A 144,179-nucleotide genomic window follows, 5' to 3' on the forward strand; every position below is an offset into this window, starting at 1 on the left:
AAGTACAGACCCCTTTCTGTTACCCATCCCACCCCCCCTGTTTTGCTTTTCTTCCTTCCCTTTTAGAACTTTAATCAGTTGCAAGATAAGCAATGAGCTGGTTGTGTTCTTACTTGGTTTTGATGACCTTTTACAAATCACTCCTTGTTATGGTTTTCTTAGCATTCATGAATTATTAGATCATCGATAACTCATAAAAATAAATTATTTATTTTAAACATGCTGATTATTCAAGCTTCATATATTTTCTTGGACGTTTTGCTTGTCTTCTTTAATTATCCTGCTCTTTAAGAGCTGGCTTGAACTTCAAAGGTCAGTCAATGCATTTTTCATAACTTGTAATGGATTTGGGGGGTTTTATTTTTAATAAGCCTTTCAGAAATGGAAAATATCTCTATCAACCTATTTTCTCATTTTTCAATGAGAGATTCTGTGTGGCTTTATTTTTTGATGCAGATATTTACAGTCACCTGACAAAGGGGTAATGTCAAAAACAGAGGCCAGGGCTTCCCTGGTGGCGCGGTGGTTGAGAGTCCGCCTGCCGGTGCAGGGGACACGGGTTCGTGCCCTGGTCTGGGAAGATCCAGCATGCCGCGGAGCGGCTGGGCCCGTGAGCCATGGCCGCTAAGCCTGCGCGTCCAGAGCCTGTGCTCCGCAACGGAAGAGGCCACAACAGTGAGAGTCCCGTGTACCGCAAAAAGCAAACAAACAAAAAAACAACAACAAAAAAAAAACAGAGGAAAACGTGAAGTGTGGATAATATCATGTCATAAAAATGGCAAAATTTCTGCATCAAGGTGAAGAAGAAAGTTGACTGGAAATGCGTCTTACTAACATCCATGTTGTTGCAGGCTGAAAATAGTCTTCCAAGTCTCTTCAGGTAAATCAGATGAACTACTTGGGGAAATTAAAAAAAGTAACCATGACCCGTGTGGACAATGGGTTGGAAGGGAGTAAGAAGGGATGTAGTTAGGAGTCTGTTGTCATAGTGCCAAACTGCAGAGCGACAATAGGAACCAGAGGACCAGCTCTGCCTGTGCACAGGGGGTATGTCTCCAGATCCATCCACAAGGAAAAGGATGTCCAAAGACTAGTGAGCTCTGACCAATCACTTTACTCCCTCCTTCTCTCTTGGAGAGGAACAAAACAGGGGATGTAGAAAAATGGAAATGGAATCTGCAATATTCCTGACTGGGGAGAGAGGAAGAAACACTTCCCACATCCATTTATCTGTAGGGCCTGCCTTTTCTGTCTCCAAAACATACCTCAAATCTGTCCTCCTCTCTCCACTTCCGTTGCCTCCACCTTAAACCAAAACCCTTTCCTTTCTCATTAGATTAATGCAATTCAGGCCCCAGCTGTCTAAAATCCAGAGGAGATGTATGCAGGCCGACGTGGTCTCCAAGTCTATTAGAAGTTCAAGATCAAGGTGCTGGCAGGTCCCGGACCTGGTGAGGGCCTGCATCCTGGTTTACAGATGGCCATCTTGCTGTATCTTCACATGGCAGAGAGCAGAGAGAGGAAGGAAGTTCTCCCAACTTTTCTTGTTAGGGCTCTAATGCCGGTTATGCAGGCCCCACCCTCAGGATCTCGTTACCTCCCGGCAAGCTCCAGCTCCCAATACCAGCACATTGGGGGTTAGGATTTAACATATGCATTTTGGAGGAACACAAACATTCAGTCATTAACACCCCCCAAGGCTGGCTTAGGGGCGCCACTTCGTGCTACCACAGGCGCGCTCTTCTTGTCCCCTCCTTGCTGCAGTCCTGCATTATAATGGCCTGTTTCTTTATCTTCCCAGTTGTAAGCTCCTGGAAAATCAGGACTGTCTTGTTCATAGCTGTGTCCGCAGTACCAGCACATAACATGATAGAGAGTTGTCTGGTGATTAATAATGTAAGCACTGCATGTTACAGGGACCCTTGCTGCCTCTTTTCTGAACTGATTAATGGTTTGGAAAACATAAATTTCTCAGTTTTGTAGATGATATCAAGTAAGGAGGATGACAGAATCAAAACTGAAAAAGTCAAAGATCTAAAATGCCACAGGCTGAAACCAATAAGGTAAAGTTCTGGAGAGAAATGTAAAATTCTACAGGTAGGTTCATGCTGTGCAGTGGTTCTCAAAGTGTAGCCCTGACCAATGTCGGGAAAATATAATTAAAAACAAAATGTCTGGTCAACCTAGAAAACCTCTTCACAAAGATAGAAGAGAAATAAAAGGGTTTTATTTTGAATAAGCATTAAACCAGAACATAATGTGAATCACAGAACAGCCACTAAGGGGATAGATAGCAAAAACAAAAAGAAATGGTACCCATTTACATAACCAGGCAGATGAAACCAATTACCTCTACGTTTTTCAAGATAAAGGGTAACTGATTCTCAAATAAGAGGATTAACTGCCTTCGAATAAGGGAAAAATAAATTTCTCATATCTTTATGACAGAAGGTAGGTTTGTTTTTGGAGACAGGTACCTGCTGAAGTTAGGCTCCTATACTCCCAGGAAACTGGAGGAAGGGGTGCTATCTTCTTGACGGTTCCAGTTCTGTACGATGGCTCCAGGTCCCCTTTCAAAGAGAAATTCCTGGATTGTAAAATGGGAAAGAGGCTTATTTAGCCCTTAAAAAGATCTCCATACATTTCAAAAGGCAGAGAAAGAGGCCACAAGGGCAAGTTTTCTAAAGTAAATGCTCTCTTTTTCTTTGCACCAGGGAGAAAGAAATATTTTTCTCATTTCTAATTTATTTTACCCTTACACCAACAGCATCAGGATCACCTAGGAACTTTAGTTAGAAATGCAAATTCTCAGGTCCCAACCCAGACCCACTCAATCTGAAACTCTGGAGTTAGGGCCGGGCAATGGGTTTTTTAACAAATCTCTCAGGCAACGCTCATGCTCCCTGAAGCTTGAGAATCACTGCAGAGAACTGTTGACAGCAGGCCACTTGAAAAAGATTTAGGGAAGATGAAGGATTTCGTTGAACTTGAATTAATAGTTATCTGCAGTTTGAATTACAGAGGTAGTCACTGCTCTGCTAATACATTACCTTCAATTAGTTAGCAAGAAATTAAGATGTCTGAAATAAAGATATTAGATGAACCTTGGTTTAGGGTAGACAGTCAAATCGTAACAACTTGCATAACAGAAATAAAAGCAAAAGCATTACGAAAAATTATGCTCATCTGCCTCTCAAGTGCATTCCTTAATTGAATATATGAGAGTTGCCTGATTTTCTGGAAAATCACAAAATGCCCAAATCAGGTAAGGCCATACAAGCCAAACTCAAGAGAAACTAGACAATTGTGCAATTTTTTTTGCATGAACCCCTTCTTAAGTTCACCTGGCTTTCTGCTGGGGGACAAAATCTGTCCTTTCTCAGTGCTTCTCAATTTGGGATGCAAACTGGAATCACTTGAGGATAAGAAACACACACTCAGAGGAGATTCAGAGCAGCAGGTAGTGGATTCTTTCGGGGCATGGGTTCACATAAGCAGTCTGGACAGTAAGCCCTGCTCTCCTTTCTCAGCACGGGCCAGAGCCTGCGATGGACCTCCAAGAAGAGCACTGCAGAGCCCCAGCTATAGTTCTAGGCATGGGGGCTGATGTGGAGAATTTGGAGTAGTTTGGAACGTCCTCATCTAAAGAGTTTGCTTTGAGAAAAGTCCTTTATACCTCCTTTGACCCACTTCTGAAAGACAGCCCTAATAAACTGGTTTCTGTGGCCACTGAAATAGACAACATTCATGATGCCAAGCCTTCCTGAGGAAGACCACCTAAAGTGAGGCTGGTGGCATTTGCTGTCTTAGGAGCTCCGGGTATCCCTGTGATGGACTCTCCCCGTTGTGTCCTCAGGCTACGGACTTTTCCTGCCCACTGGTCCCATTCATGGATGTACTGCAGTTTACCCAGAAGGACCTGGAGGTTGCAGTTAAAGCCATGCAGATGGAGAACCTGAAATTGAAAAGCAAGTATGAGGAGCTCCATACGAAATGCTCGGAGATGGGGAAAATTACGATAGGATTTTTAGGGATGTACCCAGGTGATGGAGAAGGTACAGAAACAGAAGAAGCTTGCCAAAGCTGAAATCTAGAAAGTCAGAAGTAAAAGGTCAACTTACTACAGACAAATTCCATGAAACGTATTTCTCTGAACTTTTAAGGAATTTGAGAGGTGACTGAAGGAGGTGACTGAAGGCTATCTCATGAATGAAGAATGGCTGAAGAAGTGTGCTGAGGATTACAAATTAAGAAGTGAAATGGAAGGCCAAAGATACCAAACATTAAAGGCCCACACAGAAGAGGTTCTCAATCTGTCAGAGAAGGAAATTGCTTGGGTCCAGAGGAAAGGCCCCAGCGGGCTGTTGGCCTTCTAGGTAAGCCTGATAAAGGGCCAGATGAGGAACATCCCTCAGCGACCATTCAGCAGAAGACTAAAGAAAACAATGAACGACTCATCATCTGTTATGACCTTATTTCAGAGCTGGAATGATGTGGATGGAGGTCACTGACCAGTAAGTGACCTTCTCTCCCTCCTCCTGTCTCTCTGTGTAACTGTAAGCAAGACTTGTATACTTTTTTTTTCTCGTTTTTTCCTTTTGGTGGAGATCTAAGATACCCTTAAAAAAAAAAAGTTAGGGCTTCCCTGGTGGCACAGTGGTTGAGAGTCCACCTGCCGATGCAGGGGACACAGGTTCGTGCCCCAGTGCGGGAAGATCCGCAAAAAAAAAAAAAAAAAAAAGTTATAGAAAATTAAGTATGAGATATCTTGACTTCTGAGTTATGCTCTATTTGACTTCTTCAATGTTGATCTTTCATTAGCAAGTTTTTGTACCCTATCAAATATGTGCTCTTGTGAGGTTTACTGAAATTTTGGGCGGTGCTATACCCTGCAGGTTTTTTTTTTACTGTGGGAAAAACACTGCTCTGAAATTGACAGCCAATAGGACCAAGAATCAATTAATTTTGTTAGTACATATGTACCACAAAAGTATGGTTTATAAGAAGTCGTGTTGGGGGTCCCAGTCTCATAAACTCTTACAATACTAACTGGCAATGATAAAATAATTGCTATAACCTTTTAAAAAAACTTTATTGTAGTTCATTTAGTTATTTATAGTTGCAGAATTAAACAGTGTATTGACATGTGCACAAAATGAGCATTAATTGGGTGAAGAGCAGAAGGTTGTGGGGTGTTGTTAGTGGTCAAGTAGTATTTTGGCTTATCCCCACATGGCGAAATAGGTATATGAAGGACCTTTGTGTCTGAGTTTTTATGGCAAGAAAATAATTTTTTTAAAAATTCATTTTATTGAAGTATAGTTGATTTACAATGTTGTCAATTTCTGCTGTACAGCAAAGTGACTCAGATATACTACTTTTTCATACTATTTTCCATTATGGTGTATCACAGGATATTTAGTTCCCTGTGCTATACAGTAGGACCTTGTTGTTTATCCATCCTATATATACTAGTTTGCATCTAATCCCAAACTCCCAATCCTTTCCTCCCCGACCCCCCTCCCCCTTTGCAACCACAAGTCTGTTCTTTATGTCTGAGTCTATTTCATAGATATGTTCATTTGTGTCATATTTTAGATTGCTATAACCTGTCTTTTAATCAAATCGTGCAAAAATATAATTAGAGGTTTTCAGTTCAGTCCTTAGGTATGTGAACTGTCCATCAAGGGGGCAGTGATGAGTTTTTCTTAGTATGAAGATGTGACTAGAATTCAAGCTATTTCAGTGAGACTATATTGACCACCAGAATGACAAAACCTATGGACAGGTAAGGAAAGGCAGCTATTGATTTTGGTCCTGAGAGGATTTTAAGAACTACTTTGTTTGACATGAAGGCTCAGACCTTCCTTTTTCTTCCCCTTTTTTGGCCCTAAGAGAATCACAGAATTCTGAACCAAACTTTAATGATCAAGTAATGCCTTTAATTACAAAAGAAAAACTGAGGCCAAAACTGTAATTCACAAAAAAGGAAGCAGCCAAGTCATTTAATACAGGGGAATAAAGGTGAGTGGATACAGCTCAAAGAATGCACCATTCCCTGCCACCCCTTCTTTTTGCTACAAGTTCCACCCATCTTTAAAAACACCAGCTTTGCCAGATTCAGGAGCAAAGAAATTGCTCAAGTTGGGTTTTCTGCCTCCTTTGTAAGCTGCACGTTTTTAACATGTATTTTAAAACTGTGATGTGAAAAGGCCATAAAACAAGAAGCAAATATGCCATTCTCTGCACATGAAAGCATTATTTTACCAGACATCAGAATATGCACTTAGAATTTTTTCTCACAGTTGTGTTCCTGTGGAGATATACACTTGGTCTTATTCATCTGTTTCTCCTGTAACCCCAAGTACAGTCCCCAACACATGGTGCTGTAAGATACGTATTTACATTTTTAAAGTGAATACGTTTTCCATATACTGTTCATTGCCTAGACTTTTCTGATAAAAGGCACAGTCTCTGAGCCTGTTGTGGTTTCAGAACAGAAACGAAGTATGTGAAAAACAGGTTCCTGGGGCAGGAGTGTGAATATTTGTCTGCCAGCCACGCGAACCCTGGCAGCTGTCTCCGGACCTGAGGTCTCCAAATCGGTGTCCCCGGGCGTGTGACAAGCTCAGGCACTTCCCAGGCTGGCACAGATCGTCCAAGGCGGGCAGCAGCAGTTTTCAGAGACGGCAGGGGCGCGATTCGGGGTGGTCCGTTCAATTGCTAACAGGCCCCCCGCCAGTGGCCGCGTTGCTGGGCCGAGTGCAAAGGCAGCGGGGCTTCCTCGCAAGGGTCGGGCCCAGCAGGTGGGGACTGGAGAACTCTTTGTGAGTCACGGCCAAGCACGACCCGGTCCGTGGGGCTCGCAGCACTGCCGTTTCCTACCCGTTCCTGCCAAAGGCCCGCTTCAGCGCGTCCACGAAGCCCTCGTAATGCGCCAGGATGGGGCTCTCCCTCTCGATGTAGGGGACAACCCACTCCTCGGCCGGCCCACTGAGGCGGCTGATTAAAAACGCCACCTTGAGGGTGTCGTTTGAGAACCTGGCCTCAAAGAACCTCATGTAAGAGACCGCTTGGATCAAAAACTCGGGAAGCCGGGCGGAGTCGCCTTTGAACGTCTCGGGAAAAGCCACCGGGCAGGCGGGCGGGCGCACCTGGGCCAGCAGGTTGGCTTTTTCGCACAGGAGCCGCCGCACCTGGTCCATGAGCTCTTTGTTTTCCCTGCGCAGCGCACGGTTCTGGGTCAGCAGGTCCTGCATCATGACCGCCAGCGCGTCCATCACCGCCCGCCGGGCTCCGTCCCTGCCGCCGCGCCGCCGGAAGTGCGTGTCGCTCGGGGGCGGGTCCCGGCGGTCCCGGCGGTCCCAGCGGCGGCGCGTCCGGCCTCCGTGGTCCAGGCCGGGCTTATGCCCGAGCGCCGGCAGGCAGCCTCGCCGGGACTACTGGCCGGAAAACCAGCATCCGGGAGGCCTGAAGCAGACGGGCAGCAGCCAGAGAGGAAATGTGGAGTACACTGGGGACCGAGCCGAGGAACGTAGCGCCGCGCTCGGCGGAGGAACCTGACGCCGTGGCTGCGCACCGGCCCTTCCGGTGGGCCCCGTCCGCAACTTCCGGTGGGCTCCGTCCGGGACTTCCGGTAGGCTCCGTCTGCGACTTCCGGTAGGCTCTGTTCGCGGCCGGCGAGCAGGTGCTTAAAGCGGAAGCTGTCTGCTCAGGGATCGCGCGTCACTGGGCAGCTGCGGCTTCGCCCGGTCCTCCCGAGCTGCGAAGCAGTCGTAGAGTTTTTTGAAGTTCCATATTCCTGGATGTTCGCGTGTTACGCTCAAGGCTTCACAGCCACGAGGAGGCAGTTCTAATGAAGCCCTCTGTGCCTGCAGAGTAGACCATCCCTTGGGGCTTCCAACTTGACGGAACAAGGAGCATCTCTCCTATCCGGAGTGCCTCCCAGGTGCCAGACGCCTTATCCTATCTCATCTAAGCGTCCCGACTCTGTGAAGCCCATGCTGGGTTTCTCGTTTGTTTGTTTGTTTTTGTTTTCCTGAGGACACAAGCAGCTCAGAGAGTATATAAATTTATTCTGGCTACAGAGTCGGTGGTACGTTGGTGAAGGCTTCCTGAGTGCCAGGTGATTGAGGATGAACTTAAACTTAAGGTGGCGGCAGGGTCTGTAGATTGGAAGGGGCCCTGTTGAGATGAACGCCATCTGTATTTACAAGAATGAGAGGAACAGATTCCATCTGGTCCAATTCAGCCACCGTTTACTGGCGCTGGCTGTGAGCTCTGCTTCTCTACTGTAATTAGGCTCTGCTCTGACCTCCTTCCTATCTAACCAGTCTCCTATTTTTTCCATCAATGTGACGTGCTAGGTAAAGAAAACTTCAGCCTTTGTGTGTGTGTGTGTCTGTGTGTGTGTGTCTGCAACCAGCGAGTCGTTAAGCACGTTGTCTATCAACCACTCTCAGGCTCTGGGACTTCAGCTATGTCCCACTGTTAACATATTTGAGGCGCTTAAAGATTGACCCTGAGGATCCTCCCATGCCAGAACCACCCGAGGTGAAACTGTGGGGAGGAAATTTCAGGAGGAGGTATTGCTGTGTGGTTCAGTGACTAAGAAACCCAAATAGCATATCATGATGAGTAGTTACATTTACGTTTAAGAATATAATTTTTGACTTTTTAGAAATGAGAAGTGATAACTTTTTGCCAGAATCCTCCGTTTGTCATTTACATGGAGATGGTAGGTTTTGATTCTGGCTTTTGATCGATGTACTTTTATTTGGTATTTTACTGTTGGAGACTAGTTTGTATTAATAAAACAATGTTTCCTAATAAAGCTGCAGGTCATAAATTGTGCTAAAACACTTTCAAAAACAAAGTACAAAAGTACTTGAGATCAGTTAATTAAAATGTATGTACCTCAAGAAAGAAGAAAGTCAAATAACAAAAAAGTGGTTATCTTTGGGTGGTAAAATTTTTATTTTATATGTCTGCATTTTTGAAGTGACTTGATTTTACAATAAAAACAACAAAATTTATTAAAAATGAAAGAAAACAGGAAATATAAAAGAAATGCTTTCTATTTTTAACACATTAGTTATCTAAAGGGAATTTTGGAAAGCACAGAGGATGAATGCCTAGCTTAACTGAGACTGCATTTCAGATCTCAGGCTTAATCTGAAAACACGTAGTATTCTTCAGTTCCTTTTTAGCTAGAAATTATTATTATTATTTTGCCAAGGAAAAAGATAACATGTCATCATATTCAGTTCATCTAAAGAAAGGAAAGCCATTTACTGAGTCGCTATAACTTATGGAATTTCTCTGGAGCTACAGAGAGTATCAAAATGTCGTTTAAGGTTTCAGAGCCAAAATGAACTCTTAGTTTGTCCTCAGTATAAGAAATACAAAATTTATGAACGCAAATACAAGACTGGGCAGTCAGCTCAAAACACTGAGGATGTGCTTTCCACTAACTAGTAATACCGCATACATTCTTATGCACATATCATATGTTACAGTATACATTTTTTTAAAAAAACATGTTGCCAGATATATGATAGGTCATCTAGTCCAGAGCTTTTCTGTGCTGGGAGTTCTAGTTTTTTGTTGTTGTTTTTTAATCACTGGTTTAATCTCTTTACTTGTTATAGGTCTGTGCAGTTTTTCTATTCCTTCTTGAGTCAGTTTTGGTAATTTGTGTGTTTCTAGGACATTTTTCAATTTCATTTAATTTATTGGTGAACAGTTATTCATAGCATTCTTTTATTTGTGTAAAGTTGGTTGTAATGTCCCCATTTTCATTTCTGATTTTAGTTATTTGCATCTTCTTTTTTCTTTCTCAGTCTAGTTAAAGTTTGTCTGTCAATTTTGTTGATTTTTTCCTAAGAACAGACATTTGGTTTCATTGATTCTCTATTTCACTTATCTCTGTTCTAATCCTTATTATTTCCTTACTTCTGCTAGCTTTGGGTTTAATTTGCTCTTCTTTTTCTAGTTCCCTAAAGTGTATATGGACCAAACTGGGTCCCCTCGAAATTCATATGTTGAAGCCCTGATCTTCAATGTGACTGTATTTGAAAATAAGGCATTTCAGGGAGGCAATTAAGGTTAAATGAGGTCATAAGGGTGGTTCTGTTTCTCTGAAGAACCCTGACTAATACATTCTTCTTTTAGTCATTTCTAATTCTTCTTTAATCAAGGGTATATTCATAGATCTAGTCTATAGAAAACTATCTTTCAAGTGTATACTACCAAAAAAAAAAAAATCCTATGACAAATAAGAACCAGGACCATGAATTTTTTGTATGTCCGTGGTTCTGTGCATTCTCAAGATGTTTTAAAAGGCTTAAGAGAAAATACATTGAATGATGGTACACACCTGCTTTGGACAGAGTTGTAGTGGAGGATGTTAAATTTATTAAATTTATTAAATTTGGGGTGGGGGGTGAGTTTTGCCACTGTGGGACTTGCAAGTCCAAAACCTGTAGGGCAACCTGGCAGGCTGGAGATTCAGGGAAGAGTTGATGTTGCAGTTCTGAGTCTGAGATAAAAGTGCAGGCAGAATTTCTGTGTTGTCGTCTGGAGACAGAACTCTTTCTTTGGGAAACTTCAGCGTTTGCTCATAAGACCTTCAACTGATTGAATGAGGCCCACCTGTGTCATGGAGGGTAATCTGCTCACTTTATTTTACTTTTTTTTAAGAATATTTTTAAAAAATTATTTATTTATTTTTGGCCATGTTGGGTCTTCGTTGCTGTGTGCGGGCTTTCTCTAGTTGTGGCGAGCAGGGGCTACTCTTCGTTTTGGTGTGCGTTTTTCTCATTGTGGTGGCTTCTCTTGTTGCAGAGCACGGGCTCTACGCATGCAGGTTTCAGTAGCTGTGGCACAGTAGTTGTGGCTTGCAGGCTCTAGAGCACAGGCTCAGTAGTTGTGGCGCACGGGCTTAGTTGCTCCGCGGCATGTGGGATCTTCCTGGACCAGGGCTTGAGCCCGTGTCCCGTGCACTGGCAGGCACCACCAGTGTGCCACCAGGGAAGCCCTCTGCTCACTGTAAAGTCAGTGATTCTAAATGTCAATCACATCCAAAAAATACCTTCACAGCAACTTGAAAAACAGATGTTTGACCAAACAGTTAGTCACCATAATCTTGCCAGGTTGACACATAAAATCAGCTATGTAGAAATTTGATTATTTTAGAATAAAACTTGAAGACATTTGAAGAAATGGCCTAAACAAAAGTGAGTGAGTGTGAGAGAACTCATCTGAACATTGTTTTTTATTTGACTCACAATTCTTGTAAAAAAGAAGTTAAATCAGGAATATTTCAAAATAGTTACTTCCTTTAGGCAAGTAAATGCAGAACCATGTCCCTATCTGTGTGGGGTTAATCAGAATATATTTCAAACTGCTGAAAGCAATTATGACAAAGGACAGTGTGACTGTCTAATAAATGGTTGTTTTTGTTGTCCAGCATGTATCTTTGTCACTTGTTTGCTCTCTTTGGGGGAATCATTTACAGTGACTCAAACTGTGAGTCAGGAAGTGAGATGTCGCCTGATGTCACACTAAAAAGACTTGTGAGACACATACTACAGGGGCTTGATGAATGGATAACCTGTGGAACTGAAATAGCATTTTATAGCTATGGGTATAATAGCATGGGTATAATTTTCTTGCAGGTATCCTTAGGAGATAGTCCTACTGCCTCCTGGAATGAATGGGCTTTGTTTTGACGTGGGCCTCATACTAAGGTAACAGTCTCTTTTGGTCATTTGTCAGCGTGTCTGGAACCCCAGCTATATTCACCAACCTTTATAGATTTGTTAGGGGAATCAATTGAGTAATGCATGTGAAAGCATTTTGGAAGCGATCAAAAATTAGAAAGTTGATAATACAAGTAAGACAATGTCTTTACCAAAGCGATTATAAATGTCAGAGTATTTATCAGAGACCATTTGTTGGTTTCAAAGCTTTATACAATATTTAAATGAACTTTGGCATTTTTGGTGGGAGGGTGGTTTTATTGAATTTTCAGACCTTTCCGTGTGGGAAGCAAAGCATTAAGGAATTCACTGAATTCAAGATATTAATAGCAGAGGCAATAATATGGCTTATATGACTATCAGTTTAACAAGGTTAAGTGGTCCTTTAAAGGACAGAATTATGTGTCAGATTGTCCTAGGTACTAGGACACAACAGTGAATAAAAACAGATACAGTTGCTGCTATTCTGGAGCTCGTGATCCTTGATTAAAGAAAACTGGGGCAGCATAGTAAAAGAAAAATTATGACAGGGCACCCCAGTTGATACTGTGTAGTCAGAGAAGTGGGCCTTGAAGAAAGGGCACTTAAGTTGAAATCTGAAGGACATGAAGGCATTAACTAGGGAGGAGATGGGGATTTTCACAAAGGCAATCGGCAAAGTCTCTGGTGTCAGAGGAAGTATGGGATATTTGAAGACAAAAATCCCGGCATATCTAGAGCACAGAGTGAAAGGGAAAACAGTACAAGATAGGGCTGGAGAAGGAGGCGGTGACTAGACAGTGCAGGTGCCCAGTGGGCTACATTACAAATCTTGGTCTTCACCCTAAGAACAATAGAAAGCCATTGAAGTTTTAATTAATAGGGCACATGATTATTTGTTTTGAAGAGATTACTCTGGCTATAGTTGGGGTCAGAGCAGATGTGAGGAGACCAACCAAAAGGCTGTTACAGTTGTCCAAGCAAGGGATGATAGTAGCTTGGATTTGCAGAGTAGCAGGTGAAAAGAGAGAAGCAGACAGCTTTGGGAATTCTATAAGGGGTCACATGGACAAGATGTAGTGATGCATTGCATGCAGCAAAGGAAAAGCTTGGTGACTTCATTTACTAAGATAGGAAATGCTGGAAGAGGATCATAGGTTTATCTTGGACATGTTGAGCCTGCCATTACTAATAACTGTAACCTTCCTTAATGTCAATTCCAACCACCCTATTACCACCAGTTCTTATGTTTCCATCTCATTCTCTTTAGTACCCCTACTCCAATGTTGCTTTTCCCACCAGTACCTATAATCTATTGATCTCTCATGGTTTCATGGGTTCTCACTCTTTTCTCATCTCATTGACCGCTTTATTTAATTTCTGTTCCTTCTGTAGTATCGTTATCATCACCTCTTTGCATATGTGCTCGACTCCCTTGACCTTCTCTTGCTTCATTCTCTCTTCTTGGAGAAAACACAATCCTACTTAAATTCAGTTCTCTACTTGCTCCTTACCTGCCCTCATTCTGGAGAAAAACACAAAGCCATGCTGAATGGGCTCAATTTATATGAGCATCAATATCAAACATACCCATAATGCTGCCTGAAAATCATACTGGCTTTCACTAGTACTCACTCTTCAACTCTCCTTGGTGATTGTTTCATACCTACCACACCTCAAATCTTTCTTCTCCAGTTCTCACTCTAAGAGGATGGGCTTGCATCCCGCCGCACTGAGAAGCAGAAGTGATCAGAAGAGAATGTCCATGAACTCTCGCCATCACATCTACCCACCTGTAGGTGTCTGTAATCATTTCTTGTGCCTTTTCTTCTCTTATTACGGAGGAACTAAGCTTACCCTAGCAAAGGCTAACCTCTTCACTTGTGATCCCATTTCCTCCTAGGATGGGACCACCCAAGGGCAAGGGCAACACTCAGAAATTCTCTCCTCTCTCCCCTGCATCGTCACTCTTCTCTTCCACCAAAATCTTCTCTTGACCTCACTTTTCTCTCTGGCTAATGTCCATTTTCTTTCCTCCTCTTAACAGGGAAACTCCGCAAATGAGTTGTTTGTATTCACTGTCTCTGTATTATCTCCTCTAATTCTCCATCCACTTTAATCAGACTTTCATACTTGGTACTTTACTCATCCTGAATGTATCAAGGTCACTGTGACCTCCATGTCAATTTCAACCCTTATTTTATTGGACCCATTGGTAGCATTTAATATCAATGCCACAGATCAATTTGATAGCAAATCACTCTTTCCGCCTTGAGACTGTCTTCTCTTGGTTTTCAAGTGTCACATTCTCTTGGTTTTACTCCCGCCCCCCGGATGCCCCTCCCCGTCTTCTTTCCGTGTTCTTCCTCACCTCCCTGTGTGCCTGGATCTCATTTCTTGGACCTCTCCTCTACCTCCACTTCTTTAGTGATCTTGTCCAGGTGTGTGGACTTAAGTACCATGTATAGATCTGAAAACTCCCTAGTTTTTATCTCCAGCCTAGACCTCTCCCTGAGCTCTAGACTTGTATATCCAGCTGGTTACTTAAGAGCTCCTCTTGGATGTCTAATGCACATCTCAGATTTAACATGTTCCCAAGGGAGTTTCTGCTCCTCGTTTCTGGACCTGCTCCTTCTGAAGTTTTCTCCATCTGAGAAAACGGAAACGTCATCTTTCTAGTCACCCTGGCCCAAACCCCAGGGGTTATCCTTGACTTCCGTTTTTCTTCTCAAACATGATATCCAACCATCAGCAGATTCTCTTGGCTCCATCTTCAAAATGTGTATGGAATCTGATCACCTTTTACCAGTTTCACAGCTAAAACTTGGTCAGAGCCGCCAAAACTGTCCCGTTGGATTACCGTGCCGGCCTCTAACTGGGCCCCCTACTTCTACTCCCAGCCCCACGCCCAGAGCAGCATTTTAAAAACACAAGTCAGATCGTGGCATTCCTCTGCTCAGAACCCTCCAGTGGCTTCGCATTTCTTCAGAGTAAGAGCCAGAATCCTTACAGTCACCTCCCAGGCCCTATGCAGTGTAGGCTTCCTGTTAACATTCTGATCTATCTCCCTGCTTTTCCCCTTGTTCTCTCAGCCTGACCCACGTGGTGTCATCACTGTTTCTCGAGGGTGCCGTGCACATTGCCAGTTACAGGATTTTGCACCTTTTGTTCCCTCTGCTCAGATGTCCACTTTCATTGCTCCTTTACCCTTTTCAGGCTTTTTCTCAAACATCACCTTCTCAGCGAGGCCTTATCTGATCACACTAAATAGCGTGTGTTCCGTCTTCTTCCCAACACTCCCTGTCCCCTTCTCCCACTTGATTTTTCTCCACAGCATTCATCATGGTGAAAAATATCTGCTTTTATATATTTGTACTTTTGTTCCTCTCTCCCCAAAGAGAACTGAAGTGTGATGAGGACAGGAGCTCTGTCTGCTTTGTTCACTGTTGTATCATCAGTTCCTGGAACAGTGTTCGACCTATAGTAGATTCTCAGTATTTGTTAAAAGCGTGGATTAATGAATCCAAGTGCATATAGTGAGTGGGCAACTCGGTCTTTGAGTCTGGAGCTCAGAGGAGAGGTTTTCACTGGGGAAGCACGTTTGGGGCTCATTGGCATAGAGATATAGGGTGACCATGTATTCAAGTTGGCCCTGAACAGTCTGGGCATAATTGCTAATAGTACCCCTCCTTTACTCTGAAAAAATGCTCTGGTTTGAATGATAAATTGTAGAGTTCTCCTAAAAATTCATGGTAGCTGAAACCGTAGGACTGGATGGCATTGCCTGGAGAAAGCCTATAAAGTAAAACGAGAAGAGGATCTAGAAAGAGCCCTTAGGTTCTCTAACTTTTAAAGGCTCATAGAGGAGGGAGGAGTCTGACGAGGAGACTGAGAGGGAGCAGTCAGACAAGGAGGAGAAAAACCAGACGCACAAGCTAAGAAAAGAGAGTAGTTCAAAAAGGAAAGCGAGAGGTCAATAGGGTCAAAGTCTCCTGAGAGGTGGAATAAGATGAGGACTGAGAGATACCCATTAGATGCTTAGAAGTCAGTGATAGGCCTTAGATGCTCAGTAATAGGCCTTTTGGTGGAGTGATTAGGGCAGAAACCAGACATGCAATGGTGGGAGGAGAAATGAGGAAGACGGCAAGTTATAGAAAATCCCGTTCCTTTGGTTGTGAATATAAGAGAGAACAGGCACATTCTGGATTACCCATTGAGCAGACTGAGTATGTGCTTAAGACAAAGCTCGTAGCAGAGTAGGAGCAGCAAAACAGCAAATGTGGAAAGAATTTAGTACTTGACAATTGGAAACAATGAACTAAAGGAGTCGTTACCAAAAACTCACAGTTCTGTCGGGCTTTCTGGGCGTTGTTTTACTGTTTGCTTTACATGTGGGAAAGAGTACCTCAGTACTTAGTCCTCTGAGTGATCTGACCTGGCCCTGAATGTGGTCACAGTGGAAGTGGGTGTGCCACTGAGAGAGCGTGTTTTCTCTTTCTGTTTGGAAGAGGTTCGAGCTGGAATGTCGATGGGCAGGATCCAGATGAGAGGCACCAGCAGAGCAAACAGGAGAGGGGAGAGAGAACTGATGGTGGCATTTTACCTGGGAAGGTGGGAGGGGCGTGGGATCTGAGCATGATGGGAAGAGTGGCCGGAGGTGGGTTGAGGGGTACATGTCTGCTGTAACTGGAGGGAAGAAGGAGGGGCTGGGCACACATACAGCTGGGTTTGGCCAGATGGATGTGGGAGGAGAGGGCATTGCTGTCTGGGGTCTTCAACGTGCCCGAGAAGGAGGAGGGACCACCTGTGAGTGCGAGAGATGCCTGTCTGGGGCTTAGAGCAGTTACAAGAGTGACAGAGTCACCGACAGAGGAAACAATGTTAAGGGCTCTTTTGAGGTTGGTGATCATGAATCATCGGCCGACATGTCTTCAGTTACCTAGGTGATTACAGGAAATAATAGGCTTTTTCTCTGATGGAGCAAAGGTCACCAAGAGAAAAGTATTTAAGAGTGATGTTGCCTTCAACGGCCAAATACCCAGTTCTTTTTCTGTGATGTCATGAGTCAGCATATATGCGTGGGAAAAGGTAGGGATCATTTGGAGAAACATGCTCTGGAGACAGTCTGTTCTGTTTCTCCTTCAGGAATGAGTGAGGCTGAGTAAAACTGAGGTATTCCTCAGATAAAGTTCTCACCAGACTGGGTGGGAGTCAGGACGCCTGAGCCCTGGTCCTGCCAGAACCATGTTAGCTTCCTTCTCTGGGTTTCAGGTTGCTCACGGAAAAGCTGTCAACAGTCTTATTTTCCTTCCACTTCTAGAATCTGTGAGTCTATGATGTTCTGTCTCCATATTGTCTGCCTCCAGCAGACAGGCAGGAGTGTAAGTCCTGGACTTCGTTTTGGAATTGGAAGAGTTCTTACAGAATATCTGAGCCTGAATTTGTGCTCCAAGATACTGGCTTTCGAGGGGGCCTGATGAACTTGACCCTTCTTGCCGGGTGGAGCTGTGAACCCATTTTTAGCAGATGAGGCAAAGGAGTCAGGCAGGTGTAGATTAACACACAGTTTTTATTACTTTACCAGTAATAAATCAGCTTTACCATCTGATACTGGAGAATGTGGCTTAAAGTAGCTTAGACAAATGGGCTTTGTGATACTGAATTCCAAAATGAGGTTCACGCACCCACCAGAGTCACAGGAGCACAGAAATTGCAGACTTGGCCACATCGTCCTTGAGGATGTGATCGCACAGGGAACAGAGGAGGACACAGGCTTTGTGTGGGCAGCCAGCTCCCTAAATAAAGGCAGAGAGAGGAAGGAGTGGAGTCATCAAGTATCAGGTTCTCTCCTCCACTTACCACTCAAGTAAGTTGCTCCTTGTCAGGGGAGAAGTAGGGATGAGGGAGAGAGGGAGCGAAAGAGCAGGATTTATGGGAATGGACAGTATCCTTTCCAGGGTTTATGAAGGTGGAAATGTAAATGTAAGCACAAGCAATTGCATGGCAGGGCAGTTTTTTGTTTCTTTTTTCTAATAAATTTATTTATTTTTTTATTTTTGGCTGCATTGGGTTTTTTTTTTGTTTTTTATACTTTTTGGATTAATAGTTAACATTTATTAACATTCGACTCTAATTGCTTCATCTGTTTTTTTATAAGAATATTTTAATTGCAGACATTTCTCCCCTAAATATTTTAGTGTGCATCTCTAAAAATGTCTTTTTCTGTTTGTATAACCACAATAACTTTATCACACTTAACAAAATTGACAACAATACCTTATATTATCTAATATCCAGATCATATTCACATTTCCTCAGTTGTCCCAGGATCCAGTAAAGGACTCTGCATTGTATTTGGATGTTACATATCCTAAGTCCTTTTTTTCTTTTTTTGAATTTTATTTTATTTTTTTATACAGTAGGTTCTTATTAGTCATCAATTTTATACACATCAGTGTACACATGTCAATCCCAATCGCCCGATTCAGCACACCACGACCCTCACCCCCTGCTTTCCCCCCTTGGTGTCCATACGTTTGTTCTCTACATCTGTCTCTATTTCTGCCATGCAAACTGGTTCCTCTGTACGATTTTTCTAGGTTCCACATATATGCGTTAAAAAACGATATTTGTTTTTCTCTTTCTGACTTACTTCACTCCGTATGACAGTCTCTAGATTCATCCACGTCTCTACAAATGACCCAATTTCATTCCTTTTTATGGCTGAGTAATATTCCATTGTATATATGTACCACATCTTCTTTATCCATTTGTCTGTTGGTGGGCATTTAGGTTGCTTCCATGACCTGGCTTTTGTAAATAGTGCTGCAATGAACACTGGGGTGCATGTGTTTTTTGAATTATGGTTTTCTCTGGGTATATGCCCAGTAGTGAGATTGCTGGGCCGTATGGTAATTCTATTTTTACTTTTTTAAGGAACCTCCATACTGTTCTCCATAGTGGCTGTATCAATTTACATTCCCACCAACAGTGCAAGAGGGTTCCCTTTTCTCCACACCCTTTCCAGCGTTTGTTCTTTGTAGATTTTCTGATGATGTCCATTCTAACTGGTGTGAGGTGATATCTCATTGTAGTTTTGATTTGCATTTCTCTAATAATTAGTGATGTTAAGCATCTTTTCATGTGCTTCTTGGCCACCTGTATGTCCTCTTTGGAGAAATGTCTATTTAGGTCTTCTGCCCATTTTTAGATTGGGTTGTTTGTTTTCTTAATATTGAGCTGCGTGAGCTGTTTATATATTTTGGAAATTAACCCTTTGTCCGTTGATTTGTTTGCAAATATATTTTCCCATTCTGAGGGTTGTCATTTCGTCTTGTCTGTAGCTTTGCAAAAGCTTTGAAGTTTCATTAGGTCCCATTTCTCTATTTTTGTTTTTATTTCCATTACTCTAGGAGGTGGATCAAAAAAGATCTTGCTGTGATTTATGTCAAAGAGTGTTCTTCCTATGTTTTCCTCTAAGAGTTTTATAGTGTCCGGTCTCACATGTCTAATCCATTTTGAGTTTATTTTTGTGTATGGTGTTAGGTAGTGTTCTAATTTCATTATTTTTATTTTTATTTTTTTGCGGTACGCGGGCTTCTCACTGCTGTGGCCTCTCCCATTGCGGAGCACAGGCTCCAGACGCGCAGGCTCAGCGGCCATGGCTCACGGGCCCAGCCGCTCTGCGGCATGTGGGATCTTCCCAGACTGGGACACGAACCCGTGTCCCCTGCATTGGCAGGCGGACTCTCAACCACTGTGCCACCAGGAAAGCCCCTAATTTCATTCTTTTACATGTAGCTGTCCAGTTTTCCCAGCACCACTTATTGAAGAGACTGTCTTTTCTCCATTGAATATCCTTGCCTCCTTTGTCATAGATTAGTTGACCATAGGTGTGTGGGTTTATCTCTGGGCTTTCTATCCTGTTCTATTGATCTATATTTCTGTTTTAGTGCCAGTACCATATTGTTTTGATTACTGTAGCTTTGTAGTGTAGTCTGAAGTCAGGGAGTCTGATTCCTCCAGCTCCATTTTTTTCCCTCAAGATTGCATTGGCTATTCGGAGTCTTTTGTGTCTCCATACAAATTTTAAGATTTCTTGTTCTAGTTCTGTGAAAAATGCTGTTGGTAATTTGAGAGGGATTGCATTGAATCTGTAGATTGCTTTGGGTAGTATAGTCATTTTCACAAAATTGATTCCTCCAATCCAAGAACATGGTATATCTCTCCATCTGTTGGTATCACCTTTAATTGCTTTCAACAGTGTCTTATAGTTTTCTGCATACAGGTCTTTTGTCTCCCTAGGTAGGTTTATTTCTAGGTATTGTATTCTTTTTGTTGCAGTGGTAAATGGGAGTGTTTCCTTAACTTCTCTTTCAGATTTTTCATCATTAGTGTATAGGAATGCAAGAGGTTTCCATGCATTAATTTTGTATGCTTCAACTTTACCAAATTCATAGATTAGCTCTAGTAGTTTTCTGGTGGCATCTTTATGATTCTCTATGTATAGTATCATATCATCTGCAAACAGTGACAGTTTTCCTTCTTCTTTTCCAATTTATATTTCTTTTTCTTCTCTGACTGCCGTGGCTACGACTTCCAAAACTATGTTGAATAATAGTGGCGAGAGTGGACATCCTTGTCTTGTTCCTGATCTTAGAGGAAATACTTTCAGTTTTTCACCATTGAGAATGATGTTTGCTGTGGGTTTGTCGTATATGGCCTTTATTATGTTGAGGTAGGCTCCCTCTATGCTCACTTTCTGGAGTGTTTTTATCATAAATGGGTGTTGAATTTTGACACAAGCTTTTTCTACATTTATTGAGATGATCATATGGTTTTTCTTCTTCAATTTGTTAATATGGTGTATCACATTGATTGATTTGCGTATACTGAAGAATCCTTGCATCCCTGGGATAAATCCCACTTGATCATGGTGTATTATCCCTTTAATGTGTTGTTGGATTCTGTTTCCTAGTATTTTGTTGAGGATTTTTGCATCTATATTCATCAGTAATATTGGTCTGTAATTTTCTTTTTTTGTAGTATCTTTGTCTGGTTTTGGTATCAGGGTGATGGTAGCCTCATAGAATGAGTTTGGGAGTGTTCCTTCCTCTGCAATTTTTTGGAAGAGTTTGAGAAGGATGGGCGTTAGCTCTTCTCTAAACGTTTGATAGAATTCACCTGTGAAACCATTTTGTCCTGGACTTCTGTTTGTTGGAAGATTTTTTTTTTTTTTTTTTTTTTTTTGCTGTACGTGGGCCTCTCACTGTTGTGGCCTCTCCGGTTGCAGAGCACAGGCTCCGGACGTGCAGGCTCAGCGGCCATGGCTCACGGGCCCGGCCGCTCCGCGGCATGTGGGATCTTCCCGGACTGGGGCACGAACCCACGTCCCCTGCATCAGCAGGTGGACTCTCAACCACTGCGACACCAGGGAAGCCCTGTTGGAAGATTTTTAATCACAGTTTCAATTTCATTACTTGTGATTGGTCTGTTAACATTTTCTATTTTTTCCTGGTTCAGTCTTGGAAGGTTATACCTTTCTAAGAATTTGTCCACTTCTTTCAGGTTGTCCATTTTATTGGCATAGCGTTGCTTGTAGTAGTCTCTTAGGATGCTTTGTGTTTCTGCAGTGTCTGTTGTAACTTCTCCTTTCTCATTTCTAATTTTGTTGATTTGAGTCCTCTCCCTCTTTTTCTTGATGAGTCTGGCTAATGGTTTATCAATTTTATCTTCTCAAAGAACCAGCTTTTAGTTTTATTGATCTTTGCTATTGTCTTCTTCGTTTCTGTTTCATTTATTTCTGCTCTGATCTTTATGATTTCTTTCCTTTTGCTAACTTTGGGTTTTGTTTGTTCTTCTTTCTCTAGTTCCTTCAGGTTAAGGTTAGATTGTTTATTTGAGATTTTTCTTGTTTCTTGAGGTAGGCTTGTATAGCTATAAACTTCCCTCTTAGAACTGCTTTTGCTGCATCCCATAGGTTTTGGATTGTCGTGTTGTCATTGTCATTTGTCTCTAGGTATTTTTTGATTTCCTCTTTGATTTCTTCAGTGATCTCTTGGTTATTTAGTAATGTATTGTTTAGCCTCCATGTGTTTGTGTTTTTTACATTTTTTTCCCCTGTAATTGATTTCTGATCTCATAGCATTATGGTCAGAAAAGATGCTTGATGTGATTTCAATTTTCTTAAATTTACTGAGGCTTGATTTGTGACCCAAGATGTGATCTATCCTGGAGAATGTTCCGTGCGCACTTGAGAAGAAAGTGTAATCTGATGTTTTTGGATGGAATGTCCTATAAATATCAATTAAATGTATCTGGTCTGTTGTGTCATTTAAAGCTTGTGGTTGCTTGTTAATTTTCTGTTTGGATGATCTGTCCATTGGTGTAAGTGAGGTGTTAAAGTTCCCCCCTATTATTGTGTTACTGTTGATTTCCTCTTTTATATCTGTTAGCAGTTGCTTTATGTATTGAGGTGCTCTTATGTTGGGTGCATATATATTTATAATTGTTATATCTTCTTCTTGGATTGATCCCTTGATCATTATGTAGCGTCCTTCCTTGTCTTTTGTAACATTCTTTATTTTAAAGTCTATTTTGTCTGATATGAGTATTGCCACTCCAGCTTTCGTTTGATTTCCATTTGCATGGAATATCTTTTTCCATCCCCTCACTTTCAGTCTGAATGTGTCCCTAGGTCTGAAGTGGGTCTCTTGCAGACAGCATATATATGGGTCTTGTTTTTGTATCCATTCAGCAAGCCTGTGTCTTTTGGTTGGAGCATTTAATCAATTCACGTTTAAGGTAATTACCGATATGTATGTTTCTGTTACCATTTTCTTAATTGTTTTGTTTTTGTTTTTGTAGATCCTTTTCTTCTCTTGTGTTTCCCACTTAGAGAAGTTCCTTTAGCGTTTGTTGTAGAGGTGGTTTGGTGATGCTGAATTCTCTTAGCTTTTGCTTGTCTGAAAGCTTTTGATTTCTGCATTGAATCTGAATGAGATCCTTGCCAGGTAGAGTAATCTTGGTTGTAGTTTCTTCCCTTTCATCACTTTAAGTATATCATGCCACTACCTTCTGGCTTGTAGAGTTTCTGCTGAGAAATCAGTTGTTAACCTTATGGGAGTTCCCTTGTATGTTATTTGTCGTTTTTCCCTTGCTGCTTTCAGTAATTTTTCTTTGTCTTCATTTTTTGCCAATTTGATTACTATGTGTCTTGGCATGTTTCTCCTTGGGTTTATCCTGTATGGGACTCTCTGCGCTTCCTGGACTTGGGTGGCTATTTCCTTTCCCATGTTAGGGAAGTTTTCGACTATAATCTCTTCAAATATTTTCTTGGGTCCTTTCTCTCTTGTCCTTCTGGGACCCCCTATAATGCGAATGTTGTTGTGTTTAATGTTGTCCCAGAGGTCTCTTAGGCTGTCTTCATTTCTTTTCATTCTTTTTTCTTTGTTCTGTTCCGCAGCAGTGAATTCCACCATTGTGTCTTCCAGGTCACTTATCCGTTCTTCTGCCTCAGTTATTCTGCTATTGATTCCTTCTAGTGTAGTTTTCATTTCAGTTATTGTGTTGTTTATCTCTGTTTGTTTGTTCTTTAATTCTTCTGGATCTTTGTTAAACATTTCTTGCATCTTCTCGATCTTTGCCTCCATTCTTTTTCCGAAGTCCTGGATCATCTTCACTATCATTATTCCGAATTCTTTTTCTGGAAGGTTGCCTGTCTCCACTTCATTTAGTTGTTTTTCTGGGGTTTTATCTTGTTCCTTCATCTGGTACATAGCCCTCTCCCTTTTCAACTTGTCTATCTTTCTGTGAATGTGTTTTTTGTTCCACAGGCTACAGGATTGTAGTTCTTGCTTCTGCTGTCTGCCCTCTGGATGAGGCTATCTAAGAGGCTTGTGGAAGTTTCCTGATGGCGGGGACTGGTGGTGGGTAGAGCTGGCTGTTGCTCTGATGGGCAGAGCTCAGTAAAACTTTAATCCACTTGTCTGCTGATGGGTGGGGCTGGGTTCCCTCCCTGTTGGTTGGTTGGCCTGAGGCAACCCAACACTGGATCCTACCTGGGCTCTTTGGTGGGGCTAATGGCAGACTCTGGGAGGGCTCACGCCAAGGAGTACATCCCAGAACTTCTGCTGCCAGTGTCCTTGTCCTCACAGTGAGACACAGCCACCCCCTGCCTCTGCAGGAGACCCTCCAATGCTAGCAGGTAGGTCTGGTTCAGTCTCCTGTGGGGGTCACTGCTCCTTCCCCTGGGTCCCGATGCACACACTACTTTGTGTGTGCCCTCCAAGAGTGGAGTCTCTGTTTCCCCCACTCCTGTCGAAGTCCTGCAATCAAATCCCGCTAGCCTTCAAAGTCTGATTCTCTAGGAATTCCTCCTCCCGTTGCCGGACCCCCAGCTTGGGAAGCCTGACGTGGGGCTCAAAACCTTCACTCCAGTGGGTGGACTTCTGTGGTATAAGTGTTCTTCGGTTTGTGAGTCACCCACCCAGCAGTTTGGGATTTGATTTTATTTTGACTGTGCCCCTCCTGCCGTCTCATTGTGGCTTCTCCTTTGTCTTTGGATGTGGGGTATCTCTTTTGGTGAGTTCCAGTGTCTTCCTCTCGATGATTGTTCAGCAGTTGTGATTCTGGTGTTGTTGCAAGAGGGAGAGAGAGCACGTCCTTCTACTCCACCATCTTGAACCAATCTCTCTGCATTGTGTCTTCATTGCTGCGCACGGGCTTTCTCTAGTTGTGGCAAGTGGGGGCTACTCTTTGTTGTGCGCGGCTTCTCATTGCGGTGGCTCCTCTTGTTGCGGAGCATGGGCTCTAGGCACGCGGGCTTCAGTAGTTGTGCTCGCGGGCTCAGCAGTTGTGGCTTACGGGCTCTAGAGCGCAGGCTCAGTAGTTGTGGCGTGCGGGCTTAGTTGCTCCGCGGCATGTGGGATCTTCCCGGACCAGGATTTGAACCCGTGTCTCCTGCATTGGCAGGCGGATTCTTAACCACTGCACCACCAGGCAAGTCCCAGGGTAGTTTTCATAATATAATACACACATTGTATGTATATGCACGTGTGCAGGGAACATACAGATTAGGTGGGTAATAACGTTACGTTGTTCAAAAGTACATGTATGTGAAATTATTGGCAGTGTGTCGATTTTCCCTAAGTGTTGGAGTGGCCGTTCATTTAAAATCTCAAATCTCAGGACCAGCGTGAAATGAGTGCTTTTCCATGGAGAGAGGCTCATATGTCTGGGTATTTGTCCATTAAGGTTTACCTTTACACATTTTTTTTGCCTGTGATTCTCTAATTTTAACTTACATAAAACTCATTTCAAGAAAAAAAATAAAACTCATTTCTGTAAAGTTGGAAGTAATCTGTCCATCGTTTGAATTCTTTGGTCTTTCTTTACACTGTTACTTGGCATTTAATCCTATTCTGGCTTGCAATATCATGGTTTATATGTGTGTCTTTCCTTTATTAGAACGGAAACTTCCTATTCTTTTTTTTTCTTTTTTGGCTGCGCCGAGTGGCATGTGAGATCTTAGTGCCCGACCAGGGTTTGAACCTGTGCCCCCTGCATCTGAAGCACGAAGTGTTAACCACTGGACCACCAGGGATGTCCCTAGGAACAGAAGCTTCTTGAGGGCAGGGATCCTATGTTATTTTTATACCTTCCACAGTGATTAACCTTCTGCTTTGCATTTCATACGTGTTAAGCAAAGACGTATCAGATGAATATTTAGCGAATAATCTTTTAAAATATTTCTAAATTGACGTATAGTTGATTTACAGTGTTTCAGGTGTACAGCTTAATGAATAATCTTAAACATTATTTTCCCATACCATTTTAAAGGGATTTCACACTCATTTATTTTCAACTCATTTCTCTAAGAAGTAGCTTTGTGCAGAGGAAAATACTACGTAGATTTTTGGACTTAAGCCAGGTCATAAAAGTTGATATTTAATAACAAAAACTGCTACCTCTGTTATGGCTCCTGCTGCTTCTCTAGTTGCCGCCTCTAGTTGCTGTTCATTGGGCAAGATTGTATTTTGTCATTTGTTACATCACTCAGCTTCCTTCCAAACCCAATGTGCTGTCTATTAATTTTTCTGTTTTAGCATTTAGAAAATATGCTTAGATTCTCATGACTAGATTTGCAAAAGCACATCTGTCTGACTCCTAACTTTCCTTTCTTCTATTCTACATGGCTTTTTTCTAGTTCGTCATATGATCTCAAATTGTATTTTCAATATATATTCTTGTCATATGATAAAATGATCAACAAATGTTCATCCAAAAATAGAAATAAGGATGTTAATCCTAAAGACAGGATAAACAAAAGATGTTGCTTTTCTTAAGCACAAAATCTCACACAGAAAGTGGATGAGATATAAATTTATTTCGAAAAAGTATTTTAGAAAGTAACAGTAATTTCCTGTTTGGCTTGGCATGTAAATGCTCATATTAAAACCTGATCTTTGGAATAAATTATATTAATTTAAAAGTGAAAAAGTGTTTCCATGATGCCCAGAGTGGGCCCAGAACCACAGCCTCTGAGGGGCATGAAAGAAGCCCATACAAACTTTCTGGAACTGATAATCTTGTCATGGAGATGGGATTCAGACCCGAGGTATTATATATATGTGTGTGTGTACATGTATATATAAAACAAAAGATGTGTGTGGCACAATGATAGTGTTCATTTATACAGTCTCTTTTTAAAATCAGACTAGTTCATTGCATTCATTCAAACATGCATGCATTTAATAAATATCTTAAAGTGTGTATGGTCTCTACTATGTGCTAAGAAAACGCTGGGCATTGGATTGAAAGGCGGATAAGACACAGGAAAACTTCTGTTGAGGAACTCATAGTTCATGGGGGAGACAGGCAGATAATGATAACCCAGGGCTGTACTAACAATGATAGAGATGAACAGGGATTCTTGGGAAGCAGGGGACGGCAGCAAATCCTTTGTGGACAGCGGAATGCTTCCAGAAGGAGGCCTGCGTCTTCTCTGTAGGAATAAGTAGGAATTAGCCAAGTGAAGAGGAAAGGTGAGTAGGTCATTCTGGGCAGGAGGAAGCACATGGATAAAGATGTCAGACTAGGAACGTCAGGGAACAAGAGCTGTGTGCGGGGAACCAGACACAGTTCTGTCCCGCAGGCACGGCAGGGAGTAGTGAGATAAAAAGGCAGACAGCAGGCCGAGGCCAGATGCCACCTGCAGGCCACCTTCAGAAGCATGGATCTTTTACAGACAGCGTGCGTTATCTAAAGTTTTATTTTTCCCTTTGGAGAGGAGTGACATAGTATGTGGTTGGTGTTGCATTCTCTATAGATAATTCTGGTAAGTGTGTGGTAAATCGGGTTAATCTGTCCTACTACCTGTTTTTATAAAGTTTTACTGACACAGCCACACCCATTTATGGACACACTGACTGCTTTCCTATTGTGAAAATGGAGGTGAGTGGTTGTGAAAGAGAAGCCTAGAAAGCCGGTGAATGTAAATAAGCAGATGGATGTGAAAACAGGAGACCAGTTACGATGCTACGGCAGTAGTCCACGTGAGAGAGAATGAGGGTTTGATTAGGGCAGGGGTGATAGGAATGGAAGGTACCTGGTAAATCTAAGAAATATTTAGAAAGTAAAGTCAGGCAAGTTAAGAATCACTCACCGACTTCTAGAGTGAGTGATGGAAGATGCTGCCTCCGGTTGAGAGAGTGAGAGCACAGGAGAGTACTCGTATGGGAGGGAGGGGATGCCTAAAGTTCTGAATGGACTGTGAGTCTAAGACCTCAGCCCACCTGCCACCTCATTCAAGAAAGGTCTGAGCTTTGGGATTGGGGTATGGAGGGCTGCTGCAGTTCGGCAATTAAAAACAAAAAAAAGTATCCAATGGTTTGTTTTTTAAGCTGTACCCAAATATCCCTGAATCCTATGGAGCTCTGTCTCATCCTCATCTGTGTAGTCTGTCCCCACGTAGACCCCAGGTGCCATCGGGAACCTCTACACTGTCATCAACAAACTACATCCTTGGACTGAAAAATCCCCCCATCCAAGAAGTAGAAACTGATTTTGGCCCACGTTCCAGTGTACTGGCCTTTGGGAGGGTCCACTGGTCATTGTCCTCCTAGTGCCACAGGGACGGCGAGGCCCAGGCCATTACCTTCTGTGTTTGTGAAAAGAGAAAATGCTATGCTGTGCAGTCAGTCACACTTAGTTTTTTTTATCCTTCTTACTTGAGTTTAAATTCTAGCTCTACCATTTACTGGCTGTGTGACCTTTGCAAAACCACTTAACCTCTCTGTGCCTCATTTGCTGCGCCTTTAGAACGAGAGCAATAACGGCATCTATCTCAGGATTAAATGAGACAAATTCAGGCAAAGAATTTAGCATAGAGGTTGGTATAGTCATTTGACATGTGTTTCTCAAATGGCTGCTGTAGAGCTAAAACCATGCTAGGCACTGTGACCATTGTGATAATTAAACAGGCACAGGCTCTGCCCTTATGGTGATACCAGTGTAGCACTAACCAGGTAATAAAACAACTATGAAATACTAAATTGAGTAAAGGGAGATAAGGGAAATGAATCTAGGATCCTGATATAGAACAAATGTGTGTACATTTGTGCGTGTGCGTGTGTGTGTAGTAGTTGGCGGTTAGACATGCTAAGATTAGACAGGAAAAATCTCTCTGAGTAATATTTAAACTCAGACTTGGATGAGAAAGAGACAGCTGTGTGGGATGAAAGGAAGAGCATCTCAGGCAGCCAGAACCGCTGTGTGAGTGTCCTAAACAAGTGCTCAAAGAAGCATTTAGTGAGGCTGGTAGAGAGTCACAGCCCACACTCTCAGGTGGGGACAAAAGATTTTTTCTAACTAAGAGCCAGTCTTTTTATCACTTTGTCTGATGGCAGAAAACTTAATCCAGTTACTTCTAGGCAGACTCGGTCAAAATGATTGATTACTCAGTCATTTCAGAAACCTCTGAGTAAAGTTCTGGCTTTTAAATAGCTAATATAGGATTTCTCCTTTGGACCTTTCCCGAGGCTGTGTCTAGACTCAAGGGCCGGGCGTGGGGTATCCAGTTTGCAGGCACCAGCCGTGCCTTGGCAGTTGCTGAGACGCAGCCTCGTCAGTCCTCTGCTTTTGGGACTTGATCCCTGATCCATCATCGTAGGTGCCCACGTGTCTCCGTGGCCTCTGGTCCCTCTGGAGCCTTCCTTATTCTGACCTCCAGACCCATCCTGAGGTGGGTTCTGAGGCCTGTCCCTATATGTCTAAGCCCTTCTACATATGTGAGCGTTCTCAAGCGCTGGGAAGGGCATAGGAGGTGGCCCTCCAGCTCATCTGCCCAGACAGCTCGCTTCGCTGTTGGTATTTTATCCCTCTAGCCTCAGCCTGGAAATTTTCAAGAAGCTAGAGGTCTTTCTGAGCTACATACCCATAGAAGTCAGATGAAGGTCTTGGGATTTCTCCAAATTCATCTGGGCTCTCAGTCATTTCCCCTCTGAGGCCCCACCTCTCCATGGACTGACCAGGCTTGGGAGGCAGCCTGAGACACAGTCCCTTTTTTGGAGGCCCTGCTAAATCTAGTTTCTTATCTGTCCTTGTGAAAAAAACCAAAAAAAACAAAAAAAAAACCACTTGCCTCCAAGCCCAAAAGGAGTTTTCAAGCAAAATAAAACAAATGCAAGATATTTCCTTTGGGGTTTGAATGAGTTTTCAAACAGAATAAAACAAATGTAGAACTGGCTATGCTTTTCCCCCTTTTCGCGCCAGCTCTTTTATGTTACAAATTTAACCTTGAGGCTGGTGCTCAGAAGAGCTTTCCGCTCTGCTCTGCCAATTGATTGAAAGCCTTTAGCCTTTCAAGACTTTAGCCTCTGCTTTGCATTTCAAGCACTTATTTTAAAATTCAAATGCCAGGAATTTGATTGCTTATTTTCTGAACTCAGGTCCGTCTCTCTCTAAAGCTGTAAGATCCAGCCTAATGTCTACTGTTGTTATGTAAAGCGGTGTAAAAATCAATTACTGTGAAAATTATCAATGTCAATTTCCAAATGTTATCATGCTACTTAAGCATTATTAGCTTATTCAAGGACCTTTTAACTATTTTTTCCTTAGATTTATCTGGCAGCTTCTCAGTACTAAGCATCCACGCCCCTGCCCACTGCCACTGACAGGAGCCAAGCTGTGTGGTTCATTATCCTCTCCTCCTTGCCCCCCCACCTTCCAGGATGACCTCCACAGCCCCTCACTTCAGTCTCAGGGTTCTTTCACTCCCTCCCCGGGATTGTTCTGCAGTCGCTGACGGGTGCTCTCAAGACCTTGCTGTCCTCCAGGACTCCACCTTAAACCCAGAAATCCTGCGTTCAGTCCTGGCAGCTTTCTTACTTTGCTCTTGTGGAGCTAGCATTTCAACCTCACAACTTCTAATCCAGAGCCACCTCTTATTTTCCTCCTCCTTACAGAGTTCCCTGTGGCTTACTTAATTTCTTTCCTTTGATTTCTTTACCACTTGGATCCCATTGGTTACGTGCATTCTCAGCTGTTAAAGGAAAAATCCAACAATCATATATTTTGAAAAGATCATGAGTTGGGCAGCATCCAGGTTCAGAAGTGCTAAGAGAAAGGAGCTCTGAAGAGCTGCTCTAGGTGAGAGATTTTTATAGACCAAAGCGATCAGGGGCAAGGAAGTTATACTGGGCATTTGCTGATTGATCAACGCAGGGTTACCCCCTTCATGGAGCAAAGGGATGTCTTGGAGCTGGTCTGGATACTTGTGTTGAGCAGGGAAGTGCTGATTGGTGGACCTAGGCCTTCCTTTTATGGGAGATCCCAGCTTAGAAACCAGCTAAGTTTTGGTTTGTTGACTGGGGCTTAGCATGAGTGACCCCTTCTTGGGCCTACTTTAGATATTTTAACATACCTGTACCTGACTTCATGTGACCATAGCACCTGACACGTCTCTAGATAAGTGTTTGCAGACCTCAGCTGGGTCTTAGTGTTATTCTCTCCCTCTTCCTCTCCCCTGCTTCTTTTTCTTATCTCTTTTTTTCTACTGGACTCAAAGCTACTGGGTCTTATGCCTCTGAATCTTTAGTGTCTAATACTCTTCTTAGTACTGATCAATAAATACTTGGTGAATGAATGAAGAAAAGAGTAATGCTTATTCTTCAAATAAATTCTAACATTTTATATGTACTTATTCATTCTTCAGTCATTCATAGTGGCTAAATACAATGATTCAAAAGTGTTGAATAGAAAACGTGAAATTATTTTAGATTTAAAGCATTAAAGAATGAGGAAAAATTGAGTTAAAGTACTTTATAGTTAAATCTGGCTCTTGAAATATTCCATTTTTAGGATATTCTCACCTATATTTCTATTTACTAGAAACATTAAATTATTACAAACTCACTTTTAGATCAACTTACAGTAGTGCAATTTACGTGAAGTAAAATGCACCCATTATAAGTATATATAGTTCAATGAGTTTTGACACATGTAGATACCCACGTAACCACCACGAGCAGTAAAGATATAGAACATTTCCATCATCCCCAAAAGTTCCTTTGTGTCCCTTTTCAGTCAGTCCGGATCCACCTCCCTGTGTCCCCAAGCCCCAGACAATCACTGATCTGCTTTCTGTCACCATAGCTTCTGCTTTTTCTGGAATTTCATGTAAATGGAATCGCACAGTATGTACTCTGTTGCATCTGGTTTCTTTTGCTCCGTACATTGTTGAAATTTATCCGTGTTGTGGCCTCTGCCACAATTTGTGTAGCCATACAATGTTGATCAACTTTGAGGTTGTTTTAGTTTCTGGCTGTAATGCATAAAGCTGTTGTCGATGTTCTGCATAAGTCTGTGTATGGATACAGTTTTCATTTCTCTTGGGTAACCACCTAGGAGTAGAATGCATGGGTCTTAGGCTAAGTATGAAGTTAATGTTACAAGAAACTGTCAACTGTTCTCCAGGGTGGTTGTTGACATTTTACATTCCCACCAGAGTTCTAGTTGCTCCCTATATTATCACACTATATCTCATCAACACTTGGCATTGTCAGTCCTTTTACTTTTCCCCATTCTACTGGGTATGTAATGATGTCTCACTGTGGTTTAAATGTACATTTCTCTGATAACTAATGATGCTGACAAGTCTTCATGTGCTTATAGGCAATTAGTAATATATTCTTCTGGTGAAGTGTTAGCTTAAACATTTTGGCAAGTTTTATCTGGGTGGTTGTCTTATTGAGTTGCAAGAGTTATCGATATATATGTCAGATATATATATTGTGAATATTTTCTCCTAGTCTGTACTTTGCATTTTTATTTCCCTAGCAGTGTTTTTCAGATAGCAGAAAATTTTAATTTCAGTGAAGTCCCATTTATCAATTATTTTGTTTTATGATTCATGCTTTCTGTGTTTCATCTAAGAAATCTTTGCCTACTCCGTGGTTGCAAAGAATCTCTCTTATGTTACAAGCTGATTTTTAAAACAGGTTAAAAACTAACCAGTGAGTCAGCATTGTTATGATCTTAGCTACTGTGGTCTAAAGAATAATTCTTCTCTGATACCAAAATCCCTGTGTAGTATACTGTGACTCTCCTAATTCTGAATTAAGCCTTTGAATAGAGATGAAGAGCTTTGAACAGTTGTTTAAAAAATTAATAAGTATTTCCAAAGGTAATGATTACATTTATTCCCAAACATAGAGACCAAGTGAGCAGGATATGAGAAGAGCACCCAGTTGAGGCTCTCTTCACACACACACACACACACACACACACACACACACCCCCCCAAACTTGTCATTCCCTTTTTCTTTCTCCTTTTGTTTAAAAAAAAATCTGTTTTGAGTCTCTGAATATGCCACTTTTTCTGTCTTTTGTATCTTTTTCCCTTTATATTTGCTCTTCCCAGAGAAGCTCCATTTATTTCTTGCCTCTTTTCTTTCCCTTCCCATATTCCCTTCTTATCTCTTTTTACTTCTCTCTTCACCTCTTCTATTTCTAGTTTTTTTTTCTCACTGATTATTCCCTTCTGAAATTGACTTAGCGTGGAACCTATATATAAATAGACAGAACTATGCATTCAGAATTTGAGTAGAGTTTTATAGTGTCTATTCACAATTTTGAAGATAAGTTGAATGCTTTATGCTTCTCTTTAAAAACTGACCAAGTTGGTTTTAATTTGAATATTGTTCCCAACTGATTCTCTCTCCTGTCATCAGGTAGAATCAAGTTTTGTTTGGTAATTTGGGAGAACTTTTTGCACAGAGATGAACCACGGATATAAAGCTCTTTGGTAGAGAAAAAAAATCTTCAATGTTAGATTGTTTTTTCAGGAAAATATTTATTTTGCATAAACATTGTACAAAATTTTAACTGTTCTAATGTACTTTGGGAGGTTTTGCTGATGTTTTCTTTCAGAAAATACGGCTATTTCATAGTCTCTTTTAAAGAATCTCACAGGACTTATAAACTGCTTCATAAAATGCAAACCTACAGAGACACTGTCCTGTATTCTTTAAGCCTGCAAAATTCTTTAACATTTCCCATTTCTTTTCTTAATGTGGTACAGTGATTATTTTTATTCTCCCTTTCTCTATTCCATATTCTATCTTCATTTTTTTTCCAATTTATGTCATTTGCTCTCTCTGTATATTTTTACTGCACTCTCTTTAAGGCTTTACAGTTTGGATAGCACAATGATTGTTCTTTCAGTGTCTTCTTCCCCCTTCAGGTTTTCTATTTTCCCACCCCTCTATACCACATTCTCTTATTCCTTTAAAAATTTCTGCTTAATTCACATCTATGCTTCTCCTTAGATCCAATTCAGCGACTTCTGGCAGCTCTTAGGAGAAGAAAAGAGTTCTTGTCCAGTACTTCATTTCTGTAATCATTTGAAACCTACAGACTAAGACATTCGGGAACAATTATGGTTTAATGCTTCATAATGAAAATGCTTCTTTTCAGTCCATTTCAACTGTCCTCAGAGGTGCTAAAACTTATTTAACATTTTAGTTCATTGAGTAATGCATTTAAAATGAATATAGATGGAAAGAATCAGGGTATGGCTAGAGCCAAGGTGAACTGCAAATCATGGAAACAGTGGGCATATTTCAGAATGGGTTTTCAAAGTTTTATATCTGTGAAAGCTCTAAAGACAGAGTGGAATAAATAAATGTTAGAGGGGATGGATAGAGACTTGGGGAAGTCTGAGAGTTACCGCCCTAATCTGCCTATGGTGATTTCTTTGGCATCTCCAATTTAATGTTCGTACGTCACATGAATCACTACTTCATAGTATATCCATGTTCATTTTTAAAAAAATAAATTTATTTATTTATTTTTGGCTGCGTTGGGTCTTCATTGCTGCACATGGGCTTTCTTTAGTTGTGTCGAGTGGGGGCTACTCTTCGTTGCAGTGCGCAGGCTTCTCATTGCAGTGGCTTCTCTTGTTGCGGAGCACGGGCTCTAGGCACGCGGGCTTCAGTAGTTGTGGCACACGGGCTCTAGAGCACAGGCTCTGTAGTTGTGGTACACAGGCTAAGTTGCTCTGCGGCATGTGGGATCTTCCCGGACCAGGGCTCGAACCTGTGTCCCCTGCATTGGTAGGTGGATTCTTAACCACTGAGCCACCAGAGAAGCCCCTCCATGTTCATTTTTGTATAAAATAGTCTCCCAAGTCTCCAAGTAAAATAGTTCTATTAGATGACTTTTTTCTTTTTCCTGTGCCTTTCAGTCCATCCAGCACCTTGTTCAAGTGTCTGTAGGGGTAGGAGTGCCCAGTGTGACAGGCTCAGCACCAGAGCAAGGAAGTTGGGCATCTCGTCCAACTTGTTTACCCTCTTGCTTCCCGTCACCGTTACCATCATTAACTGGGAATGAGAGTGCTGGAGGAGATAGATGGTGGTGGTGATTGGGGGCTGCCTCTCTGGTAGATGACTGTCTCGAAATGCAATGGATTGTTTGAGTAGAGAGTGACTCACCCTGAGTGGAGGTGTTTAAAAAGAGACAGGGGACGTCCCTGGCGGTCCAGTGGTTAGGGCTCCACGCTTCCACTGCCAGGGGCACGGGTTTGGTCCCTGGTTCAGGAACTAAGATCCCACATGCTGTGTGGCACAGCGAAAACAAAATGGTGGGAATGTAAATTGATACAGCAACAACAAAAAACCAGAGTGAGGTTGTGGGCTAAGACTGGATAAATGACCTATCAAAGAATCTGGCTGTTGTGGTAGAATAGAAGGGAATTTTTATTTTTCTAGAAAGCATTCTATCATTAAATGGATCATTTACATTAAGATACAAAAAAAATCTAGTATCGTTTTTAGGGTATTGAAAGTAAACCATCAAAACAATTCCACTAAGTAGTAGAAATTAGAGATAGTATTGTTGAATATAAAATTTACTAATGAAGTAACTGTAAATTAAAAATTTATTAAAAGTGCCTTGGTTTTATTGGGAATAAAATTAATTGTTCTTACTAAAATATAAACAAGCAAAAACTAGAATGGGAGGGAATTCCCTGGCTGTCCAGTGGTTAAGACTCAACACTCTCACTGCCGAGGGCCCGGGTTCGATCCCTGGTCAGGCAACTAAGATCCTACAAGCCATGTGACCGAAAAAACAAAACAAAACACCGGAATGGGAGTATATTGTCCTCTGGCTAGGTAGCAGTGTTGTGTTGGGTAGAGAAAATGAAGAGATGATGGAAGGAAGAAAGACAGAGAAGAGCTGAGGATGGGGCTGAGAACTGTCCTTAACCTGTTGCATTGGTTTTTACTGGGTCATGTTATTTCCGGTTGCCATAGCAGGCTAATCAAACGAGCTCTGGGACCTTCTTCAGGCATTCTTTCTTTCTACTACCATCTTGGCCTCTGTGTAGCTTGGAAATCAGTGGGAATCCATCCGGGTTCCTTCCATATTTAACATTTGGGGGCTTCCCTGGTGGCACAGTGGTTGAGAATCCGCCTGCCAATGTAGGGGACACGGTTTCGAGCCCTGGTCCTGGAAGATTCCACATACCGCAGAGCAGCTAAGCCCGTGTGCCACAACTACTGAGCCTGCACTCTAGAGCCTGTGTGCCACAACTACTGAGCCTGCACTCTAGAGCCTGTGAGCCACAACTACTGAGCCTGAGTGCCACAACTACTGAAGCCCGCGCACCTAGAACCTGTGCTCCGCAACAAGAGAGGCTGCTGCGATGAGACGCCTGCGCACCGCAACGAAGAGTAGCCCCCGCTCACCACAACTAGAGAAAAGCCCGCATGCGGCAACAAAGACCCAACGCAGCCAAAAATAAATAAATAAATTTATGACACTTGGAAAGATGAACTCTGACGTTGGAGGAGATAGAAGTAATTTCTTTCTTTTTAAATGCTGACACATCGACACCCTGCTACTCAAAATATAGTCTGTGGACCAGCAGCACCTACAGTGTGGACATCACAAGGGAGCTTGTGAGAAATGCAGAATGTCGGGCCCCAGCCCCACCTGCTGAATCGTGATCTGCATTTTAACAAGCTCTCCATGGGGATTCATGTGCACAGTCAGGCTGGAGAAGTACTGATCTAACATATTTAGTTGGCATTCCTGTAGGGTGTCCTCTACTCCCAGGGTGTCAATAATTTCCTGGAATGTGTTTAATTGGGGCTGTGCTCTCTTAATTAATCTATTAATCCATTATCACATTTAATCCTCACAACAAACCTTCAAGATACCTTAATCCTTCTGTTGCAGATAATGCAGTTAAGTAACTTACCTAAGGTCACAGAGCTGGTAAACACTGGAAATGTTCTACTGGGATCTGACTGATTCCCAAGCCTTTTTTTCTTTTCCTACACTATATTGCTTTTTCTTGAACTTAATAATGAGTAATTGTTTATGCATTGGGAGAATAAACTCATTAAAAAATTAAGGTTGTAAAAGAGAGCCCCCTTTTGAGCGTATTTAGAGAAAGAGGTCTTTCAGTCATTTAAAGATTATTTCAACCCTCGGAATGGGAGAAAATATTTGCAAAGGAATCAATGGACAAAGGATTAATCTCCAAAATATATAAACTGCTCTGCTGCTCAATATTAAAAAAACAAACAACCCAGTCAAAAAATGGGCAGCAGACCTAAATAGACATTTCTCCAAAGAAGACATACCGATGGCCAAGAAGCACATGAAAAGCTGCTCAACATCACTAATTATTAGAGAAATGCAAATCTACATTTGCATTTCTACAGTAGAAATGCAAATATAGATTTGTAGAAATGCAAACTACAATGAGGTTTCACCTCACACCAGTTAGAATGGGCATCATCAGAAAATCTACAAACAACAAATGCTGGAGAGGGTGTGGCGAAAAGGGGACCCTCTTGCACTGTTGGTGGGAATGTAAATTGATACAGCCACTATGGAGAACAGTATGGAGGTTCCTTAAAAAAGTAAAAATAGAATTACCATACGACCCAGCAATCCCACTACTGGGCATATACCCAGAGAAAACCATAATTCAAAAAGACACATGCACCCCGGTGTTCGTTGCAGCACTATTTACAATAGCCAGGTCATGGAAGCAACCTGAATGCCCATCGACAGATGAATGGATAAAGAAGATGTGGTACAGGGGCTTCCCTGGTGGCGCAGTGGTTGGGAGTCCACCTGCCGATGCAGGGGACATGGGTTCATGCCCCGGTCCGGGAGGATCCCACATGCCACGGAGCAGCTGGGCCCGTGAGCCATGGCCGCTGAGCCTGCGCGTCTGGAGCCTGTGCTCCGCAATGGGAGAGGCCACAACAGTGAGAGGCCCGCATATCGCAAAAAAAAAAAAAAGATGTGGTACATATATACAATGGAATATTACTCAGCCATAAAAAGGAACGAAATTGGGTCATTTGTAGAGACGTGGATGGACCTAGAGACTGTTATGCAGAGTGAAGTAAGTCAGAAAGAGAAAAACAAATATCATATATTAACGCATATATGTGGAATCTAGAAAAATGGTACAGATGAACCGGATTGCAAGGCAGAAATAGAGACAGATGGAGAGAACAAACGTATGGACACCAAGGGGGGAAAGTGGTGGGGGTGGTGGTGGTGGTGGTATGAATTGGGAGATTGGGATTGACATGTATACACTAACATGTATAAAATAGATAACTAATAAGAACCTGGTGTATAAAAAATAAATAAAATAAAATTCAAATAAATAAATAGTAAATAAATAAATAAAAGAGGAACTATAAAGTCACAGGTAAGGGGGCCAGGAATATCCTCTGACTCCTGATTCTGCAGGGAAAACTTATGAAACCTCGAAATACTATTCACTCTGCCTCAATTGCCTTATTTATAAATTGGGAAATTTATATCTTTTGGGAAAAAAAGAAAAGATTTTTTCAAATAGTGCATTGCACCTCTGTTGGTGATAAAGCAAAGAAGACAGAGTGAAGCATCATTGGTCCCTGGCTTTTGGAGTAACTTAGGGAAGTGGGAAGAGTGCATCCTGGCATGCACACACTTCATCCTGCCCATCAGCTGACTTGTATCTTGTTGCTGCTGAGGTAGGCCCCATCTGTTCAAGCCCATGTTGAGCCAGGTGCTAAGAGCAGTACTGATTGTTTTATGCTTAGGCTGCCCATATGCCTCCATGCAAACTGTAGTTCAAGAGCTGTAGAACGATTTGCATTTGCAGTCTATCAGATGCCTTTGAACAAAACTAGTGCCAATAAGGCTATTTGAAAAATGCTTAGTATTTGCCAAAAGAGTGTAGAACGTGTGGCCACCAACCAGATTATTAAGAAATCTTGCATTTTCAGAAAAGCTCCATTTTCCAGGGAGAGGTGCAAGTGAAGAAACCCTGTAAAACACTGGAGATGACCCTGATCACCCTTCGTTCTTGGAAAACTCCATTCAGCTGCAAAAATAGAGGCTAAAACCCAAAGCCACTGACAATTTGATTTGAGGCTAGAGTATTCTTAAGTCACCCTAGCTCAGGGGTTGTAACCCTGATGGATTTGTTTCTATCTGGGCAATATCTAGTGTGGGCTGTCCACACTGCATGAGCATTTCTTGGGGGAACGAGATAATGCTTTAAAATGAGCAGCGTATTTGAAGCATGAAGTGAGCCTGGGGGCACGTCCCAGCATCTTTAGAGTAGAACAGGGTGTACACCGGGGCATGGTTTTCAGTGGGGTGAAGGCAGGGGAAGGATTGATATTTCTGGATGGGTCTCAGGGCTGTTCTCACACTTGAAGGGAACTCTGTTGGCCCTACCTTTCACAGGGTATGTGTTTGTTGGTGGAGGAGACCCGCCCCTCCAAGGTCTTTCCTCTGCGCTGGCCAGCCCTGCTGTCCCTAATGTGATGACCTTGGGGGCCTCCAAGCTTGGGAGCTTTCAGAGTCGCCTGGGAGCGGGGCCTGATAGCGGCGCCTTCCTCACGCGCTCCATCGTCAGCCTGTCCTTCCCTCCAGCTTCCTTTCTGACGTTAGTAGAAGGTTGGGACTTGGGGCGAGAGAGCGGCCCTGGACTTCAAGGACCGATGAACTTGGAGGCCCCACCCCTCGGTTCAGAGCTAGCCCAACTCGGAGAACTCAAGAGTCCGCCTCTAGAGTAAAGCTCTTTGAGTTAATATATGTTAAAAAAAAAAAAAAGGGCAAACGCATCCTAAATGTCAGTCCGATATCCACGGGGGCGTGAGACAGCAGGTAATTAGAAGCAATTAGATGTCCCCCTGCCGGGAAGCCGGGCAATTACCTTTTCTCTCTTCCTCTTCCGTCTGTCCTTCTCTGTGGAAGCGGTAGAAAGGTTTTGCTCCCCAAGCAGCAGTGTACGCTGAGCTAGCGCGGGAATGAGGAACGGACTGAGCAGGCATCAGCTCTGCTCCTCCCGCCGCCGCGGTGGCCGCCGGCAGAGCAGTGCATTGTGGAGGCTGAGCGCGCCGCTGCGGCGGGACCTGCGGCCCCGGGATCGCGCGCCGTGGAGCTGTCCGACGTGCTGACCGTCCCGACCCGCGGCCGGCGCGTGCCCCGCGCGCCCACCTGCACCGGACCCCAAGACCTGGTCTGCCGCTCACCCTCCGTCTGTCCGTCCGTCTGCCTGTCTCTCCTTACCTTGGGGCGCAGCGGCTGGAGGAAATCATGGTGTTCGCTCCAGGTACACCAGCACCTTGCTTTTTCACCAGGTGTCCAGAAGGGGAGCAGGGAAGAGACGGGAGAGGATAGAGAGAAAAGACTTTTCTCTTCGGCCCACCCGTGCGTTTGGAGTTATTACTGCCTGTGAGCGGGGGACGGGAGGGAGAGTGCCCCTCTCCCCAGTCCCGCCCCATCTGTCCTGTAAGAAGCTCAGCCTTCGTCCTGCCCCGCCGCTGCTAATGCCGCCTGCTGCGCCGTATCCCGTCGGACTCAGGCACCTTGCGAACTGGGACCTTCACAGCAGCACAGGCGCCTACTTGAGCGGGAGGGTGGAGAGGTGGGGCAAAGAGTAGTGGGTTTCGGGCTACTTCGGTGGGAACCTTCTTCAGTGCCACTTCCCTCTCCGTAGAAGTGATCGAGTGACCCCGTTCCTCCCGACCTCCTGGGGAGAGAAGTGTGTGAAGCCCAGGGAGTGGGACGAAGGGCGGAAGAGCAGTACTCCTTAAGGAATTAGATCTGAAACTCCAGCGGCCGGAGGCTGCAGTACAGAGGCTGCTCCTGCGGCGCCGCTGGCTGTTGCAGTGTCTTTTTGGAGCTGGCGGTGAAGGACTCAGTCCCTTTGCTGCTCTCTGTGGCTACAAGTTGGCGAAGAGTCATTTGCCTGCGGTTGACCGGGCGGACTGGCGTACGCGTGTGTGTATTTGAGTGAGCCTCCCCAGCCCCCCAGCAAGGACATGGGCGTGTGTTTCGGGTGAGGTCAGGAGAGTTAGGGAGTGGCGGGGAAAGCGTGGTCATTATTAACGTAGAAAGCTCTCTCTAGGGAAGAGCTTCAGTCTTTTTTCCCCCTCTCTTAAATGACAGGCTCTGCTATCGTTGAAGACCGTTGTGGGGGGAAAAAGAAAAAAGAAAAAGTAAGGAAAAGAGTAGAGGGGCCTGGAAGTCTTTAATTTTGTTATGGTTCTTTAACTTAAAAGGTTGATTTGCATTTGCTGTGGCCACTGACCTCAGATGGCTAGGGAGGAGAGGTACAATGCATTTTTAAAAGGTAAGAATTGAGCCTGGCCTTCAAAAAATTCACATAGCAAAACTGGAGAAAAGGAAGCCCCCCCACCCCCAAATCAGCAGGCTAGCTGAGGAGGCAGGAATGAGTTTCTGTCGTTCTGACACTCACCACAGGCAGTGACTCAGAGAAATGCCTTAGAGGAAAGCCCAGGAGCCCTTCTGCCCACCCCAAATAACTCAAGGGGAGACGGTGTTCTGTACAGCGAAGGACACTCAAGCAACCCAGAATCTGTGACGTTGGGAAATAGCAGCTCCTTGTTGCATTTATAAGCTACTTAACACTTTGTAAAAGCATTTTCAGGTCGTTATCTCATTCGATCTTCAGGTTGCCCTCTGAGGTAAGCAGTATCATCTCTAGTTTACCACCCCCCAGGGAGGTGGTGGTTCCAGATTGTCTTGCCAGCCTCAGCTGGAGTTTTCTGACTTCAGATTCTCTTTCTTTTTTATACCTCAGACAAAATACCTTAGTTTCAGGGATAGCTGCTTTTTGGTCCAAGGTCAGACATAGCCAAAGGGAAGTGTTCTTACACTTCCGAGGGGGGGGGGATGGGCTGGCGTTGTGCAGTGAGGATTGTTGGGCGATGTTAACTAGGCATTTTCTAAAAGCATAGTAATAGGTGGAAGATTGTGTAACGAGCAGTGGGGAATTTCTGGAGCCCACCATTTGGGTAGGGCTTTATTTTTCCATTTTTCCCCAAGTTTGTATTAGTTCTATCTTTTCATAACTGTTAGAGATAGCACAAATTGACCTGAATAGGATATGTACAGAAACTCACAGGGAAACACTTTTTGGGTCACTTCTTCAATTTTGAGTTTCTCTTGAAAAGTCATAAGCATTTTGGGGCAGTAAGAACAGGGTGCTAAAAATATTATGTCAATTACCTTCTCATCTACTGATCATAAGTCTTCTAACTCATGTAGTGATATTATTCTGAAAGAAGATCAGAACAATGAATTGCTTTTTAATTCTGCCAGATTTTCAGCATTACAACCTCATTTCTAGGACTCCTGCTCTTCTAAATCTCTTTAATCTGGGGATCCAGATGTTTTGTACTAGTGAGGGGAAATACTCCCCCATCCCTTTCTCCAAGCCAACCTGACACTCAGGAAGGGAGGGAACAGAGGCAAGTGCTATGGTTATTCCAAAATTAATAAAAAGTGTTAGAAAATTCAAGATGAATATAATAACAAATTAACAGTGAGCCGATCATAAAATTGGGTCCGTGGGTACTATGCCCTTCAAAACCCATTGTAGCTTTTCTGGATTTTAGCAAAGGGAGACAAGAAGCCTGAGTCCTAGTTCCGGCCTTGCCTGTATAGACTGTCCTGCCTTTGAATGGTTCTGCTGCCCCTTTGCTTACCTTAAAGGCAAGGTGAAAAGTGACAGAGATTCATGAAGCAAATTTAAGTCCAGAAGTATAATGGAATGAAGGAGAAATAACCTTATATAACTCTAGTTACGATTCACTCTCATTATATAGTATAAAATAGTCTTGCATTCTCTTGTTTCAATTCATCTACAGATTATAAGGAACAGGGCTTAAGTGGGGCAGGTTCTTTGGGTGGTTTTTCAGTTTACATAGGGTAGACAATTCAATTCTACACTTTTCCCCCTTCTTGTACCATTCATAGGCTTTGTAATTTAAGAGGGTTTTAGTTTTGTGCATACCAATGTTAAACCCCTTAAAGGTAAGGGCCAAGGCTACTAATTATTTGAGAATTCAGTTACCTGAAGGCTGCTATCACTCATTGCTTCTTCCCTTTAAAGGAATTACACAAAATTAATAACAGTTAAATGAGAAATAAAAAATTACAGAATTTCTCTGTAAATACCATATATCCCTAAACATAGGTTAAACTAAGCTGGGGTGGGGGTGGGGCCATGGCTGAGGCAAAAGGTCAAAGGCAGGCCCTTTGCTTTTCCTAAATATCTAATCTATTCCTCCTGCTTTCTTACTCCCAAACAGTGGTTAGAATCCTTCTTCATAGAGCAATTTGAGAAGATTTAGATGCATACCACCAGTGCTAAAGGAAAGAGGGTGACACAAACAACATGGCAAAATATTTTAGCTCCTGTGCATATGCTACTAAACTGACCCAGGTTACTTAGTCTGTGACTATAGCAAAAGCTCCCACTTGGGAGAAAAGGAAAAGGTTCTGGAAGAAAATGTCTGGACTTCCCATATGGTACTGTTGGTTTTGTGGGGAATATCAAGGCATTCTTACCAATTTGTGGATAAAGTCAAAGCAGAAGAAAGAAGAAAGACCACTGGACATTGGTGTTGGAAGTGAAAAAAAGCACACAGGAGAATGTCGGGATATTTCCTGGCCTATTCCAGGATGAGAAAGAAGATGCTCACAAATTCAAGTGTCTTTTCAATGCCATGGTTTCACCCAAAGAATTCAAGACTATGAACAATCAGATGAGCAACCCCTCCTCCCTTAAGGAAGAGCTGTTAAAGAATAGAGTATGAGGTGGAAAGTGAGGACAGAAGCTTCCTTATCCCTGGGCAATTCCTCCCTTTCCCCCAGTGATTAGTATATACTTCAGGGGTTAAAATGCACCTCTCTGTAGATGGACCTAATGTATACTTGACTTTGTTTGGATTGCCTTCAAGTAAGAGGTTCTGTCAGCAAAGCGATCTCTCTTCTCTTGCACATGAATTAGTCAAGGTCTGATAAGGATTTCAGGGGGGAATAAAAATGGTATAATTATAAGCCATTAGCCAGTCCCTTGACTTCTAAGATTAGTTTGAAAAACATTTAACAAAAATAGTTCTAGAGAGAGCTATCAAAAGTATTTAAGAAAATAATTATTGCAAGGGTGTTATAGCTTTTCTTTATATAAATCTCTTACCAATTCTTGAGAGATCCATGAATGAATAAATTATATAGCAGACTGTCTTAACGGTAAGGTTTGCAGTCTGCCAACTTAAATTCTCTTCTGTTGGCATAAAGGGTTTTTTAAAATGTTTAATTAATTTATTATTTAAAAAAATTTATATACAGTTAAATTGACCTTTTTTGGATGTACAGTTCTCTGAGTTATAACTTATGCATAGAGTTGTATAATGACCACAGAACAGTTCCATTGTACCAAAAAATCTTCTCCTGCTACCCCTTTTGTAATCAAACCTTTCCTCCTACCCCAACCTCTGGTGACCACTGATTTGTTTTCTACTCTTACAGATTTGCTTTTTCCAGAATGTCATATAAATGGGATCATACAGTATATAACCTTTTGAGACTGACTTCTTTTACTCAGTATAATGTCAGTGAGATTCATCCACATTGTTGCCTATATCAAGAATTCATTCCTTTTAATTGTTGAGTAGTATTCCATTGTATGAACGGACTCACAGGTGTTTATCCCTTTTCCCAAAAGTTTAGGTTATTTTCAGTTTTTGGTGATTATGAATAAAGTGATAAACATTCCTGTACATGTTATGTATGAACATAGGTTTTCGTTTATCTAGGGTAAATACCTAGGCTTGGGACTACTGGATCTTATAGTAAGTATATGTTCTTCAGAAGGGTTGTACCATTTTGCGTTACCATCAGCAATGTTTGCGAATTCCAGTTGGTCTGCATCCTTGTCTTTCTAACAGGCATATAATGGTATTCATTGTCATTTTATTTTGCATTTTCCTAATGGCTAAAGATTTTGGTAATTTTTTTCAGGATTTTATCAATATTTGCCATAGGTGTGTCTTCTTTTTTTTGTAATTTAATTTTATTTTATATTGGGGTATAGTTGATTTACAATGTTGTGTTAGTTTCAGGTATACAGCAAAGTGATTCAGTTATACATATATATATATATCCATTCTTTTTCAGATTCTTTTTCCATATAGATTATTGCAGAATACTGAGTAGAGTTCCCTATGCTATACAGTAGGCCCTTGGGTTTTTTAAAAATATTTATTTATTTGGTTGCAGCAGGGGTCTTAGTTGTGGCAGGCAGGGTCCTTAGTTGTGGAATATGAACTCTTAATTGTGGCATGCATGTGGGATCTAGTTCCCTGACCAGGGATTGAACCCAGGCCCCCTGCATTGGGAGCGCAGAGTCTTATCCACTGCGCCACCAGGGAAGTCCAGTAGGTCCCTGTTGAATGTGTATCTCCTTTCAGTGAAGTGTCTGTTCAAATCTTTTGCTCATTTTGCGGGGAGGTGTTTGTGTTCTTATAATTGAGTTTTGAGAGTTCTTTATATATTCTGGATACACATCTGTTGTTGAATATGTGATTTACAAATATTTCCTTCTAGTTTGTGTCTTGACTTCATTCTTTTAACACTTTTACCTTTTTTAAGGGCAAAAGTTTTAAATTTTGATGCAGTCTAATTTATTGATTTTTTTCTTCTGTTGATTTTACTTTTGATGATGTCTTAGAACTTTTTCATAACCCAAGGTCAGGCAGATTTTCTAAAAGTTTTATAATTTTCCATTTAGATTGAATCATGGGATTTGATGCCCACCCTTATCACTTCATCTAAACCTAATTGTCTCCTAACAGCCCCACCTCCTAATACCATCACATGGGAGGTTGGGGCTTCAACATGATAATTTTGGAGGGACAACAAATATTCAGTCCATAATAAGTTGATTTTTGGATATGATGTGAATTACAGGTCAAGTTTAAATTTTTTTTTTTGCATATGAATGTCCCATTGTTCCAATACCATTTTTTTGAAAGACACTGTTCTCTGTTGAATTGCCTTTGTAACTTGTTAAAAAATTATTTGACTATATTTATATGGGCCTATTTTTGGACTCTTTGTTCTGTTTCATTCATCTTATCCTTCCACTAACAACACATATTGATTACTATAGCTTTACAGCAAGTCTTAAAGTCAAGTAGTGAAGGTCCTTGTGGAAGGACAAGAGAAGTCCTTGTTCTTCTGTTTCAAAATTTTTTTGGTTAGTTCTTTTGCTTTTCCCTATAAATTTTAGAATCAGCTTGCCTATATCTACATAAAATCTGCTGGGATTTTGATTGGAATTTCGTGAAATCTATAAATCAGTTTGTGGAGAATTAATATCCTAAGCATGTTGAGTCTCCAATCCATGAACATGATATGTCTCTTCATTTATTTAGGTCTTTTATTTCTTTCATCAATATTTTGTAGTTTTCAGATCTTGCATATGTTTTGATAGACTTATACCTAAGTATTTCTTTTGGGGGAGGAGCATTTAAATGACATTAAAAAAAATTCAGTATCTAAACATTCATTGCCAGTTTAGAGATATGATTGATTTTTGCATGTTGACTTTGTTTCCTATGATTTTACCTACCTCTCTCATTAGGTATAGGAGCTATTTTGCAAATTTTGGGGGAATTTTTATGTGGGCAATCATGTTGCCTGTAAATAGAGGCCATTTTATTCCTTTTTTTTTCCTCCCAGTTTTCTGCCTTTTTGCACTGGCAAGGGCTTCTAGTACAATGTTAAATAGGAGTAGTGAGAGTGGACATTCTTGCCTTGTTTACAATCTTAGAGGAAAGCATGCAGTCTTTTACCAGTAAGTATGATGTTAGCTGTAGGATTTTCTGTGGCTACTCTTTTAGATTGAGGAAGTTCCTTTCTATTCCTAGTTTGCTGCAAGTTTTTATCATCAATAGATGTTGAACGTTGTTAAGTGTTTTTTTCTGCTTGTGATGATATGACCAAGTGGATTTTCTTTTTTAGACTGTTAATATGGTGGATTACATTGATTTTCAAATAGTGAACCAGCCTTACATTCCTGAGATAAAACTCACTTGGTCATGATATATTTATTCGGTTCATTAATATTTTATTGAGGACTTCTTGTCAATGTTCATGAGGAATATTGGTTTACAGTTTGCTTTTCATGCACTATTTTTGTGTGGTTTTGGTATCAGTATAATGCTCTCCTCATAAATGATATGGGAAATGGTCTGTCCTCTGCAGTTTTCTGGAAGAGATGGTGTAGTATAATTTCTTCTTTAAATGTTTGGTAGAATTCATCAGTGAAACCATGTGGGCCTAGAGTTTTCTTTGTAGGGAGCTCTTTAACCATGAATTAAATTTCTTAAATAGATATAGGACCATTCTGTTTATCTTGGCTGAGTTTTGGTAGTTTTTAACAGAATTAGTCCATTTCATAAAAACAAAAATAAACAAATGGGACTTAATTAAACTTAAAAGCTTTTGCACAGCAAAGGAAACCATGAACAAGACAAAAAGACAACCCTCAGAATGGGAGAAAATATTTGCAAATGAAACAACAGACAAAGGATTAATCTCCAAAATATACAAGCAGCTCATGCAGATCAATATCAAAAAAAACAATCCAGTTAAAAAATGGGAGGAAGACCTAAATAGACATTTCACAAAGGAAGACATACAGATTGCCAAGAGGCATGTGAAACAATGCTCAACATCACTAATTATTAGAGAAATGCAAATCAAAACTACAATGAGGTATCACCTCACACCAGTCAGAATGGCCATCATCAAAAAATCGACAAACAATAATTGCTGGTAAGGGTGTGGTGAATAGGTAACTCTCCTACACTGTTGGTGGGAATGTAAATTGATACAACCACTATGGAAAACAGTATGGAGGTTCCTTAAAAAACTAAAAGTAGAACTACCATATGACCCAACAGTCCCACTGATGGGCATATACCCTGAGAAAACCATAATTCAAAAAGAGACATGCACCAGTGTTCATTGCAGCACTGTTTGCAATAGCCAGGACATGGAAGCAACCTAAAAGTCCATCGACAGGTGAATGGTTAAAGAAGATATGGAACATACATAAAATGGAATATTACTCAGCCATAAAAAGGAACAAAATTGAGTTATTTGTAGTGAGGTGGATGGACCTAGAGTCTGTCATACAGAGTGAAGTAAGTCAGAAAGAGAAAAACAAATACCGTATGCTAATGCATATATATGGAATCTAAAAAAAAAAAAAGGTACTGATGAACCTAGTTGCAGGGCAGGAATAAAGAGGTAGACATAGAGAATGGCCTTGATGACATGCGGTGGGAGGGCGAAGCTGGGGTGAAGTGAGAGTAGCATCGACATATGTACACTACTGAATGTAAAATAGTTGGCTGCTGGGAAGCAGCAGCATAGCACAGGGAGATCGGCTCGGTGCTTTGCCATGACCTAGAGGGGTGGGGTAGGGAGGGTGGCAGGGAGGCTCAAGAGGGAGGGGATATGGGGACATGTGTATGCATATGGCTGATTCGCTTTGTGCAACAGAAACTAACATGGTATTGTGAAGCAATTATATACTCCAATAAAGAGCTATTAAAAAATAAAGGAATTAGTCCATTTCATTTAATTTGTTGAATTTATATGAATAAATTTCTTTGTAATATTCTCTTATTATCTGCTTAATCTATGTGGAGTCTGTAGTGATCGCTCCCTTTTGTTCCTGATACTGGAAATTTATGTTTTTATTTTTGTTTGACATTTTGGCTACAGGTTTGTTTGTTAATTTTTAAAAATCTTTTCAAAGAAACATCTTTTTGTTTCATGAATTTTCCTTATTGTTTTTCCTATTTTCAATGTCATTGGTTTCTGCTCTTTATCATTCCTTTCTTTCTACTTGCTTTAACTTTGCCTCTCTTTTTCCAGATTTAAGATGACACATTGTTTATTTGGGATTTTTCTTTCTTTCTTTTTTTTTTCTAATATAAGCATCTAATGCTATAGATTACCATCTAAGCATTGCTTTAGAATATCTTATAAATTTTAATGTTGTATTTTCATTCAGTTCAAAATATTTTCTAATTTTCCTCAATACCTCCTCTTTGTCCCATGAATTACTTAGAAGTGTGTTGTTTAGTTTCCAATTATTTGAAGATTCCCTACATATCTTTCTGTTATTCATTTCCAGTTTAATTTCATTACGGTCAGAAAAATAAGCTTTCTATGGTTTCAGTTGTTTTAAATTAGGTAAGGTTTGTTTTTGAGACAGAGTATGGTCTATCTTGGTGAATGGCTCACGTGCCCTTGAAAAGAATGTGTATCTGCTCTTTTCAGGTGAAGTGCTTTATAAATGTCATTTTGTTACAGTTGGTTGATGATGTTGTTCATTCTTCTATATTCTAGCTGATATTCAGTCTACTTGGTCTATTGATTACTAGGAGAGGAGTGCTGAAGCCTCTAGCAAAAACTCGATTTTTTCGTTTCCCCTTTGGTTTATCACCTTTTCTTCATGATTTTGCTGCTCTTTTATTAGGTGCATATACATTTAAGATTGTTGTATCTTTATCTCTGGTAATTTTTCTTGCTCTGAAGTCTATTTTGGCTGATAATAACCTAGTCATATCACCTTTCCTTTGAGCAGTGTTTGCACGGTACAGTTGATTCTCATCATTCATGGATTCCATGTTCGTAAGTTTTCCTACTCACTAAAATTTATTAGTAAAATAGATCAATGGAAATCAATATTTGCAGTGCTTTCTCTGTCATTCAAGCACATGTATAGAATGGCACAAAATTTGAGTTGCTTGATATACATGTTCCCAGCTGAGGTTGAACAAGGCAATGTTTTACCTTTTTTTTTCAGCTCTCATACTGTAAACAAATGTGCTTTTTGTGGTCTATTTAGTTTTTTACACATTTGTGTTTTTCTTGGTGATTTCATTGTTTAATGTGGCCTTCCGGTGTGGTGCTGAGGTGTCGTCTAATGTCCTAAGTACAGGAAAGTTGTGATGTGCCATATGGAGGAGGAGATTATTAGATAAGCTCCATTCAGGCATCAGTTATAGTGCTGTTGGCTGTGAGGTCGATGTTAAGAAGTCAGCATCACGTATTAAATAAGGTGTCTTTAGGACTTCCCTGGCAGTCCAGTGGTTAAGACTCTGCGCTTCCACTGCAGGGGGCATGGGTTTGATCCCTGATCGGGGAACTAAGATCCCACACCCTGCATGGCGCGGCCAAAAAATAAAACAAACAAATGAACAAACAAATAAATGTCTTTAAACTGAAACATACATACAACAAAGTTATGTATTGATCGGTTGGCAAAAATGTTGTGACCAGAGGCTTGCAGGAACCTAACCCTTGTATTTCCCTTGGGAGCAGTGGTTCCATATTTGCTAATTCACTATTTCCAGTGACTTTATAATATAACTACTCTAAATGAGAATTGACTGTGTATCGTTTTCCATCCTTTTACATTTAATATCTTTATCATTATATTCAGTGTAGGTTTCTTGTAATAGCATATTGTTGGATCTTCTTTTTAATCAAATGCATAGAGTTTTAAAGGTGGTAAGTTAGCTACTGACTGCGTAGATGTTTTTCTTATATAATTACTGCATTTTCTTTTTAAAAAAATTTATTTATTTATTTATTTATGGCTGTGTTGGGTCTTCGTTTCTGTGCGAGGGCTTTCTCTAGTTGTGGCAAGTGGGGGCCACTCTTCATCGCGGTGCGCGGGCCTCTCACTGTTGCGGCCTCTCTTGTTGCGGAGCACAGGCTCCAGACGCGCAGGCTCAGTGGCCATGGCTCACGGGCCCAGTTGCTCCGCGGCATGTGGGATCTTCCCAGACCGGGGCACGAACCCGCGTCCCCTGCATCGGCAGGCGGACTCTCAACCACTGCGCCACCAGGGAAGCTCATTACTGCATTTTCTAATTCCCCATTATCATTTAAAGTTAAACAATATTTCATCATTTGAAAATTTTTGTTGTTATAGTTCTAGAAATTTTAATAAGCATAGATAATCAAGAAGAAAATAAAAATCACAATATTATCCAGCAGCAACAACTGTTAATTTTTTATATACAACTTCTCAGACTTTGTCTCTATAATTACATCTTTCACTTTCTTAAACAAAAAGATAATTCTGACATGGCTATTATTTTTGGACATGATTGTTTACAGGACGTACCATTATCTTTTCATGCCATTCAGTTGTCTTCTACATATCATTTTAAAAAAAGACATAGAGCAGAGTTGTCATTGTCCCCATTTTTATAGATGATAAAAGAAAGGTTCAGAATGCCTGATCAATTTAATGTTTCAGAACCAAGATTTGACATTGGGTGCACTTATTTTCTATACACAACGTAGTTTTAAATACATAGCAAGCAGCAGACAATTTGCACGCTAGAATTAGAGACAAAGAAAAAGAGGTAAAACTGGTCTCCTTTGGGGAGAATCTCTGTATATTGAGCATCTCTTCTTCCAAGTTAGAGGACACGAGTTACTCTCTCAACCACCTTGAAATGGGCTCTGTCCTTTCACACTTCCTGGATTCTTCATCTTCTCCTGGCCACTGCCAGTGATGGAGGGCGAAACAGTGGACAGCCAGAACTGCCAAAATAGAAGGGAAAATAAAAAGCTCTAACAGATTTACACAGTGCTTTATAATTTCTAAAGCATTTATATTAACTAAGTGCCACATGCAAGACATTTCTTGGGTCGAGAATAAATGGTATTGGGTTAAGTGTAGTCTCTCCTCCTCTATACAACTGATGAGAATATTTCAGTTATTTGACGGCAGTTCAAATATGAGGCATAGTTGGTTGCTGCAGAAGCTTGGGTTTGGGGACAGATAGGCCTGGGTGCAAATAGCTCACCTCTGCCATGTCCACACTGTGGCATTGGCTAAGTCATCCCATCTTGCTGATTTGCTCATTTGTTAAATGAAGATCAGAATATCTGTTTTCCAGGGTGGTGATGATAAAGATGAAGTGCCTGGACTACGGGGTGCTAAATGGTAGCGACTACTGACATTATTGTTTTAAAAGGCAATGACTAAGAATGTGTATTATATATATATATGCATGTATATGATTTCAAGATTGGACCATCAGTCTTAGGGAACTATACAGTTGATTCTTTCCATAGAAGAAGACTGGCTTACTGGTTCACTGTGTCACCTGGGTAGAGGTTACAAAACTTTAAAGTAAAATGCTCTGACAAGGTGAAATGATGATAAAGCAGGTGTCGGAGTGCATCCTGGGATGAATAAGTTATGAATCACGGAAAGTTGCTGTTTAAAGGCTCGCAGCTGCATGCTTGAAAGCAGATGGCGGTCTTGCTGATCTGAATCATTCTGATCTTCTCTAAATTTAAAAGCTGAATGATGATTTTCTGGTAAAGGTATAATGCAGTATATTTTTAACATTTAACTACATAGTTAGGGTAAATTAGTATTTTGGGATTTGAGATATTGTTTCACATTCTCTATCCCTTTTTTTTTTTTTCCTGGAGCCTAAGTTCCCATTTCGTGATCATATGTCATGGCCACACACACTCTTAGATATTATTCTTTGAACATTATCTTTGGTCCTACATAAATCTCATTGGGAAGAAAGCCATTAACTTTGTTGAGACAACCTCACAGTCATGATCCAGAGATTACCAGAGAGGTTGGAATTTTTCTTCAAAAGTTTCCCTGACTTGCTGTGTGACTTTGGGTAAGTGATGTGCTTCCTGCCCCTCTTTCCAAAATATTTTCTAAATAGTCCTCCTCAGCATCTTAGAGGTTTAGCATCTTAGTTCTCAGCACAGATGTTTATTGGGCAGAGAAGATGAATGCAAGAAGAGGCAAGGGAGCTACATTTGTAGAAGACCTACTATGTGCTGGGTGTGTCACATGCATTATTTTTTAAAGCAAGGCACAAAGAAATGCCAACCTAGAACTGCCTTTCTTTAATTTGTGGCTAAAATGCTATTTCATGTTCCAAATAGTCACAGAGGATCTACTTGCTGAAATTAGTAGACAAAAATGAAATGCCTTCTCCTTTCCCTTTAAAATATCGTGGGTTTTTTTGTTTGTTTTTTTTTCCAAATGAGAGAAATAGAGCTTATGGTACTCAAGAAATATTTTCAGATTACGAATGTAAAGTCTCTGTTCTGAACACATCTCATAAACCACATATAATGATGGGTCTTTTTGGTATTTAGACAGGAGGCCTCCATAGAATGCACATCTGTGTTGTCTGACAGAAGTTGTTCATTTTTTTTTCCCATGGAATTTATTTCTAACATTCTGTGTGTGTGTGTGTGTGTGTGTGTTGGTTTTTTTTTTTTTTTTTTTGCCTTTCCATTTAAATTTTACATTTTCGCAGGAATAAAAAGTGAAATTCTATCTTTATTGCAGTACCGTAGATGAGATTTTGATCACCCCTAGCCAGGGAATTTGGAATGAAGTTCCCTATAGCCTTAATTGCAGTCTGACTCATGCTTCAGAATAAATTACTTCACCACCAATCAGGCCATGCTGTACAAATCCATACATGATAGTTGTCTTGCTCTAAAAATAACTTAGGTCAAGAAGGACAACATTTAAAGTTTCCCTTATCTTGCCATTCTTTCTTGTGCCTTTGGGGCATTGCTAGTAGGGTGGAGCTCTTAGCCATCAGAATGGGACTCAGGAAGAAGAGTAGGTATGATCACTCCTCCTCCGATTCCTTGGAGCAGAGCAGAGCCCTTAGAGCCACTTGCAACCTGACCTGGGGAAAGAGCAATAGTGTCCTTGGTGAGGATGGAGCTGGGGATGTCAGGGAAGGCCATGGATAGGTGGGTGGAGGTGGGGGACACACACTTTAGATAATTTCATCTATTTATTCATTCACTGCCTATCTTCTCTGAGCCAGACACTCTGCTGGGCGTGGACACTGGGACTTTGATATCCAGAAGTACAGTAAAGGGTTAGAATTCTGTGATTGAAGGGCAGAGAGTAAAGGGGCATGAAGAGGAGGGGTGGGTCGATTCTGCTGGGGAGGAAGTGACTGTCTTTCCCTGGGTCTGATTCCTCCTGGGAAGCTTGCCCTGGGGAATAGGAAAGCCTTACTCCAGAGAAACCCTCTTCTATCGACCATCCCTTAGTGCCACTGCACCGTGCGTGAGGACCCTGCGTGTGTGAGTGCTGGAGTGTGGGCTGGGGAGACAGGGACCACCAAGGGAGAAGCAGAGCCCCCTTTGTCTTTGCTTTTAGGCACATGAATGTACCTTTTAAAGAAATGGTCTTTATAACCTCTAAATGACAGTAAAGATGTCCTCAAGGCAGAAATATATTAAAGATCTAAAAGGAAACTCTCTAAGGCGAACAGATGTGTTTGATCTGGGCCTGACTCTGCTTGAGGTCATCTCCCTTTAACCACTGCCAACACCAGGACAGGACTAAGATGTGCTATGTTCCCCTTGAAGAGTTGCCTCCAGCCTGGGTAGATGGGTCTTTTTCTGTTTCTCCAAGCAGAGCCAGGGGGACTTTTATTAAACATCAAGGGAAACCCCAAAGGAAATCAGCATACAGTACATTAAAAGGGTTGGGATTTTGATGTGATCACAGGTATTTTACTTCTTGGTCCCAGTGGGGTTCCAGCCCACCTGTAACTATCTGTGCTGTAGCTCAGGGATTCTCAATGCTGGCTACACACTGGAAGCTTTTAAAATCTGTCAGTGCTCTGGGTCCAGCCCAGGCTGGTAAAATAAAAATCTCTAGTGGTGTGCCGTAAGTGTAAGTGCTCATTAAAGGCTGTCCAGGTGGTTGACTGCATTTGGGCTGAGAACCACTGATCTCACTTCAAAGGGCAAGCGCACCAGGCAGGCAGCTCGCCTGGTTCTGCACTCCTATCCCTCCTGTGTCTTCTCTTCTCAGAACGGGGCACGTACAAGCACTTGGTACATGCCGGATAAATGCATGAACGAATGAGTCAATGGTCATCTTTCTTTTCACCTCATAGTCATCCCATTAGAGTAAAAAGCGAGAGAAGTTTCTAACTCTTCTGCCCACATGGGGTCTTTCCAGCCAGGCCCTGCTCTGGTTGAAGGAAGATACCTCTTCTGGTTATTAGCAGGGCTGTAGGATTGTCACTCTTTAGATACTGGGAGTGGTCTTGTCCCACTTGTTCGTGAGGAGATGACAGTCACTCAATGACCATGGCAGCTAGAGAAGCAGGATTATCATGACAATTAGCAGGAGGGTCTAGGCAGATGAGTGCCACCTTGGTAAGGCTAGGGGTCAAAGCCAAGGTAGCCCCGTCCTCCAATGCAGGAGCATACAGTCCTAGAGGGATTTCAACCAGGGACTTGCACTGAGACCGTGGGATATAACCTTCTTGCCCGGTGGTTTGCCTGCAGGCATGACTCTTAGATGGGTGTGGTGTCACAGTGGAAGAAGGAATAAGGCAGAACGCCTGGAATATACCAGGAATTCCACCCGGCAGTGTCAATTCTATATGCTCTACAGTGATGTTCTAAGTAGCTTTTGGTGTTCCTACAATAGTCTGGGTCAAATGGAGAAATAGGGACAGTTTTCTTGGTTCCACATTTCAGAAGGGCATAACACTGCAGATTTCAAACACAGAAGAAAAGAATCAAGATAAGTATATCGTCAAATCAGTTTTCCCTTAGGCTTAAGACATATTTTTGTTATGTAATTTAACTTAGAAACAATTTACATATCATAAAATAGGAAGAGTATGTTTATTTTTTATAGAGTATTACATACAATGCATGAGTCTGAAAATAAATATTTAATGCTATTTAATATGCTAAGTGTCCCACTTGGTTTTGGTGACCCTGGGCTTGAATTGCCTGAGTTTTTTTGTAATACTACTACAAGAGGTGATTATATATATTTATTGTTCAAAATGATTATTTGTAAAGAAATTACACAGTTTGAATTTTGTAGCTTGAACATGCATATATACTTCTGACCAGAACAGTGGAAACGCTGCACAAAACGTACTGAACTGTCTTTATTTCACTTCCTGAACGCACATGTTCTACCAACATGTGACCTTAGGCTCACTGATGACTCAGGAAGGACTGAAAAAAAGGAACTAAGGATCACCCCATCTTTCCCTTTCCTTCTATGTCACTGTTTTCAGCTTAGGTTGTTGGCTAATACAGGGGAGCAGTAAGAACAAGAAAGAATATGATGGGGTCCATTGGTCGTGCATGTTTCCTAGACTGCTATAGCCTTCTTCCCGTGTTCTAAGCAAGCTGTGGTTCTAACAGCAAGTGTCGCCACCCCCAACCCCTCCCCCAGTTGTAGACATAACACACTTACCTCATACTCGCATGGAGGCTTTGAGCCTCACTGGACTCACACACATCATGATCCACTGGAATTCTGTGCTCATGGGCATCACTAAAGCTATATTTATATGCGTATGGGGTGGCAGGGAATGACATACTGCATGGATATGTCTCTGTTCCACCATCCCAAAACTCAAGTTCAAAGATAAGATCATGAAGAATTTCAAGGTGGTGACAGCAGAGCCTTGAATCAAGCACAGGAGGCTTCCAGATGTGGGGCTTCATGTGCCTGCACCAGTCCCATGCCCATGAAGCCGGCCCTGGCTACTAGAATCTGGTCCAGAGGCTAGGGATGCCGCTGAACGTCGTACGGTCCTGATGCCTGCCTCCCCAACGTAGGCACTGCTGCCAAGGTTGCTATTCTGTCTCTGAAGAGCATCAGAGGCCTGCACACAGGGCCGGTTCTCTCTTTGTAGAATTGTTCCCCTGGTGGGCTCTGCTCCATGTTCCTCCATGTCACGGTCACTCCCCCAGAGACCGCTGCCTTCTGCTCCTTGCGGGGAGGGACTGTTTACGCTGCAGTAGTCGGGCCCCTCAGTGCTTCGTCTAAGTGGGCAGTTGTGCTTACTGCTCTTTGCTGTCAATTTGCTGATGAGAGACAGGTTCTCCAAGGTGGACCTTGACCACGCCTGGACGTGGTACATGGCCCTCAGGGTCCCTGTAGGCAGTGACCCCTTGAAAGGGAACCCTCCTGGGCACCGCCTCTCCCACAGGGCAGGACATTGAGAGGCTTGGCCCTTCTTGTGCGATGGTTCCCGGGCTTGTTCCTAACCAGGCTGGATTGTCTCCAGTACCAGAGTCCACAGCACTATTGCAACTTCTCTGCACGTCTGAAAGTTGAAAAAAAATGTTCGTGGGAGAAAAGCCAGAGAACGTAGGGCAGGGGGCAGAGAGCAGGTGCAGAACGAACCCTGGAGGGGAGAGGGGTCCAGGGCAGGGGGGGAAGCTGCAGGGTGAGAGCTCAGAGCATCTTTCTCGGACTGTTGTCTTCACGTGGCAGGAAGTGTGCTGGGGGTGGGCGAGCGAAGATCCCAGACAGCCCAGAATCAATCCCCCACCCCCTTTTTCTGCCTGGTATCCCATTTCTAGGTCCGTAATCACGCACAGCAGATGGCAGGGGCGGGGATGAGGGCAAAGAAGGGCCAGGCTGGACAGGTGCTCGCACGGCACTTGCTGCTGCTGCCGCTGACCGCCGTCGGTGTGGTCCAGGGCCTAACGACGGCTCTGTGCTCCCAGCGTTCAGGAAGGTTCTTTGAAGCTTCCCTCTGAATTCCCAGAGCTTGATTCATGTTAATTAATTTATGAGGCAAACACTCTGTGCCAGACCTGGGCGCGAGTGAAACAGACGTGACCCCTGCCCTCAGGGGGCTTGTCATCATGCTTAGGCACAGAGACTAGAAAAACAACTGCTCGGTGTCTTGACTGTTTTCTCTGTGAAAGGAAAGGACACGATTTTATTCCAGTTAGAATATAAGCAAAGTTAGCCCCTCATTTCTGTTTTGGCTCACAGTCGAGTTGTGAGCTGCTTTTTTTTTTTTTTTTTTTTTGGGGGGTATGCGGGCCTCTCACTGTTGTGGCCTCTCCCGTTGCGGAGCGCAGGCTCAGCGGCCATGGCTCACGGGCCCAGCCGCTCCGCGGCATGTGGGATCTTCCCGGACCGGGGCATGAACCCGTGTCCCCTGCATCGGCAGGCGGACTCTCAACCACTGCACCACCAGGGAAGCCCACCAGCTGCTTTTAGATGTGCTTTTATGTCACTGATGGCTGTTCTTCTTTTTGGATGTGGGGAAAATGTCAGTTTCTTGAACCAATGATTTGGAAAACAAAAAATACACAGAAGATGAGAAAGCTACACAATGAAATACGACACACACCAAAAAACACCTACTATGCCCCATGATGTGATATTTAAAATTTTTTTGTGTGTAATTTCACAAAAGGCTTTCAGCAATTATATGCAGTGAATCCCAGGGAAATTCACATGTATTATGCAGCAGCGTATAGTCAGTCAAAGCAAGTTCTCTCCTGGAAGAGGATCTGAGCGTTTTCATGGTTAGTAGTAATTAGGATGGTTCTGTTAGGCTCTTTATTTTGCATATTACAATATCAAATTATAGGATTTGAATGATTAAATACTTTTTAACCAGTTGTGAAATGAAACATTTCTCATGCATTAGAACTCAGACAATGTTTAAATAAGACTATTCACCAAATCATTTGTCCTTCTTCAAAATATCTGATTATGCTGTAAACTTTCAAACAAAAAGTGTGTTATCTAGATCTCACCCCTGTTTTCTTCCATTGTAACTCTTTTCTTCATTGGCAGGAACCTGATCTTCACAGTCTTAATATGAAAGAGGGAGTTTTATAGATTTGGTATAAATGAATTGAGTCAGGCACTTGAGAAATTGCTTCTCCCGGCAGTAAAAATTCTATTTCTTATATTCTTGGGAAGTGCAAATAGAAGAGACCAAGAAAAACCCTTTCTGATATAGGGTGTTGTTTTCTTTTTTTTCTTCCCTAAAATGTTGTTATGGATCGTCTTAGCCTTTGGTAACATGATTTCTTGGGGGAAAATACATATAATTGTATAAAATTATGTAAAATATATTAAATAATTTGGTCAGTGAAATATCACAAGGAATAAGTAGGGCTGTGAATCAGGGACTCATCATTCTATCTATCACCAATTACTTATTAAGCAGATATATAGCATACTAGGAGCCCAGTCTGTGGAGTCAACCTGCCTGGGTTCAAATTCTGCTTACAAGCTGTATGATATTGGGCAACTTACATAGTCTTTTTTTTGCTTGTTTCCTCATGTGTAAAATGAGGATAAAATACTACCAGCCTTATTCTAGTTATCTATTAACTGCATCACAAACCACCACAAAACTCAGTGGCTTAACAAAAGGACAGTAGTCATTTGGGTCACGAATCTTCACTTTGGGGAAGGCAGAAATAGCTTGTCTCTGCTCCATTGGCATCAGCTGGGATGACGAATATCTGAGGCCATGTTCTCTTCCACGACTGATGGTTGATGCTGGCTGTCAGCTGAGATCCTAGCTGGATTCTGTTGGTTGGAACACCTCTACGTGGCCTCCCCACGTGGCCTGGGTCTCCTTACAGCATGGTGGCTGGGTTCCACAGTGCGCACCCCAAGGGAGAAAACGCCAGGTGGACGCGGTATCGCCTATCCTTGGAAGTCAAGCCATCCCTTCTACCATATTCTGTTAATTGAGGCAGTCCCAAATGCTCACACAAGGTCAAGGGGAAGGGAAATAGATTCCATCTCTTGATGAGGGATGGCAAGGTTCTGAAGAACATGGGGGACCAAGAGATGTTGTTGCGGTCCTATTGGGAAAACACAACCTTTGACTTAACTTGATACAGTTTTTGTGAGTCAGTTCATAAATAAAATATTTATCAAATATGGAGCAGTAAATACGTGTGCTATTGTTATTACGGAGCATGTAAAATGCATTAGGGGACTGTATAAATTCTTTGGTTAGCAGAGACAGAAAACTCTGGAGTTACCAGTCCAACCCCTAATTTCAACATAAGGAAATTGAAGGCCAGGGGTTAACTTGCTCAGCCATCCAGTGAAAGAACTGTGGTCATGAGCCCAAAGTTGTGAGTGCTTATTGTTTAAGGTCAGACAATGGAAACTTACAGAGCTGGCAGTCATGGAAATAGACCTCTAAATAATTACTAAAGTAATAAATACGCTGTCTCCAGAGATCCTTGGAATCAAAGATAGACCTGATTATAAAAGGAATAGGCCTTTTCTCTAACTTGTAGTGTATTTGTGTTCAGTTGCAAAGTTGGTTTTTTTGCCTTTATTTTGTGGTTGATAGGATCAGGTGAAATTCTGCCAAAATTGCTAATACCACATATTTTGCCACATAATGCATACAAGGCAGTATTTTTGTTAAAAATCAGAATATTTTTGACTGTGCCAAATGTGTGAAGGTGTGTCAGTCTTATATACAAATATAATTGCATGAGGAGATTGTACCTGATGAAGTGGGCGGACAGGAGGTACACATGGCACAGTCCAGGACTTCAGATGGCGGGAGGGGGCTGGGATGTGTGGCAGGCCTTTGTCCTCTGCCTGGCCCTTGTTCATTTCAGAAACCTTCCCCTGCCACCCCAGGGCCCAGCAAGCCCCAGCCCGAGTCCACTCCCATAGGCTGAGATGCTGACTTGGGACTATGGGAGTCTTGCTACCTTGGACCAGTTCTTTGCAGATAAACTTTGTCTTCTTAATGACGCCTCTGTGATCATCATCATGTTGGCATAGCTTGACCAGCGCTCTCCCTAGAAAAAGCACATTTACATTGGCCTTGGCCAAGCTCGTGCTGATTGAGTTGTCCTTCTAGAACCTTGGGCAAAAAAGGGTCTACAGGAACTCTCAGCTGCCTCTGTCTGCTGACTCCCAAGGGCAGATATAACACTTTCCCAATGTAAAATTTCATTGGTTACAGTTATTAAAACTTCAGGCCGGTATGGGATTGAGGGGCTGCAGGTGAAGAGTAACTATACTGGCTGGGCATTGCCTGTAATGGTAGATAGTTAATATAAACATGTTTTAATGAAGACTCATTTCTTTCCTAGAAAATTATGTGTATCGTTTATTATAAAGTTGTATCTTTTTGCTCAGAAATATGTTAATTGAGAGAAAGTGTTTTCTTGCTTTTAGTTTATCGGGATTTTCTAAATCTGTCTGTTAGACCCTCTAGGGACCTCAGAGGAGCCTGGAGCTGCCAAGTTTGTTGGTGGTGGGCGTGTGGAATGTGACCCATGGTCATGGTGCTGGTGTGGGGAAGGCCAGTGGGTTCATCTCGTCTTCCAGTTCAGCCTGGCTTCCCGGAGCTAAGCTGTGCAGACCTCGCCAGGGAGGAAGGCCTTGGCTGACGGAGGGCGTCTGTGGCGGCTCAGGCAGAGGCGCTGGCTGTGCCGACGTGCTGTGCGTTTGCTGTCCCTGCTGTAAATTTCACCCAGCCTTCCTACCGCAGTTAATTCTACATGTCAGTTTGGCCAGGCGATGGTCCCCAGATTTTTGTCAAACATGAATGGGCCTCATCCCATCCCTGGAAGGCCTTAAGAGAAAAGACTGAGGCTCCCGGAGGCAGAAGAAATTCCTCCTCCAGAGACTCGCCTGCAACATCAACCTTCCCTGCTGGCCTGCCCTGAAGATTTGAGACTTGCCAGCCCTCACGATCACGTGAGCAAGTTCCTTTAAATCTCTGTCTCTAGCTCTGTCTCTATCCCATTGGTTCTGTTTCTCTGAAGATCCCTGAGAGATACATCTCCTTTAGATCCCTTATGTAGTTACCCCACACTGTTTTTTGTTTGTTTGTTTGTTTTTTAAAGAATTGTTTCCTGTGAAGAGAAGAGCACCTGTTTATGGTCCTTGTCATCCAAAGGGCACATTTCTTAGCGAGGCTAGCTTTGGAGGCAGGAACCATAAGGAAAATGTTTACACCAAGACAAAGATACAAAAACTTGGTAGTAGGTTTCAGGATAAAGGAGCATTTTAAACAACATAAGATATAGAAACATGGAGACAGGGTGGTGCCGAGGAGGAATGGGCGTGAGTTTTGGAACTGGGCAGCTTGGATCTGAACTGTGATCTGCAGCCTCCTGGCTGAGTTACCTTCAGAAAGGTACTTAACCTTTCTGAGCTGCAGCTTTCCTCATCTGTAAAACAGGCCAAATGACATCCACTTTTTGGTGGGTAGTAGATCATGTAGGTGCTCAATCATTGGTGGCTACTTTGGCCGTTTTGGTTATTAAGAAAGGCTGCATTAGGGCAATGGCAGAATGATGCGGCGGGTCGTATTTCTTTATTGTTTCCTTCTGCTCCACTGAATAAACAGTTTTCAGATCGGCCTCCTCCCTTTACTTCACCCAACTGTGCTTGCAGACTGTTCATTCATTTCAAGATATAAGTGATACAGAAGAGCACCCGTTGTTACCCTTTTCCATAATAGGGCTTAAGGAAAAGCAAAAGCGACAGAAATTCTGGCAATAGCCATAATTCAGGGGCAATCATGTTCAGATTGGGTTGGGGGACAGGGGCAGAAATGGTGGTCTCCTCTGCAGTGAGCAGAGCATGTGGTCCTGTCTTTCTGCCTGCAGGTAGGAGAAACAGCACTACTTCCTGTAGGCGGTTAGAGGAATAAAGGAGGTAATTCATGAAATGTGCTCACTGTGCCAGGAGCATAGCAAGTGCTTAGTGAAGATTAGCTAGAAACAGCAGCAGCGGTGGCAGCAGTAATTTACTACAAAGATTGGCGTCCAGCACTTCAGGTGGGGGAAAGTATGAAAGAAGGCCACGTGGGAAAATAAACGTGACGCGTATTCTGATGCCAACTAGACTGTAGGGAAAACTTTTCAGTGGGGATTAGGGAAAAGTAAAATATTTAAGGTAGAGCCAGGGCAGTGTCATAAAACTCAAAACGCTGTCGTATGGTTATTATTACCGCTGTTTGGCAATGGTTTATGAGAATCTGCCCTGTAAAACATCACTTCTGTTGCAGAGTCTGTTGTTATAAACTCTTGATGGGATGGCGTTGCCTGCTATTTCTGCAAAGTTAACAACATGGTTGTGGCAGACACTGATGCTCGCCTAGACAATAGCAACTCCTCCTTCATCTGGGTGAGCCCTGATTTTGTCCTGGTATCTACCTTTCACCCATGTGGTTCAGGTAAACACTGATTAGTCTAGGCTATAATGATGGTTCCGTTCCTGTTGCCAGTGATTGGTTCAGGGTGGCCATATAACCAAATAGATAAGAAAGAAATCTTGCTGGTTGAGACATGTGTAGAGGGGGTGGTAAGGGAGGAAGGCATCTAGTAAAAGGTTCCTAGCTCTTAGAAATAGTCAGAAGGAAGAAGGAGTCCACTTTCCACCTCTGGATGTTGCTTTATGAGGTTGTGATGCCTGGATCTATTGCAGCCATCTTGTGGACATGAGGTAGAAACCAGCCATCATTTTATTATTATTATTATTGGCTTATTTTTGCCTGGGGAGAGATACACCCATCATGTTTTTGTTCTGGATGAAGATAGGACTGAAGAAGGAGGATGAATGCATATTGCTATTGTTTTTGCACATTCTGCATTTGTTGAACCCTACTTCTTCTGCTCCACAATACTGTGGATTCTGATCCCACAGTCTCTCTGCTCTCTTGGGCTGACTGAGTCCCACCTTCTTGACAGTCCTCTTCTAGTATATTCTAGGATGTGGCTTTTTCTGAGTATTTCCTATGTCTACTCAATCCTATATGCTTTTCTTTGTCCACAAATTTGTAAAGCTCTCTCTTCATTGGTGCCCTCTGTTCCATTTTCTCTTCTTTCTGTGTTTGTGGGGTTAGTCCTTTTTGTACTTTTATATATGGGAAAGTACACAGGCTAATGCTTGTGCTTAGTGGATCAGTATGACTATTTCTTTTGTAAATTGCTCATTATAATTAACTTCTGTTTTATATTGGGGTTGTCATCGATTTGCAAGACCTATTTACATATTAAGATACCAACCGCTTTTCACATATATAACCAACATTTTTCCTAGTTTATTGCTTTTGAAAATTGTTTGTGTTTTTCTTGACATATGGAAGATTATATTGTCACGTAGTAAGATTTATCAATCTTCTTTGTGATTTCTTTCTTTGTTTTTATTCTTAGAAGGACTTTTTCTCCCCAAGATCCAATATATATTCGCTCTACATTTTTGATTCTCCCTTCCTCTCTGTCTTCCGGCACACCATCATCATTGGTCCATGCAGAGCTCTTGTTTTTTTATTTTCTTTTTTTCCTTTTATCCTCCATCCTCAGTGCCATTTCTCTCTCCAACCACATACATCTATTCTAATGCATCCAATGTATGTTCTTTATTTTAAAAACAGTCACCATTTTTTCTCCATCTGGAGTTAGAGATTTAAAAATTAAAAAAAAAAATTTACCCAGTTTTCTCACTGTCTTTCTCTGTTCATTCAAATTGCCTTCTTTACCAAATGTCAGGTACCAGGCTTTCTAACCTGTTCCGTTTATCCATCTGACTGCTTTGGTGCTAAGATCACACTACCTTAATGATTATATAATTTAAAAACATTTGAGTATGCGGGAATGAAAATCATGTGTGATGTTCTTCCTGTGTCATTTAATTCTTTTCTCTTTTTTAATATGATAGACAAGGGGACCATTCTCTAATAACTAGCACATCTATGTATGTTAGTGTAGCAAATTACTAGTCACTGTCACCTAGGCCAGTCACGCCTTACATTTTGCAGATGGTGAAAAATATTATGGTAGATGTGACTTTAGGAGCAGAAACATACTTAAAAGTAGTGCCTGTGACTGATTCAAAAGGAAACATGCTCACATGTTTCAGTGAACTCTGGTTTAGAGTTACTGAAGATGTTTACTGTGATTAACATTCTTGTAACCTTAAATCATGCTCTGTCAACTTCTAAGAAAACAATTTCAAATGTCATTTTGTGCGTTGATTGTGCAAGGATCCAAGAATGAAATCGGGTTCTGACCTTCCTTTTATCCGTGTTGAGCAGACTTTTCTGTCTGGAATTGGTATTTATCAACAGCTTTCGTCTTTCCTGTGTGTTTATCATGGGAATGTGGTTTGAATATGGTTCTTATAACATGGAGCATGTGGAAATATTGTGGTGAGAATGAGATTTTCTGCTTTTGGACACAAAATGGTGCCTTGTTTCCTGAAGCAGCCCTGGACGGTGGTCCTCTGTGCCTGCTGTGGGGGAGGACAGACAGGGAGAAAAAGCGCAGCAAAGACTTTTTTGTGCCCCCTAGAGCAAAACAAAAAGGGAAAAATTGGCAACTGACTAGTGCCTGAAAGCCAAATGTGTTAATTCAGAAAAATGACAACTCTAGCATTTTGTTGGGGCAAAATGGCAAAAAAACCAAATGCATTGCTATAAGATGTGAACATTTTAATTCCTACCAATAATCAGTAATATAATAATTGAGGGGGGCTTGGTTTTGAGGAGGGGTTAGGGCACTTTAGGTAATTTAGGTAATTATTTAGTTTAGGGAACCTTCTCACTAATAGATGCTTATAATCCTTCTGTATACTGTGTACATTCTAGTTGATTTGCCAAAAATCACAAGCTTAAAAGCTATGAAAATAATAGTTTATCACAATAATTGCATAGTACATTTTAGAACGCTGAATATCAGAGGATTTTTAGAAAAGGAACCTTGAACCCAGACAGGTCAAATGAATTGTCAAGTTGCTTAGTAACTTAGGGGTGAAGCTGGCTGCAAATCAGACCTTTATCAAAGCCCACTGTGGGAACTTCCATGGTGGTGCAGTGGTTAAGAATCCACCTGCCAATGCAGGGGACACGGGTTCTATCCCTGGTCCAGGAAGATCCCACATGCCGCAGAGCAGCTAAGCCTGTGCGCCACAGCTACTGAGCCTGCAAGTCACAACTACTGAGCCCACGTGCCGCAACTACTGAACCCCGGGTGCCTAGAGCCCGTGCTCCAGCAACAAGTGAAGCCACCGCAATGAGAACCCCACGCACTGCAACGAAGAGTAGCCCCTGCTCGCTGCAACTACAGAAAGCCTGCACGTAGCAAGGAAGACCCAACGTGGCCAAAAAAAAAAAAAAAAAAAGTGTGGGTTCTGCCATGTAGGAAATGCAAACTGCTTTCTCTGAGAATCAACTGGCAAAGGCTGTCTGGAGCACTGGTTGGAGACTGGGGATGTAGCCAAGCTCACTTTTAACAAGTGACAGGAGGGTTAGCAGTGCCAGCCTTAGAAAGAGGTGAGGTGAGACATGCAGCCTATGTCTGCTCACACCGTATTGCACTTTTCTTGTACTCCAAGAGATAAGTTTATATATGTTCTTAGCTTATCCGCTGAGGATTCCACTTAGGCCACGTTGGATGTGTGGGTGAAGCTCCCTGGTACCTGATTTAAGGACAGGGATTGAAGACAGAACAAGTGCCCAGATAGAACCCTTAGCATCCCATCTTGGAAAACTCTCATCTCTACTTTATTTGAAAACTGGGCGTGACCCCAGAGTGTCCCTGTGTTCCTGCTGCTCTGAGGGGTTAAAGGTCATACTGTAATTACAGAGAGCAGACAGAGCACAGGAAGTGAAGTGCTTTGTCGTTACTGCTGTTATTTCTTGCCCTTCACTCATACCACCCTTGGGGTGTTGGCAGGTATGTGCCCTGCAGACCTCGCCACTCTCCAGTTACCAGGTGAGCATGGGATGGAGCCAGTAGCTGATGGACCATTTTATTTGCTTTTCTTAGGCACCAGTTAAAGTCGTAGATGACATCTCCCCTTGATAAGCAGCAGACAGACGTTGAAACATTTCAATAGAATGTTTTGCTGGGTTCATCTTTCCTTTTTCATGAGGACTGGCACTGATCCATATTTCCTCAGTGAGTTTTCATGCTCTGCAGCCTATCTGGCTGGTAGACTAGAGTACACATAAGAGAGACGCCAGCTGTCTACAGCAGGAACTGAAATAATGAGTTGAGAAGTATTCAGTTAATGGGCTGGAAAGGTGGAAATTAATTCAAATCATTGAGGACAACGTTACTTATACATTTTGTTTTTAGACATAATGGAATAAAAGGTAATGGTTTCTACTCCCAATTTTAATATCCATTCATAAAGACCAGTGATATGGTAATTTCCCTCATGCATTGTCACTGGGAATGCATTATTGCACCAATTCATTTTTATGTTACGTGATATAAATGTTATGTATAAAGGATGACACTAATGTCCTATGTATTACTTGTAAGGCAGGTGCTACAGTTGTTTTCAAATGTTGTGATAAAATTTTTGTTAAGCTACTCACTTTCAACCACCTTTTTCCCCTGTAACCATTGAGGATACACTGAAGCAAGCTTACATGTTGAGAGCTCCAATCCCTATTTATGGAAAGGACTGGAGCCGCCTGGCTCATCCCAGATTGTATGACCTTGACCGTTTTAGCTCTATGCAAAACAGTTGAGTTCACTGGATTAGAGATAATGAAGTAGAAATTAGATACACATTTTTCACTTGCTTTTCCAGAGTTAATTTTCTTTTGAGTGAATGAAGAACTCATTTAGTAAAATAAATACAAAACTGTCATATATCTGCAATCCACCAGTGCCTCTCAATTGTGCTAACCCTACCTCAAGCCACAAGCAGTGAACTGATTGCTCCTCAACTTCACAGAATTCTAGCCTGTGTAGGAAAATGAACTTTGTGATAAGAGTAGGCACTAATAGGGTATATTTGTTATCTTTTTGTCATCTTGCTAGGATTAATTTTTCCCTCCCCCTGGGTTAACATGGTTTTTTACATAACATCATTTCCATGTGCATTTTATTTATTTATTAATAAATTTATTTATTTATTTATTTTGGCTGCGTTGGGTCTTCGTTGCTGTGCCGGGGCTTTCTCTAGTTGCAGCGAATGGGGCTACTCTTCGCTGCGGTGCGCGGGCTTCTCTTTGCGGTGGCTTCTCTCATTGCGGAGCATGGGCTCTAGGTGCGCAGGCTTCAGTAGTTGTGGCTCGCGGGCTCTAGAGCGCATCCTCAGTAGTTGTGGCGCACGGGCTTAGTTGCCCCACGGCATGTGGGATCTTCCTGGATGAGGGCTCAAACCCGTGTCCCCTGCATCGGCAGGCAGATTCTTAACCACTGCACCACCAGGGAAGTCCTCCATGTGCATTTTAAATTCAAATATGAGTTGGGTTTTTTTTCAACCATCCTTTTTTTTTATCTTGCTCTCGATTTTCTGCACACAGAGAATATATTCCAAATACAGGTGTAATATCTGCCTATGATATATATTCAAATGTGTATCATCTTTTCTGTTCATTTGATAGAATTACAACCTCCACCCTTTTCACGGTTTTCTAAAAAGGCCTAATTGTTGTACTATTAGATTTTAAAATAAACTGCCTGGTATATTATGTGATTCACTAAGTATACCAGATGGATCCAAAAGATACTGAGTCATGTTGTTCAGCCTGAACACACATATTGATAACATTTTCTGCCAGCATTTTTTTTATCATTTGCAAATATTCTACCTGTTAAAGCTTCAGAGATTTGGAAGTATGTCTTCTAATTTTATTACTTCTTAGAATCCATTTTAATTCATATCTATTAACTCCAATCAAGTATTGAAATAAATAGCTTGAAGGCTGCCAAGAAGACAACATGACTTTAACATACAAAGCATTTAAACCGTGTATATGAGAAGGAATTTTTCCATAGATAAGAGCTTCTAACTTGAGAGTGTTTCTGGTCAATAATGCCTTTGGCCTCGAAACAAAGCAGGCGTTGAGGGTTTTCTCCTTGATTTATTTCCATCTCTCAATGATCCAAAAATGATTAAAGAAGCAGCTCCATTTCCCTCAAAAAAAAGTTGTTTTCTTACATTGTCCATGAACCTGAGAGCTTTGACAAATTTAACTATAATTAAAGAGGAAAACCCTGGAAGTAATACTAATCTCCATAACCCTGGTTGGAGACCAAGAGAGGGGCATAGATGTAGCAACAGTTAGAATTTTGAAATTAATGGGTCAAACCTTGTCGAAGATGAATGTCTGATTAGTGTTTCCCAGAGTGCCGTGGGATCTGGCACTCAGCTAATTCACTAAATGGAAAAGACACCCCTCGCACTTGGGGGCTTTGATTATCGGTTTGGTTGTTCCCATTAATTAAGTAAACAGTGAAATGCTCACTTGCCCACTGAATTTCCTCATGCTCCATGAGTATAGACTGAAGGTGAGCATTAAATAACACCTGAAACTGCATCAAAATTACCTGCCGTGGTGACTAAATACGTAAACTTCTGAGCCCGTCCCCCACCGTCTTCCCTGTGACATGACTCTAACTATGTGGCTCTGGTGATGCCGGGTTTCGGGAACCACCAGCCCACCTGAGGGTCAGTGACCTGCCTGGGGCCCGTCACTTCGATCTCACCTTTTCAGTGAAGGATCATCCTCTGTATCACTTTTCTGTGTGTTCACTCTTTTCTGCTGCTTGTGCCATGACTGGGCGACCCTTTTGCTCTTTATGCCCCTAGTCGTGCTGATTTTAGGTCTTTAAAGAGAAATCTGTACAAAATGGGAATTTGGAACTTACGGCAGAATTTGAAAGAATCCCTTCAGCCTTATTTGCCATATACCACGATGCAAACACATATCACATTCAACTATTGATGGCATCGGAATATTTATTATAACACTTTCAATCCTCATATTTATGGAATACACCTCGGAAAGCATTTCTGTTGTGATCTCTGTGCAAACCTATGCAAATATGTTATTTTCACTCATTAAAACAGAAATGGCAGCACTTTAAATAATATGTAAATGTGAAGTCTTGAGTCTTAAACTAGTTACAATGTGTCTTATGTAGTTAATTTCTATTTTCCGTAGTTTGCTTTGCTGGAAGCTTTTTTTTTTTACTATCTACAGTTTCAATCAGACGCATGTGATTTAATTTTATTTTGGGGTAGCTAATTTGCATCCTCAGAGAAACTGTTTCTCTCTTTCTTCATCCCTCCCTCCCTCCCTTCTTTTCTCCGAATCTGATTCTCAGACCAGATGCTCAGTGCATTTGCTGTGCTCTGACTTGGAGGTTTGAGGCTGACAGCCAAAGCTCCCTGCGACCCAGGGCGAGACGCGAAATGAGCCCCCGTCACGTGGGTCTAACAACGGTTCCTACCGTCTGGGTTTATTTTCCTTCAGCTTCTTCTTCCTTCTGAAATATCACTGGAGAGAAAAAAAGACATAAAGCATCTGATTTTGTTCTTCACTTCCTTTTCTATTTCCAGCCACCTGTTCTCATTTTCTAATTAACCCCAACACAGCAACAAGAGCCAAGATTCTCATGGTTATATAAGAAGGTATAATAAAAGGAAAGCCACGTCTACTAGAATTTTGCCCAAGGGAAACTCGGCTTCATGGTTGAAGAAGGCGTTCTGTTCTCTCTTTGTCCAATTTGTACGGGAAGCAGTGGTGATTTGCCTTCTCACTCCTCTGCTACAAAAACAAATCAGGTGTTTTTGCGTGTATTGTATTGTGTGAGGAAGGCAAGGCTTCCTGTGAGCTCAGAGAAGTCTGGAGGTGGGGTTCGAACCCAGTACCTCTAGGACAGGGGCCCCCTCTGCACAGGCTGACGGCCTCTGAGCACCTGCTGTGAGACCTGATTCATTAGAGCCCGATGTGTGCAGGGTTCAGGGAGTTGATAAATGCCTGGAGAGTCTTCATGGCAAACGATTGACCAGGAGGAACAAAATCACGCTTCAACCTCTGAAGGGACTTTTCACACCGCCTTGCTCTGAAAAGTATTTGAAACCAAATGGAGGGTGCTGAGAACTGACACGAAGCGGGCTTGTAAGGATGAGAAAGGAGGAGAGAAGGGAGAAAAACAGGCTGATAGGAAACGAGAGAGAGGAACTTGCTGTAAAATTTCAAAGGTCGTCATTGGCCTGGTTAGATGTGGCCTAGAAACTGGAGCAGCCTTTCTGATATTCTTACGCCAGGGTGCCTTCTGCACGGAGGCCCGGGCTGGTGCCAAAAGGACGTCTCCTCAGCTGTTTCCTCCTGAGCTGGACTCTCATTGCAGTGAAGCAGTAAAACGTAGCAAAGGCGGCCAAGAGCCGGGAATTAATGGGAGCAGAGAGAGAGGAGAAGACAGAACAGATTGGAGAACAGAAACTGAGCACCCCGTACAGCAGTCCTTCACCCAGCAAATCCTGAGTGTCTGCTGTGAACCAGGGCTGTGCTAGACCCTGGGGTCGGAGGGGTGAGCAGGACAGATGGGGTTGTGCTCTCGGGGGCTGATGGTCTCGTGAGGAAGGACGGACCATTAGCACAGGCCAGGCTGCTGCAAGCAGATGGGTGGTAGGTTCATTCCTGACAGCTGTTTATTCCCCCTTGATGAGAGACTTTCAAAGAGCTGCAGTAAAGACTTTTCTTCTCAGGATTAAGTTCAGAAAACTGAACGCGGCATTGCTACCAAGGGTCAAGTGCCCCATGTTAAAGGTTTTGAATTTTAGACAAAGGTGGACGGCTTGAAATCCATGTAGACCCAAACTCTTTTGCCTTTTGTATTTTAATTTATTTAACAGTCACCTTGGTCAGGGTCCCCAACCTTTTTGGCACCAGGGACCAGTTTCATGGAAGACAGTTTTTCCTCGGATAGGGGTAGGAGGTGGGAATGGTTCAGACAGTGATACGAGTGATGGGGAGTGATGGGGACCTGCTGCTCACCTCCTGCCATGCGGCCTGGCTCCTAACAGGCCGCTGACCGGTACTGGTCCGTGGCCCAGGGGTTGGGGACCCCTGACTTTGGTACTCCTTGCTTTAAGTCACCGTTCTAAGCACACAAATATTCACGTATTTAATCTTCATAACAGTCTTATGAGGGAGGTGCTATTATTGTGCCCACTTTATAGGGGAGGAAATTGGCTTGCTCAGGGTCTCACAGTGCTCTGGGCTCAGTGTTTGGGTCCTTCCCCAAATTCATATGTTGAAATCTTAACCCCCAATGTGATAGTATTAGGAGGTGGGGATTTAGAGAGGTGATTAGGTCATGAGGGTGGAACCCTCATCAATATGATTAGTGCCCTTATCAAAGAGGCCCCAGAGAGATCTCTCCACCCCTCCACCATGTGAGGACACAGTGAAAAGACATCTGTGAACCAAGACTCAGGCCCTCACCAGAAACCGAATCTGTGGGCACCTTGATCTTAGACTTCCACCCTCCAGAACTGTGAGAAATGAATGTTTGATGTTTAAGCCCCTTGATCTGTGGTATTTATGTTATAGTAGCCTGAACAGACTAAGACACACAGTGAGTGCTAATGGGCATTCAACACTGGGTCTTCTAGTGATGAACTGAACACAAAACCAAGTGAGAGAAGGAGGGAGGGCTTGGGGTCAGACGAGAGACAGGTGCCTGGTCAGCAGGGCCCTGAAAGCCACGGTGAGAAGTGAGCTTTCACTCCAGCTGCAGTGGGAGACCAGGGGAGGTTTTGAGCCGTGGAGTGACATATTGGGTTTCCATTTAAAAAGGTTCCTCTGGCTTCTGTCAGAGGAGCAAGTGGAAGGATAAATAAAAGGTGTAATAACAGGACAATGGCTTGATGTGGGGAAAAAAAAAAAATTAGGAAACAAGCCCTGGCATGTGTTTATGTGGTTTCCATGCTGTGCAGAGGACGAGTTCATCTTTGGGCTGCATTCCGAGCTGCCAACTCCTTGCCTTCTGGAGACCAGGTGACAGCAGGGAGGCGTCACGGAAAGGACTCCTGGCAGGCAGTTCTAATCCCAGCTCAGGGACGTACAGAGTGGGACCCCAGTGAGTGGCTTCACACAGTATCTGGGTCTCCATTTCTCTGCTTAAAGAACTGAGAGACTTGATTCTTTATCCCTGTTCATCTTTTTAAGTCTTAAAATATTTTATGATCCTTAAAAACTGTGAGAAAGCTTAGACATCACATCCTTCCGGAAGGTGAAAACTTGGCCTGTCTTGTGCGAACCTGGCACATTTAGACATGTAATCAGTGTTTCGTGAGTGACTATTGAGGAGCAAGTAGACTTGAGGATGGCTGTTGGAAGGCTAGTTCCACAGCACGCCCCGGCTTCTGCTCACGTCCCTCCATCAGGAATTCGTTTATAGCATCTGTCTGCCTCTCACTGCTTCTAGCATCTCTAGGGTGATGTGGGAGCAAGAGGGACCCTGGGGGCCATGAGCTGTTTCAAGGGACAGGGATGCTGCACCTGCAGCACACACTTCCTGTGGCTGGACGACACGGCCTCACAGAACTTCTGCAAGTTTTCAAACGTATATGGAGACTGTGGAGATTAATAACATTTTCATTCATCTAAAAGAATTTCTGAATTCATAGCCTCTTTCTGTCATTGGGTCATGAGGGGCTATGTGAAATACTTTGACGTGACAAAGGAATCATCTTCAAAAGGTTGGGAGCTGCTCCTTCAAGGAGAGTAGGAATGCTTTTACTTTACATCAGAGGATAGTGTTCCTCTGGTTATCCTCCTGAGAGTCCTGCAATATACTCCCATCCTCCAGGGATGAAGAATGACTATTGAGAGAGTCTTCAGACAAGACATTAAAATGTAATCTTGCACTGAAGACTTGTCACAGCTGGGAATTTGATTCCTTCTTTAGCAGAAAAACAGTGATTGTGAGGATTACGCTGTTTATTTTTAGGGAGGACAGTACAAGAGGGATCCTTCTTTTTTTTTTTTTTTATAAGGTCGCACCATGTGGCATGCAGGATACCAGACAGAGATCGAACCTACGCTGCCTGCACTGGGAGCATGGAGGCGTAACCACTGGCCCACCAGGGAAGTCCTTGTTTTTGCTTTTTTTTTTTTTTTTTTTTTTTTGCGGTACGCGGGCCTCTCACTGTTGTGGCCTCTCCGGTTGCGGAGCACAGGCTCCGGACACGCAGGCTCAGCGGCCACGGCTCACGGGCCCAGCCGCTCCGCGGCATGTGGGATCTTCCCGGACCGGGGCACGAACCCACGTCCCCTGCATCGGCAGGTGGACTATCAACCACTGCGCCACCAGGGAAGCCCCTTGTTTTTGCTTTTTAAGGATTCCTCCGAAGGCACTCAGAGAGCTGGTATCAGTTCCTTCCTTCCTCCCTCTCTTTCTCCTCCTCTTCCTCCTTCCTCCCTTTCCATTTTGAGTAGGAAGGGAGAGCATGTGGCTAGTTTTGCCTAGGAACTCAGAATCTTCTGTTAAATATTTAAGAGATCTGGTAATTCGGTCAAGTAATTTTCATCTGAATGAGGACAGGGAACCTCTGGACTGTATTTCCAGCTGCTCCAGAACTCTTGGGAGGACAAATTAAATGGCCTTGTGAGAGTTTCTGTGGTCAGAAAGTACAATGGATGTGCTGGTTATTCTTACTGTGTTTGATTAAATAAAACCACAGCCTTGTCTCATGAATCAAAGATTTCCCCTGCCGACAGTCTCACACACACATTTACACACTCACACACTCATACACTCAAAGTATTCACACACACACACACACACACACACACACACACACACACACACACACACCATCCATCCATCCATCCATCCATCCATCCATCCATCCATCCATCCATCCATCCATCCCGGGTCTGCAGCAACCCCAGAAGTGGCCACTAGGGGGAAGCAGAGGCTGCAGAACCGGGCGGTGGGGGGAGCCGAGCCTCGGGGGTGGAGGGAAGGCCTGGGGCAGGGACCTGGCTCCGAGGGTGGGAGGGGCATCTGCGATCCCCAGCGTCCCCAGGTTGGTTCTGCTTTCTCTTCGGGTCCAGTATGTCGCCTTTTTTAACATGCGCTCACATGGTGCTTACCTTTTCTGTCCCCTTAATACCGGGCTCCCATATTTCCAGAGTGGCCATCTGGGCTGTGACCCCACCTGCTGTCCCTTCCTGGCACATCCCTGGCACGGGGGACTGCGGGAGCCCACAGTTTTGGCCAGCTGGGTTTGTTTGGTGGCCCTGGGAGGGGAGGACAGGCAGTGGGTGACATGGCCACCCGGGAGAAGTGAGGTGATTAGAAAAGCTGAGAAGAGAGGCAGTGGCTGTCACAGGGTGGTCGGGGGCCCATCTCCCCCTCCCGCCCCCTGTTGTTTGATGTGGATAATGGACTTGTTTTCAGTCTTATGGAAAGTGTCATGCACACCCGTAGTTTGGGGACAGATTCTTGGTTTCCCCTTTCCTCTGCATTGCCATTCCCGAATCCCTCCTGCATAGAAATTCTAGAGCTGCTACTGGCCACAAAAAACTAGGAACCAGAGGAGTTGGGGTTCCTTCGTCTTTGGGGCGAAAGGAGGGAAACTTGAAGCTGAATTTTGCAGAAATGCATGTGGAGGTCAAAACCACCTTTCGCGTCTCTTGGAACTCATAACCTAGTCTTGATGGAGTTATTTGCTATCCAGGTGTTCAGAAAATTAAATACCTAAAGCATTTCCAAGATGGTATTTTTACAGACATTTTTCCTGCCTCAGCTTCCTCAAGTGAAAAGCTTTTTTCTCTTGTGTGTGTGTGTGCATGTGTGTTTCCATGACAAAAACTGCTTAGTTTAAGGTAGCCTGACTTATGAATTTTTTCCTTTATGGTTGTTACTTTTTGTGTCCTGTTTAAGAAATATTTGCCTACTCCCAGGTCATAAAAATATTCTTTTATATTTTCTTCTAAAAGCTTGATAGTCTTTTAAACACTGTTTTCCTGAAGAGCAGTTTTAAGTTCAGAGCACAATTAAGGGGAAGGTAGAGAGATTTCCCAAATACGCCCTGCCCCACACATGCACAGCCACCCCCCTAATCAACATCCCCACCAGGATGGCGCATTTGTTACAGTCAGTGACCCTACGTGGACACGTCATCACCCAGGGTCTGTAGTTTACATCAGGCTTCACTCTTGGTTTTATATTAATACATTCCATGGGTTTGGACAAATGTATGATGACGTGTATCCACCACTATAGTGTCACACAGAATATTTCCACTGCCCTAAAAATCCTCTGTGCTCCAGCTTGTTTTGCTTTTCAAATACAAATATGAAATCCACCTGGAACTGATTTTACCTCATAATGTGAGGTAGTCAAAATTCTTTATTTTTCCATATGAATAACTACTAGGCCCGACCCCATTGCTTGAAAATGCCGTGCTTTCCCTACTCCACTACTGTGTTGGTGTTTTCGTAAATCAGGTGACCCCAAATGTGGAGGGCTGTTTCTAGACTCCTTATTCTATTCTACTGGTCAGTTTTTCTACTGCTATATCAATATCCCACTTTCTTAATTACTGTAGCTTTATGACTAGTATTGAGAGCTGTTGAAACAGGTCCTCCCTGTTTGTTATTCTTTTTTCAAAATTACCTTTGCTCTTTTTTGACCAAAATACTCAAATTTGATTTCTAGATTAAAACTGTCTTTTCCTCTTCAAGTTTTATGGGCATGATTCTTTATGGCTCTCCTAAAAATAACACATGGGAGGCCAGTCATATAGTATAAGTTTAATTATGTTCTAAAATAATGAGATAGCTCTACAAGGGCAAAGCTTTCTAGGACACAGTAAGTCCGTGAGTCACACGTCTGTCCTGCCCGCCAGGGTCAGGGAAAGAAGTTCCCTTTTTTTCTGTTTCCAAATTCCAACTGTCTTTCAAGGCCTGCTCCAAAGCCGCACGTTCCCACCTGGATTACGTAACTCCCCTCACACTTGCCCAGCCGCCCTGCATGGCACAGATTTGGTGATGATGCAGTGTTACTCTCAGGAAAAGACCCGCCACCTCCCAGCCTCCCAGGACCTCCACCGTCTGGGCTGGGCCACTTTCCACAGCATCTCCCGTTTCCCCCTCCCCCCGTGGTACCCAGCCTTCAGGTCCCCACAGGGCTCTGCCCCACACACTCCAGGGACTTTCCATTTGGGTTTGATCTGTCTGCCTCTGCGTAGTTCTTCGCTTCTTGTTCCCACAGCCTTCCTTGTATGGGCTGATGCCTTGTGAACCCTTCAAGTCCTCCATCTGGGCATCCTTCCCTGGCCCCCAGACTACATCAGCTCCCCTTGTAATATGCTCCCCCTTCATGGCGTGCATCGCAGCTCAAAATTATAAACCTAATGGATGATTTGATCAACGCCTGACTCTTCCACTAGATTCTAAACTCCAATAAGGCGGGATCCAGGACTCATCCTTTTTCACCTCTGATATCTAGCCTAGTATTTGTCACATAGCAACTGCTCGGTAATTCTTCTATGAATGAATGCATGCGTGAATGAAACACTTTGGCCTCGTGGCCTATGTTACTCTTCACAGCACCCTGCATGCAGATGCTCTATAAATATCTTTCTGATTCATCTTACCTTGTTCTGTAGGACATTTTAATAACGAATTCTGTGTAGTTTCTAAGAGTAGCTTGCCACATTCTGAATTGAGAGGCCTGGCCATTGCAGGCAGAGTCAGTGTGATTCTTCAGGCCCTGTACTTGGTTTGATAGGGGTGGTAGTGGTAATCAAATATGACTTAGAAGTGTCCCCCACCTGCCATACCTGTCTTGCTTTCCATATCTCAAGTCTGCCTTTTGGAAAACCCTGGGAATTCATGTCACTTCACCTTGCTCGCTCAGTGGCAAAGCAGGGCAGCCAGGAGGGCTTCGTTGGCATTTGGCCTAGATGAGTGAGAGCTAACATCTGGTCCATCATGGAAAATTCCTGTAGTTACAGAGCTGGAAAATAGACTATCATTCCATTAATAAAGGGACCGGAATTAGTTCTTGTTCTGTGCTTCGTGTGCTAGTCATTGATGAATGATAATCCTGTCTTTATAGTCTCAAGCAGTCAGAGGGGAAGATAAAAAGTATGCTCCCTGGTCACCATCAGCAGCACTGAATTGGAGGGAGGGGGCAGGCTGTGGTGGTCGAGCCCCATCCTGTCCTGATAGGGACGTCTGTAACTTGCATATTAATGGGGAGAGGCAACAGCTAGAGATGCCGCTTCTGATACAGCCTCTGCCCCCCTCCTCTGTACGACCAAGGGAGAACCACTAATTGGATTCTGCCTCAAAAATGGGAACACTGACCTTTTCTCAAATCCACCAAACTGCAATATAATAGGTTAATGTCATAGAGGTAAATGACACTTAGGTTCTTAGGGGAAAAAACTGTGTGTGTGTGTGTGTGTATGTGTGTGTGTGTGTGTGTGTGTGTGTGTGTGTGTATATATATATAAATAAATACATTGTGTGTGTATGTGTGTGTGTGTATATATATATATAAATAAATACATTGTGTGTGTTGGGGGGTGTGTGTGTGTGTGTATATATATATATAAATAAATACATTGTGTGTGTTGGGGTGTGTGTGTGTGTGTGTGTGTGTGTGTGTGTGTGTGTGTGTGTTATGCGGGCCTCTCACTGTTGTGGCCTCTCCCGTTGCGGAGCACAGGCTCCGGACGCGCAGGCTCAGCGGCCATGGCACACGGGACCAGCCGCTCCGCGGCATGTGGGATCTTCCCGGACCGGGGCACGAGCCCGTGTCCCCTGCATTGGCAGGCGGACTCTCAACCACTGTGCCACCAGGGAAGCCCAAACAGTGTATATTTTTATCAGGAGGACCTTCCTATGGTCCTTAGAGGCATGGTTTTAATGGATATGAATAAGGAATTAAGACCAGTTATTAACCACATTGCAATGGAGGTCCTCAGTTGCCTTCCGGGGCTGGGGCAGGTGGAACAGCAGGATCTGAGGGCGGGGTGAGCGGGGGGGGGGGGGCTCAGGGAAGCACGACCACAGGGATGTCTGAGTGTGTGTGTGTGGGGTGGTGGTGGGGGAGTGGGTTATGATTCAGGGTGGAAAGACGCTGAAGACGAATTAGGTTACATCACGTTCTTGATTTCAGCGTATTTATATTGGGCATTTTGAGTTTAAAGCTAATTAAATTGATGCATCATCTTTTGTGAAATACCAAAAGGATTTGGTAAACACTAATTAGGCTAGAGGACGTTTACATCATTTAACACTAGGCAATTGGCCACCTACGACATGTGGGTGATTCATTAATTTCAAGTAAATTTAATGCATGTAATTAAATGGCAAGACTCTGAGGGTTTCTGTGGCTGGCTCTGCCTTCCGCCCCGCGTAATGCACTTCTTCACACTTACTTATATTCAGGGTGTCCACGGGGGTGTTCTCAGAGACCCTGTCCTTCTATGTGAATGCCAGAGGAGCACCAGCGAGTTGTTACACTGGATGCGTGCCTGCTTCCTCCACCCTCACCGGCACCCCGTGCTCTGCCCCCCAGGGGGCCTGGGTGGTTCCTTCCTGTGTTCCACCTCTTGATCCAACCTGATTGGGTCAGAATGAGCCCCAGGCGTTCAATCGATGGCCTGGCATGAAAGTCCTGTATCTCAGGGATGACGGTGGTTGAGTCGTTCGTGTTCTTGCACAGGAATTTCAACTGAAGAAATGGCCAGAATCAGGCAGTTGCAAGTAGAATCTTAGTTGAAAGGTTCTCAGAGAGAAGGCAGTGTCCAAAATCACGAAGCACTACAGGTCACGAATAAGTAAAGGCCATGAAGTCAGGGAGTCAGGCTGGAAGAAAGGGAGAGTTGTTAGTTGGAAGCAGCCGGTGGAGAGTTGAAACTCTAACAGCAGAGAATAATCTAGATAATCCAATCACTGGAGCTATATTGGGTTATTACAATTTCTGAACTGAAATGCGAGACTCAGCCGACCATTTCCATGACGTCTGGCTGTGACACGTGTATCCCCACAGCAACACCCCCTACCCCACCCCCACCCCCCAAAAAAACTTAAGGAAGCAGAAGAGAGTATCTTTCCTTGCATGCCAAGGAATCTAACACACAACATGTATCTGAGGTTAATGTAACTTTTTTCTTTCAGTTTTATTGAGATATACTCGACATACATCATCATAAAAATTTAAGGTGGACAGCATAATGACTTATGCATATTGTGAAATGGTTCCTACAATAAGTTTAGTTAACATCGATCATCTCGCATAGATACAACGACAAAAAAAGAAAAAGAAAAATTTTTTTTCTTGTGATGAGAATTTTATGATATATTCTCTTAGCAACTTTCAAATTTATATTTGAAACTTTCAAATGACAACTATAGTCATTGTACATTAAATTAAATCCTCAGTACTCATTTATCTTATAACTGGAAGTTTGTCCCTTTTGGCCACCTTCATCCAATTCCTTCACCCCCCATCTCCCACCTCTGGTAATCACAAGTCTGATCTCTTCTTCTATGAGTTTGAGTTTTTTGTTTTTTGATTTCTTTTAGAGTCCACATATAAGTGAGATCATATGGTATTTTTCTTTCTCTGCCTGACTTATCTCACTTAGCATAATGTCCTCAAGGTCTAGCCATGTTGTCACAACGGCAGGATTTCCTTCCTTTTTAATGGCTGAATAGTATTCCATTGTGTGTGTGTGTGTGTGTGTGTGTGTGTGTGTGTGTGTGTGTGCGTGTTTGTATGTGTATCTCGCAACCTCTTTATCCATTATCTGTTGATGCACCCTTAGGTTGTTTCCCCGTCTTGGCTGTCATGAATGATGCTGCAATGAACATGGGGGTGCAGACATCTCTTCAAGATACTGATTTCATTTCCTTTGGATATGTGCCCAGAAGCAGAATTGCTGGATCATATGGTAGTCCCATTTTTTATCTTTGGAGGAACCTCCATACTGTTTTCCATAGTGGCTGCACTAATATATAATCCCACCAACAGTGCACCAGGGCCCCCTTTTCTCCACATCCTCGCCAGCATTTATCTCTTGTTTTTTTGTTGTTTTTTTTTTCGGTACGCGGGCCTCTCACTGCTGTGGCCTCTCCCGTTGCGGAGCACAAGCTCCGGACGCGCAGGCTCAGCAGCCATGGCTCATGGGCCCAGCCGCTCCGTGGCATGTGGGATCTTCCCGGACCGGAGCACGAACCCGTGTCCCCTGCATCGGCAGGCGGACTCTCAACCACTGTGCCACCAGGGAAGCCCTATCTCTTGTTTTTTTGATGATAGGATTCTCACAGACCTGAGGAGATACCTCATTGTGGTTTTGATTTGCATTTCCCTAATGACTAGTGATGTTGAGCATCTTTTCATGTAGCTGTTGACCACTTGAATATCTTCTTTGGAAAAAATGTCTGTTCAGCTCCTTTGCCCATATTTCAATTGGATTACTTGTTTTTCTGTTACTGAGTTGTATAAGTTCTTTATATATTTTGGATATTAACCCTTTTCAGATATATGATCTGCAAATGTTTTCACCCATTCTATAGGTTTCCTTTTCCTTTTTGAAATTTTCATTTTTCATTCCTTTTGCTGTGCAGAAGCTCTTTAGTTTGATGTGGTCTCACTTGTTTATTTTTAATTTTGTTGCTTGTGCTTTAGGTGTCACAGTCAAAAACTCATTGCCAAGACTCTTGTCAGGGAACTTTTTTCCCTATGTTTCCTTTTAGGAATTATATGGTTTCAGGTCTTACATCTAAGTCTTTAATCCATTTTGAGTTAGTTTTTCTGAGTGGTGTGAGATAGGGGTCTAGTTCCATTCTTTCATATGTGAATGTCCAATTTTTCCAGCACCATTTATTGGAGAGACTGTCTTCTCCATTGGGTATTCTTGGCTCCCTTGTCAAATATTAGTTGACCGTATATACATGGCTTTATTTCTGGGCCGTCTGTTCTGTTCCATTGGTCTATATGTCTGTTTTTATGCCAGTACCATATGGTTTTGATTAGTGTAGTGTTTATAAGTAGCTTGAAATTGAGAAGTGTGTTGCCTCCCGCTTTATTCTCCTTTTGCAGGGCTGCTTTGGCTGCTTAGAGCCTTTTGTGGTGCCATATGTAACTTTTTCTTTTGCTTTTATTCTCTAAATGCTCTGAGTGGCTTTACCCTCCTCTTCATCCTTGTCTTTCTCTGTTCCAGCTTGTTGCAGCTCTTTTTTGTCCCACATCCTCACTGTAGATAGATATTCCTGACCCAGAGCAAAGTGGTAATGAGGGCAGTTAAGGTTATACCAGCCTTGCAAGTCACCAAAGGGATGCTCCAGACACAGCATCATGCAGACTGCCTTTGACTTTTTTTTTTTTTTGCGCTACACGGGCCTCTCACTGTTGTGGCCTCTCCCGTTGCAGAGCACAGGCTCCGGATGTGCAGGCTCAGCGGCCATGGCTCACGTGCCCAGCCGCTCCGTGGCATGTGGGATCTTCCCGGACCGGGGCACGAACCCGCGTCCCCTGCATCAGCAGGCGAACTCTCAACCACTGCGCCACCAGGGAAGCCCTGCCTTTGACTTTTTAATCAGTTTATCTTCATAATGGATGTGGACCATTTTTAAAGTCTTTATTGACTTTGTTACAATATTGCTTCTGTCTTTTTTTTAATGTTTTGGCTTTTTGGCCGTGAGACATGTGGGATCCTAGCTCCCCGACCAGGGATGGAACCCGCACTCCCTGCACTGGGAGGCAAAGTCCTAACCACTGGACCGCCAGGGAAGTCCCTATCTTCATAATGGATGGATGAGGGGAAGACGATTTAGCTCAGATATTAAGTCACAGCTAAATTTAGAGTAGATTTTCTTCTCTTTCTCTTTCTGTCTAAGAAATCAGCTTACTCTTATCCTTAGATTCTTCCTTCCTCCATCCAAAGATTGAAAAGTAGCTTCACACTAGGGACTTTTTAGAGTTAACACAGATCTGGTTTGGCTAAGATACTCTTTCCAGGAGCAAACATGGACCGTTTGAACTGTTTTTGTTTGTCCACACACTTATGCTCTTTGTTGGTCGTAGCCAGAGCTCCCTGAGGATCAGGGAGTGCAAGTGTATATCCTCCCTGTTTTCAATTTAGCCTTGCCCTTGTGTGGAAGTAACTGCTTCTTTGTTTTAGCGATAGAACCTCCCTGAGTTGTAGCTGGACATATGGCTACCCGGTTGAAGACTGTATTTCATAGTCGCCTGTGTGGTAGGTGTGCCCATATGATTCAGTTTCCCGCCATAAAATGTGAGCAGAGTGATATTCACAGGGTCTGTGGCAATTCCTCAAAAGGAACTGACCTGCCCTCCCTTTTCTCTTTGGCGTCCTTCCAGCCCCAGATGGGACCTTGGTTAATAGGCTCCACCCCTACAGTTGAGGGCAGAGTAATGAGAGGGAAGGGAGTGGGCTCTTGAGAGAACCTGTTGGAGCAGGACCACCTACTCGCAGGAGAACCTCTGGGCTGTTACAGGCGAGAGCAGGCAACACGTCTTCCCGTGTCAGCTCTTCTATGTTTGTTTCTCCGTTACAACTGCCCAGTCTGTACCCCAACCAGTACACAGTGGTGGACACTCAGTGCTCAGGAACCTCACTGAGTGATGAATAGGTGTTATGTCACTTGATCTTCTAGCAACCACCCCTAAATAGATACTACTTGCCCATTTTACAGATGTGCAAACAGACTTAGGAAGGCGAGGTGACTTGCCCAAGATCACACGGCTGTAAGTGGTAGAAGGAACTTGGACCCGACTCTGAAGTGCTTCAAAACACGTATCCTTAATTGCTGTGCCCTCGCGTCTCTTGATATTACTGTTCACTCTTTTTCTAAGAGAATATTCGAAGTATTCTTCTCTGCCAATTTAAAGTTTCAGTATGTTACACATCGCGACTCTGGGCTCTACTGCTTCTCTGCTTGGTTTGGTGTAGATTGCTCACTTTCTTCTGCTGTTTTTGGGAGGTGGGGGTGGGAGCGACGACCATCCTTTAGTTTTGAATACATTCATTTTGCCTCATTCATTAGACTGTAAATCCCTCAGGGGATAGTGCTAGTGACACATGCTGAGTAAATGACGGTTACACGTCTAAAGAGAAAAGATATGTCTGGTCTTCCAGAATGATGCAGTGTTCTCTTGTGTGATGTTTTTCTCACGGGTGTATAAATTCTGTTGTTAATCATCAGTCCTGGTGAAAGCCAGCCCCCATTTAAAATACATTTTCATGGCAGAATATTTGAATAGAGGTAACATTGGAAGAGATGATTTTGAGTAAGGAATGATGCCCATTCTACTTATTGTTCTAAATATAAGCAGGTGGAATTTTAACTCTTCATACTGGCACTTCAGCCAACGTTAGATTCATGATCATTCTGCCACGTATGAGTTCGTGTGAAGTTTGCTGCATGATTAAAGAAAGTTCAGAATAATAGTGCTTCAGATAAGATGTATTTTTTTTTTCTAACATGAGAAAGGTCTGGAGGTGGGCAGCTGAGGACTGGTATGGTGGCTTCGTGGTCACTGGATGCAAGCTCCTTCTAACTTTTTCCTCCCAAATCCCTGAAAATGGTTTCCATTCTGAAGGTTCCCTCCTGGTTACCAAGAGCCCTGGTAGAGACAACCATTGTTTCAGAGTTGCAGGCAGTAGGATGGGGAGGGGGCAAAGGGCCTTTACCTTCCTTTTCCCTCTTAAAGACCTCTTCCAGAATTTTCACTAAATGAACCTCCACCTCACTGGTCAGAACCTAGCTCTACCTAGTTACAGAGCTGCCCAAGTAAAATCAGGGTTTTGTCTTGTTTTTAAGGAAGAAGGAGAAAGGTCAGTGTTAGGTGGACTGCCTGCCTTCTAATTAGAAAATTCCCACCATTCTAGATCGGGGTGGCGAACTATGGTCCATGGGCCAAATCTGGCCTGCAGCCTGCTTTTTAAATTTATTCTTATTTCTTATTTTTAATAGCTCATTTCAGGTTACCACAGCAGAGCTGAGTATTTGTTACAGAGATTGTAGAGCCCACAAATCTAAAATATTTCCTGTCTGGTCCTCATTAGAAAAAGTATGCCAACCCCTGTTCTTCTAAATCATGGGGGATGGATTCTGAGGAATGAATGGTTTCATTCCTTGGGGTGCTATTCCAGGAGCAGCATGGAGCTTAATATGAATTCAATAATAATCTGTTCTTCTCCAGCCCCAAGTGAAGTTGTATCCATTAAGCATATGTTTGCCTGCAAGTACCATAAAACCTGACTAATGGCAGATGAAACAAAAAGAAGTGTATTTATCTTGGATACAAAGAAGTCCAGAAGTACTGGATTGGTACAGATGCTGAATGATGCTTTCCAAATGAAGTCCAGAAGTACTGGATACAAAGAAGTCCAGAAGTACTGGATACAAAGAAGTCCAGAAGTACTGGATTGGTACAGATGCTGAATGATGCTTTCCAAATGGGTTCTTTTTTTTTTCTCCCCAACCATGCCGAGAATGTTGGCTTTCTTCTCATGCTTATTGTAAGACGGCTACAGCACCTAAAGGTGTAATGTCTGCATCCTGCATAGGAAGAAAGGGAAGGTGCCAAAGGGGGCATGAGTCCGTCCCCCTTCCAGAAACTTTCCCAGGGTCCTCACTGGCCAGGACTATGTCTCATGTCCACCGCTAGCAGCAGAGGATGCTGGGATGATGAGAATAGAAATTGGGTGCATCGCTGGGGCAGACACATGGAGGTTGTGTTGGAAAGGGAGACGTGGAGACAAGAGTGGTGTGTGCTGTGTAGGGCACCCCCGCAACTAATGTGGGTCCCTCTAGAGATATTACCTTTGTTAGAGTCTCCTTTCCTACCTGCCTTTGCCTGTCACAGTTCCCAAAATTAATTAATTAATTAAGATTAATTAATTAATCTTGTTCTTTTCACCTCCCTTTGTATTCTCGGCTAGGTGAGAAACCTGGAAGTGAGCCTGAAGAGGCGAAGCTGCAGATCGCCAGCAAACAGATCGTGCAGAATGCCATCCTGCGGGCTGTGCAGCAGGTCTCCCGGGAGAGTCGGCAGAGGGAAGCCGGGGCTGGCGACACCCCTCGGGGCAGCTTCCGGCCGGGCGCGGGGGAATTAACCAAGAAGCATGAAAAGAAGTAACACGGTGGATGGGGCTCTTGTCACACGCTTGGTTTCCAGCCTTTTTTTTAGCATAGGATGCGTTGCCAAAAATGTTGCCAGTAAAGCGGACCGAAGTGTCAGCGACACCTAGCAGTAGGATGAATTCACACTAGGCCTTGGCCGAGAAGCACTGTTCTGCAAAAGTGCATTAGATGCTTCTGTTTATATTAACGCAGTGCCTCTGAAACGTAGTCGGGCCAAACATGACACTGTCATTGCAAAAGTAGTTTTGCAGCACAATTCATTTCTAAAGTTGGTTTTTTTTTTTTTTAAATGATTCCCTATGTTTATTTACTTTGGCCTTGTATGCATTCTGTCTGTGACCTTAACCAGCAGTTCTTTCTGCTGAAACACCGAGAGCTGTACTGTGATCTTTATAATATTTAAACAAGATGTGCTGGAAAGGTAAAGGAATGGTGTTACAGTCCTCAGATATGGAATTGAAGGCTTTACTAAAGTGGGTTCAGGTCCAAGATCATATTAAGCAAAGGCAAATTCTAAGTCCCTCAGGATCTTCCAAAGCATGTATTTATATATATTGTTTTTTTAAAAAGGAGGACCCCAGCTTTTCCAGAACTCAGTCTCAGTTCTGTCAGTTGTTTGATAGTTAATGTTTCCTCTCTGTGCAGAAATCCTTGGGAAATATTATGGATTTCTTTTTCCATTTCAAGATGAAAATAAGATGGGTGAATCTAAATGCATGAGTCGCCGATGTCGGCAGCCCCTTGAAGAGAAACTGGAGTTGTAGATTCCATCTTGGAGATATCCTAGGGTCAGCTTACGGGGTGCAGGGTCCTTGGAAGGAGCTCTGGGGACTTATAAATGCTGTGTTGCCATCAGACTATGCACTTGCACTAGTACCTTGCTAATAGGAACTTTTCTTTTCCCATCCACAAATTAGATTTTTTTTTTGAGATTATGAAAATCATACATATCAGGAATGAATGACACATAAAATGGGAAAATCATTTCCTCAACTGAAACGTGAAAATACAGTGGGATCAACAAAGCGACCATGCTGTGAAAGCAGTCATGGGACCATATGTGTGTGAATGAATAAAGCCATCTCTGTTGCAACAGAATGACTTCCGCTCCACTCTCATGTGGGTACCGCACAGCTTTCTGTGTCCTTAGAGTCCCATTTCCTGGGTTTCCCAACAGTTACTGAGTTGATGCTACTGGGAACAGATGAAGAATTTGATCTTTGTTAGAAATTTTTGGGCTTCAGAGTATCAATGTTTACGTTTGATAGTTTTTTAAAAAGCAAAGTATCAACATATGAAGTGTGACTGATATTAAGACATGCTTCTAGAATTCCAATATGTTACACTTTCCAGAATGGATACTATAGAGAAATAAATGAAAACAATCTCTTATCAGTTCTGTTAGACTGTCTCACACCATGTACAGATGGAATAAATTCACAGGGGGAATGTCTGTGGGAGGGAGCAGAGGGGTTAACATTTAAATATGGTTTGTTCATAATTTTCTTTAAGTAGTACTCATGACAATTGAAGAATGAGTTTAAGTTGACCTGAAGTCATATAATGGATGTGATATAATTGTACAGCCTAGATAATAGGAATGAAGATATTAAGGGAAATTATTCAGGAGTACCCACAAATAACAAAATAAACCCAATGCTTGTAATTTGCAAGTGATCTGGCACTCTGTTTACTGAGATGTCTGGATATAACCAGCCTTGGCTTTTGCTGCCGTATGTCAGAAACACATAAACACGTTCTCTTTCCTCTCTGGTGTGTCTGTGCTAGTACATTGGGGATCTTGGAGAATATCTGATTAACCTCTGTATCTAAATGTTATTTATAAATAAAATATATCCAGCTTTGAAATATGTTGTCATTTATAGCCAAGTTTTCTTCGCCCTACTCTTTGGTCCTTTCACATGGGGCTACGAGGCATCCCAAGGCTGTTCCAAACCTCTAGATCTCGTGACCCTGAAAGCACTTCTTAACAGGCCTTCACTGTCACTGTCTGAGGACAGCTGTGGGATGGGGGTTCCTGAGGCTTGAGCAGAAAAGGGTGCGTGCTAAGAAGTGGCCTTTTGATCTCAGGAAGTAAAGGTAAGTAGATGGGGCAAAGCTGAGTGTCTTTCATGATCTTTGTGAGATGGAAAGTCTCCAGCAAGAAACAGATATTGATAAGTTCTTGGAAGGAGGAAAGAAAGTCAATCCCTGCACTCGACAGGTAGGTGCCGCATCGGCAGAATCCTAAGAAAACTCAGCCATAAAAATAAATGCATCTGTTAAGCTCCTCCTTGTATCTGTCTTGGTATAAAGTTATGGGGTTTTGAAGGGGCCGACAGAACTTCATTCGGCGTAGGATCAAGGTGGGCTTCCCCTTGGTTATTACATGAACCAGCACAGAGCTTTTGGTTTTAGGAATGAGTGGGAACATGTATTTCATGCCCTTTACCTTCCTGGCTTAATAGATAGTAAATGCACGTGGACTTCCCAGCTCTGCGTGTTCAGCTGTTTGTCTTGGGCTTTGCCTGTCCCTGGGGTGGAACTGGAGACAAATTCTTTTCTGCTGCTTTATTTTTCTGTAGTCACCTACCCAGCGTGAAGAGTGTTGTAAAAAGAACTCACGCTTCATCCTTCTTTCTCTTTTAGCTGCTTAGTCTTCCTTTATGTTGTGGTTTCAGGTTACAAATAAATGAATCAACATTTAAAGATAACCACTGAACTTATGCCATTCAGGCTATATTCAAGGTTTAAGGTCTCTATAAAAAAACTACAGAAAGGAGGGAATTTTACATTTACCCACAGTAGCAACTCTTCTAAGTAAAATACAGTAGAGAATAAAATCTCTGAAAAATCTGGTAACTAGTTCAGCAACTCTAGTACCCAGACTGGTAAAGAAACTAAATAATCCAGTTTGAGTAATTTGTCAGTTTATGTAAAGAGAAAGTAGAAAATACAATAATAATATCAGCTCTCTTGAGTGTGAGAAAGTTTTCTGAAATATATGACTACACACTAACTCACATATCTCATTGTCACAACTTCATAATTAAGGTGTAGCTGGGAAGATTTTATTCTCCTTTTGCAGAGAAAGTCACACTGAATCTCAGAGAGGGTAAGTATGAAAAGTGAGTACTATTGGGTGTAAGAATACACACATCAGCATCACTGATCTTTGTGGGCATATGCATTAGCTAGGGAGCTTAAGAATATAAATTCTAGGGATATCTATGTTAAGATGGGACAGACTGCCTTATAGAATCAGAAATGTAACACATAGTAAAGGGCCAGCAAAAATCATCATCAGGAGAAAAAGCTCAATGCCATCACCATTGAAAAGTGGCAGCAAAGGAAAGAAACGGGGGCTTCCCTGGTGGTGCAGTGGTTGGGGGTCTGCCTGCCGATGCAGGGGACGCGGGTTCGTGCCCCGGTCCGGGAAGATCCCACATGCCGCGGAGCGGCTGGGCCCGTGAGCCATGGCCGCTGAGCCTGCGCATCCGGAGCCTGTGCTCCGCAACGGGAGAGGCCACAGCAGTGAGAGGCCCGTGTATCGCAAAAAAAAAAAAAAAAAAAAAAAAAAAAGAAACGGGAGACTCCAGAAGTAACAAAATAGAAAATCACAACAGAGCATGTGAAGTTGCTTCTCTTCCCCTTAGGCCTCAGCAGCTGCAGAATCCTGACCCAGATGTGGAGAAACGTGAATGAGAAGGTGACATTACTCTTTATCTTCTGGCTACAGTGTAGGGGAAATGACCATTGGGAAGAAACAGGTGAAACAGGAAAAAGGACTCCTTTTAGAAAGAAGTGACGGCCTGGTCTTACAGAAATGAAAAAAGACAGAAAAGAAAAGAAAGAAAATATATGTTAAAAAATCCCCTCATTGGGGGTGATGGTGGAATGAATTGGGAGATTGGGATTGACATATATAAACTATTGATACTATGTGTAACATAGATAACTAATGAGAACCTACTGTATAGCTCAGGGAACTCAGTGCTCTGTGGTGACCTAAATGGGAAGGAAATCCAAAAAAAGAGGGAATTCACTTTGTTGTACAGCAGAAACTAACACAATATTGTAAAGCAACTATACTCCAATAAAAATTAACTTAAAAACAAAAAATAAGAAATCCCCTCATATTCTAGGAAAATGGATACAAATGCGCAACAGCAATATTTCCAAGAATAAAAGAAAAATTCTTGAAAATTCTGGGCTGAGACCTAGTCCTTTACAAAGGTAAAACTTTAGGCTGGCATCAGACTACTTCATAGCAGCGTGTGACAACCTAACATAAGGGAGAAAGGCTACAGAGTAGCTCTGAAGGAAGGAAAGTGTGAAGGAAGGGTATTATTCCCAGCCAAGATGTCACTCAAGAACAAAGGCAAGCATTAAAAAAAAAAAATCGTACTCAAGGGCCCTTCTTGGAAAAACTGCTTGGCCGGGAACTTCAGCCAACTAAAAAGATAAATCGAAATAAAGAATCTAGGTGAGGGGCTTTCCTGGTGGCGCAGGGGTTGAGAGTCTGCCTGCCGATGCAGGGGACGCGGGTTCGTGCCCTGGTCCGGGAAGATCCCACATGCCGCAGAGCAGCTAGGCCCATGAGCCATGGCCGCTGAGCCTGTGCGTCCGGAGCATGTGCTCCGCAACGGGAGAGGCCACAACAGTGAGAGGCCCGCTTAACGCAAAAAAAAAAAAAAAGAATCTAGGCGTAGGGAAGCTGCAGTAGAAGGACTGGTAAGGAGCAGTGCTTTCACTTAAATATCAAGTGAACCTGATATAACTGCAAAAATTGGGCTAAAGAAAAGTGTATTGTTCTATCTTGACAGTATAGAAATGTAACTTACAAAAATCAGGAGATGGGGCAAGGGAAATATCGTGCTAATGACTTCATCTGTTAGAGGAAGAGAATTTATCTGATCTTAAGTTGAATGATCTAGTTTAAAAAACCCCAAGGATTCCAATGTCTTAATTGATTTCATAATTTCTCTCCTTAACCCTTGAGGAATGTATTAGAAATAATATCTTATGATAAAGATTTATTTAAGGTGTAGGAATTCCTTTAGCTTCCATTTAGTTTCTTTTTCATTACATTAAAAATGAATTGTTATATATATAAATTCCCTTGGTACCACACGTGACAACTATTGGCTCATTCTTCCGTTGAAACTGATCACAAGACTTGCAGCTGTGAAGACCCAGGCTGACCTTCCCTTGGGAAAAGTAATTCTGTTGATTATTATGCCTAGGCCACAGATGGTCCATGGTCTAAGTAATAAAAGAAGAAAAAAATAGCTTTATTTACATACTGCTTTTATTTTTTTTACTTTTCTATTTTTTAAATTTTCTTTTTTTTTAATTGAAGTATAGTTGATTTACAATGTTGTGTTAGTTTCAGGTGTACAGCACAGTGATTCATTTATGCATATATATGTATATATTATTTTTCAGATTCTTACCCCTTATAGGTTATTACAAAATATTGAGTTCCCTGTGCTATACAGGAGGTCCTTGTTGATTATCTATTTTATATGTAGTAGTGTGTAGATGTTAATCCCAAACTTCTAATTTATCCCCCCACCCCTTTCCCCTTTGGGAACCATAAGTTTCTGTTCTGTCCATGGGTCTATTTCTGTTTTGTAAATAAGTTCATTTGTATCTTTTTTTTTTTTTTACATTCCACGTACAAGTGATATCATATGATATCTTCTTCTGTCCGGCTGGCTTCACTTAGTATGATAAGCTCTAGGTTCATCCATGTTGCTGCAAATGGCATTTCATTGTTTATTATGGCTAATATTCCATTGTATAAATATACCGCATCTTCTTTATCCATTCCTCTGTCCGTGGACATTTAGGCTGCTTCCATGTCTTGGCTGTTGTAAACAGTGCTGCGATGAACATGGGGGTGCAAGTATCTTTTCAAATTATAGTTTTCTCCAGATATATGCCCAGGAGTGGGATTACTGGGTCATAGTGTAGTTCAATTTGTAGTTTTTTAAGGAACCTTCATACTGTTCTCTATAGTGGCTGCACCAATTTACATTCCCACCAACAGTGTAGGAGGGTTCCCTTTTCTCCACACCCTCTCCAGCATTAATTTGTAGACTTTTTGATGATGGCCATTCTGACTGGTGCGAGATGGTACCTCACTGTAGTTTGGATCTGCATTTCTCTAATGATTAGTGATGTTGAGCATCTTTTCCTGTGCCTGTTGGCACATACTGCTTTTCAGTTTTTAAAGCAAGTTGGCCTCGTGCCTTAGATCCTCTCTTAGCTGGTTTCTACTTAACTGTTAAACCAGCGCTTTCTGTACATGCCTGACATTTGTATGTAAGAATCGACCCCTTGGCACGCGCTTGCACCAACACTCCACTAATATGTGTGGCCAACACCGTTGGTGGCCTTTTATAGTCCCTCAGTATTTGCCATTTTCCTCTGCACAGATGGTGTCTCAGTACAAAAGCTGTCACTTTCTGCCTGTGTGCTCAGCTCACACAAGGGATAGCTTGAAGCACCAGGGAGCTAAGTCCCCAGGTGCAGCCCTCAAATGCTGATGGATGGTCCATAAGTACCCCAGCCTCCTCGCCCTTAGGCGGACCAATCCCGAGCCTCCTAGCATTGCAAGTCTGATATGTCCCAGGTGTGAACAGCCCTTCCCTCCTGTCTCTCTCCACCATCTCCCCACGGATGCTTCCTAGGGTGAGCTCCGAAATGAACTACTTTCACTCAAATCTTCATCTCAGAGTATACTTTTCTCGAGGTGGGGGGACCCAAACTCAAGACACTGGTATTATGGGTGTTTCCTATCAAAGAAAATTGAGGTTACTAATGACTTGTGTTTTATTGCAGGCAAATCAGGGCAGCCTTTCTGGGAAGATCATCTGCCCCAGATAGATCTCAAGCGGGAGCTGGCGTCATTTGAAACAAATCTCCAAAGTGACAGACCGTGAGTTGGTTAAGAAATCAGATGTGTTGTGTATTTTCATTTTATTACAGAGATTTTGGTTGTCTTGAGATTGATTTATCTCGGTTCTGTTCTCCAAATTTCTGGCTAATTTATAACAGTTGGATCCACATAAATGTCAAACAGGCACGGGAGGCGAAAGTGGTTGAGAGACCATTGCCAGGTCGTTCGCCTCGTGAATCTAAAGTACTGAGATTTAACAAACAGGAAGCAAATTTCAAGTCCAATAATTTTAGCAGTGCTCTTCCTGCTGGAATCGAGTCTTTCTTGGCAAGTCTTGAGAGAGTCACTCCTTTACATTTATTTATTGTTTTTCCCATGCTTCATAATTAAAGGTTGCCCTCTGAAATCTGGAGAAATAAATTGATGTAGACTTAGAATTTGCTCCTAGTGTTTTAAAAGTTCAAAGTTTATGGGAAAAGGCAGTGTTTTTTGGAATCAAGAGAGCACTGTTCTGTCAGGTGAGCTGGGCTTGTGCTCCAGGTGCGATCACTAAAAACACCCTGTGTTGGTCCTTCACAATTTTTATCACAATCTGTCATTACGTGTTTATTTTTTAGGTTGTTTAATTTCTGTTTCTACAGCTAAACTGTAGGCTTCATGAAAGCAGGTAATGTGTCCGTCTTGATAACCTGTATCTTAATATAGTGTCGGCAAAGAATAAACTTCCAGTAATTACTTGTTGAACAAATGAATAAATTACCTGCATGATATTAACAAGCTTCTTAAGTTTTCTGAGACTTGGCTTCCTTATCTGTAAACTAAAAGTTGGCTAAGATGATCACTAGGCTTCTTTCTAGTTCTAAAATTAAATGATTCTATGTAGGACTTTTTTTTTTTTTTTTTTTTTTTTTTTTTTTGCGGTACGCGGGCTTCTCACTGCCGTGGCCTCTCCCGTTGCGGAGCACAGGTTCCGGACGCGCAGGCTCCGGACGCGCAGGCTCAGCGGCCATGGCTCACGGGCCCAGCCGCTCCGCGGCATGTGGGATCTTCCCGGACCGGGGTACGAACCCGTGTCCCCTGCATCGGCAGGCGGACTCTCAACCACTGCGCCACCAGGGAAGCCCCTTGGTATGTTTTTATTGAGGTTTCATGTAAGTGTACGGCTCGATGAATTCTTTTTTAATTTGAATTAATTAATTTTTGGCCGCGTTGGGTCTTCGTTGCTGCACGTGGGCTGTGTAAGGTCGGATCTTAACAAACGGCACCGCGAAACAGAGGAAAGCTTCAAGTAAGCTTTATTAGGGAGCGCTCCTGGGCGAGGTTCACTGGTACGAGAGAAAGGGGCCAGAGAAGTCGCGCCCGGGCGAGGGTTTGGGCAGAATTTATAGGGGAAGAAGCGAAAGGGGTGTAGTGAATCCGGGAGGGCGCAGGGTATTCCTTATTTGGTGGTCTTTTCGGGTATCTTGGCAATGGTGCCGGTCGCCTCAGTCTTGGAACCGTTAGTTCCGCCCCTCGAAAGGCGGGAAGGCTGGGCCGGGTTCAAAGTCCCCAGGTCAGTTCCTGGAACTGGGTGGTCGTGAGAGTTTCGGTCTTCTGCAACCTGTGAGTCTGATTGCGTTTCCCTGCCTCGGGCCAGTTGGGGCTACTCTTCCTTGTGGTGCGCGGGCTTCTCATTGCAGTGCCTTCTCTTGTTGTGAGGCACAGGCTCCATCCTGGCGCACAGGCTTCAGTAGTTGTGGCTTGCGGGCTCTAGAGCACAGGCTCAGTAGTTGTGGCGCACAGGCTTAGTTGCTCTGCGGCATGTGGGATCTTCCCAGTCCAGGGCTCGAACCCGTCCCCTGCATTGACAGGCAGATTCTTAACCACTGCGCCACCAGGGAAGTCCCTCTTGATGAATTCTTATGTGTGTATATGGTCAAGTAAGTGCCACCAGATTGACACAGAATGTTTCCAGCACATAAGTACATTTCCTTATGCCCTTGGCTGGTTGATACCTCCACAAAGCTAACCACTATTTTAGCTATATAATTAAAAATTAGTTTTGCTTATTTTTGAACTTCATATAGATGGAATCATGTAGTATAAACTTTTTTTTTGGCCTTTTTCCCTCAACTTTTTGTCTGTGAGATTCACTCATGTTGGTGCAAATAGTAGTAATTTTTTTTCAATTTGCTGTGTATTCTATTATATAAATATACCACTACTTATTTATCAACTCTACTAGGGTTTCCCTCCAACTTCGGCTATTACAAATAAAGCTTCTATAAATACCCTTGTACATATCTTTGGGTAGGTATATGCCATCTCCTTTGGGTAGACACCCAGGAGTAGAATTGCTGGGTCATGGTATATATGTGTTTACTAGATTCCATCAAAGAGGTTTCCAACGTGGTAGCATTAATTTATCCTGCTCCTGGGAATATATGAGAGTTCCAGTTGCTTCATATGTTTGAGGCAGACCTCATCCTTCTAAAGGGACTTTGTTTCGTAGGCATCATGAGATTATGGGGAATTTCACTCTGCCTTTCAGAGCCCTTGGTTCCTCAGCCTCCTGCCTGTTCTGCCGGAATTCAGCATGAGTCCTTTGGGGGAGATCTGGCCTAATTTTGGACGTCTCATGTTTCCATTCAGTCCATTGGACTGCCGGAATACTTGCTGATTTCATTTTCTTCAGTCTTCGCCCCAGAATCAGCCAAGACCCCACTCCCCTCCTCCTCTAAAGAAAACATCTCACCCTGGAAAGACTTGCCCTGATTTGCAACTCCAGTTTACCGAGGTCCCACTGCATCCCGCCACTCTGCTTTATTTCAAGTATGCTCTTGGTAATTGATCCACTCTTTTTTCTAGTTGCTATCCTTCCCCAAAGCAGAAATCCTCTGATTCTGTGAATTATTAATCTAGACATGGTACCAGTGATATCGTACCAGTTACAGATCACATTTTTAATAATGGGATCAAATATAAGAACAAAACCCTGATTTTCACTTGCATTTGTTTTAGGATTGCAACTTGGAGTCAACCTTGAGTAACTACATACTCTACTGATGTGCTTTTTGATAGACAGTGTTTTGTAGCGAGGAAATTTTGATAAGGTCACTTAAAATTATGTCATGGTGGGTAATAAAGGAATCCAGTGCTATTAGATAACAACCCTTTTCATCTCTTGTCTTTTTTGACCAACTTTCTGCAAACCCCTCTGTATTCCTCCACAATCATCTTTCCCACCGTCAAGCTTCTGCATCATTACCGTGCCTTGACAATTCTGAATCCAACTTTGAAAGAAGAAGAGGTGAATGAAGGGAAAAGAGGAAAAGAAGGTTAAAGTGAATCAGGAAAGGAGGAAGATTTATGCTCTGTGTAGAAATGTGCACACATGGGCACGTCCACATGGACACACACGTGTCTATTGCATGTGTGTGTCTGTATTACGGTGTATTTATGTCCTAAGTCTGAACATGCACGTTTAGGCTAAAATTAAGTAAATATTTTTGGTCTTGGTTCTAAATGAAAAGTAGGCCTATTTTATAATAAGTCATATAAGTAGTAAACAAATAACTTGCATTAAAAGTCATTTGTTAGACTTTTACTCTTTTCCAGAGACTAGAGCTCTGTGGCATTAGGACAATTAGAAGTAGTCTTCTTGTCAATTGCTGGTTGTCTTCCCCAGTTCTTTTCCAGGTAGGTTTTGTTTACTCCCCAGATCCCTGAGCCAGATGTGGAGGTGCCTACACTCCCAAACCCTGAGTGTCCAGCCTTCCCCTGTTGAGTTTGTAGTCTCTCGTGCTGTGCCTAGTGGCACCTGGGCTGGGGAGGACACTGCCCCTGTCTAGGTTTTTATAAATGTCTTACTCAAGTGCAAACCTCCAGCTTGTGTATCAACTGTTTCTCTTCTTTGACTTGGTAAGCAAGTATTAAGCTTTGGGGTGGGGGGGGGGAGGTATGTAATGTGAAACAGCTTCTTGTTGTCTTTTTTTTTTCCCCCTCCCATTGTTGTAAATAACTTTTAATGGCCAAACCCCAGATTTGTAATTTTTTTTTTTCTAACTGCTAGAACCATTCTCTTCCACCTGGTTTTACTGCAACATTTGGAAAAGGAATAAATGTCATCCCTTTAAAAAAAAAAAAAAAAAGCAGTCTTCTTCAGATACATGACCTCTCGATTTCTTGGAAACCTTGGCAGCCAAGCTTCCAAAGAGAATTCTTTCGTTCAAAGTGAGTTATGAACTCAGAGTCTTGCTACTGTCTTAGAAAAAACAAAACAAAGGCAACACAACAGAAATACCTTCCATCATCTTTACTAAAATAATTTTCCTTTTGGAGTAGCTTCATATCCTAATTTGTCTCCAGTAACTTATTTTTACTTTATTACATTAAAAGTTTATTGAAAATTGGAGTTCCTGCTGAAATAATATAACTATTAAACTATTACAAACCACTCTGATGCTGATATTTTTTCAAAACTAATTAGATTTGTGACCTGAAGCAAATGAGTTTATCTTTCTGGTGCTTGTTTCCATTATTTCAGAGACAAAGGATCATTACATGGTTCTACTTTTTTTTTTTTTAATTGAGTATAGTTGATTTACAATGTTGGGTTAATTTCTGCTGTACAGCAAAGTGACTCAGTTATATGTATATATATTCTTTTTCATATTCTTTTCCATTACGGTTTATCACGGGATATCGTATATAGTTCTTTGTGCTATACGGTAGGACCTTGTTGTTTATCCATCCTATATAATAGTTTGCATCTGCTAATCCCAAACTCCCAATTATTCCCTCCCCCATTCCTATCCCTCTTGGCAACCACAAGTCTGTTCTATACGTCTACACAGTTCTACTTTTTACTATTAGTTGGTAGGTGAATGGTATCCAAATGCTGGTGTCATTACATTCAGTCCTGTGAGGGTCCCAAGAGCTAAATGAATGAAGAGCTCCTGAGGCAAATGCATCCTTAATCCTTGCAAGACATCAGAGCTAAGACCACTACATGGTTTCTTAACCTGGTGAAACAAGCAGGATAAACCTTTTTACCTGGACTAGTGGAAGGCCTAAGTATCCGGCTGTATACCTGCTTTGAGTCTTTTTTTGTTTTAAACCCACCTTTATTCCTTCTGGGCTTCCAAAGATAGGGGTAATCCTTGGCAAAGTCTTTCCTACCATATGCATGACAGGATGAGAACCATTAGATTGGTCCCATGCAGAAAAAAGTTCCAAGAAAACATACTTTTTTTTTATCCAGTTCAGTTCTACTTATACTACCCATAAAGGCTACACTTAGTCTTATAAGAGTTATGTTCTGTGGTTAATGATCTAGTTATATACCTACGAGGATTCCCTTTTGTCCTTGACCCACACAAAAAACCACTTCTTTAGAGGTGGAGTGAAAGAAAGTTCCTTGCACTCCCTCTAGAGGGAAAAGTACGCTATTACATTACCTTAGAGGGTTAGTTTAAGAAATCATGTTAATGTTTAGAAAAGTTCAAAGTGCCACACAGATGCTGTTGAAAAGCTATGATGTTGGGTACTTGTGAAAATCCTACTTTGCAAGATGGTTTTAAGGTCTAGGAAAGGAAAGGGAGGGAAGACGTTATTCAAATGCATATCATATAAAGTAGAAACTAACAGGTTTATTTAGATATAAAATGGCAAAGGAGAGCAGGAACGGGCCCTTGGAGGAACGGATATGTCAATGGAAATCTTTTCGAACTAGAGAAATGGAAGAAAAGGAAAGAAAAGTCGTTGTTTTAAATAAAAAAATTTATTTTAAAATATTTTATTGAAGTATAGTTGATTTACAATGTCGTGTTAATTTCTGCTGTACAACAAAGTGACTCAGTTATACATATATACATTCTTTTCCATTATGGTTTATCTCAAGATTGAATATAGTTCCCTGGGATATACAGTAGGACCTTGTTGTTTATCCATTCTATATACACTAGTTTGCATTTGCTAATCCCAAACTCCCAATGCTTCCTATCCCAGCCCCTAAATAAAAATTTAAAATTATTATTTTAAAAATATTTTGGATTTCAAGAATACATTTTTCATGGATCAAAAATACCTTGTAAATGATCACCTCCTCTATCTGTTTAGCTTCATCTCGCGCCACTTCCTAACTCACACTTTATGCTCTCGTCGTCGTCCTAAAATACTTGTAGTTTCTCTTTAATTTTGCACTTTTGTGTCTGTGATCACGTAGTCCCCTCAACCCAGAACACTTTCCCCAACATCTTTTATCTTGGAATCTCTTACTCACTTTCCAGAATCAGCTCAAGAATCTTCTCTTTCTAAAAGTATTTCTCACAGCTCTATACTTTCATTCATTCCCCCAGTGAGATTGGTCTAAGCACAGCCTTCCATGTGCCCCAAAGCTCGCAGGGATGCCTCTATCTTAAGATCTGCCTCATCTTTTTACAATCGCTACGAAGTGTCCATCTCCCCTGCTAGACTGTAAATTCTTCTGGGGTAGGGGCCATATCTTAACCATTCTTGCACTCCCACGATAGTGTGCAGTGCTTTGAATAGGGTTTGAACTCAGTCAGTGTGGAATTGAGTTGTACTTTTAGACTTCCCAGTGTATATTTTGAGCTGTGCTGCATTTTAGGGATGGGGCACAGGTGAAAGGAGATCCCGCTCAGTCTGGCCTTTCTTTATTTTGCAAGTGGGATGAAATGGTGAAGGAATTTTATGACCTCTAGTTATCATGCTTTGGGCAGCTACTAAGAGGCATAGCAGGACTAAGATTGACTTTATCTTGTGGCAGGAATTATGCCAATAACAGCCCATACCTTAAACCCATGAATCGGAGAACTCTTAGGAAAGATACCAATCCATGTGCCTCTTGTAGAGAAAATAATCACTTTCACATATTATTACAGTTGAGAGTGAGCTCTCCTCCTTCAGCTGCCTAGAGAGGTCTCATGAGGATGCTGCCACTTCGTATTGTGTACAGTAATGTCAGCTGGGCAGTGCTCATTTCTGTCACTAACTCTTCTGCTGTCATTAGAAATCACCCCCTCAAGGGTACCGAAAGCATCACCAAACCCAAGAAAAGAACACAACTGCTGAGCAGAAGGTGAAAAGCGTTCAGGAGGGAGAGTCTTGACTGTGATTTATAATAAGGTCCCTCAAGAGAGAAGCCAACCAATGAATCAGAATGAGTTTGTTGGATCCTTCAGAAAAACTGTATCTGCGCTCCCAGGACCTGAAGACTACTGACGATTTCCACAGGACATTTTCCCAAGCTTTTGGATGTCCCTTGAACATTTTTCTCTATCTAATTGAGAGTTTAAGATAGTGGTTTAAGTACCTTATTCTTTAAACCTAAGTGTACCTTATCTCTAAGCCATGGTAGGGATTCTGCTACCAAGAAATCAGTTTGAAGAGATGAGTGGAAGTTTTGGAAAGAAGAGGTGTGAATACTGTTAGCAAGTGTTAACAAGCTTAATTTTTTTCTGATTTATTACTATTATTTAATAGTACTTGGGTCTACCTAGATTCATTCCATCCCCTTACCATGGGGTACTACTCATCCTTCATGGGGCACTGCTATACCTTGGTCCTCAGCTTTCCGGTCTTTTTGTCTGTTAAGAGCTCATGTAAATTACAGTAATTATAATATATGAGCTACAGAATCCATGACCACAACTCCCTTGCCTTGTATAGAGTGGGTGCCCAATATACATGGTTTGGAAGAATAAAGAAATTAAGTAATAAAAGCTTTAATTAGCATTTATTATGTTCTAAAATCCATGGTTAGTTTCTTGCATATACTAACCGATTTAATCCTTATCTGTCTATAAAGTGTGTACCACAATCTGTACATTCTACAGTTTGGGAAATTGAGATGTAGAGAAGTTAAGTAAGTTAACCAAAGCCATCGTCTAATAAATGGTGAGATCAGAATCTAAAGGAAAGCGTCCTACTGTTTGCAACTCATGACCACTGCCTAGTGTGAACCCTGGTGGCAGAGTGGGAATCGCCGCGGGAGGAGCGGGGAGACTGGGTCCTAATTTTCCCCTCTGCTTTCCCAGCCTGCACGTCCTCACTGCAGGGTGACAACCTCCTCACTGTCTTTCTGCCAGATCATTGTGAGGATTAGGTTTAGATCAAGGTGACTATAAAATGTCTGGCAGAGAAATCAATGTATTTTTGAAATGCTAGGTAAATAGGGGAGTTGGGAGTTTAGTAAGGAGAAGAGTGGGGAGGTTACCTTCTCTGCAAGTTTGCTGAACTGAGGAAACTGAGGGCTTGGGGGAACCTCAGATTTCCCTGGAAATCTTGATCAGAGTCAAGGGCACTGGGAGTAGGATGTGGGAAGAAGAGGAATCCTTTTCTTCTTAAGTAGAGGGATGAGTACTTGCAAAATCTGTACATATATATATCATAGATGTTAACTGACCTAAGAAGGAAGATCTTGATCAATACTATGAAGTATTTTGTTAATAAGCCTTAAAGTGCATATTAGTAACTTAAATGTGATTAGAGAATGTTTTTAGTTACAGAATGATACCATCTGGTTTTTTTTTTTTTTTTTTTTTTTTGGTGCTGTATCTGGAACATATCTCAGGGCTCCTGTCAAATAGGAGATAAAGTTGAAAGGTTTTTCTCATCTAATTAAGGATGCAGAATTACCTAACCAGATTATAAAGGGGCTGCGCTCTCTCCATCCCCCACCTCCTGTCCTCCTGCTTCTTTTTATAAGTGAATTAACATGCAGTTTAAATGGAATGAATGATAGCCCATCAGGATGGATACTTTAATAGCTCCTGGGACAAAAACTAATAGAAAAACAAGCTTAATAGCATCTAAAGTTGCCTTAAAATTTAGTTTGAAATTGAGTTTTAAATCACTTAATGTGTAAGTTCCAGAGTTCAAACATATGATATATTTTGGCTTTAATTGCTTTTGTGTGATGTGTATGAAAATCTGACACAGTGTTTCTAAACTGTGGTATTTAATTGTAGCCATAGTGACTATTGACTTTAATAGTTTATAACTAACCACATGTGGTCATAAAATGTTAGAACTGAAGGGACTTTCAGCATAGCATTTCTCAGAGTTCTATAGGAGCCTTGTCCTGTAAGATACTCTGGGGAAAAAAATTGTTCTCCATGCAATTAATTTGGAAGACACTGCATGTCATAGCTCACTCTTGGAAACTGGCAATGCACGTGAACTTATCAAAGACTCTGAGAAGTTCTGCAACAATGAAACCTATCGATCTTTGTTTAACCAACTATTTCTGCAGTATATTTCACCATGGAAACTTCTAGACCAACAGCCGTTAGTGACTTGTAGGGAAAACACTGGGGTATTTAGTCCAGAGTCAAGTGACTTGCCCATAGCCACACAAACTCAAGGATCTTAACCCCCAATCTGTTATAGCTAGTCAATGTCAAAATGTGGTTGTTATGGCCTATTTTTAAAGAACATATGATTGCAAACTAGTGACTGCCTTTTTTTTGTTTAATCTTTATTGGAGTATAATTGCTTCACAATACTGTGTTAGTTTCTGCTGTATAACAAAGTGAATCAGCTATACGTATACATATATCCCCATATCTCCTCCCTCTTGCGTCTCCCTCCCACCCTCCCTATCCCACCCCTCTAGGTGGTCACAAAGCACCGAGCTGATCTCCCTGTGCTATGCTGCTGCTTCCCACTAGCTATTTTACATTCAGTAGTGTGTATATGTCGCTACTTTCACTTTGCTCTGTCCCCCCATCCCTCCCCACATGTCCTCAAGTCCATTCTCTATGTCTATGTCTTTATTCCTGCCCTGCCACTAGGTTCATCAGTACCATTTTTTTTTCTTACCCTCCTGCACTCTTGGTGGGAATGTAAATCGATAACAACCACTATGGAGAACAGTATGGAGGTTCCTTAAAAAACTAAAAATAGAACTGCCTTTTTTTTTAATGTTCACAGACCATCTCTTTAATAACCTGTCCTGAAATGTTGCTGGTTATTGATATCAAGTTCATCAATCCATAATGAATGCTTTTTGAAACTTGAAACATTTGCCAATTTTTAATCCTTTGATATTTTTTCCTTTGTTTTGGTTTTCCAAAGATTATTAATAATGGTTCTGTAAACATATATTCAAGTCTCATGATGTGATTCTTTTGGCTAGAACATTTTAAATCTTTGGAAGCAATTTTTGATCCAATTACCTTATATATCTTGGTGTCTTTTCCCCTTTACTCTTTCTTTTGCCTTTTCCAATTTTTCTTCTTAAAACTAATAATCCATTTTTTCCTTTATCTGTTTATGACCAGTTGTATACGACAACGTTAATGATGTGTGATTTAATTTAACAGGTAATACTTGCACATTGTCTTTTGGAGCTTTACATAAAAACCATTAAACAGTTAAATGTTTTTGCTTATAGTAGTCCCATAATTTGAATTTAACCCTATAGTATTTCTAGACTGTACCCTGTAAAATTCATTTATACATTTGAATTAATTTCTGATTTGTTTAACACGTTAGTGTCCCTGCCCCAAAACAAAAAGGGAAATTAATATAATGCTGAATATTACTTGGGTTAGAGCCAGAAAATACCCCTTGTATAAATAGTCGTAGGTTCATACCTGGATACTTATGAAGTTCTTTTTTTTTTTTTTAAAGGAAGGTACTTTTTCTTTTTTTTAAATTTATTTATTTTTGGCTGAGTTGGGTCTTCATTGCTGCACACGGGCTTTCTCTAGTTGTGGCGAGCGGGAGCTACTCTTCGTTGCGGTGCATGGGCTTCTCATGTGGTGGCTTCTCTTGTTGTGAAGCACAGGCTCTAGGTGCGTGGGCTTAAGTAATTGTGGCACACAGGCTCTGTAGTTGTGGCGCACGGGCTTAGTTACTCCACGGCATGTGGGATCTTCCCAGACCAGGGATCGAACCTGTTTCCCCTGCATTGGCAGGCAGATTCTTAACCACTGCGCCAGCAGGGAAGTCCACTTGTGAAGTTCTTAAGGCAAATCTTCCGTAAAGGCTGACATAAGCGCTAACAGAGGCTGGCAATATAAAGGAAGAGAATTTGGAGGGTCCAGCCTCAAGTGACATGTACTAGTGAGAAGCCATGAAGCCTGGAGCGTAGAGATGAATACGATTCAAAATTGTGCAGCTTTGAGGAGTTATAACATGGTCTAACAGGTCCAGAATATTCCCCCTGAGCAGTGGGACTTTCACTGTACTAATTCTTGATCAATGGTCAGCCGTCAACCATCAAGGGAACTCTTCTTTCAGAAAAGTTAAGAGCTTGATATCATAGAGGGCTCCATTCTATGTGAAGTGATGAAGTATGGAAGGGAAGGAGCCTGGCAAATCTGAGAAAGAAGCTGATGGAAGAGTGCGAGAAGGTTGCAGACCCAGGCTTCAACCAGGGATTGTTTGAGACTTACTTTAAGGTGCGATGCGAGGTAATTTCCAGGTAGCAATGTCACACAGTAATAAGTAGTATTTCCTAAGCTTCCGCTATTTCACGTGTTTTCAAAGTCGAATTTCGTTTAATTCTCAGCACAGCCACATTAAATATGGTCATAATCCTCACTGTGCAGATTTAAAAGCTAAGGCTTAAGGAGGTTAAGGAATTTGTTGAAGATCCTACAAAGTGGCAGGGCTGGAATCTAGATCTGAGTCTGTTGCCTCTGACAGGTCCCGGCTGTACTGTCAACTGAAAAGTATCCAGACAAACAGTTGGCCCTGACTTCCCAGAATATCTGAACAGAACGACTACAGCAGTAGGCACATTTGACAAAACATTCACTTAGCTACCGTGTTCATAACTCTAAGTGATGATGGGCCATATTGAATTGGGCCATCCTGAATATGGCCACCTGGGCCATATTGAATTACACACAATCTTTGATACATGGAGGTCCCAGTCTAACTCTTGTGCCAGATACCTTCAATGCATTTGGACAGCAGAAGAAAGGATGTTAAAACATTTATACTGTGTGCCTTCTGACGAGGTGGGCCCTTCTCAGGTGCCACAGCCTTCACCACTTCCTGCAGTGATTTGATTCACCCATTTCAACGTGCTCCCAACCCCTAAGACATTTGAATTGGCAACTAGGCCCCAGCATTTGCTGCACAGAGGGAGGAATAGTGTTTGAAAAAGATCGAGTTGTAGTAAGATGGTGAATATATGAGCAGGAAACGATGCAGCATATTTTGCAAATTTTATATTTATCAATATTTTTTCCTACCCAACTTTATGTACGATTCCACCCCCCTCATTTTAGCAAAACTCAGTCATGCATTTATTTATCTAATTTATGACATTTTAGTATCTCCCAGTTTGCTTCTTATTTAGATTTTTGTTTTTGGTAAAAAAAAAAAAAAATTTTTTTTTAATTGTACTTTTGTTGCAAAAATTTTTTAAAAAGAGAAAAAAAAAATCCCGGTTAATCCTGTTGCTCAAAGGCAAACACTATTCCTGATAACTTCTGGGATTTTATGTGCGGGTATATACATTTTAAATTGTTTACAAAATTGGAACATTCTCTGTATGTTGTTTGTAACTCTCTTCTCCTACTTAGCAGGCTATCAGAAATGTTTTCCCCATGTCATTAAACATTTAAGCTTTTGAGTTACATAGAATTTTGTTGAAAGGCTATGTCATAATCTATGTAATTCATCTTCTATTGGAGGATATTTCTTGACTTTTGTGTCAATGATTTTTTAATCTACTTTTAACCTGAATTTGCAAATAGGTATCCAACGTGCATCGTCAGATCGTTGAGAGTCAAGTTTCTCCACGACTCTTAACGTTGACAATGCTGGTGACTTGAACAGCTGCCTACAACTTGTGCCCATGTTTCTGAGGCATAAGGAGCCGAAGAGGGTCCATTTTAACTAACCCTCCGCAGAGGATGTGAAGCAAGTGAAAGCTTCAGGCGACTCTGAACTTGAGAACAGCTTCACTTCCCTTGCTGGACACTAGGTGTCACTCTAGATGTTGAAAAGCAGTATCGGGCTATCATTAGAAACAAGTTCTTCAGCAGACCTTGAGATTTAATTTCTGCCTAATATTTTCAGTGATGCTTACTTATATTCTTTTTACTTTTTTGAGTTGTCTCTTCCATGACTACACTGTAGCAGCACGATGCGGCTGGCTTAATCAGACAAGAACATTTCTGCCTTATTTTGTCTTAAAAAAATCTCTGAAATACTTAGTTTTCCTTTCCCTCTTACCTTGTTAGTCTGAACTAAAAAGCAAAAGCAAAATCCAAAATAAACAAACAAAAACCAACCAACCAAAAGAAAACAAACCTGGATTGAAAGTGCTTTAGGATCTTAAGTTTGAGGAGTCTCAGTTCAGTTCTCACATCCAGCATAAATGAATACAACTTTCTTTTCATTTTCTATGAAATAATGAACATGAACTTTCAAAAGCCATGCTTAGGAATTATCCGTGTGTTGATGATTTGTGGGGCAGGGTTGAATCCAGTTCTGTGGTTTTGTCATCTTGTTAAGTATCAATACTGCACACCTGGGGTGTATGTCTGTATGTATGAAGAGGAAAGCTTGCTGCAGGGATGCAATAAAAAGCCACATGGTATATTAAACTCCTTTTGATTGCCATAAGTGGTTAATTTCTTGGGTTATAGGATGATAAGAATGATGGCCTTGAATCTCCTTTACAGACCACTGGCAGTTGAACTATGCATGAGTTGGGTTAAATTTGACGTTGACGGACATACCAATTCTTCAACCAGCCTTCTTACCTTTCTTGTTGGGACAACTAGATTAATTCCAATCCAATACACATTGTGTATCTTTGTGCTTAAAGTTTTATTTTTTTTCTAATTCAGCTATTTCTCAAGGACAAAACCCTATAAATGACATTATCAGGTCAAAAGGCAGTTTGCACATTTTAAAAGATCTTACTACATTATTACACAATTGTTTTGGAAACAGATCAACTGATTCTTAATGTAGAGGGGCCATCAATTCGTTTTCTTTTCTTATGATAGATTCTTAATTTAGTTGTGGTTCAGTTACTCACAACATGACCATTTTAGGGTTGTGTGAAGGTATCTCTCTTTCGGTGCAGGTTTAGGGATCATCTCCTTTCTTACAGAGAAAACGACATTTTTTTTTTTTCAACTTACCACATTACGTTCAATGTGATTGTTCGTAGTAAATTATAAGGCTTTGGTAGACCCACTTGCTAGTTCCCTTGTTATCTTGAGATTTGTGCCATTTGGACCCATTGACTCTATGGTTATAGCATATTTCCCAAACATCCTTGTAGACTTTTTGTTTTTTGCAAGTTTTTTTCCAGCCTTATCTTCTACGAGTTAAAAAGCAGACTTGAAATATTAGCAAGAGGACAAATCTTTACGTTAATTTAGTCTGTTTTCTTTCCTTATTTGATTTGTAGAGTTGAGACTCAGACATTATTCTTGACTTTCTGGATAAATTCTGGGGTTGACATCTGTGATACCTGAAAAAAAGTCCTACCTATTTAAAGAACTGTGGGTCTCAGTAAAGTCAGACAACCCCTTATACTGTGAGTACATACTGGGGCTCTGTGACTTGCAGTCTGTTAGGTGACTGTCCCCTGTCTGCTTGGAAAAACCTGGTTTGTTCCTTTGATGCTTTTGAGCCGCTTATAAAAGGAGGCTACCAGGAGACTATATCCTAGAAACAAGAAAAAGATGCAGTAGACTAGTCAGTATGACAACTCTAACCAGAATTTTAGACTTGCCTATGTAATTACCTTTAAAAAAATAGCCAATAATATCTGATTACTTAAAACAATATATATTCATAATAAAAATTTGGGAACTGTACATAAAAGATGTGTCGGTCAGTCATATCTTGTTATCAGATGACAGAAACCCATCCACACTAATCTGAAGACAGGAGAAATGTATGGCTCAATACATCAAGCCAAGAGGTTAATGAAGTTTCAGAAAACTCTGGATCAAGGGTGATGTTGAATTGAATGATGATATTCTCTCTAGGGATCATATTTATTTTATTTAAAAAAAACCTTTTATTGCAGTGTAGTTGATTTACAATGTTGTGTCAGTTTCAGGTGTACAGCCAAGTGAATCAGTTACACGTATACATATATCTGCTCTGTTTTAGATTCTTTTCCCATATAGGCCATTACAGAGTACTGAGTAGAGGTCCCTGTGCTATACAGTAGGTCCTTGTTGTTTATCTGTTTTATATATAGTCATTTGTATCTGCTAATCCCAAAGTCCTAATTTATCCCCCTTTTCCCATTGGTAACCATAAGTTTGTTTTCTATATCTGTGAGTCGATTTCTATTTTGTAAATGAGTTCATTTGTATCATCTTTTTAGATTCCACATATAAGTGATGTCATGTGATATTTGTCTTTCTCTGTCTGACTTACTCACTTAATGAGATTATCTGTGGTCCCATCCATGTTGCTACATACAAATGGCATTATTTCATTCTTTTTATGGCTGTGTAGTATTCCATTGTATATCTGTGCCACATCTTCTTGATCCCTTCATCTGTCAGTAGACACTTAGGTTGCTTCCATGTCTTGGCTCTTGTAAATAGTGCTGCAGTGAACATTGGGGTGCATGTATCTTTTTGAGTTAGAGTTTTCTCCAGATATATGCCCAGGAGTGGGATTCCTAGATCATATGGTAACTCTATTTCTAGTTTTTAAAGAAACCTCCGTACTGTTCTCTGTGGTGTATGCCATCACTTTTATTAGGTAAACTTAAACCAGGAACTTAGGACTTGTTCTTCACACATTCTTCTCAGCTTTGTGCCCATTCAGATTCCTAAATATCCCTCACGTCTTCCTGTCTCCCATCCTTCCTAGGGACGTGGGCTCACACGGCACCCTGGAAATGTCCTTCATGTCACCAACGGCAGCCTCTAACCTCCACATCACGATGTTGTTCCCATCCCCAGCAGGTGCCAGACGTGTACTAGATGTCGATGAAAATTTGATGAATAAATGAATGAACGAGAGCCCCATGTAGTTTGAAGTATCAGGAATTCTAAATTAGTCAATCCTAGCCTATGACATTCCATTAAGCATTACAAACAGTTCATAATAGGCAGTGCCTGTCCAGGGGAAAGCAATTCTCTAGGAATTGTTTGATAGGCCTGAATGACCTACTTTATAAATTCTATGTGTGATCTTTGGTTATGATTGTCAGGGCTGGTGTCTTCTGAAACCAGTTAACGTCTCGGCTTGAAATGACGATTACGTCAAGATCATGGGCAGAGGATATTTTCTCCCAAAAGGAGAGGAGAGTGAATATAGGTGTCTATTTTGGAAACCAGACAATGAGGCGATAGCACGACCGCTGTGTTATCTTGAATCCAGGAGAAGAGGTAATAATACATTAAACGCGGTGTGCTAGGTCGTGAAAATATATCCCAGAGGTCAGGTCAAGCCAAAGACAGCATCAAAGAGGCCAGTGGAGGTCGTGGGAATTTGAGCTATCATTTGCCTCTTTCTCTGTGCTTTGGAGGGTAGCTGGGAGAGGATTTTTGAAATGCAAAGGGCAAGCATCCTTCTCTCCTAGCGACCAATAAATGGATTTTTCTAGAATGCAGTGTGCGTATATGGGATCCGAGAAAAGCCCCAGAGATGTTAAGAATAGTGTGCCACTGTGACTTGTCATTTTTAATGACTTCCTTCTTTAAATATCTTCCCTATATATTTTATACAATTTTTTCGTGTGTTCTGTTCTCTCTTCCCTGGGATCCTTCATTGAAATGAAATTTGAGATCGTGCTCTCGTGACTCTTCATAGGTACAATTTTCTCTCCCTGTTTAATGATACTCCTTGTGTCCTTACATGCGTGTTCCTTACCTTTAGTGGATGGTCACTTAACATCTTGAAGTGAGAGAAAATGCCTGTGAGCTTTTATTTCCTTTCTAATGACAAGAATCCCGCAGCTCAGAGTTGACATTCGTAGTGGGAATTTTTAGGCAGCATTAATCTTGGGTCCAGTTTCTCCTGGGTCACTGTGCATGGGCAGTGCCTGGTAAACTTAACGAGAACCAGGTGGGCGGGCACTGCAGGGGTCACAGCCATCTTCCTGCCCAGCGCTCCAGGCTGAAATGCAAGGGAGAGGGTGTCTGAAATGCTTATTTCTGTTGCAGAAAGTGCCCAGACCTGGAGGTTTTAGGGTCTAGAATTAGTTGAAAGCAGAGAAAGAAAAAATCTGGTATTTGAGTAAGAGAAGTGATCTCTTCTCAGTGTGTAGAAAAGTTTCACAGTGGGTAGAAAGTCTTGGGTTTTTAAAAAATTATAATTTTAGTCCATTTCTTTTTAAAAAATTTATTTATTTTTGGCTGTGTTGGGTCTTCCTTGCGGTGCGTGGGCTTCTCATTGCGGTGGCTTCTCTTGTTGCGGAGCACGGGCTCTAGGCATGCGGGCTTCAGTAGTTGTGGCACACAGGCTCTAGAGCACAGGCTCAGTAGTTGTGGCTCACCAGCTTAGTTGCTCCGCAGCATGTAGGATCTTCCCGGACCAGGGATCAAACCCGTGTTCCCTGCATTGGCAGGCAGGTTCTTAACCACTGCGCCACCAGGGAAGTCCAAGTCTTGGATTTTTTTGAGAGGTTTGAGAATCTAGGTCGAGTGAAAAGTGTTTTCACAGCTTTGTCTGCATAAGGCTGAGAAAACTCTCCAATTCGAAATAATGAGCCAACCGTTTTTCCTGGAAAAGTGTTATGTTTCTGAAAAAGACCATTTATGAATATCAAAAAAAAGATGGAAAACCACGTTTATCAATCCCTTGATCAATCCCAGACTTAAGGGCTCTAAAGACCCTAAGAATTAAAAATATTTCTGCAGCCAACCCAACACATGTAAATTAAGAGGGAATCAATTATAAATGGTAAAATAGTGTGGGAAAGTCAAAGTTCTGACTTGTTTCCCATAATGACTATTTTCAAGTGTTCTTTTTAAATTTGAAAGATCAAATTAGTTAAAAATAATGAAGGGATGGGGTTGTACTGCTTTGCCCCAAGCTTACATACAGTTTGCAGTTTGGATAATTCTGTGCTAAGCAGATACCTCTAGGAGAAGGATACTTTTCCTAATAGGCACGTGGGTGGAGTTCCTTGGTGGTAAATCTGTCCTTGGGAACTATGTCAAAGTGAAGTACAATGCTGCCACCTGGTGGCCATATTCCGAAATTACAATAATATCTTCCTGTAGGGCTTTTGCCTGCTGCTTCCTGCACCAACGTTAGGCGACGTCAAAGACTTTTAGAGCCAGAGCAATATTAGAGCAAGTTGCATGCAGCTTTTCCAGTTTACAGGTGAGAAATAGAGACCTTAGTTGAAATGGCACAGCCAGAAGGTGGCCCTGGTACATATACCTAGTTAATGGTCCATTTCGTGGTGTAAGTAGGTACTTGGAGACAGCAAAGTTGGATTTAAATGGCAGCTCTGCAATTTACTAGCTGTAAGATATTGGGCAAATGATCAAACCTTGCCGAACCTTGGTTTCCTCACATGTAAAATGAGAATTCCATTAGAATACACCTCGTGGGCTTATTGGGAAGATTGAATGACATAATACGTGTAATTTGCAGACATGATTGAGACATGCCTAGCAGAGGACAGAACGTTGTTAGAATAAATGTGACAATGGACTCGAGGGTGCCTCGAACATCTACTGAACTGTACAAATAGAGGATGGTATGAGTCACGATCAGCTGAAATCAAATGACATAGAATAAAAGGCACTCTTTCCCCATTTCCTTCTTCCTCTTTGGGAAGATGCCAAGTTGCTTTTGATCCCTTTCATTGCCTTATTCTACCGTTTCTCTTCTAAGTTCTGAAGCTCTGCTTTGTTGAATTTCTTGCAGGGCCTCAACCATTCGGGGGTAACTAGGGTGCTTGTAACTACTGTCTAAACTGAAATCCCTGTGAATTATTTTGTTTTGAATCCTGAAGTGCCAAGACAGAGTTAAGTGGTGACGCTGAGATCACTAATTCACGCAGCCACTTTAGCATAATGTCCAACCAGGCAGAGCCCAACAACCACTTTAAGCTTCCTCTGCACCTGTGAGCTTGTGCACCTGTAGCCTGGGGAGGTATAATATGGAAAATAGAATCTAACCATCTGAGCTTGACATGTAATGAGTTTCCTTTTTTGTCCCACTGTTTCAAAGACCGGCCAGGCAAAGGATCTAATGTGTTTGGTCCGCTTTCTACTTGCCAAGGCACCATGGAGTATGCCAGGACTTATTTAATTTTTTAAGTTAAAAAAAAATAAAACACCAAAAAAAAACCCTTTGGGTCTAACGCCCGAAAATGAAAACGGTTTCACCCTGCAATGAATGCCTGTAAAATCCGTAGAGGACTGCAGTGTGCATGGCTGATTCTGATCCAACATTTATTGGGCACCTGCTGTATGTTAGACACAGGCCAGGTGCATTACACACGTTACCTGGGGGTGGACAGGGCAGACGCTGCCGCTGCTGACAGTTGTATTAAGTCTGCTTGAGATGGAAGAGTGTCTTAGTTTGTGTTCCCATGGGAGCAGACCCTGGATAAACGTTTTGCGTTCAAAGCATTTATTTGGGAGGTGATCTCAGGAAATAACAGGAGGAGAGTGGATTTTTTGTTTGTTTGGTTTTTTGCGATACGCAGGCCTCTCACTGCTGTGGCCTCTCCCGTTGTGGAGCACAGGCTCCGGACGCGCAGGCTCAGCAGCCATGGCTCACGGGCCCAGCCGCTCCGCGGCACGTGGGATCTTCCCAGACCGGGGCATGAACCTGTGTCCCCTGCATCGGCAGGCGGACTCTCAACCACTGCGCCACCAGGGAAGCCTGGAGAGTACATCCTTTGAAAGGGTGGAGGAAGAAGCTGATAAAGGCTGTATGATCAAACAAGCTTCTACTGTGGGCAGATAGAACTTAATTCTTCCAGGGAGGAGGGGGCTCTGGGAAAGAGAATGTGAGCCTCAGAATTTTCTCACCGTCCATCAGTCACGGCTCTATGGTGTCTGCTCCCTGGCCCGTTGGTCCCCCCAGTTTTGCCTTCAGGCAAAGACAGCAGGTGCTAGCACTTTGAAGTTGGGCCAGCACACATGGAAAGGGTAAGTGCTAGGCAGCACGGTTAGGGCTACAAAGAGGGAGAGGCCCAGGGCCACACCCTTGGGGATTCCCAACCCCTGTAAGTCTAGAAATCCACCTTTGGTGGAAGAGGGGCATGTGAAGATTCTGGCGAAGAATTAGACGAAAACCAATGTTTCTTTATTGGCATCTTTACCCGGGTGTCTTCAGCATGTCTGACACATCACCTAGATGATGTCCTTGTGCAGATCAACCTTGGAGGTGAAGAGATAATGCTTGGCTGGGACCTGGGAGCCTGTACCACAGTTCCCCGGGACAAATGGGCCAAGGGGATGTCCAGGCAACATTTGTTTTAGCCTCAGACCCAGTGCATCTGCTGATGACCCAGGAGGGAGCTTGTAGAAAGAGAGAGGGAAGACAGCCAGATGAGAGGTTAACCCAAGGTCATCACTAAAAACAAGCCGTGGGCCTCCAGGACCCGCTCTCACTAATACCAAGCCATGGATTTTATACCTCTGGTGGTGAGGAAGGGTGGCCAAGACAAATAAGGGAGGAAAGTGCCCCACACCCGGCGCCTAGAGCCAGGCTGAGGCAACATGGAGTGGTCGGTAGGGCTCTGGAGCCAGGCTGGTTCCAGTCCCGGCTCAGCACTCAGTGGTGTTGAAATCTAGAACTCTCTGTGGCTTGGTTTCCTCATCGTGTACCTACCCCACAGGGCTGCTGTGAGGATTAGAGGAGGTAAGTATTTACAGACGAGCCTGTAAGTCTGTAATGAGAGCATTAGTGTGTATGCAGCCCACCCCCAGTGGGCCCAGGGCCATCTTGTTACATCTAATTAAGGAGAAGAGAAAAAAGCCATTTAAAGGGGAAATCTAGAGTCAGCCCAAATCTCTGGCTCTGTGGTTGATGAGTCTTCTTGATCCTGGCCCAACCTCTGGGGACAGTGAGAGAGGACAAGGAGGGAGACGGAGGGAAAGATGAAGGGAACATGGGAGGATAGAAAGGGGAAGAGAGAGGTTGGAACTCTGCCTGTAAGTTGGGATGTGTCAGGACAAGTCTTCTTTTGGCGATTTGAACCCCACATTTATGCGGTGGTGAAGAGGAGTTTAAAAGTTTTAAAGTGCCCCCCTCCCCTTTTAAGCTGTGGACATTCTTGGACATATACAGAGACGGGATTTCAGTCTCTATCAGATATACATGAAGAACTTTAAAAATGTCTTCAGTGGTTTGTGTGTGTGTGTCTGTGTGTGTGTGTACACATAGAAAGATAATCACTGAGAATTCTCATCCTCCACTCCCTACCCCAACAGGTAACCACTTACATGAGCCTCTTATATATACTTCCAGAGGTTCTTTATACAAAGGCAAGCAAATATGAATATATTTTAACTTTTATCCCCAAGAGGTGCTTAAAATGGATGATAATAATAATAACAGGTTATTAAGTATTATCTATATACCAAGTGTCCATTTTATATACATAAGACCCATTTTACAGATAAGGAAATTGAGTGTGGAGTTAAATAATTTTCCCAAGGTCATAGAACAAGTAAGCTAGGGGGACAAAATCTGAGCCTAGTTAGTGTGCAGAGTCTGGGCTCTTAGCTATTATGCAATATCACCTCTTAGAAAGTAATTAAAATCCATAGAGAGAATATTTCTATTATCTCCAAAGGGGTAGTCTTTCCAGTAGCTTTCTGCTCAGAAGCTATTATTTTACGTCCAAAACTTTTAGGACCACGTTAAGTCATTATTCCAAACGTCTCAGAAAAGAAGTAAGTGGACACAGGAGTCAGCTGCAGGCTGAGTGGCACTTACTCCCAGAGTCCTCTGGGGCATCCAGTTAGACCAGAGAGATGTGGCCATCTCTGCGTGAGACCAGAGCTAACCGTGAGCTGTGTCCAACGGCAGAATAAAAGCCAAACGCCTCAACTAAATCTAATACCTTTGAGTGCATATGTTATTCCGGCGCATTGCTAAGCATCACATTTTTATTCTCACAGGCTACCACAGCAACATTCTTATGGACCCACCCAAAGGTTCCTACCTTTCTCTTTACGTTTCAGAAGTACCCAGGAATTACAGTGTCGTGATAGAGTTATTTCCCCCCCAGCCTGATTGAGCAGAATCTTAGACCCCATGATTTTGAAGCCAACAGTAATAGACACTGACAGCTGAGAATTCAGATACAAGAGTCACTACCTGGGTCAGATCCGTCCCCCAAAGTACATCAGTATCAGGCTTGCCTCTGCCCTCTCAGGTATACAAAGACCTGGCTTGCTGGCCCCTGTTAGCTACAGAATTGAGGTACCTGAGCTGGGCTCAGGAGAGCTCTGTACTTAGAAGACTTCTCGCAGCTCTCTTAACCCACTGAAAAGCTTAGGACTAAGTGGCTCGGGGTCTGTGTTCGCTGTTTTCTATCCTCCCTTCCGCTATCACCCTTAAACCAACCTTTGGCAGCCGTGAGGATACACTGCTCAGATCTCCTTTTAAGACAGCCTGCCGTGAGGAATGTAGTCCGCTCATAGCCTCCTGCTGACATGCCCCTGAGATCCACTGAGGCCACACCCGGCCTCTCCAGCCAATGATGGAGCACGACGGGGTACTAAACTCCAGCCATTTCTGCCCAGTGTGGCACTATAGTGGACACTCTTGCTCTGGGTGTCCCCAGTGGTCTGACTGAGACTCTCAGCTCTGCCGTGAAGATGAAAGCCCTTCCTCCCCAATTCCCCTTCTTCTCTCCCTCTCGACATAGGTGTCCACCTGCATCACAGCTGAAGGTACTCCTCACCAACTTTATCCTTCTCCCCTTTGTCCTTCAGAACCACTGCCCAAATCAACTTCCTTTTAATCAGAGCCCCAGTGTTCTCACGGCCACTCTAGTGTTACCCCACGTGAGAGGGAGTGGGATGGGTAGGTGTGGAAAGATACGGCAGTCGTCACAAACTGTGGCGAAAATACGTTAGTTCTGTAGACTTTACAAAAGCATACAACATCGTCTGGGACTATGAAGCGGTGTGTGCAAATGAGGGACTCTGAAGAGTCATCAGCTTCCTGAAAACCCCACCTCTGATTGTCCACACACGTGGGGTAATCAGTTGGCACTGAGGACGATCCTAAAGGACAAAGCAAATCATGAAAGAGATGGACAGGGTGTGCTCATGCCGTCGACAGTAAGTAGCAAGAAACGAGGAAGGGTGATGGGCAAGACAGAACGCTTCTGTAAGTCAGGGTCACGTGGAGCGTCATGGCTAATGTGGGATGCTTAGTTACCCAGTGTTAACTCCAGACAAGGCTGAGTTCCTTTCAGAGTTTGACGCGTCTTGAAAGAACTGTCAATGATTTTGGCACCAACTTGGAAGCCAGGTGTGGCTTTGCTGGTTTAAAGCACTTGTATCACAGTGAGGGGTCAGTGGCTGTGCAGCGGCAAGCTTTTTTTTTTTTAAACATATTATTTATTTTTGGCTGTGTTAGGTCTTCGTTGCTGCATGTGGGCTTTTTCTCTGGTTGCAGCAAGCAGGGGCTACTCTTCGTTGAGGTGCGGGGGCTGCTTCTCATTGCGGTGGCTTCTCTTGTTGCGGAGCACGGGCTCTAGGCGCATGGACTTCATAGATGTGGTGCGGTCTCAGTAGTTGTGGTGCGTGGGCTTAGTTGCTGTGCGGCATGTGGGATCTTCCCGGACCAGGGCTCGAACCCGTGTCCCCTGCACTGGCAGGGAGATTCTTAACCGCTGCGCCCCCAGGGAAGTCCCACTGTCAGGCTTCTTTAACAGAGGTTGAGAACTGGTCTTCCAGCCAAGTCTGGCAGACCGTCTGTCTTCCTAAGTAAAGTTTTATGGGCACACGGCCGTGCCCATTCATTTACGCACTGTCTGCTGCTGCTTTGGGGCTACAACAGAAGAGTCGAGTCATGGTGGCAGAGACCTTATGGCTGGCGAAGCCTCAAGTAGTTACTCTCTGGCTTTCATAGAAAAAAAAACTTGTTGACCCTTGTTCCAGAAGGAAGCAGAGGCACACTCCTAAGGGTTTAGTGAAAATTATTCCATGATAGAACTATTTACAGAGGTAGGAAAAGGAGCAAGGGAACCAGGATGGATACAAGGTATCCACTGGCAAATGAAGGAGGTGGAAGCACTTCCTGTTCCTGGCCTTGAAGGGTCAGCGAAGGAAACAGTGTTGCCAGAGCCGGGAGGGTTGCAGCCTTGGGAGAAGGGCGTGCCCTGCCAGCACTGCCTTGAGGCAGGGAAGTGGGGAGGGGAATCTACAACCTGACGTCTTCACCCTTGTCATGGGGTGAATTGTGTCCCCCCCCACCCCCCATTCATATGTTGAAGCCTTAACTCCCAGCGCTTCAGAATGTGAATTCTTAGGAAATAGGGCCTTTAATACAGTCATTAAGGTAAAATGAGACCATGAGAGTGAACGAACCCTAATCCAATGTGACTTGTGTCCTTTATAAGAAGAGGACATTAGGACGCAGACTCACACAGAGGGAAGACCCCGTGAGGACACGGGGAGAAGGTGGTCATCTGCAATCCAAGGAGTGTGACCTCACGAGGAACCAAGCTGCTGGCCCATTGGTCTGGAACTTGTACCCTCCAGAACTGTGAGAAATTAAATTCCTGTTGTTCAAGCCACCCAGTTTGTGGTGCTTTGTTATGGCAACCCTAGAAGACTACTACATGCCTTTCCGGAAGGTGTTGCCTCCTTTCAAAGACCCAACTCTACAGGAAGTCAGAGGGCAGGGAGCCCGGGGGATTCTGTCTGCATCGGTCAGTCTCCTGGCCACAGAGTGGGGAAGAGAAAGATGTGATATGGGTGGCAGGTGGGGAGGCAAACAGAGAACCCCCAGGACAAAGGGCAAATACAGAAAGCACAGCAGCAGGAAAAAAATAGAGGAGTTGCCTACAGAACGTATGTTCACACGGAGAATGAGAATGTGCCTTGTTTTAAAACTGCAAAGGATTGATCCACACTCTTAAGTAGCGGAAATATATCTAGAGACTATAAGCTTAAATTTCTCAGGAAACGCATGAACTAAAAATAGCCTTTTGGAATCTAATCTATTGGTAGGCCAAGAGTTCTGGCGCTTGACATAAGTTGCCTCTAAGTTAATTATAGGACCGTGGTTGGAACAGCTAGATTCGGAATTTTCCAGAACGTTTAGTAAGAGCTTAGGGAAAAGCATGGTGCTAAGTGTTCTGCAGGACAGATGTTTTTTTTTCGGTTCGCGGGCCTCTCACTGCTGCGGCCTCTCCCGTTGCGGAGCACAGGCTCCGGACGCGCAGGCTTAGCGGCCATGGCTCACGGGCCCAGCCGCTCCGCGGCATGTGGGATCTTCCCGGACCGGGGCACGAACCCGTGTCCCCTGCATCGGCAGGCGGACTCTCAACCACTGCGCCACCAGGGAAGCCCTAGATGGTTTTATGAGGTGTATCTGAGCAAACCCAGAACTCCCATTTGCCTGGAACACCCAGTGTAGGCATCATGCGTACGGAGGCATTCAAGGTATCTTGTTTTCCATGAAGGAAACAAAAGTCTTTTGGTCCTTAGGTGGGTGTTTGAGCCCAGCCCTGGTGTAGTTACTATCTGTGTCCACAAGATGGCAGGCACAGCCAGGAAGAGGCTGCAGGAGCCACTGGATGTCAGTCTCCAGGCTGGACCACTGGTGGGGTCTCTAGAAGTTCCTGGAGGCGGGCTGGGATTCCATAGTAGTTCTTCCTATGAGGAGGGAAAAGGATCAGGTCAGAGGACAATGAAGTAGCTGGGAGGGGAGCGAGGAGATAATCAAGTTTCAGCGTAAAGTTGAGAGAGGGATGATAGGGTTGTTTTGATACAGAGTTGAGGCACAGAGGATAAACCACAGAGACAGGAGGAATGTCAGAGGAACCAGAGCACCAGGTAAAAAGATGAAAGGTTGAGAGGTAAACCAGGCATCAGGGTCTACCGGAGCGGGGAAGAGGAGAGGGGCATGTCAGCAGCACAGGAGAAGTTGGGTCTGAGGTCCATGACGCTGGTCCTGACGCCTGTCCATGGTGCTCGGTGCTTCCAGGAGAGGTGACTGCAGGGATGGATTCTGACTTACTGGACCTTGAAGGAGGCGCAGGGGATGAAAGACACAGAGCTAGTCAAGTTCACAGCTGGTTCAGGGAATGGCAACACTTCTGATGGGCTGGGGCAGAGCTTTGTGGAAAGGGGGAGGGAGGTGAGGCTGCCAAACTCGGGGTTTTCCCGGTCCCGGAGAATCCTTGAATGTCCAGCCAAGCAGTGAGGGCTGAAGAGAAATGATTCCGTCATTAAGGTATTTTAAATAAGAACAATGGTCTGTACTGGTGCTTTGGGAGGGCCAATTCGCAGCTAAATACAAGATTGATTTGAAAAAGAGTGATGTGAGGCAGTGAGAGGTTCCCCAGCTCTGGAAATAGTCTAGAGGGATGGAATTAAGGGTCCAACATGGTAATGATATTTAAAAAAAAAAGGAGAAATGTTAAAGGGATTAGTGGCTTATGTGTAATGAGAAAAAACGCTTAGGAGAGTTTTTATACTTGTCTTAGAAGAACTTTCAAACACACACACAGGGCTTCCCTGGTGGCGCAGTGGTTGAGAGTCCGCCTGCCGAGGCAGGGGACACGGGTTCGTGCCCCGGTCCGGGAAGATCCCACGTGCCGCGGAGCGGCTGGGCCGCTGAGCCTGCGCGTCCGGAGCCTGTGCTCCGCAATGGGAGAGGCCAGAACAGTGAGAGGCCCGCGTACCGCAAAAAAAAAAAAAAAAAAAAAAGCTATCAGGACATAGTTTTAGAAATGCACTTAGAATCTGCATGATGTTAAATCTCTCGGGTGTCTTTGAGATAATCTATTATAGTAGAGTCCAGCTCCTTACAAATGCTCTGGGTTACCCAAGAGCATACATCTATTGGGTGGGATAATTGGATGTAATTTAGGTTAGATATTCATCTTGACATGTTGCATATTGTCCAAACAGAGGACTGTATCTTTGGTAGACATAAAGGACAAGAACACAGTTATTTTGACACGTGAGCTAGGGGAATTTGCCACTTCATTGATCTGTACCCCCCAATTTCAAGCTATGTACTTGGGTAAGAGTTTGAAACGCCCACTGCTAAACACGTTACGGTTTTGAAATTACGATGAAAAGTGGTCTTTCTATCAGTGGAAAACCGTTCTCCTAGAAATTGAGCTCTGTCGCTTGAAAAAAAAAGGCACAACCTAAAAGTTGGGAATTATGTTTTATTCGGCGGATTTTCTGAGGACTTAAGCCTGGAAGATGGTCTCTCAGATTGCTCTGAGGGACTGCTTCAAAGAGGTGAGGGAGAAGCCAGGATACATAGGGGGTTTTGCACCAAAAACCAGGTGGTTGGAACATCAAAAGATTACTTTTAATTAAAGAAAACCAGTTAACTCAAGTTAAGGAATTTAGGCTTTTCTATGTATGGGAAGTTGCAAGCATCTGGGTTCATTGAAATCATTCCTTGGCTACGCACCTTGGCTGTCTGGGGCCAGCAACCTGCTCTTTCCCATCCTGAGTCCCCTCGGGGTGCACCACTGGGGGTGGCTGCAGTGGCTGAGGGCTTGATGGCCGCAGAATCCTTTGTTTGCTGATATAGCAGGCAATATTTTTTCATCCACAGCTCCATTTTCATGCTTCCAAGTCTCTGCCTCACCCTTATTGTCACCCCTGCTTCCTTTTGAGGTTTTCTCTAGAGAGCTCTTAAACTTCTCTGCCACATCCTTGCCACTTCGTTAGCATATGTGTGTTCATTCCTGTCCACTTTCCACCGACCTGTGGGCTGCCATTTATTCTGACCCTTCTTTTCTCCAAGGCTTTTTGTATCTTGCTTAATATTCAATGCCGCGGATTATGTTTGCATTTCTTTCCCTCTTAGCAGAAGAGAGCCTTTACTTAACCTCCAGTCACTGGAAGAGTATAGATATATCATAACGCGTCTGTTTTAAAGTCAGCAATATGGAAATAATTAGAAAAGCTTAGATGGAGACCTACTTTTGGATCAGCACTATCAGAGCTACGTTTTGTCCTAACAGTTGCTCTCTAATCCATGCTCCTTGTGGCTGTTAAATCCCTTCTTCCTTCTGGTTTAACTTTGCTCATGCTAAGCTTTCTTTCTGGGATGTCTGTAGTACAGCAGGAGACTAGGACAGGATGAGTATCCCTCTAGTGTCACCGAGGAAGTGTATGAATAGCAACAACGCTCAGTCTTCTAAAACTGGGCATTGGTCCTTTATTTTTACAATCCCAATTAATTTCCATGAGGAATTTTCTTACGGTACCTGAAGCAAAAACAAAGGTTAAATCTTGGGAAAGCATGCTAATAATTTAGGGACAGGAAAGCTGAGGAGGAAGCACTCCTAAGATATAAAACTTTAGCCTCAGGTTGTATTTATTCTAATTGTGAAGTAATTCTGATAGGATTTAGCGGAATTACTTTTACGTCATCAGTTTGCCTAAGCAAACCCACTCATGGTTGACAAAGGTTGAGGGCTGTTCACAAGGAGGTCATTTATATGCGTAATTGACAACTACACATCATAAAGGACCCCTGGACTGTTTGTTGTGGAAGATTTCCTACATCTCTTTCGTTGCTTTAGATTTGGTCGTCATGTGTATTTGAAAACAGTAGTTGCTATTCCTTGAAAGTATTTCGTTTGCTTATCTACTCATTTATTATTTCATTAACATTTGACTACCTACAAATACATTTATTAATTTCGTGTTTTCCTTATTAAGCAAAATTTTGTCAGTTTGATGAGTTTAGAAAAATGTAGTCAAAAAGAATATGTTCATTATTGCAGGGGATTAAAAATCAGGTTCCCTGGGTTCTTGTACCGAACGCACTCTATGTTAGCTGCGTGAGGGTAGGCAGCTCACATAACCCGTCTCAGCTTTAGTTTGCTTATTTGTACAATGAGGATATTATCTACCTGCTCGGCATCATAGGAGTTTGGCAAGGATAAAGGGAAATAATTTGTGTAAAAATGTTTTGCTAAATTGTAAAATGTTACGTAAGTATAAACGCACCAGCATCAGGCTTCCAGAAGCTAAGTCATATGGTCTAAAGATATGTTTTTCTTTTAACTTCTATGACTTTAACGTTATTCTTAGAACATTAAAAAATTGGATCTGTCAGCAAAATTATCCATTTGTGCTTCAGAAACAGCACCTGGAAACATCTCTTGTGCCCAAGGTGACTGTAACGAGGCAGCGAGGCTTCCAACACTTTCCTGTTAGACATTCACACATGCGTGTAGAACCAGGGCATGGGGCTTCCTTGGTCAGCTCGGAGGTCTAGTAGACCAGTGAGGTTCAAGCATGTCCTAAACTCAGTACCCAGGGCATCTGATCTTCAGAAAGCTTTGTTTATTGCTACTTACTGACTTTGGTCATTGATCCCAGATGAATGAGCTTTTAAAAACATTTGTATTCATATTCGTTTTGTGCTATGATACAGTATGACCAACAAGATTTAAAAAATGGAATAGAAGTCCATTATGTCCCCGCTGAGTGTTAAGGCTGATGTCTGAGTGTAGTTTCTTCCTGCTTTTCTGAAAGAAAACGATACCTATGGCTACATTCACAGAAGCCATTGGTTTGTCTACAGAACGATCGCATTCGTGGCACTTGTAGGTATCTTTTAGCACATGGAGTAGGTGGACCAAGAAAAGAACCATCCTTCTTGCCTTACCCTTGTTTAGAGGTTCCAGAGATTGTAGGATGTTTGCAGCTGGAATCACACTGAGTTCCCAGCAAGCAGCTGTGCTGCCCCATCATGAGAGCTTCTAGGTTAAGAGACAGGGGACAAGGGTGTTTTTTAAAAAATAAATTTATTTATTTATCTATTTATTTATCTTTGGCTGCGTTGGGTCTTCCTTGCTGTGCGTGGGCTTTCTCTAGTTGCGGCGAGCGTGGGCTGCTCTTTGTTGTGGTCCGCGGACTTCTCACTGCAGTGGCTTCTCTTGTTGTGGAGCACGGGCTCTAGGTGCGCGGGCTTCAGTAGTTGTGGCTCACGGGCTCTAGAGCGTAGGCTCAGTAGTTGTGGTGCACGGGCTCAGTTGCCATGGCATGTGTGATCCTCCCAGACCAGGGCTCGAACCCGTGTCCCCTGCATTGGCAGGTGGATTCTTAACCCGCTGTGCCACCAGGGAAGTCCGGGGCAAGGGTATTAATCAGAGTTCTCCAGTGTAACAGAACCAGTAGGATGTATGTGTGTATATAATATTATATATTTTAACGACATACACACACACACACACACACACACAAACAAACACACATATATATATCGGTATATATTTAAGGAAATGACTCATTACAGTTGTGGAGATGCATGTCCAAGATTTGTAGGGCAAGTTGACAGGTTGTTGACTCAGGAGGAGCTGATGTTACAGTTCAAGTCCAAAGGCTGTCTGCAAGCAGAATTCCTTCTTCCTGGGGGAGATCAGGCCTTCAATTGATAGGATGAGATCCTCCCACATTATGGAGGGCAATCTACTTTTTTTTGGTATCCTTTGACCTACATCTTCCCATTTGCCCCTTCCCCCCAGCCCCTGGCAACATTATTCTATTCTGATTCTACGATATTGGCTTAATATATATATTTTTAAGATTCCACGTATAAGTGGTGCTATGCGGTATTTGTCTTTTTCTGTCTGGCTTATTTCCCTTAGCATAATGCCCTTCAGGTTCGTCTGTGTTACTGCAAATTTCTTTCTTTTTTATGGGTGAATAATATTCCCCTGTTTGTATATATGTGTACACACGCGCACACACACACACACATACTACATCTTCTTTATCCATTCATCCACTGAAGGACATTTAGGTGGTTTCCATGTCTTGGATATTGTGAGTAATGCTGCACTGCACATGGGTATGCAGATATCTCTTTAAGGTACTGATTTTAATTTCCTTGGATATATAACCAAGGGTAGGATTGCTCTGGTTTCCATTGTAGTTCTAATCTCAGTGTCTTTGCCATGCTCCTTTGGGTCTTTTCTACACATGTGCATCTCAGAAGCCATGCTAGGGTTCGTGCCAGTTCCTGCATGGAATTAGGGGGTGTGCTTCCCCAGCTCTCCTGTTCCTGGGATCACTCCCACGCTGTGGCTCCCCGTGGTTCCCTCCTCCCAGTTCCCTGGCCAGGAAGTCAGGGTTCCTCTGGGTTTAGACTGCCCACACTACAGCTTTGCAGGCTGGGGCAGCTGGAGTCACCCTTGACACAAAGTGGTGAGAGAGGAGCAATTTCTCGTACACAGGCTCTCCTTTCCCTTGTTCTCAAGCCAGAAAGATGGGCTGAAAGCTTTGCTGCTACCTCGGCTGTGCAGTTCCATGGCTGGGGCCACCCTCTTTTCAAAGCTGGGAGGAGAGACAGGAAAAAAGCCCAGCCACGTATAGATTGCTTCTTCACCTTTGACTCCCTTCTTCAATCTGCGTACTGATAGTTGCTTTTCTAAATCCTCACCTGGTTGCTTTTTTGAAAGTTGTAGTCCTTGGGTGTAGGGGGCTTACCTCACCTTGGCTGGCATCCAAAGTCTCCAATAGATTATTGGTGTTGGCCATTGTTAGGAATATCAGGAAACTTCTATTAATATCTTGACTGCTGAGACCAAGAAGAAGAAATCACATTTAGAGAAATACATTTTCAGTAATACACAGAGACAAATTTGAGAACGAAGTTACCTTTTCACTTGTATGTTCGCAGCAGAACCCATTCATTACAGAACTGACTCCCAGCTTACAGTATACATTGGATTTAAAGGTAACACCTACAAAGGTCTGGTGACTCTGCTCAATATTCTCTTGGGTGAAAAAACAATAGTTCTTCTCTCCGGTAAAAGGTAACAGTACCTATGTTTTTTTCCCTAGGGAGTAAGAAACTTACAGAAAATGAGCCTAACTTCTCTTGTAATTCAAGAAATAGGGCAAAGCGGAAATACTGGTCAATTAAAAGTATATTTCTGTTTTCCATGATGAATCTTGAAATCCAAGTCTTTCAATATACGCCATTGATTCTGTGTGGCTGGAGTTGTGGATAAGGTTAAGGGCTGGAGGCAACTTTTCTTTCTGAGAATAAAGGAACCGTAGAACTTTGGCAGAAAGAGAAAACATTTTTAAAGAATTTTTACACAAAAACATTTTAGAACTTTGTGTATCGTAAAAAGTAAAAAATTCAGTGCTAGGCAACAGGAGAATAAAAGTTGGAAATAATATGTGAGGGAACATTTGAGAGATTACTGTTTTCCAAGTACTGTTCTAAGTGCTATACATGCTCACAATAATTCCATGAGGTGGTTATTATTACCCTCTTTGTATAGGTGAGGAAACTGAGCCTTAAAGACATCATTCATCCATTTTCTCATAGCTGGTAAGTGTCAGACCTGGAATCTGAAATCAGTCTGAAATCAGAGCCTGTGCTTTTAAGTCATCTGCTGTGTTCAAGTGCAAACCCTATCATATGAGTATAAAGCAAAGGAAGTGTGCTGTAATGGTGTCTAGGAGTCAGGACATGGATTTTAGGCCTGGCCTGCGCACTAATTAAGGATGTGACCTTGAAGAAGTCATGCCACCCTTTTAGTCTTTAGTTTCCTTATTTGGATGATCTCTAAGATACTTTGCCAACAAAAGAAAATGTAGAAGACTAACAAATCTTGGGAGGAGTAATGAGTTTCAGCACAAAACGAATTCATTCATGGGACTTCCCAGGAGGTCCAGTGGTTAAGACTCCGTGCTTCCAATGCAGGGGGCCCGGGTTCAATCCCTGGTGGGGGAACTAAGATCCCACATGCCGAGGAGCCAAGAAAAAAAAAAAAAAAGAGATAATTCATTTGTCGAACACTGAGTGTGCGTTACATAATCTTTTTGAGAACTGAGGATACAGGGTGAACAAAGTGAATGAAACTGTTGATCTCCTGGAACTTTCATTTAAGTACAGAAGACAAACATGTCAATTCATAATAAACACGTCATAGAATGTCAGGTGGGGATAAGTGCCATGACTGAACACAGTGGTAGAGGATGGGGAGTGATGGGCCCGTTCTAGGCAGGGGGTTCAGGGAAGTTCTCTCTGACAAAGTACCATTTGAACAGAGGAGCGGGTACAGTCAGGGAGCAGGCCATGTGGGTACTTGTCCAAGAGCGTTCCAGGCAGACAGAATGAGTATCTCAGAGTACAGGTGTCTTGTACATGCACCTCAGTGTATCTGAGCCAGCATTTCTGTCATACAGATCTAGAAGTTGCATTATATTTATGAATGTAATTACTAATGAAAATGAGTGGGATTCTGCATGTGTCTGAAATCAGTTCCAAAACTGATGGAACTAGGCAGTTTGCCATCAAAATGGGAGCTATCCAAACTCTGATTTCTGAATGAGGTTGAGAAGGGAAATGCATTTGGAAAACAAAACATATTTCATTCAGAAATAATTGAATTCACTTCTTGAATGACTGACTCGAACTGACCTAAAGTTATTCGATAAGACAACAGGAGTTTGGAAGATAGAAACGAAATCAACACTGTTGTTTTTTGAAGTCAAAATCAAGACGGACCTAAGTCTTAATTAGTATTCTGTTATATGCAACTCTGATTCATTCAAAACCTGAATTTAGGAGTGGTATTTGCCTATCAATTTAGGAGAAATCTTTACCCCGGAGAGGAGGGTTAGGAATTCCTATGGAATGGGGACCAGAGGATGCTCAATGTTTATGGCTCCTGTGAGGCACAGAGAGATTCTGAGGGAAGAGACAGTAGTGAAAGCAGGATTCTGTGTTCCTGGCATTTTTGCTGCTTGAAATCTTGCTAGACCACATTTTCACAGGCTGCCTTGTAGCCTCTGGGGTTTCTTGGGCAATTTAAGCATACCTTATAATGCAGCAATTTTTAGACAGCATAGCTTGTGCTGGTATGTTTGTGTTTTTTCTCATACTTTCTGTATAAATAATACAGATTTTCTATATAAACTTTCATGTACAAAATATCCCTTTACATGTTATAAAATATTTCCACCTGCTTTATCTCATTTGGTACACACAATCCCCTTTAATTTCCATATGACAGTAAAAATAAGAACATTTATTGAATACGGGATTTCATTTTATCTTTATTATTGTTCCAATTTTATTGGTGAGGAAACAGAGTCTCAGTAGAGTAACTCTCAAATGGTTTTGGACAATTGGAGTGACAAAATACCCCATGATTATTCTACTGATGTAATTGGATGTAAGACTATTTTTCTTCTCGGGTTCAGTTGTGATTTGTAAGTACCCCGCAGTTAATTACCCCCCAGAGTGTGTCCAAATTCAAGATCAAGGAGACAGACCAAGATTAGTTAGCCCTGTTGGTCATCCATTTCCAGTAGAAACGGTGTAGGTTGAAGAGCCTGGCAGAGGAATCTATCGGAATAGAAATGTAGGATGACTGTCTTATGTTTGCTGTGGTACAGGGAATTGGTTCTCCTTACTTCAAGCCAAGTGAGAGGGGCTTCAAGGGAATCACCCAGAAAGTTTGATATGTGTCTTCTGTAGTTTGGAGGACACAGAGGAACTGGGGTTTGACACAGGGCTTACAAAATCTAAACCCAAGTGGTTCTGATCATTGACTTGAGAAGCAGAAAGAGGGAAAGATGGGATGTATTAGGAGCATCATACACGTGGGTCAAAAGGTGCTCCCCTGGACCAAGTATGACCAGCCTGGTCCTTTAGAGAACTCTGTCTAAGAGGGCTGCCTGGAGGGAGCAAGCAGAAAGGCAGACTGCCAGAACCAAGGGCTAAGGAGTCAAAAGCAACCAGATAGAGGAGGGGCACTGCCTGCATCTTGGGAGATGGGGCTATTGCTGAGGATCTTATGAAAGTGTCCCCGTGTCAGAAATTGCCACACCCAGAGGACAATGCATGGTTGTAACCACTGCAGCTACATACGAACTTTCCTGTTGGTATCAGCTGAGGTAGAATCATTTCTGCTGCAATCATAAATGAACTGTAAATCACATCAGCTTAATACAATGAAAGCTCTTCCTGTGCCCACATAAAGATGAATGGGGTTTGGGGGCCTTGCTCCATCTTGTTGCTGTATCATCTAGAACACGTGGTCTCTAAGGCTGTTGCAGCAGGGACCTTAGGAGGAATGGGCCAGGTACACAGGCTCTTACCTGCCCTGGTCTGGAGGTGACATTTTATTAGCCAAACTGACTGCAAAGGAAGCTGGGAAATGTAGTCTGTCTGTATGTGAAGGAAGAGGAAATGGTACAGTAAACACACAAAGTATCTTTGCCAGCTGTTCCTTAACTCTTTTCCCAGTTCCCTGTCCAGCAGTAGAGGACCCAGAGGCAGCCTAGTGAGTGGAAGCAGGAGCAGAAACCCAGGGCAGGCTAAGAATGAAGAAACCATCCCTGGTTTCCTCCCCACTGTAGCCTTCAAAGTCTAAATTACCCCAGAGCTAGAGGAGAGGAATTGGTTTTAATTAATAAGGTTATTTAACGTCAGGTTAGACATTTGATTACTGAAATGAAATCATTCTTCTTCTGGCTGAAAATGACCTGAAGAACTGCATTATTTGAATTTGGCCATAACATTTATGGAAACTGCATAAGATTTGATTTTATCTAAGGGATGGGAAAGTATGAGCCTGTAGATTGGACTGAAAGGGACGGATGTGTAGAAGCAGTAAGTTTACACGTAGACTGGGTTATTCAGAGGGTGTTGAGATAAAAAAAACTCACTGATACTGCAAGCAGCTCTTCACTCTCCTAGACTGCCAAAGTGTCCATCTGGGGTGTGGCAGCTGCTTGGGAAGGACAACCTGGGAAGGTCCTTCCTTCCTGCTTGGGAAGGAATGTTTGTGTCCCCTGCCTTCCATTCATATCTTGAAGCCTGATTCCTAGTGTGATGGTGTTTGGAGGTAGGGCTCTTGGGAGGTGAAGAAGTCATGAGCATGGAGTCCTCGTGGTGGGATTCGTGCCCTTGTAAGAAGAGGCATGAGAGAGGATGCTTCCTCTCTCTCTCTGTGCCTTGTGAGGACACAACAAGAAGGCATCCATTTGCCAACCCCAGGAAGAAGACCCTCACCAGAAACCCAGTGGGCCAACACCTTGATCTTGGACTTTACAGCCTTCAGAACTGTGAGAAATAAGTTTCTGTTTTTTTTAATTTAAATTTTTTTTGACATATAATTGACCTATAACATTATATTAGTTCCAGGTGAACAGTATGATGATTTGCTATGTGTATATATTGCAAAATGATCGCTGCAATAAGCCTAGGTAACGTCTGTCACCATACATAGTTACAAAGTTATTTTTTCTTGTGATGAAAGCTTTTAAGATTTACTCTTTTATCAACTTTAAAATATGCAGTACAGTGTTATTAACTATAGTTACCGGGCTGTATGTTGCATCCTCGTGATTTATTTATTTTATAACTAGAAATTTGTACATTTTGACCCTCTTCACACATTTTGCGCACCCCCCATGCCCCCCACCTCTGGCAACCACCCATCTGTTCTCTGTATCTATGAGTTTGGGTTTTTGTTTCTAATGTTTTAGATTTCACCTATAAGTGAGATCATATGGTATTTGTCTTTCTCTGACTTATTTCACTTAGCATAATGCCTTCAAGTTTCATCCATGTTGTCACAAATGGTAAGATTTCATTTTTTTATGGCTGAATATTCCATTGTGTATATTTATATATATATATGTAGATATATATGTATGTGTATATATATGTATTATGTATATGTATGTGTGTGTGTGTGTGTGTGTATATATATATATATGTATCTCACATCTTCTTTATCCATTCATCCATCGATGGACACTTGGGTTTTTCTGTATCTTGGCTATTGTAAATAATGCTGCAGTGAACATGTAAGTGCATATATCTTTTCATGTTAGTGTTTTTGTTTTCTTCAGATAAATACCCAGGAGTGGAAATGCTGGGTCATATGATAGTTTTATTTTTAATTTTTTGAGGAAGCTCTATACTGTTTCCCTAGTAGCTGCACCAATTTTCATTTCCACCAACAGTGCAAACTCGAGAGTTCCCTTTTCTTTACGTCTTTGCCAACATTTTGGGTTTTTTTGTCATTTTGATTATAGCCAACCTAACAGGCGTGAGGCAGTATCTCATTGCAGTTTTGATTTGTATTTTCCTGCTAATTAGTGACGTTGAGGAATTCTTCATGTACCTATTGGCCATCTGTAAGTCTTCTATGGAAAAATGTCTATTCAGATCCTCAGCCCATTTTTTACTGGGATTGTTTGTGTATTTTTTGCTACTGAGTTATATGAGTTATTTATACATTTTGGTTATTAATGCCTTAACTGATATACGATTTGTGAATACTCTCTCCCATTTGGTAGGTTGCCTTTTCATTTGTTGATGATTTTCTTTGCTGTGCAGAAGCTTTTTAGTTTGATGTAGAACCCCTAGTTTTGCTGTTGTTGCCTTTGATTTTAGTGTCAAATTAAAAAAAATCATTGCCAAAACGAATATCAAGCAGCTTATTATCTTTGTTTATTTCTAGGAGTTTTATGAGTTCAGGTCTTACATTCAAGTCTTTATTCCATTTTGAGTTCATTTTTGTGAATGGTGTAAGGTAGTGGTCCCGTTTCATTCTTTTGCATGTAGCTGTCCAGTCTTTGAGACACCATTTATTGAAGAAACTCTCTCTCCCCAGTGCATATTCTTGGTTTCTTTGTCATAAATTAACTGATCATGTATGTGTGGATTTATTTCTGAGCTCTCTATTCTGTTCCATTGGCCTAGTGTCTGTTTTTATGCCAGTACCATACTATTTTGATTACTATAGCTTTGTTATATAGTTTGAAATCAGAGCATGTGATGCCTCCAGCTTTGTGCTTCTCTCTCAAGATTGCTTTAGCTATTTGGGCTCTTTTGAGGTTCTATACAAATTTTGGGATTGTGTGCTCTATTTCTGTGAAAAAATGCCATTAGTGTTTTGATAGGAATTGCATTAAAGCTGCAGATTGCTTTGGATAGTATGGACATTTTAACAATATTAAGTCTTCCAATTCATGAGCATGGGCTATCATTCCATTTACTTGCATCTTATTCCATTTCTTTCATTAATATCTTAAAGTTTTCAGTGTACAAGTCTTTCACCTCCTTGGTTAAGTTTATTCCTGCATATTTTATACTTATGATGCAATTGTAAATGGGATTGTTTCTTAAATTTCTCTTTCTTATAGTTTGTTATTAGTGTATAGAAACACAACAGATTTTTTACATTGATTTTGTAACCCAAAACTTTACTGAATTCATTTATTAATTCTAACAGTTTTTGTGTAGAATCTTTAGAGTTTCCTATACATAATTTCATGTCAGCTGCAAATAGTGACAGTTTTTTGTCTTCTTTTCTGATTTGGATGCCTTTTATTTCTTTTTCTTGTCTAATTGCTCTGGTTAGAACTTCCAGTACTATGTTAAATAAGATTGGCAAGAGTGGGCATCCTTGTCTTGATCTTAGAGGAAAAACTTCAAGCTTTTTTACATTGAATATGATGCCATACATGGCATCATATATGGTTTTGTCACATACAGCCTTTATTATGTTGAGGTACGTTCCCTCTACATCCACTTTGCTGAGAGTTTTATTGTAAAATGAATGTTGAATTTTGTCCCATGCTTTTTCTGCATCTTTTGATATGTTCAAATGATTTTTGTCCTTCTTTTTGTTAATATGTTGCATTACATTGGTTTATTTGTGAATGTTGAACCATCCTTGCATCCTTGGAATAAATCCCACTTGATAATAGTGTATGATCCTTTTAATGTACTGTTGAATTTCACTTGCTAATATTTTTGTTGAGGATTTATGTTCATTAGGGATATTGGCCTGTAATTTTCTTGTGGTGTTCTTCTCTGGTTTTGGTATCAGGGTAATGCTGGCCTCACAAAATGGATTTGGAAGTGTTTACTCTTCCTCATTTAAAAAAAAATTTTTTTTAAGATAGTCCTCTGTTTCTTCATTTTACTTGACTCTCTGTGTTTGTTTCTATGCATTATATAAAATAGCCACCTCTTCCAGTCTTGAAGAAGTGGCCTTGTACGGGAGATGAACTGTTAACTCTGCCCTACCTCTTGGTTGTCTCTTAAACCTTTGTGATTATCTAAGCAACTATTTTATTTTTAGTGGCTCCCAGTAGTTGAGGACGTGCCAATACTGTTAGTATCCAAAGGGGAGGATCTTAGCAGCTAGGTTTGGACTGATTGGAAGCCAGACCCTCAGGCAGCAACCTTTACAGTGTGCGAATATGTTCAGCCCCATGGGACCACAAGCAGAAGTCCACTGGCTTCCAGAGCCAGGCAACCTAGAGGTGTTCTCTTGGCAGCAGTCACAAAAGTCAGAGTGCCAGGTGCGTGTACAAGCTCCCTTCCAGGACTTACCGGTGGCCTGGAACGAGGCAGAGGGAGAGTACAAAGATGGCGTCCACTGGCCTCCATCCCCAGATTGCATCTCAGTGCACCCCTAGATGTGTGAGAACCTGAAGTCTGCCCCTCAGACTGGAGCTCCAGAGCTAGTCTTTCTCTTTCTCAGAAAGAGAAAGGGGTATGTTTCAGTCTGCTGTCTGTGCTGGGTGGTAGCTGGCTAAGAACTTTGTCTCCGTTTGTTACCGTCCTGTGGGACACGGGGATGCAAGCCCTGCCCGCCACCAGAGCCAGGTGATGAAGGAGCATCCCTGGGCATCAGGCACGAAAACTGGGGCACCAGATACATGTACAAGCTCATTTTTAAGGGATGCTGACGAGCTGAAGCAAGGCAGAGGGAGAGTGCAAAGATGATGTTCACTGACCTCGGTCTCCCAAGAGATGTGGGCCATGCCAGAGGCCTGCCCCTCGGGCTTAGGCTCCAGGACAAGCACATAGGCCTCTTTCACAGAAAGATTGGAGTTGTTTCAGTCTGCTGTCTGCACAGTGCCCTGGGGCTGGTAGCCTGCCAAGAACTGTCTCTGATTGTTACAGTCCCAAGGGACCCAGGAACACAAGCCCCCCCACCCTGGCCACCTGAGCCACGTAATCAAGGGGTATCCCCTGGGCAGCAGCTGCAAAAACCAGTGCACCAGACATGTCTAAAAGCTGCCCTCTGGGATATACTAGCATTCTGCAGTGCGGCAGAGGGAGAGCACACAAAGAAGATACAGTCTCTCTGACATCTCTGGACAGGACTACATTAGGCTCCAGATATGTTTAATTAGAAGCCTGCCCCTGAGGCTGCAGCTATGATGAGAAGAGAATATGCCTCTTTCACAGAAAGTCTCCTCTGACTTTTATCTGTTGCTAGGCTTTAGGGATAGTAGCCTTTTAAGATAGTAGCCTTTCTTCAGTGGTTCTAGTCCTGGGGGACCCTTGGGCACAAGCCCCACTGGCCACCAGAGCCAGGTGACCTCTAGATTTCGCAGCAGCCATAAAAATTGGGGTGCCAGAGGAGGGTACAAGCTCCTTTCTGTGAGATGCCAGTTCGTGGAGGAGGGAGATGGAGAGCACTGTTTTTGTTGTTAAGCATCTCAAACAATTCAAGCTTGAATGCTTGGTTTTCAGTACACTTGGGTCATTTGGTTTCACAAGTATTCATTCACTTTTGGACGATGGAGTGACTTCCATTTTCAGAAAATAAATTTCCATGTCATGGGAGATGTTTATATGAATCATTTGTGATTTCTTTGAGCTGTAGTTGTGTCACAAATAATCAATACATATTTTAAAAAGGAAGACCCTGAGGAATAGGATATAAAATTGCATCCATATGTAGCGTTAACTCTAAAATGAATATATGTAAAAGGGGTGGTGGTGTTGCAGGAAAACTGGTAAATTATTTGTGGTTCAGATGACATCCAAAGTGATCTACAGAGTCAATAAAATTGTTACTAAAGTCCCAATGGCCTTTTTATAGAAATGGAAAATCCAATTCTACAATTCATAAGGAATTGCAAGGGGACCCAAATGGTTTTGAAATGGGAGAGGAAAGAGGCCAAGAACAGGAAACAGGTGTTCAAACAAAAATTGTATAGGAATGTTCAAAGCAGCCCTATTCACAATAGCCAAAAAGTGAAAACAATTCAAATGTCCGTCAACTGATGAATGGATAAACAAAGTGGTATAGCCATACAACGGAATATTATTCAGCCATAAGAAATTGAAGTAATGATACATGTTATCTCATGGATGAACCTTGAAAACTGTTACGTTAAGTGAAAGAAGTTGGACACAAAAGGCCACATTTTATAGGATCCCACTTCCATGAAATACTCAGAACAGGCAAATCCATTGAGACCAGAAGCAGATAAGCGGTGGCCAGTGGCCACCACCACAATTGGGGGGAGGAGAAATGGGTGAGGGGAGTGACTGCTTAATGTCCATGGGTTTCTGTTTGGGATGATGAAAATATTCTGGAAGTAGCTAGTGGTGATTATTGTACATGTGCATAGTACTGCTGAACTGTATGCTTTAAAAGGGTTAAAATGATAAATGATATGTAATATGTATGGTACCACAATGAAAAAGTCTGGCAAGTCTTCCTCTCAAGGATTGGCCCGTGTTTCCCTGAGCCAGAGTTAGGATCAGCTGCTCTGCACCTACCTCTGCAGGAAAGCAGCTGGGTGTTCTCACATAGCCCTGCTTTTGGATGGGTTTAAAGGCAGGGGTGGGCAAGAGCAATGCAGGTAAAAGAAGTATGCAAAGTGCTTGAGAAGAAACCAGCCCCTCTCCTGACACCCATGCCTGCAAAGGGGTGGGAGTGGGCAGCCTGTTAGCCTGTTTTTATGAGTAGAATGTTTCAGTGAATAATAAGGATTTTCTGTTATTCTATTAAGATTTAGACAAATACCAAGATTTTGATTGCAAGATGACATTCCCCAAAGGACTCAGGGATGCTTCTTGGAGAAATGTCTTATTCCAGGGCTAGGGCAAGGAAAACACAAGAATAAACTGGAACATCAAATTGGGTCAGAAAATAAGAAAGGGCTTGAAAAATTATGAGACATTTCAAAAGGGCACAGAAGGCAGCTTGAAGACTGTCAGTGGTCAAATCTAGGACAGTTTGAATATGAAAGTAAATCATGGTCAGAATCTATAGTCCGTATACAATAATATAAAGTTTTAGTAAGAATAAACAAATTTTAAAACAAACTACCAACACATAACTGAAGAATCAGGGAAAACTCTTGCTTAGAATGAACTCCAACCAAAAAACTCCCCACCAGGGGGCACCTTCAAGATGGCGGAGGAGTAAGACACGGAGATCACCTTCCTTCCCACAAATAAATCAGAAATACATCTACATGTGGAACAACTCCTACAGAACACCTACTGAACGCTGGTAGAAAACCTCAGACCTCCCAAAAGATGCCCTCAGACCACCTACACAGAGGTGGGGCCAGATCCAAAGCTGAACCCCAGGAGCTGTGAGAACAAAGAAGAGAAAGGGAAATTTCTCCCAGCAGCCTCAGGAGCAGCGGATTAAAGCTCCACAATCAACTTGATGTACCCTGCATCTGTGGAATACATGAATAGAAAAAGAATCATCCCAGAATTGAGGCGGTGGACTTTGGGAGCAACTGTAGACTTGGGGTTTGCTTTCTGCATCTAATTTGTTTCTGGTTTTATGTTTATCTTAGTTTAGTATTTAGAGCTTATTATCATTGGTAGATTTGTTTAGTGATTTGGTTGCTCTCTCTTTTTAAATTTTATATATATATATATTTTCCTTTTTCTCTTTTTGTGAGTGTGTCTGTGTATGCTTCTTTGTGTGATTTTGTCTGTATAGCTTTCCTTTTGCCATTTGTCCTAGGGTTCTGTCTGGGTTTTTTTTGTTTTTTTCTTTTCATTTTTTAGTATAGTTTTTAGCGCTTGTTATCATTGGTGGATTTGTTTTTCGGTTGGGTTGCTCTCTTCTTTCTCTCCTTTTTTTTAATTTTTTAATTTTTAATAATTTTTTCTATTTTAATTATTTTATTTTCCTTCCTTCCTTCCTTTCTGTCATCCTTCCTTCCTTTCTTCCCTTCTTTCTTTCCTTCCTTCCTTCATTCTTTCTTCCTTCTTCCCTCTCTTTCTTTCCTTCTCCCTTTCTTTCTTTCTCTCTCTCTTTTACTTTCTTTCTTTCTCTTTTTTCTTTCTTTCTTTTCTTTTCTTTTCTTTTCTTTCTTTCTCCCTTTTCTTCTGAGCCATGTGGCTGACAGTGTCTTGGTGCTCTGGCTGGGTGTCAGGCCAGAACCTCTGACGTGGGAGAGCCGAGTTCAGGACACTGGTCCACCAGAGACCTCCCGGCCCCACATAATATCAAACAGTGAAAGCTCTCCCAGAGAGCTCCATCTCAATGCTAAAACCCAGCTCCACTCAACAACCAGCAAGCTACAGTGCTGGACACCCTATGCCAAAAAACTAACAAGACAGGAACACAAACTCACCCATTAGCAGAGAGCCTGCCTAAAATCATAACAGTTTCACAGACACCCCAAAACACACCACCAGATGTGGTCCTGCACACCAGAAGGATAAGATCCAGCCTCATCCACCAGAACACAGGCACCAGTCCCCTCCACCAGGCAGCCTACACAACCCACTGAACCATGCTTACCCACTGGGAGCAGACACCAAAAACAGTGGGAACTACGAACTTGAAGCCTGTGCAACGGAGACCCTAAACACAGTAAGTTAAGCAAAATGAGAAGACAGAGAAATACACAGCAGATGAAGGAACAAGGTAAAAACCCACAAGACCCAACAAATGAAGAGGAAATAGGCAGTCTACCTGAAAAGGAATTCAGAGTAATGATAGTAAAGATGATCCAAAATCTTGGATATAGAATGGAGAATATACAAGAAACATTTAACAGGGACATAGAAAACTAAAGAGTAAACAAATAGTGATGAACAACACAATAAATGAAATTAAAAATTCGCTGGAAGCGATTAATAGCAGAATAACTGAGGCAGGAGAACGGATAAGTGACCTGGAAGATAAAATAGGGGAGAGCACTATCACAGAGCAGAATAAAGAAAAAAGAATGAAAAGAATTGAGGACAATCTCAGAGACCTCTGGGACAACATTAAACACACCAACAATCGAATTAGAAGAAGAATTAGAAGAAGAAGAGAAAAAGAAAGGGAATGACAAAATATTTGAAGAGATTATAGTTGAAAACTTCTGTCATATGGGAAAGGGAATAGTCAATCAAGTCTAGGAAGCACAGAGAATCCCATACAGGATAAATCCAAGGAGAAACACGCCAAGACACATATTAATCAAACTATCAAAAATTAAATACAAAGAAAAAATATTAAAAACAGCAAGAGAGGGGCTTCCCCGGTGGCGCAGTGGTTGAGAGTCTGCCTGCTGATGCAGGGGACACGGGTTCGTGCCCTGGTCCGGGGGAATCCCACATGCCGCGGAGCGGCTGGGCCTGTGAGCCATGGCCGCTGAGCCTGTGCATCCGGAGCCTGTGCTCCGCAATGGAAGAGGCCACAACAGTGAGAGGCCGGCGTACTGCAAACAACAACAGAAACAAACAAACAAAACAGCAAGAGAAGAACAACAGTTAACATACAAGGGAATCCCCATAAGGTTAACAGCTGATCTTTCAGCAGAAACTCTGCAAGCCAGAAGGGAGTGGCAGGACATATTTAAAGTGATGAAGGGGAAAAACCTACAACCAAGATTACTCTATCCAGCAAGAATCTCATTCAGATTCGATGGAGAACTTAAAACTTTTACAGATAAGCAAAAGCTAAGAGAATTCAGCACCACCAAACCAGCTCTACAACAAATGCTAAAGGAAGCACAAGAGAAGGAAAAGACTTACAATAACAAACCCAAAACAATTAAGAAAATGGTAATTGGAACATACATATCGATAACTACCTTAAATGTAAATGGATTAAATGCTCCAAAAGACATAGACTGGCTGAATGGATACAAAAACAAGACCATAGACTGGTTGAATGGATACAAAAACAAGACCCATATATATGCTGTCTACAAGAGACCCACTTCAGACCTAGGGACACATACAGACCGAAAGTGAGAGGATGGAAAAAGATATTCCATGCAAATGGAAATCAAAAGAAAGCTGGGGTAGCAATTCTTATATCAGACAAAATGGACTTTAAAATAAAGATTATTACAAGAGCAAAGAAAGACACTACATAATGATCAAGGGATCAATACAAGAAGAATATGTAACAATTATAAATATTTGTGCACCCAGCATAAGAGCACCTCAATACAAAAGGCAAATGCTAACAGCCATAAAAGGAGAAATCGACAGTAACACAATTATAGTAGGGGACTTTAACACGTCACTTTCACCAATGGAAAGATCATTCAAAACAAAAATAAATAAGGAAACACAAGCTTTAAATGATACATTAAACAAGATGGACTTAATTGATAATTATAGGACATTCCATCCAAAAACAACAGAATACACATTTTTCTCAAGTGCTCATGGAACATTCTCCAGGATAGATCATATCTTGGGTCACAAATCAAGCCTTGGTAAGTTTAAGAAAATTGAAATCGTATCAAGTGTCTTTTCCAACCACAACGCTGTGAGACTAGATATCAATTACAGGAAAAAATCTGTAAAAAAATACAAACACATGGAGGCTAAACAATATAGAACTAATTAACCAAGAGATCACTGAAGAAATCAGAGGAAATAAAAAAATACCTATAAAAAATGACAATGAAAACCCAATGATCCCAAACCTATGGGATGCAGCAAAAGCAGTTCTAAGAGGGAAGTTTATAGCCACGCAATCGTACCTCAAGAAACATCTCAAATAAACAACCTAACCTTACACCTAAAACAATTAGAGAAAGAAGGACAAAAAAACCCCAAAGTTAGCAGAAGGAAAGAAATCATAAAAATCAGATCAGAAATAAATGAAAAAGAAATGAAGGAAACGATACCAAAGATAAATAAAAATAAAAGCTGGTTCTTTGAGAAGATCAACAAAATTGATAAACCATTAACCAGACTCATCAAGAAAATAAGAGAGAAGACTCAAATCAATAGAATTAGGAATGAAAAAGGAGAAGTAACAACTGACATTGCAAAAATACAAAGGATCATGAGCGATTACTGCAAGCAACTCTATGCCAATACAATGGACAACCTGGAAGAAATGGACAAATTCTTAGAAAAGCACAACCTTCCAAGACTGAACCAGGAAGAAATACAAAATATGAACAGACCAATCACAAGCACTGAAATCGAAACTGTGATTAAAAATCTTCCAACAAACAAAAGCCCAGGACCAGATGTCTTCACAGGTGAATTCTATCAAACATTTAGAGAAGAGCTAACACCTATCCTTCTCAAACTCTTCCAAAATATAGCAGAGGGAGGAAAACTCCCAAACACATTCTACAAGGCCACCATCACCCTGATATCAAAATCAGACAAAGATGTCACAAAAAAAAACTACAGGCCAATATCACTGATGAACATAGATGCAAAAATTCTCAACAAAATGCAGCAAACAGAATCCCACAGCACATTAAAAGAATCATACTCCATGATCAAGTGGGGTTTACAAAGGAATGCAAGGATTCTTCAATATACATAAACCAATCAATGTGATACACCATATTAACAAACTGAAGGAGAAAAACCATATGGTCTTCTCAATAGATGCAGAAAAAGCTTTCAACAAAATTCAACACCCATTTATAATAAACACTCTCCAGACAGTAAGCATAGAGGGAACTTACCTCAACATAATAAAGGCCAACCACAGCCAACATCATTCTCAATGGTGAAAAACTGAAACCATTTCCACTAAGATCAGGAACAAGACAGCTTGCCCACTCTCACCACTATTTTTCAACAGAGTTTTGGAAGTTTTACCCACAGCAATCAGAGAAGAAAAAGAAATAAAAGGAATCCAGATCAGAAAAGAAAAAGTAAAGCTCACTGTTAGCAGATGACAAGATACTATACAAAAAAGTAAAGCTCACTGTTTGTTAGCAGATGACAGGATACTACACATAGAGAATCCTAAAGATGCTACCAGAAAACTACTAGAGCTAATCAATGAATTTGGTAGAGTAGCTGGTTACAATATTAATGCACAGAAATCTCTTGTATTCCTATGCACTAATGATGAAAAATCTGAAAGAGTAATTAAGGAAACACTCTCATTTACAATTGCAACAAAAAGAATAAAATACTTAGGAATAAACCTAGCTAAGGAGACAAAAGACCTGTATGCAGAAAATTATAAGACACTGATGAAGAAATTAAAGATGATACAAACAGATGGAGAGATATACCATGTTCTTGGATTGGAAAAATCAACATTGTGAAAATGACTATACTACCCAAAGCATCTACAGATTCAGTGCCATCCCTATTAAACTACCACTGGCATTTTTCACAGAACTAGAACTAAAAATTTTACAATTTGTATGGAAACACAAAAGACCCCGAATAGCCAAAGCAATCTTGAGAAAGAAAAACAGAGCTGGAGGAATCAGGCTCCCTGACTTCAGATTATACTACAAAGTTACAGTAATCAAGACAGTATGGTACTGGCACAAAAACAGAAAGATAGATCAATGGAACAGGATAGAAAGCCCAGAGATAAACCCACACACATATGGTCACCTTATCTTTGATAAAGGACGCAAGAATATACAGTGGAGAAAAGACAATATCTTTCCATTTTTGATGTGTATTAACACTAGACATCAAAAATGAAAAGATAACATGGAAAAATCTCGTATTTATTTATAGGTATCACTATTCGTGCGTTGATAATGCAGAAGCAGCGGGATGATTGCTTTATGGTCGCCTAGTGTAACTGATACGATTGCTTCACAGTGGCATAGCATATGCACTAATCATTATAAAATTTTTATGGCACACAGTATTACAGTCATATTCATAATACAGCATTGGAAACATTGTTACATTTTTTTAAAAAAAAATCACTGACCTGAGGCAATAGGCTGATATGTTGTTTCTTTGATTATGGGAGAGGCATCCTGAATGGTAGTGTGATTCTTTGAAAGCAAAATTATAAAACAGTAAGAAAACTAAAATGCTATTAATTTTACATTAAATATCACCTTATGCCTATGAAAGGATAGACTAGTATCTACGTATATTTTACTGCATCTTTTTTTTTATTATTAACAATCTATCTAATGCCATTTTGCTTTCTTATCATTCATGTGTTCGCTGGAGTAACATTTTTAATTTCCTTAAAGACCTTTTCCTTTGCATTCACAAGTTGACTGTTTGGTGCAGAGGCCTAGCTTTTGGCCTGTCTTCGCTTTTGACATGCTTCCTCACTAAGCTTAATCATTTCTAGCTTTTGATTTAAAGTGAGAGACATGCGACTCTTCCTTTCACTTGAACACGTAGGGTTATTAAGTGGCCTAATCTCAATATTGTTGTGTCTCAGGGAAGAAGGAGGCCTCAGGAGATGGAGAGAAATGGGAACTGCCATTCGGCGGAGCAGTCAGAACACACACAACATTTATCAATTAAGTTCGCCCTCTATATGGTAGTGGTGCATGGCATCCCGAAACAATGACAACAGCAACCTCAAAGACCACTAATCACAGATCACCTTGACAAATATAATAATAATGAAGGCTGAAATACTGGGAGAATTGCCAAAATGCGATGCAGAGACATGCAGAGCTAAACGCTGTTGGGAAGATGGTACCATTGACTTGCTTGACCCAAGGTTGCCACAAACCTTTAATTTGTAAAATTCAGCATCTGCGAAATGCAATAAAATGAGATATTCGTGTGTACAAACCAAACCCAAACACCTTTTCCTGTTATGTTCCTTCTCTTTACTCTGCCTATTACCTCCCTCAGGGTTATCTTGCAATAACATCTACCTACAGACGTTAGGTTCATAATGCGCTTATCTTTTATCATCTTGTCATTAAACGTGGGGCTTGGGTTGGTCTTTCAGTTTAGCCTGTTTGGTGCCTTGGTGATAACCATAACACTAGTTAATTTTTCTCCGAGTTCATGCACGCCATGTTATGCTTATATGTTTTAAACCACGTAAGAACGATATAATTACATCTCACTGACGTCAGTATAAACTGACCAGCCTGTTTTCCACTGTTTGTGTATTTTTTCCCCCTCTGGCAGAGGCCTGCTTATCTTTACTTCTGTTTACATGTTTCTAGATTACTGTGACGCCAGTGTTATATCTTAATTTATTTTTGAAAAGGGATGGAGATTAAAATTTCTCTCCTTTAGTTTTACAATATTAAATAAATATTGAGCAAACACTTCCTGGGAGATTTAATCATGAACAACTTTATTTTTGGCTCCCACTGCGCCTTGTTTCTCTCCTGCCCAGGATTAAATGTAAGTCATGTTCGCTGGGTTGTCTGGTTTCTCCCAGCGTATGTAAATGGCTTCACTCCAGGGACTTACATGTCCAGTCCCCCATGATATTCATGACTGTGCCCATCATCTAAAGGTGCATCTCCTCCCTCCCCCAGCCTGGACCTACCACACCTGTAAGGGCTCGGGTTGGGTTAGGGGACCTGATCCACTTCTTGTCTCTTTCCCCATTTCTGTTCCTACTACACCAGGTTGCATGCAAGGAGAGAGTTAAGGAAAGGTGGTCAAGAAGGTTCTCATCTGATGGCTGTTCCATGACCTGGCGTCAGCACTTACACACTTGGCAGAGGTTTGAAGCTGAGTCAGCCAGCCCTTTTGGACAAGACTGAACATTGGGTCTCCCATGAGTGCCCCACATCTGATCCACCCCAAACACTCATACATTCTTTGCTCTGAAAAACTCATCGCATGCAAGGTGTCCAAGATCCAGTAATTTTCCTTGACTCTGCCGTCAAAGCTTATTTCTTATACCTTAGGTCCCCTGGGCAGGAAGAAGATACCGGTTAACCATGTCCTCTAACTTAGGGGACACAGAATGCCCCTTTTACTTGACTTGAAGAGGAAATACATCCATTGCCTTCATTCTTGCAGGAAAAGAGCTCTCTCCAAATATTCCCCGCCCCCCCCAATAAATCCTTCCTCAATATCAAATTTAATTTTTTCTTACATTTCATGTGAGTGGGGCATGAGGCTTATGAACTGTTTCCAGACGTTTCCTTTATGAATTCTTCATGGAGTCTCGCACTTCCTTTGGAAGGCACTATGTACCGTCCTTAGGTCTTCGGGTGAAACTTGCACTTAACATCCTGTGACATGAAGGGGATAACAGATGTTATTATGTTCATTTTGCATAATATGAATAATTTTAATTTGCATGTTTCAGGCTACACAAAATATTGGCATGATCTGAGAAGCAGTGAATATTAGAACTGTGCCAACTGTTCATTATTAATCAGTTTTATATGTGAGTTCAACCTAAAATGGTTAGTCAATTCTATTCTAGGCATTTTGATGGTATTGACCAAATCTATGTGTCCCAAATTTATTATACCTACCCATTTTAGAATTTGAGTGCATTTTTGTGTAATTTAAAGGCATCGCTTTAATATTCAAAATTCAATTCAGTTCATCTATCTCAAAATCTAGTTTCGGGAGTCTGTGCGTAGAGGTAACATTTTGTACAGGTTATAACAGCTGTGTCATGCTGTCTTGGAGGGGATATTAGTTGTTTCTACAGTTAAATGCCACTTAGAACTAAGAACATAGACCTGGGAAGCATGCTAGCTAATACTTTAAAAATTTAAATTAAATGACCAAAAACCAGTGGACGTTGTAGAAAGAATGAGATTTTTCAGGACGGAAGATGAAATGAGAGAAGGAGGAAGAGTGTAAATATAAATTTAAAAGGTACAAGCAGAATAAGGGTTAGTTTGAAGTTCTTACCCTGGACTCCATGCAACGCATGAGGGTCAGTTTTAGGATTTAGGGAGTCTGTAAACCTCCTGAAATTGTTGCAAGTGTTATTGTGATAATGTGCCCTGTTTAGAAGAGAGGGTTCTAAGCTTTCACCAGATTTTCAAAGGAACCCCAATGACTCCCACATAGAAAGAATCATGGTTTATTACCAGTAACATTACATTTGGACTTCCGAAATCTGGACTGCCTAAATCCTTCTTTCACTAGCTAGGCACACGGTTGGGCTAGTCGCTTTAACCTCTTTGGGCAGCAGTGTTTTTACCTGTGCCCTGGTGTGAGCTGTAGTTCCGTGCCAAGCATAGGGGTGGGGCTTAGGGAGAGAGCTAAGTAGCATTATTCTTCCTCTCCAGAATTTGGAATCACATGAAAGTAAAATATGTTCCTAAAACAGATGGATACCACATTTCCATCTTATAAATTTTAATTGTATAAAAGCTGGATTGGAGAATATAGTTTAGATGTGCAGCCAGTGTACCTCTTACATTTCGCTATACTGCTTCTCTGCTTGGTACGTTGATTTACCGGAACAGCAAATAGATGCCTCTGTAAGGTTACCGCCTGGAGGAGCAGAGAATATAGGCAACCTGAGGGCACACTTTTCCAAAGAGAGTGTCCAGAAGGTACTGAATCAAGTGTTTTCAGTTCCTTTTCTCAATTGTACCAAAAAGATTAGAGAGGGAGCACGTAGAGACCATTTTCTTCTAGGAGAGTAAACCATCAGTTTCCTGCTTTATGAGACAATGTAGAAATGCTGGAAGGCCTGGAAAAGCACTGCCCATAGCAAGATGCAAAGCAAAAGGTGCGCTTAATAAGATGGCTCGGAAAAGTCATTTGAGGCCCATGGGTGTAGCACATTTTATGTAACATTAAGAAAGTTTTATTTGATCAAACAAAACATGGTTATTTACTTTTTGAAAC

The 144,179-nt window shown here is 42.2% G+C and overlaps 2 protein-coding genes across 9 annotated transcripts; one reads left to right on the forward strand and one right to left on the reverse strand.

Moving 5' to 3' along the window:
* Positions 1-5,920: 5,920 nt before the first annotated feature.
* LOC101325317 (protein LDOC1-like) lies at positions 5,921-7,280 on the reverse strand. The gene has a single exon (XM_019920764.3). The coding sequence runs from the start codon at positions 7,278-7,280 to the stop codon at positions 6,882-6,884; it is 399 nt and encodes a 132-aa protein (XP_019776323.1). The 3' UTR covers positions 5,921-6,881.
* A 216-nt stretch (positions 7,281-7,496) lies between these two features.
* On the forward strand, positions 7,497-87,268 carry AKAIN1 (A-kinase anchor inhibitor 1). 8 transcript variants are annotated; one of them, XM_073790553.1, is made up of 4 exons: positions 7,497-7,636; positions 11,679-11,750; positions 80,053-80,178; positions 85,198-87,268. In XM_073790553.1, the coding sequence occupies exons 3-4, from the start codon at positions 80,076-80,078 to the stop codon at positions 85,392-85,394; spliced, it is 300 nt and encodes a 99-aa protein (XP_073646654.1). In that variant the 5' UTR covers positions 7,497-7,636; positions 11,679-11,750; positions 80,053-80,075; the 3' UTR covers positions 85,395-87,268. The 8 variants fall into 8 exon arrangements, 2 of the variants coding, with proteins under 2 accessions (XP_073646654.1, XP_073646653.1); XM_073790552.1 differs by lacking the exon at positions 7,497-7,636 and adding an exon at positions 7,666-7,948; XR_012325333.1 differs by lacking the exons at positions 7,497-7,636; positions 80,053-80,178 and adding an exon at positions 7,666-7,948 and having other exon boundaries at positions 85,198-85,335.
* The last annotated feature ends 56,911 nt before the right edge of the window (positions 87,269-144,179 follow it).

This window comes from Tursiops truncatus, chromosome 13 (assembly GCF_011762595.2).
Source record: "Tursiops truncatus isolate mTurTru1 chromosome 13, mTurTru1.mat.Y, whole genome shotgun sequence".
NCBI classification, from domain to species: domain Eukaryota; kingdom Metazoa; phylum Chordata; class Mammalia; order Artiodactyla; family Delphinidae; genus Tursiops; species Tursiops truncatus.

What these genes read in the sequence shown, in the direction of transcription:
- LOC101325317 (XM_019920764.3), bottom strand. Translation starts at nt 7,280, where the DNA reads ATGGACGCGCTGGCGGTCATGATGCAGGACCTGCTGACCCAGAACCGT.
- AKAIN1 (XM_073790553.1), top strand. Translation starts at nt 80,076, where the DNA reads ATGAATGATGCTGCAATGAACATGGGGGTGCAGACATCTCTTCAAGAT. An exon ending in CAGAATTGCTGGATCATATG is followed by an intron (nt 80,179 to 85,197) that starts GTAGTCCCATTT and finishes ATTCTCGGCTAG; the next exon opens with GTGAGAAACCTGGAAGTGAG.